Genomic DNA, 141,437 nt, shown 5'->3' with positions numbered 1-141,437 from the left:
TCTCCTGTCCTCTCTCAGGTTTTCTTTGTAAGATGACTTTAAGCACCTCCCTGGTCCTGCACAGGCTGTTAATGAGGGCTTTTTCTCTGCTGTGCACAAACGAGAATCTTGGTTTCCCCAAATCACAGCCCAGCACAGAACTCTTTGAGCTAATAGCGTGGCCAGATGGCTACTGCTAAGAATGCAACCTGAGTCATTAATTTATTGACGGGGCAGGATAATTCCCATTTGTGCCCTAAGCTAGTACAGGAGGATGGGAGTTTCTTGGTATCAAATCCAGCCCATTCCTTGCAAACTAGAAGTAAAGTTCCCAGCTCTGTCACTTCTCTCTGGATCCTGCCTGGATAAGCTCTCTGCCCTGGGGCTTGGGCTGGCTTTAACTCTCAGGTTTTGACCCAGAATCAGTGCCCGGTTCTGGCAGCTCACCGGTCCCTGCCCCTGAGGAGGTCCCTGGAGGTGCTCACTGTGCCAGTGCCCAGCTTTGCTCTGGGGAGCTGAGCTGCTTCCCTCTCTCCAGTGCTTTGGAGCCAGAGGTGACAGAGAATTCCTCGATGTCTGAGTTTGCTGCTCAGCAGCAGAAGTGCCGTGGCTTCCCAAGCGAGGCTGTGGGAGGAACGATCTTACTGACCCCGCAATCCAGAGTGACTCACCTCACAGCTCCAGGGGACCACGCACTGGTCGAGAGCGTCACAGGCACCTTCAGCAGCTGCTGCATTTCCTCTCATCCTCCATGATTAGTTTTTTCTTCCTTTTTCATCATTTTCTCCTCCTGTGACACTTCAGTCTGTTTCCTTCCACTGACGGTCGTGTCCTGTCCTTCTTTGGGAGTTTAGCTGATCTCTTCCTGAACAAGTCCACACTGGTGAGTGTGACCATCATCCCTCTTTGCTTGGCTCCCATCCACATCCCTCCTCCCCCTTCTGCTGGCCTTGTCCAGACCACAGGGGCTGGGAAAGCAAAGCCAGCTCCCCTTTTGTGGCAGAGGACAGGCGTGGCCACACCTGGGACGGGACAAGGGCCGGGTAATGAGAGGGTGGCCGTTGTCCCCATCTCTCCTGGCACACAGGTGCCAGCTGTTGCACAGTTTCTGTTTGCAGAACCTTCCCCTTCATTTATTTGCTTTCTCCTGTGTTCGAGAGACACGAGCAGATGTGAGAAATCAGACTGGCTTTCTGATGGCTGCAGGAGGGGAAGGACGGAGGCATTAGACAATGAGATGGTCCATCTGGACATTACAAGACACACAGCAGCAGATACTTTGCCAGGTTTCTGTCTCCAGAGTAAATAAGTATGCACATCAGATAAATGCACACACTTATCCAAGTCGCTTGCAAACTCGAGCCCAAAAGTCAGCAAGAATGAATTTGTCACCCAGGCAGTTGGGCATCACCCCCAATGATTTCTAATAAACTTATTGTAGCTCACGGTTACAAATTCTCGTACCTCAGTTTTGCTAATTCTTCATCCTCATCCTGTCTTAGGATGTGAAATGCATCAGCACAATCTTTGAAGGAACAGAACGGCTGAAAACTAATCCAGCTATGAAAAAATTCAGTGTTTTTTTCCAAAATTTTGAAAGACTGAAGCAATTTCTCACTCCAAGCCTGGCAAGAGAGGTAGGAATTTATTCATTGTCTGCCAGAGATCCCACAGCAGAGATGTAACAAAATGTGATCTATAATTCATAAACGAGCCCTTCTGTCTACAAAAGGGACTAATTCTTGTACTGGCTTGGTTTTAATGCACGGAAGAATAAATCCTGGCATTATTTCATGTTTATGCCCTTCCCTTGTTCTAGTCTTCCCCTTGCTCCACCTCTGACTTAGGGATTCATATGTGTGTTCAGCAAATTTAAGGAAAATCATTATCATTCATAAAATGATTTTGAGATGAAAAAGCTCTAAGTAGTGATTAAATATTAATCAATTTCATTTTCTTGATTGGTTTTTCAGGGGAAATGTGATACAGAAAGAAGGAATGCAACAATATTTATAAGAAAGCTGATGACATTCATCCAAAAAGCATTAAAACCCACGAGAGCATAGAGTCAGAAGTTTCTAAAATGGCTGTAAATTTACATGAGCAGTAAAATGTTTAATTATTAAAGTAGTACTCCTCCTTTGTGTTAAAATCTGGCAGGGCACACCTTCAGCTTCATCAGTACTGCACTGGTTTGTGTTTGGCATCTCAAGGTGTTGGTGGTGAAATGGAATTTGTGGGTTCGAGATGAAAACTTAAATGCTTCCTAAAACAAATCATGCAGGGGATTTCAGAAGGATCTGACTAGGCATAAAACCTTTGGGTTGCTCATGGAAAGTTTCTTTCTGAGCAGCCCCAGGGGGAATGACTGTGGGTGGCTCTCACCTCACCCGGCCATCGCCTGGCCCCGGGGTCACACACTGCGCCATCGACCGCCCGTACACAGGGTGTGAGGGGGACATGTTCCCTTTGCCTTGCCTTACCAGCAGGCTGTGGGGGGCACGGCATGGATTCCAGTGATATGGGCTGGGGAGCTTCTAACTTGGCAGGTTTAAAGTCAGATTTCTACTGGAAAGTTTTGCTGGTCGTGCATAACCTCCTTATTGTTCATGTCTGGAAGAGCAAGAGCCCACGTATGGACCATTAAACCAGTACACAACTGATGCTGCTGAAACAGGGACTTCAGCTCAGAGACCTGGTGTGGCTGCACTGGGAAAATACACTGGAAAAAACAGTGGTATCCATCCACAGCAAAGAGAATTAATCAATATAATGGTACGAGCAAATCATTTCTGGCACCGAGCTGGCTTTGCCCCTCCCCTGAAGCCAGCTGCAAAATCACACACGATATCCAGCTCCTGAGCTCTGCCTGAGCCTCCCTTTACACTGTGTACACACGTGTCTGTCACCAGCAGGGAGCAGGAGAACATTGCACTGACACAGGTGGGATCTCCCCGATGCAGCCTCCTCAGCACTGTCCAAATCCTTCCACAAGCACTGAGAAACTCGCCCTGAGATTTCACCCTTCCTGCAGCTTTGGCAGATCAGCATAAACTTGACAATTAAAGATTTGTGAGGATATGAACATATGCCACTTAGAGAATTAATGCCTTTTTTAAAAAGTTAATGGATAGGAGTGTTTAGAGCGGTATGACTTTATTTCTGTTGTGTCAACTAAATTATACTACATTTTATAGCTATCTGTATCTTGGAGAAAATATTTGTTCTGTATCTTTACTAGTTCTAGTAAAGTGAATAAATGTTTGTCTGTGACTTTCCCCTTCCCCCAAAATTTCTTCCATACTATTCCCACACTTCAGCAAATCTAGTTATTGTAAAACCTCTGACAGTCGGGGAATTGGATCCTTCAGGTGAGTGTGCAAGTGTATTGCTGGAAGATATTTGTAATGATGCATGAATTAAAAACCCGAGAGCTCATTAAGGTGCCCCCCCCCATGACAGAGCTGAGCTTGCACATTTCTTGCTATAAATATCCCAGCATAAATTAATTCTTAAAAAAAGAAAAGTTTCAAATATAAGAGAAAGAAGTGAGAACCAAATCGAGAAGCGATTTTTGGTCAGAGAGGGAGGCAGGTTCCTCCCGTGCCCTTTTAATCACAGAAAAAGCTTCTTGAAAAACTTACCAGTTTTGACACGGTGAAAAAAGAAGCTGAGCAGCTTAGCAAGGCACTTGTCAGTCACGGTGATGCCAAGGTTTGATTCAATTCCTGGGTCAGACAGGTCCTGATACAACATGCCAGTCCCTGCTCCTTCTTCGGGGGCATCCCCATGGACCCCGGCTGAACACGGGTGAGAATCCTGTGACAGCAGAACAGACACAGAAACAAAACATTTTCCTGCCACATCAATACTGATTTTTCCAGTGTTTTCTGCACTATCCAAATTTTATTAAGGAAAAATACGGATTTTCATCTCAGCTCCGTAAGATGAGGGGAGGAGGCACAGTTGCTGCTGAAACAAGGATTAATCAGCGAAACTGTTGTTTGTAAGTTCTTTGTGCGGGCGTTGATCCATCAGACACTGTCCCGTGCCCGCGGCCCCGCACGGCAGCGGCAGCGGGAGCGGGAGCGGCCCCGCACGGCAGCGGCAGCGGCAGCGGGAGCAGGCGGCGGGCACCAGGTGGCAATAGGAGACCAGAAATGCTGGATGACGGCTCTGCCGGGGGAGCTCCGGGGCAGGGAGAATCGCGGGCAGGGCTCTCCCCGTGGTGTGCGGAGCTGCTCCCACTCGAGAGGCCCCTTTCAGAGGGGCTCCGACCCCCGGGCTGAGCCCGAGCCCCTCCGTGCTCAGCAATCCCTTCCCCGGTGCCAGCCGGGTGGGCACGGCCCGCCCTGGGCCTCGGGATTCAGCGGGATGTGCCAGCGGGACAGTCCGTGCCTGGAGCACAGGACACCTGCGGATCGGGACAGCCCGATCACAGCACTGAAATCCAGGCCAGCGCTCCCGGGAAAGGTCCCGGGTCGGGTTTGCTTGGATTCAGTGCCTGCACTTCAGAGGGGCCGAGGGGAGGAGAAAGGGAAGGGCCCTGGGAAACACGGGAACAGCGAGGACAAACGGGTGTGCAGCGACTGATCGGGAGGGAGGAAACCGCAGAGAGAGGAGACGAACCAGGCGCCGTCTGTGCACGAGTCAGCAACAACAAACGAGCTCAAAAAGGAGCTCAGGGCCGCCGAGAAAAGGAACTTTGAACTCGCCAGGAGCGGGGAGCTCTGGCTGGGTCACTGCGCCCCCAGACCTGCCCACCCACCTGGATCCGGCTTCTGGTGGGAACTGCTCCAGCTGGACTTCAGGATTCACTGCCAGTTTATATGAAAAGTTCAAAAGAACCATCCTTTCTAGCATGCCCAGGGAAAAAAAAAATGTAATATAAATATATGCTGGACTATGTATGATATCATTATATATTATATTTTGCATATAACATATTACATATACAGTATATGCTAATTTTCCGGGGAGTTCTAGACTATATACATTTTTATATATTGTATATCTTTTTTATTTTAAATATATCTATATCATAGAATATAGCATATATTCTATGGGGAAAACAGCATATCCTTAACATAAAACAACCCCCTAACTTTAATTAACCTTTAGTACTTCCCTTTTACAATTTAATTGACCCGGTGGGCGTTATTACTCATCCCAGGCAGCAGTTCTGCTTCGCCCTTGAGTCTCTCCCGGGTGGGCAGCGGGTCGGGCTGGGGTCGGAGCCGCCTCGGGGGTCACGGCAGGAGCAGCCCCGGTGCCGGGGGGGATTTCCCGGTGCCGGGAGGGAATTCCCGGTGCCCAGGGGGATTTCCCGGCGGGGCCCTTGGAATTCCCGGCCATTCCCGGGACGGCTCCCCGGCGCCCTCGCGCGGCCGAGAGAGGCATCGCCGATTCCGGGAAGCGGCCCCGGCGCCGCCGCTCCCGCGGGAAACCGAAACTGGGGAAGGGAGCGGGGGATGGGGAGGGGGGACCGGCCCGCACCGCCCCGCAGAAACAGAGGAACAGCAGCACGCAGACAACGGCCAACCGAAAATTAAGGGGAGGGGGAAAGAAAGGGCTCAAATAAAAAAAGGGGTAAAAAAGGAGGGCAAAAGGGATCAAAAAAAAAAAAAAAAAAGAAGAGGGGCAAAAGAAATGGAGGCGATGAAAATGGAGGAAAAAAAGGGGGGAAGCGGTCACAAAAAAAAGGGGGACACACGTACACAAAAAAAAAATGAGGGGGACACCCCCCCCCCCAAAACAAAATGGGAGGGGAAACACAAAAAAAAAAATGAGAGGGGGACACAAAAAATAAAGATGGGTGGAGGGCAGAAAACCTCTGCTCTGAGATTTCAGCCACAGCTGGCTGAGGGGTCTCCACTGGGACATCAGGGAATGTTAAAAAAAATAATAATAATAAAAAAATCTGTGCTGCTTTTGGAAGCAATCACTCCCACCAAACAGGGGAAGGTGATGAGTTTGAACAAGGCATCATGGGGGACAGCTGGTCCTTGCAAGGTGTCCCCTCCCCAGGGTCCCCCAGGTGGGTGCTGCCCAATGGGTCCCCCGTTCCTTCACACTAAATGCTTTTTGCAGCACACCTTTCTTTTTTTGGGGGAAGGATGTGCAAACAACACTTTCAGTATCCCCTTTGAAAGCATCCAGAAAACAACACTCAGGAGCAACAGCTGTGCCCACTCTGACCCCAGCAGGACAGGAGCAGGAGCACCCATCCCTTCAAGCACCAAATCTGCCTCTTGCTCATGTAAAGGGTGTTATTCTCCAGCATGGCTGCTGTTCTCCTGTGGTCTGCACCGGGACAGAGATGCTGGCACTTTGCATCAAGGTTAAAAGCCAATCAATAACATGTTATTGTGCCCAGCCCGGGGTCTCATCCTGCTGCACACCGGCAGGGTCTGTCCCAGCAGGGGACAAGGCACCTTGTCCTGCCTGCTCTCAACATCTCCAGGATCCTCGTGGCACAAACGTGACCGGCCCAGCAGCTTCTCAGTGTCTGTCAGAGCTTCCTTTTTGGCAGCCCCTTTGCACAAGGACAGGACAGAGCATTTCAAACAAAGCAGGGCTTCTGGACGTCCTTCCCTTGGCAAAGCAGAGGTGAAACACCCTCAGATCACTGCGGCCTCCACACCCAGGTGACTTTCCCTGGAGACCTACAGTGAGTTCCCAGGCTCTCCCTGCCTCGTGCTCACAGACACCTGGGCTGCTGGAGGGCAGGGCTGGGTGAGGGCAGGAGGGTCCCCAGGAGCCCCCAGCCCCCTGCCTGCCCCTGCAAAGGGCTGGAGGCACAGCACCAGGCTGCCACAGGCACTGCCCTGCCCTTCCCACAGCTGGGAAGTCTGGCACGTTTTCTGAGCAGTCCAGGATGGAGCAAACCCTCCAAGGCAGGAGCCAGACAAGAAGCACAGCCAGCCTTGCCCACCACGTGTGCTGCTTGTCCCCCTGGCTCTGCAGATGGCTGGCAGGGAGGTCCATTCCCACCTTCACACAGATACCACAAGGGCAAAAGAAACCCAGCCAGCTGTAAGACACAACTTACCCTTTTTCTGCTAATCTCAGCCCCAGCTCCATCAGTGACACTCCAGCAATGTAAAATAAACAGACTCTCCTTTTGGCCTCAGGGGGGTTCCTGGCCAGGATGTCACAACCCCAGGACACCCCAGGTCAGCAAAGCCCCACTGTGCCCTGAGGAGAGACCCAAGTGCACCAGGAGAGGCCTGAGCCTCTCTGGCCTTTTCAGGGAGGCTCAGGTTACTGTAGGTCTGCACCCTCATTAGCAAAATCATCACAGCTGCCAGGTGCCTGCAGCTCACAGGACTTCCCTCAGCAAATCAGTCATGACAGCTCTGTGTCTTCCTGCAAGGTGGAGAGGAAATTAAGGAGCAGGGAAAGTCCAAAGACACAAGACAAGTTCTTGGAATTTCCTTCATTCCCACCAAAACAAGCCCAGAACCTCATGTGGGTTTAGTTTAAAAATTCACCATGTCATCAGTGGGGAGAACTGGAATGATTTTGGGCCCTGAGATAGGTCTTTCCAATTCCAGGAAACTGTAAATGGCCCATCCCAGGATATATTTATTGTAGCCTGCAGATCAGAGCGCTCACTGGGATTACATCATGCCAGCTGGGCACCGTTTCAACATTTCTGACATTCATTCTCCTGCATGTGCTTCGACCAAACTTCCTTTCTGTAAAAGAGGCATTTATAAGAAATGGAAACAGCTTGCAGGGAGCCCTGCTCCTCGTGGCTGCTGAGCCAGAGCCAGCCGGGTTTGTTGTCAGCCTTTCCCCTCTGAAGGCTGATCCTCCATCTCTGCTCCTGCAAAGCCCACTGTGCATTAACCCCTCGCAGCCCGGAGGGCCCGTGGGGGGCACAGGCACTGCCTGCCCCAGTGGCCCCTGGCACCAACCTGTGGCAATGGTTGGGTTCTCCTCAGGGGAACTGTGACAATCCCCAGGGGACCCAGGTGGCTCCACAGCCACTTTTTATGGCCCAGGTCCTGCTCCAAAAAGAAAGGGTTGTTTCTGAGTTTGGTGGGGAAAGGGGAGGAAGGCAGGTGGGAGGGAGAATGAGAAAGGATTTGCATTAGAGCAGGTTTCTCTTAAAGAAGGTAGAAAGGAGGAACACACCCCTGCAGACTGGGCTATGGAAGGGCTGCTGGGGGCTGGTGGGCATGGGAAGGTCCTGGTGCAGAGATGGAAGGAAGCAGCCAGGGCCACGAGGAAGCAGATAAGGGGCTCTCTCTCCCACCATGCTCCCACTCTTCCCCTCCACAACACCCTGCTCCATCCTGTGGTTATTCACTCCCCCCACCCAAATACTGCCTGGGCACACAGACCTGAGGCTCTGCTGCCTCCTGGGACTCACTGGCAAGTCACCAGAGGCAGCTTTCTGTGCCAGCCCCTGTCCCCATCTGCCCGCTGTCAGACACAGATTCCCCACTGTGGATCTTCTCCCTGGCTGGATTCAGAGTCATGGGAAGTGAAAATCTTCGAAGCAAAGACTGCCATCAGCACTTGGTGTAATGCTCAAGACCTTTCCCCCAGGACTCCTTAGAGGTTTAGCACCTGAGGCTTACCTGGATGAGGACATGGCTCTGAGTCTGCACCTGCTGTTGCAACCACATTTGCACCGGAGTGTGTTGGTTTTCTGCCCTTCAACCCCAGCTCCTCAAAAAGTGTTTCTGGATGTTTGGACCTCATGGGTTTGCCCTGTGGTTCCGTATTAGCCTCCATTTCTTTCATCCAGCACAGGATCAGAGCCACCCTGAGCTGCTTAACCAAGAGTGATGATGCCAGGGAACAAAGATCTGCGTTAGAGCCTCTATTCCCAACCCCTGACCCTCCCTCCTTGGAGGCCATGCCAGGACCTCTATGGCTGATGCCAACCAGGTCATGTTTTTCTGCACTATTTAAATTACAGTCTTCCTAAGAACTCCTTATCTCAAGGCACTATTGGATGAGAGCGAGATTGTTATAGAGTGACAAGCACCACTTGCTCAAGGATTAGCTGGGGATTGCATTTTCTTTCAAATAAAAATATTATTAAATATTTCTTCTGCATTAGGAAAACAATTCTAGACTTGGGATCTCCCTGGATCAGGTAACTGTGATAAAATACGTCAGTGATCTGTTTCTCTGTGGATAAACTGGGTGATAAACTGGGTGGAGCAGAAGGGCTTTATGACCAACCATTTATTGACTCCCCAAGGTGTGCAGATTATTCCTTCTTCATGCTTTTATATGGACAAATGTAAGTGCATATTCTTGGTGCATTAAGTAAGTTGCTGAAAGGGTGGTTAGTGCAGAGGTGTAAATGAGAGGAAGGACTCAGTTTAATAAGGAGAAGGTTTGGGGAGTGTGGGGTCAGGGAACCTGACACACAAGAACATCGGGGACCATACAAGTTGTTATTTCCTCGTTTCAGCTGAGAGAGAGCAAACAGCAAACATAAGGCTTCCCAGGCTGGGCAAGTCCTGCTCCATGGAATCATGCCATGCAGATATGGGACAGGACACAGATATAAGGTCAATTAAGTTTCACTGAGTAGGATCTGTCTGGGTTGAAACCCGAGGAAAGAAGAGGAGGTTCAGGGCTGGGTCTGTTAACCTTCCTTTGTGTGTTTCTATTATAGCTCTATTTATTTGGTGCCTGGAGTCAATTCCTGAGGAAGATACAGACTCAAAACAGCCAATAAGGGTCCCAACAGTGCTGAAGTCGTGTATCAAAAAAGTTGCTGTTCAAAATTCGGTCATTTAAGACATATTTGATACATTTGTGTGCAGACTTTGGCTCATCAGACCAGGAAGCCCAGAATTCATTTTTGCTAAAGCTGGATGAGGGGTGAAAGCAAACCATGTGAGGCTGGAACTCAAAAACAATCAGCATAATCTTTTTTGTCAATATTTAGGTTGTATAAGAGGTGGTGTGACTATTTTTGCAGATGACATTTACATTGAAACCTCAAATATCTTCTGTCTTCTCTTTTCCAGTCTACTTTCTTGTTGCCTCCTGTTACTCTAGTGATATCTAGTATCTCTCCTACTTTTGTTAGTTGTTTAATTTACCTGATACATCTTTACCTGTGGTGAAAGCTCGTTGGTGAATGGTGCCTCCCACAGCACAAAGACCCAACTGGAGGATCCTAACATAAGATAAATGTGTCCAGCAGACAAAAACCCATTAGTTCAAAGAAAGCATTGGACACCAGCTGGGTGTTTCTCTGCACTTAAAACCAAGTTTGAGCTTTTCTTTCATCTTTGTGGTTTTGACTGAAAGCACAAGTCTTGCACGGGTGAAGCCCTGTACCTCGGTACAGACCTTATCACAGAACCACAGAATGGTTGGGTTGGAAAGGACCTTAAAACTCATCCAGTGCCGCCCCATTCCAAGGGCAGGGACACCTTCCACCAGCCCAGGCGGCTCCAAGCCCCCTCCAGCCTGGCCTTGGACACTTCCAGGGATGGGGCAGCCACAGCTTCTCTGGGCAACCTGTGCTAGGGCCTCGTGACCCTCCACAGCCCAGAATGTCTTCCCAATATCTAATTTGCACCCGTCCTGTGCCAGCGCGAAGCCATTCCCTGCGCCCTGTCCCCGGTCTGCTGAGGCCAGGCGGGCAGCCCCGGGTTTGGGTGTCCCGTGGCGGGCAGGCGGGCGTTGCTGAGGGGGCTCAGCGAGGCGGGGCCGGTCCCGCTGTCGCTGTCCTGTCCTGTCCCGTGGCGGGCAGGCAGGTTTGCTGAGGGGGCTCTGTGAGGCGGGGCGGGTCCCGCTGTCGCTGTCGCTGTCGCTGTCCTGTCCCGTCCTGTCCCGCCCCGGGCCGGGCCGCCCCCCGGCTGTCGCTGAAGGGCCGTGATTTCCCCGAAGTGACGCGCCCGCCTCAGCCAATGGGCGGCGCGTGCGCCCCCCGCCCCCCCGCGCGCTGATTGGCCGGGCCCGGGCGCGGGGAATCCCGGCGGGGACGCGTTATACCCGGGGCGGGGACAGGCGGCGGCAGCGCTCGGAGCGGCACCGAGCGGAGCGGAGCGGAGCGGAGCGGCACAGAGAGGCACAGCTCCGAGAGACACTGCCGAGCATCGCTCCGAGCGGCACCGCTCAGAGACACTGCCGAGCATCGCTCCGAGCGGCACCGCACCGAGAGGCACCGCTCCGAGCGGCACCGCACCGAGAGGCACCGCTCCGAGCGGCACCGCACGGGTCAGCACAGAGCGGCTCTGCACAGAGCGGCATCGCACCAAGTGGCACCGCACAGAGAGGCTCTGCACGGGTCGGCACTGCACCGCACCGCACCGCACCGCCCAGCACCGCGCGGCTCGGCTCTGCTCGGCGCACCGCAGGGAGGTGGGTCGCGCTGCGTCCCGTCCCATCGCTCAGCCCCGCTTTGTGCAGCGCCGGGGCTCAGGGAGAAGGCGCCCCGCGGGCTCCGTGCGAGCGGCCCCGGGGCCGCGACTCGGCTCCACTCTGCTTGGCAAGAGGCGGCAGATCCTCTGTCGTGAGGAGTTTTGGAGGCGGAGCGGGCGCTTCGAGCCGGCAGCCGTCGGGTGGGCATCAGCATCCCTCCTGCGGGCAGCGGGCACCGCTCCTCCAGGCACCGGCCATCCCTCCTCCGGGCACCGGCCATCCCTCCTGCGGGCACCGGCCATCCCTCCTGCGGGCACCGGCCATCCCTCCTGCGGGCACCGGCCATCCCTCCTGCGGGCAGCGGCCGCGGTGCAGCGCACGACGCCCAGGAAGGGACCCGCCGACCCGGGCTGTCACCCCGCACACCGGCGCCGGGCACGTCCCTGCACAGCTGCCGCTCCCGGGCTCGGCTGGAGGTTCCGCTCCACCGAGGAGCCCGGGGCACTGCGGGCGGCCCGGGCCGCGCTCCCCCGGGGCTGCCCCGGCAGACCCTCACTCGGGACGGGCACTCTCCGGGACCTTCTCCCGCCCCGCGCCGAGCGGGTTGCTGGTGAAAGTTAGAAATGCGTTGTTTGGGCAATCTTGAGCTGCTTGTCTTGGAAAAGCACCGCAAACAGGAAATCATTTGTGCAGAGGAAGGGCCGGGAGGGCCGGTCCCTGCGGCGGCAGCGCGGGCGCCGCTGCTCGGGACGCGTCGCGGTGGAATTGGGGATCCTCGCCTGCAGAAGGGCCGCTGCCTCCAACCTCGCTGCAACTTAATCAATAATAGACTTTGAAGTAGAGGGCTGTGCAGTGGATGCCTCTCAGTGGCTGCGCTGGGGATCCCGCACCGGTCCCCGCGGGGAGACACCCGCACCCACTCGCGGTGCCGGCCCTGGGCTCCTTCCCAGAGCCGGGGGTCGGGGCTGGGTTCCATCCCAGAGCCGGGGGTCGGGGCTGGGTTAAGACTGCAAAAGTAGTGCTCGTTGGTGGGGCTGGTGGTGATGCTGAGGGTACAGGGGGTGACACTGCGGAGAGGTTAAAACAGAGAGGTTTGGCTGACCTGTACTTTCTTTCACAGCCAGCATGCCGGTGTCAAGAATGCGCATGAGGCCCTGGTTGGAAATGCAGATTAATTCCAATCAAATACCAGGACTGATATGGATTAACAAGGTGAGACTGCTTTGTACTGTTGTCATCGTTATTAGTATTACTTGTTCTTAAATGACAGTAAGCAAGGGTCAAGATCACAAAGAAGAAAAGTTGGAGAAAACTTGCTAGCATTATGTTTAAAAAACAACTAAGAAAAGGTAGCTCTGTTTGGTACACAGTGGAGTAGCTCCATTTTTTTTTTCTGGGAAAATTCCCAGGAGGGGAATGATAAATTACAACAAAAACAGTTTGACCATGGTGGAGTACCAAGAAATCTCCAAGATATCTTTTAACTCCTGCTACCCACTTAACTGTCCCAATTAAGCAGCTGCTGTTACACTCCACCTGTTCCCAGCTCTAGGATATGGGCTGAAATTTTTTGGTGTGGAAGGCACATCCCTGTACCTGTAGCACAGGGTGACATCACTGGGTTTATTGAACCCGGTCTCTGAAGTTTCCATATCCATCCCAAGGGGATATTTAAACTAGGACATGTTTGTAGGATTCCTGCAGGACCTTATGGGCAACATAAAAAAGGGATCCTCTGCCAAAGTGTACTTAGAAAATATGCTGTAATTTATGATATATTTAAAAATTGGTTGCAATGTATTGAAATTATTTGGGATAAAATTGATAATATTGCTTACCTCTACTGTACTATTTCACATGTGTTTTTTTCCCAGTTTCAGAAATCATAAAAAGCCTATAATACCATGAACAAAATAAATGGAACAATGGATATTAAAGTAAAATATAGAGCAGGGGGGTTATAACGTTTCTGAGCTGCTACTGAGAACTCTTCAATTAAATCCATCATTCCAAACTGGCATGTGATGTTCCTTTTTTAAGTCAAATCTCTACTGGTTTAATTTCAGGATAAGAGGATATTTCAGATCCCATGGAAACACGCAGCCAAGCACGGCTGGGACATGGAGAAGGATGCCTACCTTTTCCGGAGCTGGGCCATTCACACAGGTGTGTGCTGCCTTTGCGTTCCCATCGCTCATATGGATATCTCAAACAAGGCATTTTTTGCCTTGACTTACACCTTGTACCAGTAGTTACATTAGCTACTAGTAGATAGGTCGGAAAATAGAAATTTTGGTTTGCTTTAGGGTGGGAAGAAGTGGCACTGCAAAGTCTTAAAGGCATACCCTGTCTCTTATTTACAGGAAGATATAAAGAAGGTGAGAAAGATCCTGATCCAAAAACCTGGAAGGCAAACTTCCGCTGTGCCATGAATTCCCTGCCTGACATCGAAGAGGTGAAGGATAAAAGCATCAACAAAGGCTCCAGTGCCGTCAGGGTTTACAGGATGCTGCCACCCTTGACAAAGCATCAGAAGAAAGGTAAAACCCTTGGCAATCCAGCTGGGGTTATGCTGCTTAAACAGCACTTCAGTGTGCAGGCAGGGGGTGACAGACCTGTTGGTAGCACTGGGACTTCTGGGGTTACTCACTGGTTATTGCATTGGGAACAGCTTGTACCAGTGGGTCAGTTTATCCCAAATCCTTTAAACGTGCCTAGAGGCCTCATCAGGAGGCAGTGGGGCCTGGCTGCTGCTGGCAGTAGCTGAGTTTGCTGAGCAGCTCTCAAGGCTGCAAGAGCTCACACTCACCTAAAATGTGCAGCTCTTTCTCACACTGGTCTTATTTTTATTTCCCAGAAAGGAAGTCAAAGTCTTCAAGAGAAGTAAGAAACAGGAGCAAGAGAAAGGTATGTGTCTGTAGAGGCAGCTGAAGAAGCTAGAGGTTTTGGTGGTTTTCTTGCTTAAATTTTTTCATATGGGAACTTGTGTGTTCTTAGACAAGCCTTTCATGCTGTGCCCTTGTTTTTGTAGTTCTGTGAAGAGGCGAGGCTGGAGGAGTCAGCAGAAAGGTTCACCAACACCCCCCTGCCAGATGACCACAGCAGCTACACCATGCACGACTATGCAGGGCAGGAAGTGGAGGTGGAGAGCACGTCCATCCCCTTAGGTGAGACACTGCTTTAGCTCTGGGAAGTCCATCCCCTTAGATGAGACACTGGTTTAGCTCTGGGCAAGTCCATCCCCTTAGATGAGACACTGGTTTAAGCTCTGGGCAAGTCCATCCCCTGAGGTGAGACACTGGTTTAAGCTCTGGGCAAGTCCATCCCCTTAAGTGAGACACTGCTTTAGCTCTGGGCAGAGTGGAAAGCGCTGTTTGTGTTAAACTCAGAGATGGGTCCTGGGGCGGCTGTGCCATCAGACAGGCAGGGAGGAAGCAGAGGGGTTGTCCCCCTGCCGTGAGTGCCAAGCCCTGGTGTGTCCCACAGACCTACCCTCCTGTGAGGTGAGCGGCTCCCTGAGCGACTGGAGGCCGGCCCTGGACGTGCCCATGGCTGACAGCACCAACGACCTCTACCAGCTGCAGGTGTCCCCGCTGGCCTCGTCCTCCGAAGGTGGGCATTTCCTTCTTCCCACACCAAACTCTCACTGCTCTGCAGGAGGCACAGGGATGAATGAGTAACAGGAGAAATGAGTTGTTTTGCAGAAAACCCAACCTCCCCCTGACAGATTTGGGTATTGAGTTACCAAACTGGCGGGGGTGCAGAGGGGAAGAGCTGGCACCTGCCACCTGCTCATGGCTAAAAGGCTCTGAAATGCCACTGCTCCAGTAGTGACAGTGGAGGTTGCCATGCTTCCCAGTGGGGAAAAAACAATTAACATACCAGAGTGATTCCTCCCTTAGGGGGCAAATCATCTTCCTCCTATCACCTTCCATACCAAGTGGGCTCTGCTCTGTTGAGTCCTGGGGAGGTGTCAGAGCTGGCTGTGCAGTTGTTGAAGAGCATCAGAGATGAAGGGCTGGGGGGAGTCTGGGATGGGAGGAGCTAAAGGCAGTGCTGGTGTGTGACAAAGAAGTGTGAAGCAGGTTCTGTATTGAAGAAGCAGAAATATGAGGGCTAAAAGTTGACATCTATGTCTGTTTTCTTCTCTTTCTTTTTTTTTTTTTTAACATGTTTACAAAACAGTCACAGATGAAGATGAAGAGGAAATAAACCCAGATATTTTTAAGGTAAGACCAGCCCTTTTGGTCTCAGAATAAAATGGTCCAAAGTTGGTATTTGCACCAAGAGAGGAAGGCAAGCAGGTGCCACATGAGCTGAACATACACTTATTTAATGAGGGCTCCTGAACAATTCAATATAAAAAGAAGGCTGCTTTGCAAACCTGAAGAGGACACACCCATGGAAATATTTACCCTTCATGTAAAAGCCAGAGGAAGTTGCTGAGTGCTGTAGGAGAAGTTCATAGAATTATAGAATCACAGAGTCATTAAGGCTGGAAAAGACCTCTAAGATGATCAAGTCCAACTGTCAGCCCAGCAGCACCACCATGTTCGTTAAACCATGTCCCCAAGTGCCATATCCACATTTTTTTGAACACTTCCAGAGATGGTGACTCCACCACTTGCCTGGACAGTCTGTTCCAATGCTTGTAAATTCTTCCCATGAAAAAGCTTTTCCTAACATCCAATTTAAACTTCCCTTGGTGCAACTTGAGGCTGATTCCTTGGCCTCAGGTTGATGTACTAGGGTCTGCAAAGGGCCTCCAGATTTTTCTATTTTGGCCTTCCCTCCACCTCTGATATGTCTGGCCCTTAATCTGCAATTCCAGACATGTCGTGCTCATCCCTGATAATCCATCACTGATAAGATGGATAAGGTGCTCCAGCCCTCCCTTTTGCGTTAACTTTTTTTTTTTTTCTTTTAAACTGGGAGTAAAACAAGTTTTATATAACTTGGCTTGAGAAGATAGAAGCTGATCTTGTTGCTTACCTGTCATCTAGTTGAGGGCAAGGAATCAGACATTGCACCCACGGCAAGAAGGGGTTTTTACCATCTCCTTCTCTTCCAGCTGCTTGCACCAGCCCAAGACTGGCACAGCACCAGCATTGGTGGGAAGGGCTTTCTCACCAACGAGCTGGGCACCCAGAGCATGTGCAGCACCTACAGCTACAAGGAGCAGGATGGGGAGATCGACACGACCTCAGGTACGGGGTCCTCCTTAGCGCTGACGGGGTCCTCGTTAGCGCTGACAGGGAGGCCACGGGATGGCACAGATGGGGGTTTCATGCAAGGCACTAATGGGGAGGCAGCGAAGGAAATGGAGGAATTCACACAACCTCGTGTTCTGGAATTTCCAAGCAGTCTGTAGGAAGGCTGTAAGGAATTGGTGATAAAAAGGAAAAGTCAAAACCACTTCCAGTAAGAGTATCCCACAGACTTCAGGGCTATACGTGCCTAAGTTAGGTCAACTTCAGGAACTCCTTGCAATACAACGGAAGAATTCCCTCCAGCAATAGCTCAAATGGGACAGTTGTTTAATAGTGTTTGGTGTATTTTAGCAAAATAATAGTCTAAGGTATTTGCTCTAAGAAATCTTCCAGGTTTTGATTTTTTTTTTTAATGTATCTATGCACTATTGTGCTCTTGCTGCATTGATTCAGTGCCCATTCTTGGTTTATTTTGTCTAGGAGAGGCAGATTTCAGGTTCCTTGACCAGAAAGGCAGCCTAGACTTCTCCTGGCTGGATACAGTGAGACCTGTCATTCCCTGTGGCTTGTAAAACCCTGGATCCTCCGACCACAAACTGCTCCTGGGTGGAAACTTGGGCAGGCGTGGAGAGAGTGGTAGAAATGTTTTGTTGCTGACTGAATGAAGAAAGTAGCTTTTATATTCCGTTTTAGCTTAGCCTGGAAAGGTTATAATGAACAGCTCCATTATCAATCAGACAGAGGAACCCCACCTCACCAGCAGGACTCTGGCACCCCGGATTCACCTGCTCGCCCGAGGGGGAGGAAGGTGTCAGTGTGCCAGGAGTCCCACCTGGTGGGCACCACAGGCCTGGGGAGCAGGTTACCATCCTCCCCACGGGAGATGTGATGAGCACTTTACCACAGAGTGCTTAGGGGACACACTGCAGAGCAGTCTCTTACCTGTAGTTTGGTTGCTGCTTACCTGTGCAACACTGGTGACACTGAGCTTAACGACTGTCATTACACTTGGTCAGAAAAATTGCACTAATGGGCCCTCTCTTCTTTGATTCACTCCATCATATAGTACATCTTTCAGATCTTTCCAACCCTGTACATAGTTTAGACCAGTAAAATGTGAAAATTCAGTTTAGGTTTTGCTTCCAGCTAGTCTGTTCCCCAGTGCACTCACGGGATGCCCTCTGCTGTAGCCATGCCCCATGCATTTCCATGAGGAGTTGAAGAGCTGCTGCACAAAACAATTTTGCACTGAGAGGGGCAGAGCTCTTTATTTTTATCATGCCTTCCCCAGATCCCTCCTGGCACTCTACAGGGATCCCTCCAGCACTGCACACAAGCCATAACATCCTGCAGACCCCCTGGAGCAGCCTGTGCAGGGAAGTGCTGATGGATGAGGCTCTGGTTTGTGTGTAATACCCAGGAATCAAATCACTAAGCTGTAACAGACTATTTTCTTGTACATTTTATTTTTGTATATAAAGTGTTGTATATTTGTTTTAATAAAATGTTTTATATATGACATGTTTACTTTTTCTCATGGGAGAGCTCTGAGGATGCATTCCAGCTTCCTTGAAAATACCCAAACAGATGTGCAGAGACAGTTGGAGGGGTTTTTTCATGACTCATGAAAGCACAAGGAATTTAGTTTGCTCCCGTTTTCTGCCCCCCCCTCCGTTTTCCAAGGGCAGCTGGTGGGTGGAATCCTGCTTGTCAGGAAAGGGAAACTGAGGTGCTGTGCATGTGGGGGTGGTTGGTTTGTCTTTGCTATCATCTGCAAGTCAGAGCAAGGTAACAGGCTACAGTAAAAATCATCCTATACAGCAAGTCCCTGCCATGGACATGCCCCATCAGCACTGCCATCAGCTCTTGGGATGGGATCAGCAGTGAAGCCCTCATTAAACACCTCGCGTTTGCCTAAAAAAGAAAGCACTCTTTTTCCCTGAATCTGCCCTTCCTTTGCCCTGCTGCAGGCTGGAAAGGTCTGATGTTATTGCATCATGTGGGGTGGGAGGTGAGAGACAAGAGGCTGAGGCAAAGTGTGAGAGCACAGCCCCCCACACTGCCTGGAAAACCCCGGGATGGCCTTTGGGGAATAACTTCATTTTCTGGGCCAGAGCCGAGGAGAATATCAGGCTGTGGGAGAGGAAGACCCAGCCCAAAGGGCTGGAACAAAGCAGACGTTTCCTACAGCCTTTGGCACAGGCTCTGCTGTGAGCTGACCTGCAGGGCAGGGGCTGAGGGGGGCTCACGGAGGGAAGGGGGGAATTCAGGGCCATAGAAAGGTGGTGGTGGGACTCAAATCCAGCACAGCACAGTGGAGGGGTAGCCCGGGGAGGGGGAGGCTGGGCAGGGGCCCAGAGTCCTGTTAGTCATTAACCTGAGACAGCGGGGAAGGCAAGGCAGGAAACACCTCCCAGGTGCCAGCTCCCCCTGGACAGAGAGCAGCTCCCTGTGAGCTCCCCTGGCCAGAGAGCAGCTCCCTGTGAGCTCCCCTGGACAGAGAGCAGCTCCCTGTGAGCTCCCCTGGACAGAGAGCAGCTCCCTGTGAGCTCCCCTGGACAGAGAGCAGCTCCCTGTGAGCTCCCCTGGACAGAGAGCAGCTCCCTGTGAGCTCCCCTGGACAGAGAGCAGCTCCCTGTGAGCTCCCCTGGACAGAGAGCAGCTCCCTGTGAGCTCCCCTGGACAGAGAGCAGCTCCCTGTGACTCCCCCTGGCTCGGCAGGGGTGGCAGCCCCCAGGGTGGTGACTGTGCTGTCCCCCCACAGCTGTCACACTCCCTGGCAGGGTATCTGGCCTGAAGGTCCACATCCTGGGAGGGATCTATCCAGCTGGGAAGCCCCTGAGTACCAGGGGTGCCTTGGATCACATCCACCTAAAATCCTGCAGATCTAGAGTAGGAATATTTTATGCTCAAGCAAAGAAATCACCCAGCAGGTTTTCAGCCTTCCTGTGCTTAAAGGGAGCTTACAAAAAAGACAGAGAGTAACCTTTTACTTGAGCAGGGACAGGACAAGGGGGAATGGCTGCAAACTGACGGAGGACAGGTTCAGATTAGATGTTGGGAAGACATTCTGGGCTGTGGAGGGTCATGAGGCCCTGGCACAGGTTGCCCAGAGAAGCTGTGGCTGCCCCTGGATCCCTGGAAGTGTCCAAGGCCAGGTTGGACGGGGCTTGGAGCACCCTGGGCTGGTGGAAGGTGTCCCTGCCCACGGCAGAGGGTTGGAATGAAATGAACTTTAAGGACCCTTCCAACCCAAATCTTCCTATGGTTCTGTGATGATTCCATGATCAGATTTGTGCCCTGGCCAGGTGCAGCAGCAGCCACTACCAGGGAAAGAACAGAAGGCTGCAGAACCTGGAGCCACCTCTGCTCCCAACACAGGACACCAGCTCAGCATCACTGACACAGAGGAAACTGGGTTTTTTTAAGAGCCCTGCAAGTTTGTCACACATGGGGGGAGGGGACAGGAGAGAGAAGGGAAACTTTCTATGATGCAAACATTGCTAAAAATAAGAGATTAATTCGCCCATTCATGCATTAAAAGGAGCAAGCTTTTCACAGATATGCTCAGATACAAAAACACCAGCACAGCTCGCAGACAAAAGGTTAGACCAAGATCTGAGGACAGAAGAAAGCAGCAGGTAATGCCTCACACATGCTCCAAGACTATTTCACCAGGGTGTTGGAGATGCTTTCCCCTGCCACCTGCCAAGGTACCTGTGCGACCGACTGCACGTTGGGTATTTTGCCAGTGAAAAGGGGTGAAGTCTCATGACAAAATCTGGCAAACTCTTCATAAACCCAGTAAACTTGTGTTGGGGTAAGAGTTGTTTTCGTCTGTAATATGCACACAGCTACATTCAGCTGGGAAATACTCACATCACAGGAGAGCAGGTCCCTGGGGAGAGCTCAGCCCTGCCAAACCCAGACAGAGCAGTGAAAAGAAAGTTTCTATGGGCAGGGCTCGAAGGGCAAGCAGCTCACCCTGGTGCTATGAACCCTACATGACAAAGTTCTGTAGCCAACGCAGATTGTAAATTGCTGTGAAAATAGAGATCACTTCTCTGTGGTGGAGAACAAAAAGGAGTCGTTGTGCAATCAGTGGTCACTTGGGAAATGGCCACAGCTACTGCGGCAGGTTTGGAAGGCTGCTTGAGCAGAGGCTTTCTATCACCTACACCATCCTTACACCATCACTGGCTGCAGCTTACTTGTAAGCCTCGGAACCATTCAAAGCCAAATTCAACATCCCCCTTATTTATTTATAGCCTTAGAATGTCAGCAGGACAAAACCTCCTTAAAACAACCCCACAGGCTCAGAAACAGTGCAGTGTCCTGTGCCCAGGAGGGCCCTGCAGCACCCCAGGCACAGACCCCGCCCTGCAGCAAGGGGACAGGAGGCCCTGGTTTGTGCCTGCAGAGATTTTCGGTGCTGCAGAGACAGGAGATCACACATCTGAGAACTGCAGCTTTTCCCAGGGAAAACTTTTGACCTGTCAACAAGGAGTTGTTGCTTTTCCCCCAGTCTTTGTCCAAAGGGATTCTCAGTGAAGGGCTCCACACGGCAGTGCCTGAAGGAGCCTTTGTCTCTTGGCTGCCCAGAGCAGTGGCACTGGGGTGAGCTCTGCCAGGAGCAGAGCCTGCTGTTATCATTGACCTGGATTTGCCATGGTGATTGAATCCTCATAATCAGACACATTTCCAGGCAGTCACATGATTTAAAACATCACACCTGCCACAGATAGCAGGGCTTTGGACCAAAGGTACAAATTTATAACCACAAAAAATAGTGGGACATTTGTGGTGCAAAGGCCAACTAGTGCTTAGAAAGCAACCAGATGTCTTGGACACCAAACATTATTTCTGGGTTGTCGAGGATCATTCCTCCCCTCTGGTTCTGCAAGGGTCCATCCATTTTCCTTCCCGTGTTTATGCACACAAGGAGGATAGAATTTTTCTCAGGGCAAAAACTCTCCCAGAGGCTTGGGAGGGCCAAGGAAAGAAGTGTTATCTGTAGAAAAGTCAGTTTTCAAGCTAAGGTGGGGAAAAATCTATCCCTAGAAAGGGCGATGGGGATGAAAGTCACATTTTCATGGACAATGAGTATCTGTGTTTTCTCCTTCACCAGCTGCTTCAGTCCACTCCCTGTACCCTCTTCCACTGCAGTGCTGCACCCCAGGGCTCCTTTTCCTCCCATGTTTTTCATGTCCTTCAATATTTCTCTCACTGTTGAACTCATCCCCGTCCCTCCCCAGCCTTTCCACGCACAAAGAAGGCAATCATCAAAGCTCATTAGCACCGTGCAGGCAGCTCCAGGCACTTGCACTGTGTCCTGTCCCACTGCCCTTTGGTCTCATCTGTCCTGATAAGGTCAGGATGTGAATTCAGCCAGTGTGGTTCCCTGCCATGCACTCTGTCCCAGCACAGCTCCCCCGGAGAGGGGAGGAGCTGGGAAGGGATGGGAAAACTCCCCCCAGCCCCTTCCAGAGTTCCAGCATGCACTGCCACCAGCTGAACTCTCAGAGGAACACCAACCCGAGCCAGCAGAAGCCATAAATCACCTAAAGCCCAGAGAACCTGCTCGTCCTGCTGGATTTGGTCACCAGCTGGATGTGACCAGAGGTGTCACGAGCAGTGTGGAGGACTCAGGGCTGCCAGCACGAACAACCACACGCTCAGTGCACCAGGTGCCTTGCTGCCCATGGGGAGGGCACTGTGGCACCACGGGCAGCACAGCAGGAAGATGGGGCAGCCAGGAGGATCTGTAGCCACAGGGCTCAGAGATGATTGGGGCCAGGGAGGGACAAGGGAGCAGATCTCGTGACCCACCCACCTAAAACCCCTGTGCCAGAAGGTCTCAGGAGCACCAAGGCACCGTCCCTTCTGGTGGGTAAGGCTGGAAAATGAAGTCAGGACAAATGCAGGGATAGAATAGGCACCAGGAAACAGTTAGCAGATACCCAGGAATAAGGAATCCAGTCTGCAGAGCAAACAGGACAGCAAATCCAGCCTCTCTCCCTGCTCTGACAGCCAACACAAACAGCCAGGCTCTCCTCAGCCTTTTCAACCTCAGAATGATCCACTCCATTCCTTTTGCTCATGATTCATACAGAAACTTCACTGTGGAGCCTTTAAAGAGCCTGACAGTCAGTACCCAGCCAGCCTGAGACGTCAGGTGGGGTGAGGGGTGAGATGTCACAGCCCACGCAGCACAGACCTGCCTCTTGCAGCCCACCAGTGTCTCCCAGCTGCCAAAACCAGTAGGGAGGAGCAGGCTGAGTTGCTGGCCCATCAGGTTGCCAGTGGTACCCAACTCCTGGGCCAGACCACCCCTTGCTTATCACCACACGAGCATCCTGAGCTGTGCTGAGGCTGCTCAGCTGCCACACATGAGCTCACCACCTATTTTGGGGTAGAATTGTCACACTTCAAACAAGTGCTCCTGCCTATTGTGCTCGTTCCCCATCACATGGTGTGACACACTACGCTGTGGGCACGTGGTCACAGCATCAAAGCTGGGGCAAGCCAAGATATGAGCAGCAGCTTCTGGGGACCTTCCAGGGGAATTCAACCTCACCAGCGTTACACCCTGGCCTGAGCAGAAACAGCCCCTGCCAGCCCTGGGCAGGGAGAAGGGCTTTGTTTGCTCTGTTTGCACAGAGCAGTGGCTGAAAACACAGAAACAAGGGAGAGGTGAAAGACAGGTTCCCACAGGGAGAGGATGGGGAAGGGTGTGAGGAACTCTGGGCAGCCAGAAAGCAGGTGGAGGTTTTGCTGCTATCAAAGCATAGGTGGTTTAGCACTGATAACACACAGAATGGAGGACAGAAAACAGCCTAAGGATGCTGGCCCTGATTCAAGATGAATCCAGCACAAGCATTACACATCTTGGCTATTTGTGAGCAGGGTTATTCAATAACAAGAGCCAGGTGAATCACAGCATATCCCCTGAACATGCCCTGTTCCAATGTCTGCATTGCAAGACTGTGTTTCACTGACTTTGTTCTGTCACCAGCTAAATACTACAAAGATTTCACCAACAGCCTTCAGGCAGCAGAAATTAACTGGGGAGACAAGTCCAGGCAGGTAGAGCTTTGTTTTCCCCAGCTCTATTGCTGAAGAAAGCAGAGGGTGCAGGGAGTGGAGTTGGGACAGTGCTGGCCTGTTCCCAGCCTTGTGGCTAGTTTTTAGGATGTTTTTAACAATTCTGGAGGGACATAGCATAGATTACCAGTGGCAATATCAGCAAGTGTTAAAATCAGCATGTTAGACATATACATATCACATAGAAAGTATAATTCTGTGTTACATCCAAAAGCTGCCATTCCTACCCAGAGCAATCCTTCACCATCAGCTTTGGAGAAGCCTCACTGGGGTTTCTGCTGCTCAGCCTGCTTCTGGAAGCCCATGGACAGGCTTCCCATAGAGAAACATGAGGAGTTTTGTGGGAAGCACAGGCTGAGCCTCTCAGCCCCATCCCTGACGAAAAGCTGAGCAGGGAAAGCCCCCAGCCCACTTTCCTCCAGTATTTCACTGGTGTTCAACAGGTAGGAAATGTTCTACCTGATCAGCATCCCCAGAAAAGCAGCTCCTCGAAGTGTTTGATTACAGCACACACACCTTTATGTAACAGGAGCACCCAGGGGTTACGGGGTGGGAACAGCCCTCTAACTGCTCACAGGTATGAGGAAGCCTTGAAATAACCTCTTTCTGGGTTCCCTGGCAGGGTGACACCTCCTTCCACCACCAAGGACACCAGCCAGGCTGAGGGGTGTCCTGCCAAGGCCCCATCCCCAGGATCAGGAGTGACTCTGCTTTGGCCCCTATTGCAGGGACTGAAAGGGGTGAAGAAGAGACAGCTCAGGGGGAACCTTCTCACTCTCTGTAATTCCCAGGAAGGAGGTTGTAGCCATGTGGGGATCAGCCTCTCCTCCCAGGTAACAGGACAAGAGGAAACGGCCTCAAGTTGTGGCAGGAGAGGTTTAGGTTGGAGGTAAAGGGGAGGAGGAGGACTGGTGTTCCAGTGTTTCTCTTTGCTCTCAGAGCAGGACCTGCTGAGATGTGGGACAGAGGACACAGGTGTTGTCCCTCGCACAGCACTCTCCTGCAAGTGGAGAGGACGTGGGGACACCCACTCTGCCCTCCCACCCCCGGGCTGGGCACAGCACCCACTCAGCACAGACCTGCTTGCAAAGGGCCTGAAAGGGCTCGGTCTCCCTTCCCAGAGTAACAACAGGGGCAGCTGAGCCACCCCAGGGGCACAGTTCCACCGTGAACTCGCTGCGGTTCAGCAAACCTCAGGCATCTCTGTCTGAGGAATAGGAACCTCAGTGACCGAGGGCTGCAGGATGTGAGCCCAGCCCTGCAGGAAAACGAACTTGCTACAGCCTCAAAAACCCAAGAAAACACTCAAGAGCTTGGCACTCGGGACGTGTCCCCTGCTGTGGGCACCCGCAGCTCCCACATGCCAGCTGGGGTACCCCAGTGCCCACCGTGCAGAGCCCAGCACAGCTCTCTGCTCTGGAAAACAAACCGTGCAATTCGAGAAAAACTATGAGAAAGGCTCGTGTTACACTCGATAACAACCTGCTGCCTCCTGCACCTCTGCTGAGCAAACCACCATTTCCTGCAGTGAGGTGTCAGGCGTGAAATATTTCACATGCTGGAGCAACCGTCACCCTGCTCAGCGACAAACACCTTCCTGGTGCCCGGGGCATCAATCAGGGTGCGTCCTGTGTGCCTGCTGGTGAGTCTGTAACTGAGAGCTCCCTGCCTGCCCTGGGGAGGCAGCAGCAAAAATACCTGTGTGGCCAGTGTGGATTTAGCCTGAATCAGTTTGTAGCCAGTGTTTCTGCAGGGTGCAGTCTCAGCTGCTGCTGCAGGAGCACTGCCACAGGTACCTGTGGCCATCACCTAAGGCCCTGCCTGCAGAGCCAACCTGCTTCCTTGTATATCCTCTTTCCCCCACTTATTATTGTAATAAGTAGTAATAGTTAAATTTACTCATCAAATTAGTAATAATAGAAATTTACACATTAAATTGTAGTGCATGTTATATTCTTATATATATGTTATTATAATCACTGTTCTGTTACGGTTAGGAGACTGTAAGTTGTAGAATGGTTCATTAATCTATCAGCATTGTAAGCTGACAAAGCATGTAGCTTGCATTTCTTAAGCTAGAAAGACAAACTGTTGTGCCTTATTAAGTAAATATTTTTGTATCTTACTGTTATAAAAAGCTTATTATCTCATAGCAAGCATAAAGTAACGGAGGGAAGGACAAGAATCAAAGAGTCAGGAGCGAGAATGATACAGAGTATGCAAGATGGACATCTGGAGATGCCTGGGCACTGAGCTGCACCCTGGGCCTCAAGGACTAAAGACTGATTGAGACTGTGGACAGGAAAGCACCTGGCAACCGAAGCGAGAATGCAGAGAAGCCAACCAGGATCAGACCTGCAAAGCTCAGATCCAATAGAAAAACAACAAGTGACAATGGGAGGGAAACCAATAAGGGAATAAAAGTTACTGGTTTTGTTCACTGCGCTGGCGTGCCGTGAGTGGAGCAGGAGACTCCCCGGCCGCCCAGCATGCTGGTTTGCTTATTTGCATTTTCTATAAATCTTCAATAAATTTTTATTACTATATTTCAACTCAGTTTCATTTTACTTATAACATTATGGATTTATCCTTTCCTTCCACTCCACATCTCCCCAACGGGACGAGAAGTGACTCAGCTGTTCCTCACGAGCCCACAGATCAGGCAGCACCTGATCTCTGCAGCACCATTTATTTATTTCAGTTCTTATCCCTCCAGGCACTCACTGATTACCCCACCAAGTCCATACCCAGTAAGTGCCAGCAGCCAGTGTGCCCTGGGGCAGAGCAGTTTGGGGGCTCACAGCACCCTCCTGCAGGGACAGTGGAGCCAGGCTCTTCCCAGGCACATGGGAGGAGTACAAGGGACAAGGGGGAAAAGCTGAAACAACAGATTTAGCCAGGACAGCAGGGGAGGTTTCTTCCTGCAAAGACAGCCAAGCAGTGGGACAGCTCAGCTGGGGAGGTTTCCAGGACTGCAAAGAGCTCAGGGCAACTTGTGGCTGACCACAAGCAGGAGGCTGGAATGCAGCCCTCCAGAGTCCCTTTCCACAGGAATTATCCCACACAGCTCCTTCTGCCACGCTCTTCCTGCAGCACCCGGATCACTGCAGGTGGTGCAGCTCATGAGCAGCTCTTTGCTTTCCCCTCCTGCCTCGTGCACTGATTTACCACCTGCTTTATCATCTTTAATCAGCAGCTGGATTGAAAGGACTATTTTCTTGTGTTTTGGTGGTGTTTCAGTTAAGGTCTGTGGTAAATCTCCTGTTCTTCCACACCTCCCAGCCACAAAATACCACATCCCTCACCTGTTCCATGTTTCTCTCCACAGAAGTTCAGCAGCATAAAGGTCCCAGGGGAACCCACCCATAGCAGCTCCAAGAGCAGAGGTGAATCCCAGCAAACTGCACATGGCATTTCTACCAAAGCCTTTCACACCAGCTCTGGCACTCTGTACACCAAAGTGCTGGCTTAACATTTGCTTTAGCAAACTCCAAAAAACAAGGAATCTAAACTTACTCTCCAAGGAAAGATGAAGCAACAATAACAAGGAACATCTACACCCCTCCCCGCCTGAACCAAGAAATATTAGACCAAAAGCTCCCACTGAATTGTGGAAGAGGGAAATTACCTTCACAGACTGGTGCTGCTGCTGGAAGAGGCAGAGATCCATCTACTCCCACATTCCTGGCTCCAGAGGAACACCAAGGAGAGCACAACCAGCCCCTGTGCCCTGGGCTCTGATGTAGCACAGCTGTGCCCACAAGTGCTTTCAACTGCTCAGGAATGCAATTTCTCAAATGATCTAGATGCAAGAACTAAGGCACAAGAGATCCCTGCCCTCTACACAACGTGGAAAACTTCCCAGAAGGCGTTTTAATGTGCATTATTACCAGAATAAGCCACAGCAGACAATTTCTCATTTCTTACTGAAGGATACAGGAGCAGAGGGCGATTGGCACAGATGAGTTAGAAAGAGGCCGTGGGTGCTTGGGAAGATCTGTCCTTGTTTGCCTGATACTCCCATTCACAGGTGGCAGACACTGCCTGCCCCCAGGCCCCAGTTCAATTGGGAGATTTGAAATGGCCCCACTTCCCCCATTCAAATGGGAGAACAGGAAAAATGAGCACAGAAGTGTCCTGTACAGTGGACACAAAGAGAAGAACATGTGCAGTGAAAGAGAGGGAAAACATGAAATATTGGAGAAAAAAAAATAGAAAAGGAAGGTCTAGTCAGTAGAATTTGGCTTCTGTTATGGATGGGAAAAAAAATAAAAGGAAAAGAAAGAATAAACAGTTTCATTCTGAAAATGCAACTGTCTTAGAGTACCAGAGACACATCTGTGCAGGCAGCTCCACCAGAATGTTTTCCTTGTTTTCCTCTGCTTTCCAGGGCACTCAGGACTGCTCTTACTGCAGGGTCTGGGTTTACCTGCCCTGTACTTCTTCACCCCGTGTCCCACTAAATTAGCTTGGGGTCTCCTCTCCAACCCCAGGTCACTGGCAAAACAGTGCATTCCCACTGTCAGGACTGCACTTCTGGTACCTCTCAAAACCATTTCTACTCTGGGTCACTGAGCAATAAAAGTTTCAAATTCTATCAGAGCACCTGGTAGAGGGAGGAGCTGAGGCACTGCCAGCTCCCAGCCTGGCTCTGCTGCCCTGGGAGCCCTGCTTAAGGATAAATGGATCTGCTGGCTCCTTTCCCTTCTCCCTCTGCTAAATAACACCATTCCAAAGCACTGGCTGATGGCAGCATGCAGCCACTGAGAATTGCCCCTGAGTCTGCTGTCCCATGGAAAACCCCAGTGCTGAGCTCAGCTGAAGAGCTGCAGCTGCTGGTTACAACACTCACATGCAAATGGAAGTACAAAACACCCACAAGGTAAACAGCACCACATTGAAGCATGCAAAAAATGCATTACAGCAGCTCTACTTCCTATTTCCTTTTCCTTACAGCTCTGAAAATAACCAAGTTTCAAAGGTCAGGGGGCTTTTTGGGACAGTTGCTTGTAATCTCACCGCTGTGGGAGTGGCAGGGGACTCAGGAGCCACGTCCCAAAGACACACCATTTCCACAGGATCATCATTTAGGTTGGAAAAGCCCTCTGAGATCTGTGGCCAGAGCCCTGCAGATAGCATGGTGTAAATATCTTACTCTAGCTTGTAGTCATATAAGAGGGAAATGTTTTGTGGGAAGGACAATAAATGTCCATTTGAAGACAAAATGCAATAGGAACATCAAAGATTAATTTAAAATAGCTCAAGCATGTCTTGGTCCACGGCTCAGGAATCCCTGGCCAGCCACTGGTGAGAGGGCTTGGAGCTGGTGAAAGAGGCAATGTTAGGAAACGGGAACTGAAGCAACATCTACTGATGGGAAAAGGGAAGTGGCTGGGATATTTCTCAGCTGGTTTCACATCCAGGCACCTCCTTTCATGCACCATCACTCCTGCTTTGTAAGGAGTGGAAAAGGGAAAGGTCAGGGCCAGACCCCAGACTGCCCAGGATGTCAGAAACCAACTGCACAGGGACTGACTCGTGGGGCACTTCTTACTGAGGAGATCCTTTCCCTCTTGTGGCCTTACTTTAGAATAGCCAAGTACATGGGAGGGTTTGTGTTCCTGCTTTCTTATATTTACATATAAACAACCCACTTCAGTACTTACCAGCACCACCACAGCCAGGAGGTGACAGCCCCAGCTGTACCCAGAGACCCTGGGCTTGGTTTAATTTCTGACAACTCTGCCCAGCAGGGACTCCCCACTTCTTTCTGCTGGAACTTGCAATGAAGTACATTATTTAAAGATGTGTTTGGAGAGGCTGTTTTATTGCAAGCGTTCCCTCAGTACCAATTTGTGACTCATATTTCCCCCAATCAGCTGCTTCATAGAATGGTTTGGGTTGGAAGGGACCTTGAAGACCCTCCAGTTCCAACCCCCCACCATGGGCAGGGACACCTTCCATTAGACCAGGCTGCTGAGAGCCCATCCAGCCTGGCCCTGAACGCTTCCAAGTCTCCCACTGAAGGTCTCCCACCACTGGAGCACGGGGAGCTGGGAGTCCTGTGCACAGTACCTGGGGCTTCCACCCAGAGCACCTTCCATCGGAGGGAAACCTGGATGCAGAACTTCCAGTGCAAAGCAGCACGTGTAGAAGTGCAGGGCCATGCAGGTGAATGCCAGCAGGACACAGGGGGTGCCCCCACCCAGGGGGTGCGGCTGCCTGGGCAGGCAGCACTGCAGGGACGGCCGAGCGGGACCCCAGCACAGGGCTTTGGTGTCAGTCCCACCTCAGGACACACACAGGGATGATGCAATCTACCACAGGCTCATCTGTCACCATCTTTTATCAGAGTGATTTAGAAACAGCAGCAGAGTCTGGCAAGAGGCGGTGTGATGACTGAACTTACCCTCACCTCGAGGCAGCCTGGGAAATACTGACCACAAACTTGCAGTGAACACATCCACAGCCACAGTTTTTTTCTTTTTTTTCTCTCTCTTTTTTTTTTTTCCCCCTTTGATTTTTTGTGGGTTTTGGTGCGGGTTTTTTTTGGATTTTTTTTTTTTTTTTAAGCTCATCAGCTATGGTACTTGGATTCAGGACTAAATCAAACATCTTTATTTCACTTTTCCCTGTGGTGTCCCTTTGTCACCTCAGACACACAAGTGAGGGCTCTCCCACGGCCATTGCCCACCACGGCTGGAGATGCTGGGTGTGCAGACCAGCAGCTGCTGCTCCAGGAGAACCACATCTCTGCTTCCAAGAGAGGAGATTTCCCAGCCTTGCCTTCATCCCAAGCCTCTTCTGACTATAAACCGTGTATCAGGGGCTGTAAAGAAAGGGACAATGTTAATATATTGAATACCACTGGATTTCTAGATCAGCTTATAGAAAGTATCCCTTCTTCACCAAAGTGTATTCATTTCTTCACAAGGTGAGTCATCCTCCCTGCAAGTGTGTATATATATTTTAGCACACTGGCTTCAAGGCAGCTGCCAGCACGTTACCTGTGATATATTTTATGTTCTGCCACTGACATGTCTGCCTACACCCTCCCATCTCACAGCCTAATTCTGACTACTTCAGAATTTTCCTGTTTCATAAGTTATTTACCTTACACAAAGGTAAGTTATTTGTCCATACACAGTGTTTAGAGATGAAAGCCAACACGCCTGTCATGGACAGCACAGCCTTCAAGACCTGGAGCTGCATCCCCTGCAGAAGTGGCTGATGGCAGCAAACGGACTTGCCTCAGCCACAAGGCAAACAAAGTATATACTGTAATGTCTTTAGAATTATTATTTTTTGCTGGTTGAAGCAGTTCCTTTGTCAGTAATAACAAAAAAAAGAAGGTTGGAAATAGCTGATGTAAACTGCAGGACAAGCTCTTGCAGGAGCTTGATCACTTCCCAGGCAGTCACGCTCCGCTGGGACTGACTCCTGTCACCCTGGGAACAGCTGCACTCCTATCCTGGATTTACATCCAGACCACGTTCAGGATGACTTGCCCTGCTCATCAGCAGTGGCTGGTGACAGCCCTACTTGCTTATGTACCTACTGGACAGTCATAAAATGGCATTGCTCTCATGGCTTCTGTCACCTGCACCTCGAACCCCCCAGCGCTGGTGCCTGGCGATGAAGAGCAGATGAACATGCAGGAATCACTCAATTACATCATGAAACAAGATGAAATCAAACGCTTGAGCGTGCAGAGCATAGTTTGTCTCAAATAACTAAAACAAACGTTGAAATAGGAGATGTTTGGAACTTTCTCATCTCAGTGTTTTTGTCTCAGAAAATATGACTTAGATCAAAAGGGAATTTCCCACAAGTACATTTGAATTTTGCTAAAATCACCCCATATAAATATAAAATAATAATAAAATGTTTCAGTTGTGATTGTTAAGAAAAAAATAAAATCAGCAACACAAAGAACCACTGCCTTGCTGAAATGAGAGGATATATTTAATTTTTGCTCAGCCTGACCATGACTTATGTCCTATTTGAGCCACCACCAAGCCACAAACTTTCTATGTAATTTTTGCACTTCCTGATTCCACTTCTGTGGCCAGTCCTTACCCAGACTACACTGCTCATAACACCATTTAAGCTTCAATTAAATCTTGGAGCTGCCCCCTGGACGTTCGTGACCGCTGGTGAGACCGTTCCCAGGGGATGCACCCCTGACTCCTGAGGCCCTGCTGAGGTTTTAGTATTAAGGAGCACCATGGTGTGTGACTGCTCCCCGAGGGGGGCTCAGTGGAGACCCTTCTTATGCTGTATTTGGAACATCTGGGTTTTCAGCTTTGTACCTGACAATTCTTTTCTCTCCATCAGGGCCCAGCAGCACAATCACGAGGCAAGAAAAAGAGACCAACAGTGACATAACACCACTAATATTAACAAGTTGAGTCACAGTCATTATGTCAAAATTTCCTGTGTTTGATTGTTTGATTTGCTTACAGTGTTAGTTTTTTTTTAAGTGGATGCAAACACCTTTAGAGCCCATCTAAAGACAAGCCAGCAAAGGCAAGTCAACCTCCAAACGCAAGCTGACCTTCAAACATGCAGGATATTAAATAGGTGAATTCCTCAAGGCAGACTGAGCCCTCACCACGAGCTGTGGCATCATGTTCCTCCTGCCCCCCAGCTCCTCCCAGTGCAGCAGCAGCCACAGTCCTCTGAAGTTTTTCTCACCACCAGCCCGGTTTTCGAAGCTATTTCTGGCAGCGCGGCTGAGCAGCCGCCAAGTTCTCAACCTCTCTGCGTGATCTTTTAGAACTTCCTCCAACTAGGTTTTGTTTTTTTTTTTTTCTTCCATCCTGGGCTCAACATTTTTGCTCTTCCCAGGTCAAGGAGAAGGCATCTCAGCTTGGCATCGTTCCTATCTGCCTGGCCCAGTCACAGCAGTTCTTACGCTCAGCGCCAGCTCCCGGGCGGCTGGAGCAGAGGGGAGGAGGGGACACGACTTATTTACTAAGAGCTCACCCAAAACTCTTTCTGTAGAGCAAATCCAGCCCCTTCAGGGCGAAAAGGACAAGGATTGTCACTGTGGGGTGTTAGTGCCAGGCACCGTGAGCAGACACACCCTGCCAACAGCCTGCCAACAGCCTGCCAAGCACAGAGCCCTGCTCAGCCACAGCACATCCCCAGTGAGAACCCATGGCACACAGGGCCATGCCAGAGGCTGGGGTGCACATCAAGAGAGGGCAGATATCACACTGTCCATGGTGGTGTCGGAGACGAGGACTGACCTGACTGACCTCTGTCACCCACTCCTGTACACTCCTGAAGCCCCAGGGGAGCAGCAGGAGGTGCCAGTGCTGCTGGGACAACCTGTGCCAGTGCCTCACCACCCTCCCAGGGAAGAATACTCGGTCCCATTATGGAATTTTGGCCCTGAGCTGCTGGGCCAGGCTCAGCTGCAGCCCGGGCAGGGCAGGGCTGCAGGAGGCAGCGGGCACAGCCAGCAGTGAGGAACAGCTCAGTCATCCTCACACAGCAGTGATAAACTGCTGAATCATGCTTTCAGTTTCTTCTGCTTCCAGCAAAAAGGCAACTGTGGAGAAATCACGTGATGCCATGCTCTCCCAGGAAAATCCCACGTGGATTTGCATCATTTGGAGTAAAACTCATCCTTCTCCCTTATTACCTGATTACCTTAAAATGTGCCTCCTCTTCTGTGCTCAGTATCAGCTCCTGCTAGAAATTTCCAGCAACTCCCAGCAGTCTCCAATTAGTTGCCACTTCTGCAGGCAGGACATGATGGGCAACAGCCTGTTCCTTGTCTGTCTGCATGCCCAAAACCTTCCCATTTTTTCCCCACGTGACAAACCATTTCTTTTCAACTCTCTGAGAGTTTCCGTAGGAATAATGCTTCATCTCAGGAACACCTGTTCTGTTATCCCTTCATCGAGCCTTGATTCATTCTGGCAGTTAAATTTAAACAACAAAGCCAAGCCAAGAGCACAGAAAAACCTTGACTGGCTGACTATCTACCTAAGAAACTCTGATAATTTCATTCACCTTAATCATCTGAATCAACAGTATAGAGAAGGTCATCAGGGAAACTGCTCAACATCAACGGGAAGCACAAACATGCTGAAGGGAGATTAAGATCAGGAAACGCGCCACTATTGTCCTTTCCTCTCTGTCCTGTACTTCCACCACCCCTAAATCAGGAATCCTGCCATCCTTCCTAGCCTACAGATGCATACTAAACACTTTGTTATGATTATGGAGAGGTTCAGGTGGAAAGGGCTGAAGATGTGAAGCCACAGAAGGCTGGGGGTGGTTCAGGAGAGCAGGAACCCTGGAAGTGCTGAGGCTCAGTGGGCTGCAGATTCCTCTGCAGGCAATCCTGGGTGCAAAATAAGCACCAAACCAGGTGAGGGAAGTGCTCTGGAAACAAATGAGAAAGGCAAAGAGCTACAGCCAAGTGTCTCAGAAGGTGTCCCAGACAAATATTGCCTTTCTAATTTATTGTGTTGCGTGGGTTGCTTGAGATCCATAAAGGAAGGCTTTATTTCCCCTTCACTGCCTAGAAGTCAGAATTACTTGGATCATTTGTTCCTCGAGCTGGAGTTTGGGACAGGAAAAGTTGCTCCCCATGGCAGTGGGAAGGGTTATTACAGGGTTATAATAGTAAGACTAAATTAAAGCTAAATTATAAGTCTAGGAAATATTGGCTGTAACACAACTGCAAACCCAAAGTGCTAGCTGGATTTCTTAAATAATCATAATTAAATCAACTAAATATCCAATAGCAACTTATTATGCTGTAGAGCAGGATTAATTTAGCAGGATGGTTCAAATTTTTATGAGTGCATTTTATAGTACCTGGATATCAGAGTCCAGCAGCCAAAATTATGATTGCTATTAGGCTGCAATTAATTGGGTAGGAAGCACTCTGCCCACTTCATTGTGTACGCACAAGAACAAGACACAACTTTCCTGCCAACCTGCCTTTTTTTTTAGCTGAAACCTGAGTTTTTGATGAAGCAGTTTCCTTGCAGCCATTATTTGCACTCCAGGGAAGTTCCCTGGGTGATGTTTTTCACGTTCAGTGGGTTAAGTGCTGCTGCAGCTTTCTGTGACAGAAGCAAACCCCTTTAGTTCTGCCAGTTTTCTGGCACTCGGGAACACGCTCGTACCTGGCTTTGGGCTGAGCTGTTCCTTTCCCCTGAACGTGCCAAAACAGCCCTCACCAGCCTGTTTGCCACTCAGCTCTGCACGTCTCTGCTGCTTCACTCCAATTTACAGGAAGCAATATTTTACATCCTGCTGACTCAAGGCCCTCACAGCACACCGTAAGTCCTTATTTATGGTGCGGCAACCCTTTACCTGGCTGCCCTCCCCTGCAGATCTAAACACTCCTCAACAGCTCCTTGGACACTCCTCAGCACAGTTATCGTGATTGCCAGGGTTGGGTTTGTTCCTTCAAACCACAGGATTTATTCCCAGAGTGTCTCATTCCTGTTTAATTCAGCCTCTGTGGCCAGGACCTGCAGTGACAGGGAGGGGCTCTGCTGACCCGCTGGGGTAAAGGCACACACAAGGATCTCCAGCTCCCTGCATGCACTGAGTCATTTCTCAGTCCCCTGTTACCAGGTTTGCCAAGTTGCACTGAAGCCAAGATAACAGCAATAACAACCAGATCACGGGAGCAGGAATCGATGACCCAGCAGTGGTAACCTCATCTGCCTCCTGCCAGCCCTCTGTGCTGTTATCGTCATCAGAGAGTCATAAACACAGACTGATTTGGGTTGGAGGGGACCTCAAAGCTCATCCAATTGCACCCCCTGCCATGGGCAGAGAGACCTTCCTCTAGCCCAGGCTGCTCCAACCTGGCCTTGGACACTTCAGGGATGGGGCAGCCACAGCTTCTCTGGGCAACCTGTGCCAGTGCCCCCCACCCTCCCAGGGAAGAATTTCTTCTCAGTGTCCAATCCAACCCTCTCCTCTCTCAGTTTGAAGCCATTCCCCCTCGTCCTGTCACTACGTGCCCTTGGCAAGAGACCCTTTCAACTTTTACATTTGCTGATCAACTCCAAACCAGCATTAAAGGCAACACAGAATACTGCTACCTTTTTTTTTCCTTTGTGTTCTAACTTCCTTAGCAGGGTGTGTCCTCCAAGATCATAACACCAACAAAGGAAAGTTTCTGCTCGCAGGGGCTGTGTCCTCAGGGCTGTCTGTGCACTGCACTGCAACCCCTTCTTAGAAACGCCACTGCCAGGAGGAAACCAGACACGGTCACAAAGAGGCGTCCAAAGCAAACATGTCAACATTACAAGCCCTAACAAACAAAAAACTCACTTGGAAGCTATGATCCTTCCTGCTCAGCCATAATATAGTCACGTTCTTGGGCTCACTCAGCTTCACCAGGCTCAGAAGAGCCCAGGAGTCCCAGTGCAGCTGCCACAGTGGACATGGACGCCCCAGGCCACCCAGTGCCCTCCAGTGGAGAGCAGGGCACAGGGAGAAGGGGGACAAGCTACCCCTGCCTTGACAGGAAAGGAGACCCAGGACCAGGACTACAGCCCCGAGTGTGCAGCCAGCAGCAGCTACAGATACAACTCCCAGTCCAACAGCTTATTAATACTCCACCTGTACGACTTACATAGAAAAGTAGTCTTAGCCACCAGGGATTTTTTTTCCCCCATCATGTTTCCAAGGCAAGAGAACAGCCATTATCAAGCAGGTTTGCTGACTACAACAGAGGAAAATCCTATCACTGAACCCTCATACCATCTATTTTGTCTCTGGCTCCATGTAAACTCTTAGTTCTAAACAAAGGAGAACAGACAGAATAAATTACAGAAGAAGATGTGCTTCAACAAACAGATCTATTTCTTTTTTCCTGAAACTGTCTTGATTCTGTTTATACTGGCTGGAAAACAGCATCCTCTGTTCTCCTCGAACGACAAACAAACCCCAGGCTAATGATGAGATTCCCATATCAAGGTCACGGGCCTGGTTTTGCTGTAGCATTCACTGAGTGCTGTACTCAGGGCAGACTCCAAACCTCATTTCAAATGGGCTAAGTATCAACAATTAAAATAATTTGCTGAACAGGAGAAAAAGCACTTAGGGAACGTTTTTCTCTCAAAAGGAAAGAGGAGAGCTGGAAAGCTTGTGGGTTGTCTCGCTGTGCGTGCCGGGGAAGCCGCAGTGCGAGCTGTGCTGCAGTGGCAAAGCTCCTCTCCACGGGGTGAGACCAGGACTTTGCTCCATCTCCTGCGGGCTACACCCAAGCAGGAAGGAGGGTAGTTCAAAGGGAGGAGGGGTGGCTCACCGCTCAAACCAGTCTGCAAAACCAGAAGTGATTTCCCAGCTGAGGAGCTGACCGGGGGTGTCAGTGCCCCCAACAGCAGCTGTGGCTCTGCCCTGGGGATGCAGGCAGGGCCTGACAACCCCTTTGTTCCCTGGATCCAACCTAAACCTCCCCTGCTACACCTTGAGGCCATTTCCTTCCATCCTACTGCTTGTTCCCTGGGAGAAGAGACTGTCTCCAGCAGTCCCCAACCTCCTGTCAGGTCACTACAGAAAGCAAGAAGGTTCCCTGTGAGCCTCCTTTTCCCCAGGCTGAGCATCACCAGATCCCTCAGCCTCTTGTCATCAGACTTGAGCTCCAGACCCTTCCTTCTCTGGACATGCTCCAGCACCTTAAAGTTGTTCTTGCCATGCTGGGCCCAAAACTGAACCCAGGGTTTGGGGTGTGACCTCATCAGTGCCCAGCACAGGGTGAGGTCACTGCCCTGCTCTCTGCACAGCAGGAGCTGGGGTTATTTGCACTGGATTTTTGATATAAATTAAAGGTCTGGTGGAGCCAGCTCTTCCAAAGCTCCTTCACATGCTGAGGGTCCTCCCATCTTGATGCTTGTTATCACCAGGCTGTCACACACTACACTCTTATTAACCACAACACTTGTCCAGAGGAAGATGATGCAACGGCTGCATGGGAAGTGTCAGCTATTTTGTACAATGCTGTTTATTGTTTCAGAAAAGAGACTCTTGGAATGGAATGGTCACTGCCATGTTTGCTGACCTCCTCAAGAAGGCTTTTGGCTGTGCCTTTTCTTTCCTGTAAGGGAGGGAAAAATATCAGGATGGGAAAACTGGTGCGTGTTAGTGAAGAATTCAAGCAGGACTGTTCCTGACCCAGGCTCCTCCTCAGCACCCACTCTGGTTTCTCCCGGGGGCTGAACTCCAAGGGTTGAGCAGATAAAACAATCGTTTCTCTATCTAATCTCTTCTCAGCTGCATTATCTCAGCACAAACACACAGTTGGTTTCTCCACTGCTCAGTTAAACTCCCTCAGAGGGAGCAGCAGCCACGGCACTGCCTGGTGCAAACAGGGCTGGGGCAGCTGGTCCATCCTCCGCTGGCATTGCTGGCAGACATGGCACTGCTTTCCCAGGAAAGGAACTTGGACCCATGCAAATAACTCACTCGGAATTAAAGAGCGTGCCTGCTTGCTCTTCTGCAGCTTGGAGTTATCCTTCCCTCATAAGCGACATAGAACCAGCTCAGCTTCACCAGCTCCAGCCATGTCCACCATCACTGACCTCATGCCATGACCACACTACCTCACATCAACAAAGAAAGGACTGCAGTGGGATTTGGGCTACAGAGGACAAACATTCCTGCAGCATCTCCCGGGCTCCGTCCAGACAGGCAAGGATGGTGACAGTCTAATAATTAGGGCACATTGACACCGTGTTAAAACCAATTTCACGCTTTCAGAAAGGCCAGTTCAGTGCTTCCCATCAGGGGTGTCACTGTCTAAATAACGATGTGTGGGTAATTAGCAGGTAATTAGCAGGCTGTAATTACTGGCAGGACCATGCAGCCTGTCCCTCAGCATCAGGGCTCAGCAGGACTGGGGGAAGCCCAGGGCCTGTGCATCTTTAATTCCCAAGGCTCGCAGCCCACACTCCCCAGGAAGGAGCCTGCAGGACCTGGAGGTCCCCACGTTCCAGTAATCCTGCAGGTAAATGCTTTAGGTGGCCACAATAAAACTAAAGCTTTTCAACAGGTGGTGTGGGAAACCCAGACAAAAGAAGGCAGAAGCTCAAAGTTTGTCACCTCCAAATCTCCCCGTTCTGCACCTTCCACCATCAGATGGTGCAAAGGCAAAGAGCTGTTTCATCTGTGGAGCCATGAGCAGACAAAGCTGCTGAGCCACGTCCAGGGGCCAGCAGCCACCTCTGATTCACCCAACGCTGTGCTAGGAGAACATGGTATTTAAGAGGATTCCTTTCCTGTAACACACTGGGAGAACTGGTTTTGCAGCCCTTGGTCACACTAATTTGCTGATGACAAACAAGGTGCTTGTCAGGGAAAGCCAGTAAGTGGGCTTTATTCAGCTTAATCGTTGTGTTAATTGCAGGAGATGAGCGCTATTTACGTTGTATAACTACTATACAATCTCCTTAAGTAGGGTTCACTGAAAACAAGAGCTTCTCACCCATGAAACCACCTTTTCTTCAACAGCAGGTGAGAGTCCCTTCCAACAGCTGGCAGAGGTAAAGAGAGGAGAAGCTGCCCCGAGGCTCTTCACCACAACCACTAAGGCCAATAAAGTCTCTCAAGGAGTTCCCTTTTCTCCAGGGACAAGGTCTCAGCTGGGAGAGGCTTATTTGAGCAGAATAAGTGTGCTAAAGCCAATGCAAAGGCTCTATGAGGCAAAGGGGACTGTCTCAACTGCCCCTCAGGTGAGGACACCCCACATTTCCTTTGCCTGTTTCTTCAATCAAATCCTCCTGCAGTTTCTCAGCAGACCCAGTCCACTTCTGCTCTCCTGCAGGCCCCTCTTCTGCATCTCCCCCCTACAAAGAAGCCCTTCCAGGTTCCTGCTGTTCCCCAGAGCTCAGCCTGCATTTGGTGTCCAGCCATTTCCCCGCAATGCCCCAAGCCCCCCTGGGCTGAAGAGCGTGGAGTGTTTAACCAATGTGACTGATTTGGTATTTTGGAGCTGCTGAGGCTGAGCTGGCTCCAGGACAGGGCTGTTCTGGCACATGTCCACGGCTGCTCTGAACAGATAAGTGTGGCTGCCACAGCAGCTCGAGATGGGACAGGAAGGGTGGGATGGCTGTCAGAGAGAGAACAAGCCACGACAAACACGAGCCAGGAGGCTGAAACTCCTGATGAACCAGAGCCACTGACAAGGGACCACAGACCTTTGGGGGCACAAGGGAAAGAAAGCCCCCCAGAGCTGCCTGTTATGAGTCCCAAAGTGGCAGCAGGGGGGTTGGGCCCCAAGGGTAAGCAAGTCCTTGTGGGCCCAAGCTTGGCAAGGGTTTAGGGAGGATGGCACAGACTCCCTTGTGCCTGTCAGACAGCACAGCTATTGTGTAGAGCAGATATTGGGTTGAAATAGAAACACTCTGTCGAGGAAGAGGGACAACTGCCAGCTGGTGAGAGAAAAGGAGGTGAGCAAAACAAAGTGTAGTCAAGGGCAAGGGGCTGGCAGCAAACCACATTCTCATCCATGCACTCAAAGCAAAGCTCTGGCACAGGATTTTGATCTCAGAATGGCAAAACAAAGCTCAGTGCATTAAATTCTTCCTGACAGGACCAGCAGATCTCTACCCTCAACCTCAGATGCTCCTCCAAGACCTCTTAGAGCTGTTGCTCCTTTCCCAGGGCTCCTCAGGATCTGGAAGCTCTTCAGAGTGCCTAAATCCCCCTCAAGCAGCAAATGTTTGGCACTCTGAGCTGAGTCCCTCCCTCTTACCCCTCCAGATGCAGATGATGTGGAGGCTGCCCTGAGGTGTCAGGTGATGGCAGGGGTCTCCAGGCTCTGACAGTGTGTGACTGTGGGGCCTCCTCGGCTGCACCTTGAGCATCTTCTCTGAACCTCCCTGACATCTCCCCATGCTCCTGCTCCACAGGCTCCATATCCTCACCCCTGCCCCAGGCTCTCAGAGACTCCTTCCCATGGCACTGCTAATCACACTGGGGGATGGAGGGAGGCAGCAGAGGAGCGTGCATGGCCCCTGCTCCACATCCCCTTGAGCAGTGCTGATGTGCCCCTGGCTGGCTCTGGTTCCTGCAGACAGCTGACTGTGCTCACCCTCAGGGCAGTGCAAGGGCAGCATCACAGTGGTGGTCACTCCTGTCTTGTCCTGAGTGGACATTCCCCACTGGCACAGCCAGGAGGGATGGCAGCACAGGGGCTGGGCCAGCAGGGAGCCCCTGCAGCCACCAGCACTTGTAGAGACACTGCAGAGTAAGGCAATCCAGGATGGAGCTCTGCAAGGGATGCAACAATCCCTGCTGCCAGCCAGGACTCCTCCCAGCCTGCCAGGAGCTGCTCTGGGGCAGCTCCTCCTGCCAGCAGCCAGGGCCACCCGCAGGTCCCATGGGTGCCACTGCCCTCTGCAGTCCCCAGAGGAACACACAGCTCACCTCCACACAGGGTGTCCCTTCTGTCCTCTCCTTCCAACCTCTGCTCCAGGGGGCTTCCCTACGAAATTCCAGTCCAGGAGATGAGTCATCCAAGGAAAAGCATTGTCGTCCCACACCAATCCCTCCTCCTGTGTCCTTCTGTGACCTCCCACCTCTCAGCAGCCCCGAGAGGGCAGCCAAAGGTGTCCTGCACACCTGAGAGCTGTGCCCACCTGCTGCCTTCAGGCATGCAGTTTGGGACACACCTGGCTCTGCACAAACATCTCGGGCTAAACAGGCTCCTTGAAGCTGATTTAAAGTCAGTGGAGCACAACACACTGGGCTTGAGCTGAACTGATGTCCAGGCAGTCGAGGTGGGGAGGCAGAGGGCAGCACTGGGAGGGGACAGCTGAGGGCAGCAGCTTCAGCAGCTCACAGAAACATCCTTGAAGCTTTCTAGACTGCTGAGACATGGCTGGGTTAGGATCTGGGCAGGGCAGAGGGCAGGCAGTGACAGCCCAGAGCGAGCCAGCACTTCTGCAGCCACCCATGGAGATGCATCGCTCCAGAGGCAGAGCCTGAGAGCTGTCAGGACACAGCCAGAGCCCCTGCTCCTCCCCAGCCTGCAGGGAGAGCCCAGGAGAGGTCCCCAAGGATTCAGCATGTACCAGAGCTACAACGAGTCCTTGACTTGAGATACAACAGGAAGAAATTAAGTTTATAGTTTATTACAGTTTGTGCAAATCAGCTTATACTTGGACAACAGATCTCACAAAATCCCTTCTCCCTTCCCAGATATAAATTCCTTGCTGAAGCTGAGAGGGCAGTGCTGCTCCAAGGAAAGGTCACCAGAACTATGGCCACCTGAGAGCCAAGGGTCAGTCCTTGCCTCCCTCTTGGCTGGAAGAAAATAAATGAGTACAGAAAGGAAAGCCAGGCTGAGGCTGACATCCAGGACATCCTGACATTTTCAGCTCAAACAACTGAAGTCGGCAGAATTATAAGCAACTGGAAACTCAAAGACAGGAACTTGCAGTGGGATAAGCTGAACAATCAGAGTACTGGGTAGCAGCCAGAGACCTGCAGTTGAGGGAGCACACACACCAAAGAGCCCCCCAGACAGAATCACAGAGCCATTGAATGATTTGGGTTGGAAAGGACCTTAAAGCTCATCCAGTCCCACTCCCTGCCATGGGCAGGGCCACCTTCCACCAGCCCAGGGTGCTCCAAGCCCCGTCCAGCCTGGCCTTGGACATTCCAGGGATGGGGCAGCCACAGCTTCTCTGGGCAACCTGTGCCAGTGCTTTAGTACCTCTAAGCCATGATTCTATGTGAAGATCAGACTTGCAGAGGCTTCAACAGGAGCTCGCAACACCCGGCTGAGGGTGCAGGACCCGGGATGGGGGAGGAGGGAGTTGTACCCCGGCTCACCCCGGACGGGCGGGGACCGCTCCCGACCGCACCTGCCCTCGGAGGGGAAGGAGGAGAAGGAGGGGAGCGCCAAGGGAGCGGGGAGGGACCCGGCGGAGCTGCTGCTCCATCCCCGCTGCCAGACCCGCCGGCCCCGGCCCCCACCCACCGACCCCCTTCCCGGGGCATCCCGGCCCGGCCCGGCCCCTCTGTCCCAGTGTCCCCCTTACCTCCCCCAGCCCGCTCCGGCCGCGGCCCCGCTCCGTGTGACAGCGCCCGGCGCTTTCGCTTTCCCTTTCCCGGGGAAGGAGGGGCGGCCCTGCTCCCGGCCGGCCCCGGGGAAGGGGCTGGGGGAGCCGGGGCGGGGGAGCCCGGGGGGACCGGCCCGGGGCGGGGGGAGCCGGGGCAGAGCCGCCTGCCCAGCCCGCAGCGGGTGCATCCCCGGGCCGGAGGGATGCTGCCCTCACCTGCAGGACAGGTGCAGAGGAGCTTCAGCGGCACCCGCAGCACCGCAGGGCTCTGACAGGCGTGCAGATTTGCTACCGGGGCTCTTGGTTCACTGCTGGGCTTGGCAGTGCCGGGCTAGCGGCTGGACGCGATGATTTCAGAGGGCATGTCCCACCTGAAGGATTCTGTGTAGCACCCCGTAGCTCCCACGCGGTGATTTGTCTCTTCAAGTGGAAGCGCTTGGGATAATGGGAGGGACTTTCCTCGTGGGAAAGCAGTCCGGTAACAGGAGAGCTCTCTCGGAGCCAACCCAACTGTGAGCAGCAGCTCCATGGACGCTGATGGCTTGAATAAAGCTATTGGAGCACCAAGAGTTCTGATGGCCAAGGACATTTAATGAATAAATCAAAAGGAAATTAACTTGGTCCACCCCAGGGGAAAAGAACCCTCCAGATGGTCACAATTAAGATGCTTCAGATATTCTGGCTCTAGCCAGGATCCGACAGAGAGCAAGCTTCCCAACACCGACACAGGCAAGGGGAGAAGAGCTGGGGCTCTCAGGAGCACTTGGCAGGAAGGAGGAACTGCCCCAGCTGGTCTGCCTTGCCCCTCCTGCACAGCTGCTTGCTCCAAGAGGCAGCTGCTGCTATCAGGAATTCTCACTCCCTGACCGAAGGTTTTCAAGGTATTTTCTTTAGAAACTTAATCAGTTACCTGGTGTTCTTGGGCAGCTGCTGATTATCAGTCATATTATTTACCTTGCCTCCAAGTAAAGCTGAGGATCCCTGCAGTTTGTCAGGAAGCAGGCAGAGGCAAGTGATGGAGGGAAGGCCTCCCTGCAGCTAAGGACATCCATCTCCAGAAACTACTGGCTCTACAATGACTCCAGATCTAAAAAAGCCACAGGGCAGAAGCTGCTAAAAGCACTGGAGGTATTACCTGAAACCACAGACTAGTTTGGGGTTGGAAGACACCTTGAAGATCATCTTGTTTCAACCCCTGCAGGGACACCTTCCACCAGCCCAGGTTGCTCCAAGGCTTGTCCAACCTGGCCTTGGACACCTCCAGGGATGGGGCAGCCACAGCTTCTCATTCCTTGTCCCCAGTCCCTCTCCAGCTCTCCTGGAGCCCCTTTAGGCCCTGCAAGGAGCTCTCAGGTCTCTCTGGAGCTTTCTCTTCTCCAGGTGAACCCCCCAGCTCTCCCAGCCTGGCTCCAGAGCAGAGGGGCTCCAGCCCTGGGAGCATCTGTGGCCTCCTCTGAGTTTGCTCCATGTCCTGAGGTTGGACGCCAGAGCTGGAGGCAGCTCTGCAGGTTGGGTCTGACAAGAGCAGAGGAGCAGAATCCCCTCCTTCAACCTGCTGGTCATGCATCTTAAAAAGGGCTTGGTTTTTGTTTTGTTTTTTTGTTTTGTGAGGAATGGGAACAGCAAGAGGAGGGCTCAGGCTGGAATCCCAGCAGCACATCTGGATTGCACAAGGGCTGCTGGGCTCCCTGGGGCTGCAGGACTGTTGCTATTTGGGTGTACACAGTGACTCCTTCCACCAAGATACAGTACACCACCAGCCCAAGAGATCTCAGACTGGCTGGTAAACCTCACACCAACAGCCTTCAAGACGTTCTAGGACATATTGCTAAACATGAAGATGTTAAAAAAAAAAGGCACTTCATTTTAAAGATAATTTCAGATATGATTTTATTCTGAATTTTACAAATAACAAGCATTTCTCTATAAAAAACTAGGGTAAGAATTAATGTAGTTACAGCTAGGAATATTTACATTCTTAGAAGAAATTTATATACCTTTCTATGTACAAGGCTGTGTTCATTACTGGTTTAGAGTTCTCCCAAAAGCATCTCTCAGTAAGGCTTGATGGTGCATGGGCTGATTCTATGCTTCAAGAAAATAATTTACAACTGCCAGGACTAAGGTTCTATTCTACAAATACTGAAATAGGTATTGCAGTCCAACTCCCCGGGCAATGCAGCCCCTCCCTGAACAGCCCCTCCTCCTCCCCACAGCGGTCACTTGGAAAGGGGGGAGGAGTTCACACATCTGCACAGAAATAGTGTCAGAAGTCAGCCAAAGTTGCCCGATTCTGGAAGCTGAAATACTAAACGATGCTCGTGGGAGCATTACATTCACTGTCAGAAGAGTCAGAGATTCTAATGAATACTGCCTGTGGAGCACAAACATCCCGGCACGCTGTGGTACCCTCTGAGTTAACAGCCTTTCCACTTGCAGGCAAAGAAGCCAAAGTCACAGGAGTATCTGAGGTGCCCAAGGGGATGACAGAAGTCATCCTGAGAGCTGGAAAGGAGGGGATCCTCGTTCCCAACTCAGGGCATGCTTCCCCCGGTGAAGGTACTGCAGTGGGCACTGTTCTCTGCCTGAGCAGGTAACTGGGTAACCTGTTCTGCTGCTGGGACAGCTCACAGGCAGCCCAGCCACAGCAGTGCTCAGGCCAGGGTTAGTCTGAACCTCAGAGTCTGCTGCATCTTCCTCCACAACACAAGGAGCTCTCAGGTTTATCACAGCTCCTCTTGCAAAGGTAAATTGTGTGCCCTACTCCTGCAGGTACATCCACAGCCAGGCTGTGCTGCAGATCTGACCTGCTGCCAGCACTGACACCACTCCAAGATGTGCCCACGACTGGATCAGCTCCTTTCATCTACATCTTGTTTGCAGGGATCAGATCACCTACCTATATAAAACAGTCCCTCCATTTCTTTCTGAGATCCCTGCTATCTGGATTCCACCTGCCCACTGGAACAAGATCCTTGTTTTAGACATAAACTTGAAAAGAGAAGGCTGAAACAGTGAACACATAATAACCCAGTCAGCTATTTTAAATATGTTCTACATTTCTGACTCAGACTTCATGTTTTTAAAAACATGAGCAAGGGAAAACCCCTCTTTTTTTGACACAAAGCGATTGCCACTGAGTTTTGTAGGGTTAGTCATGACTAATGGGAAATTCCCCAATTTGTCTGGAGTTAGAAAAACAAACCAAACTAACAATAACAACAAAAAAACCCACACAGAACTTCTTTAGTAAACATCAGAATATTTAAATATTCAAGAAAAAAAGTCTCTCTTTGAAGGCACAAACTTGGATAAAGCAGTGGGTAAGAAATTACAGCTAAATCAGATGTTAAACAGACACTGGAACTTCCAGACTAACTCCTGTATCAGGCAGGCACATATCTTACAGTTTAGGATATCTTCTGAAACTGTTTACAGGAAGAGCCTTATGGGACACGGGTGTTTACACTGGCAAATTCATTACAAGGAAGTTGCAGCTAAATGTGTTTTGCCTCAGATTCCTGTGGTTATCAGATCATTCTACAACACATACAAAAGAAGCTGCTTCTCAGCCTTACAGCTCCTAGACAAGGTCTACAAAGAAAAATACCTGTACCAAGTTTGACAACATACTCTTTTGTGTCTGCAATGAATATTGCAAAAGAAGTGTAAGCCTGCCAGAACAGGTCACGTTTTTGGGAAGGGGGACTGGCTGTTACAGGCACTCTCCTAACATGTATTTGCCCATGTCAAGGCTGTTCTGTGATGGGCAGCGGGGCTTGTAAAATCCAGATTCTCAATTTTGGCACGAGCCTCAGATCACACACAGCATTTTAAACCTCCTGCCCAGGGCCTGTCAACCCACAAACAGGAGTGACACTGAACCTGCCCCAACCTTCAGCTTTCTTTCCTTGGAAAAGTTGACATACAACAAAATTATTTTCCCCCACATCATTCTCTGACCCAGTGACATCGGCCAGCTTCCTGCTGCATCCAGAAACCAAAATCCTAAACAAAGAGGTGAAAAAATGCAGGAAAAGTGGAGCAAATCCTCGAGCTCAAGATACTGGCAGGGAGAGTTTAACCAAACCAAAGCACTACAGTCTGGACAGCGCCTTCTACTTTCTTGTTCCTGTGACAAGCAGTCCAAGGCACGCATCAGTCCCACAGCCTGTTACCAAGACAGGATTTGGGATATTGGTTCACCAAAGACTGGAATCAGCCAATGCCACCTACATATTTAAACACCACAGGAAAATGCACAACTTCCCCAGCCATCTGCTGCAGGAGAGTAAGGCCCCCGACAGCTTTGGCTACAAAGATTTAGGCTGTTTATTAAGTCTCTACAAGACAGAACAAAATACAAGTGCCACAAGACAGAAACCTTTCACCACTCACATCTGTCACACCAGAACCAGCACAGCACAAATGTGTAAGTGTACATTGTGTATTTAGAGAAACACAGGTAATGCCAAGGGCACTTCCACAACCTCTTGGCAGATTTTCAACAAGATTTGTGGGTTTGTTGGGGGTTTTTTTAAACAATTTTAAAGCAATTCACTGATTACACAAGTTAAGTGCAACAACAGACCTCACAGCAATCACACAGGTGATACTTAAGGATTGAGAACCAGTGGTCAGAAATATGTTCTGTTTTGTTCTCAGTACACTCCTCCATGAGGTCAGTGCAGTGGCCTAATTAACACAATAATTTATGACTAAATATATTAATTGTGTGCGTGTACATGCACCAGTGGGAAAAGCAAGAACAAAGACAGGAGAATCATTTCCATCATCCAAATTGCACAGAGAACGTTAAAACAATTTACACATAAAACTTTCACCACAAAAACTAACACCACTCCCTCTACACACAGGTGAAACCTTTTGCATTATTTAGAATAAATCCAGCCTGGAAACAGGCCACATCCAAGCTCAGATGTAAACAAGAAGGTACAGTTGAAATCCAGCATTGGAATCAAGTGAATTTTGTGAGCAAAACTTCAGTGCTAAATAGTTTGTGCAAGACAATCCTTTCAGTCGATGCTGAGTTAAAACCTATCAAGTTAGAATTAACTCTCAGAATCTTTCTTTGCATCTTTCTGAATTTGGTAACAAATTCAGCATGTACAAAGTCACTTGGGTAAGATCAGAGAGAGGCACGTTCTCATAGCCTTCACACAATAAATAAGTTTCCTGTATAGAGACAGAAGTCAAGGAATCAAAAGCAATGAGCAGCTTTTTCTGGCAATTTTTACTTCTTGACGTGCATTAGCTCTGGAGAAGGTTCACTGAGGGACCCAGGCACCCTGCCAGCCCTTGAACTCATTTTCAAGTATCTCTCAGCTGAACTATACACATAAAGTGACACAGGACTGATCAGGTACTGCTCCATGGTACTGCTGATGAGCACAGCTGTGGCTGAAACATCTCACTGAAGGCTACGCAGTGTTTATGTTCATATAAAAAGAGAACTTACAGAACACAGTGCTTAAATTAATAAATAAGGTTAAAATTGCAGGAAACAAAGTGTTGCCACTAGCCCTTTCTAGAATGAGTTTTAGAAGGAAAGTCCATTTAACTTTCAGTCCACCAGGAAGGACACAGGAGTTCCATCAAAATGCTGTGCTTTTAAGGATCTCTGGATTCTCTTCTTCCTCCTTGGAATCCCTTGTGCTACTAGATGGAGGCCTGTATTCTAACCTGGGGGTGGGAAAAAGAAAGAAAAAACAAAATAACTTTAAAAATAGATGAGTGGATTGGAAGAAAAATCAGATTTCTGTTTTGACATTACAGCTTCCTAATTTTAATATCCTGTTGACTTTAGTTGGACAGGTCCCTTTCCTGCACCCCATCTGTGTTGATGTGACATCTTAACCAGAGCCGTGGTGAAAGGCCAAAAACTCAATGCCTTTTTAGGTCAGATGAATTAAATTGGAAGAGTTCAGCTCTTCCCCAGCTTGTAAGACTTTCAGAACCTAAAATGATTGTAACCCACAATGTGTCCCTAAACCTTGATAAAGCAACACATTTTTGAGGTGCATCCCTCAGATGTACTTTTAAAAGCTATCAGAGTAAAATGATAAATTTAGAGCTGAGAGATGCACATACAAACACACACACTTGGAAAGAGGGACCAGGATTCCAGGCAACCTCTTGTATCTTCAACAGAGCACTTACCTGTGCTGCCAAAACCAGCCCCTCTCTCTGCCCACAGCCAGGCAAGTGCCCTCCTCAGAGCAGAGCAGTGCCAAGGTCAGGGTGATACTCACCCTTTCACCAGCAGCATTTGGTCAATGGTGTCAGGAAGGGGCATCCCATAGCTTTCAGGCAGAAATAGTGTCAGAATTCCTGACAGCACAGTCAGGCTCCCCATCAGGATGTAAGGCAGGAATCGATCGTAGGCACCTGGCAGAACACAACAAAGGGAAAGCAGAAAGGCATCAGCTCTGAGTCTGATAACTGCCCACAGAAGTTGTGGCTGCCTCACCCCTGGGAGTGTCCAAGGCCAGGCTGGACAGGGCTTGGAGCCACCTGGGCTGGTGGAAGGTGTCCCTGCCTGTGGCAGGGGGTGGAACAAGATGATCTTTAATGTCCTTCCACTCTGTGGTTCTGTGATAAGGTCTGTACCGAGGTACAGGGCTTCACCCGTGCAAGACTTGTGCTCTCAGCAAAAACCAACCCAAGCAAGCCCCACCACAGCCTGACATGCAGAGGGGATGTTGTTGTACATGGAATTTGAGGAACTGGAGGGAGTGGGGAGCAGTAGCTGTAGGAGCTGTCCCTGCTGTGGGTCTCTGGAGCATCTCCGGAGCAGAGCAGTTCACTCACCGAGGTAAACGAAGTAAGGGGAGAGGATGCTGCCCAGCCTGGAGGCCATGGAACTCGCTCCAACCCCCATGTTCCTCACCACTGTTGGGTAGAGCTCAGCCGTGTAAACATAGACCATTGAAAAGGCTGATGTGATTCCAAACTTGCCCACCATCACCAGCAGAATAGACAGAGCACGGAGATCTGAAATCAGAGCACAAGTAAGGACTTAATAAAGCTCTGGCAGTTCATGGTATCCCTTCATTCCTTCGTGTTTGTGTAACTCCTGCCTAATTAACTCCAGCATCTGGTGTTTTTTTTTCCCACAAACATAAGCAATGTTCTTTTTTAATTTTTTCTTCTATGAATTCCTAGGAATCAACATTTTCATTTTCTTTTGAGCACAGGGCTTCCTGCCAAGTGAAAAATAAGGAGAACAGAGCAAGAACTGTTGAGGCCCTTTCAGATTTCAGGGGCCAGATCTCTGCTACTGCAAACAATGCAATTTATCCCTTTTTAATAAAATGAAACACTTGAAACAAGTTATTTTTGGTTTCCTGCTCTGGTTTCTCATTAGCATTCTTAGCTACAAGCCAATACTTTATTATAGGAAGTTGGGTTGACTTTAGCTGGGACATTTAGATTTGAAAATCAAACCAGATTGTATCAGTGTTGTCCAATTGACTCATAGGACAGGAAGAAAAAGAGAATGCAGCACACATATTACCTGTATAAAATAAGCAAGGCAGTTGTTGCACATTCTCTTTAGTATACTCTTTGATTTGTAAACAAGTCCTAGGCAACAACACCCTCCTTATATTGATTCCATAACCCCATTGATCTGACTGGCCTAAAGATACATATGCTTTGAGATCTAGTAAATGTTACCTGGCCCTCCTTTCCAGGTGCCACACATTATTTAAGCTATCAACACTAATTCAGTCAAGCATCTCTGCTTATCCAAAATGCTTCCACAATGACTCCACTGAATGTAACTCTTTAAACAAGCCCTGAAGTCATCAACAGCAGTTTGGGAAGTGAGTTCTGCAGCCTCTTGGCAATGTCTCTGACTAAACTCTGATCAGTCTAGCCTTGGTTTCACACCTGGACCTTACCAGGACACCCTGCCAGGGATGTACTTCAGAGGCAAAACTGGCCTACCACGCTAATCCCAACAGATCACACAGCCAGTGACCCACCTTCCAAACTGTATCTGAATGACACGCTGTGCGGAGCTGCTCGTGCAGCAGCACTGAGAACCACGGCAGAGGGGCACAGATGGGACACAATATCTGTGTTTAGTCCCCTCAGGACACCGCTCCTCCACACACACCCAGCGCCCAGCGCCGCACGTCCCCTGCCATACATATGTGAGATGAACTAAGGGTTCCATACGTGAGGGCACGAGCTGGATGAAGAGCAGCACGCAGCCTCCCAAGAACAACGCGGCAGCCATCGAGTACCGTCGGGGCAGGTTGCGCAGCAGCACCCAGGAGATGACGTAGGCGGGCACCTCGATCACGGCCGACAGGAAGCAGTTCACGTACACGTCCCCGTGCAGGTTGGGCGTGTCGAGGGACAGGCCGAAATAGCCAACGGAGATTATCATCCTGCGAGGAACAGCAACGGCATCAGGCAAACCTCACCTGTCCCAGGGGCTGCCAGGAACCTCCTCCACATCCCCGCCAAGCACAGGGATGGCTGTGCAAGGCAAATTCACCTGACGCTCATTCACCTCTGGAGCAGCTGGAAGTGCTGACTTCAGACACAGCACGTTAACAATTAAACTGTGCTGATGCTTTTGATCTCTCAAGTTGCTCTTGAAGTCAAAGAATAAAATGCACTACGCTGGGAGGTAAGTGATGATCATTCACACTGCAGTGGTGCAGCAGCTGTCACTACTAGTAGCTATAGCTTTAGACTGAAAGTTTGGGCTACTGAATTTTGCTGTTGCTGAGGCCTACAGCAGCTTTCCATGATGTTTACCAGGGAGCTCTGGGTGCAGAGCATTGTTTCTGGGTCATCACCCTCCATGCTTTGTGTATAAAGTCAGAGAGGAGGAGTGTGGCAGACCCAGCATCCTGGGATTTTCCCTGCCATGCCCCAAGCTGGCTGGGCAGCATCCCAATCATGTTGGCCTGGGCTGGTCAGTGCAGCAGGACAGACTTTGGTGGCTGGAGCACTGACATCTGAACTGTGCCACTGCCAGATGAGAGCTGGCTTCTATGTGATCTGGGGAAACACAACTGGCCTTGAAGACAAACCCTGTTGTGTCTTGGGAGATGTTGGGAAGAGCAGATTAAGCTTCACCGACAAGTATAACGTGGTAAACAAGGAACAGGCACTGCATCAGGACATGTGCAGGTGCAATGGTGAGGCACAGAGCACTCAGCACTTCATCTCCTTCAGCACCTTCAGAACCCAGAGCAAAACCACTGCACAGCACCAGTGGGTCACGGACAGAAGATCAGCTCTTCACCTCCTCACTGCAAATGGGAAGAGCCTTCATGGTCCAGCTGCTTAAAATAAAGTCTCTTAGTGTACCTGGGAGGGTATGAGGTCACAGAGTGACCCCACTGCTGTGGTGCCCTGCCCCAAAGCCATTCTTCTCAGAAGTAGTTCTGCAGTGTTTTTCTCACCACAGCCCAACACACCCACCCTGCTCTCCTTGGAGTTATTTTTATACACAATAAACTGTGATGCTGGAATTCCCTGTTGGTAGCAGTTTGCCTTAGCTTATCACACTGGCAAACCTTGACACAGTTATATACTCTGCAGGAAAACTTTAGTGGTATTTACACATCCCAGAGTGCCAAGGAGCTGAACTTCCTCCTGCAAAGGGAATAGTTTAAAGGCCTGTTACTCACTCAAAATTAACAAAACCCTCAGCACTATGTAAAGGTGCCACAGTGCTGGCTGTGACCACCCCCTTGTGCAGACCTTTTCTGTAAGCACTGTCAGTTCATAATGCACAATATACTGTCAGTATACCACGAGCTGGAAAACAGTGCTGTGAGCCAGCACAAAATGCCTCATATTTTGGGAAAGAATTAAAAGTAGGTTAGGTAACTCACACACAAGCTAGAATAGTGAAACAATTCCCCAAGCCAAGTGAATACTTGTCTGTGAGAGGAGGTAAGATTGTGCAAGTCAGCTGCACGTGTCTGACTCTTCCTGCCTATCTTAAAACTTCATTTATGATGTGGCAAAAAGCCCTTCAGCCTGGGTTACTGAATGCAGTAGAATGGATTACACACACACTGCCATGTCACTGTTGCTCTCAGCAGCTTCATCCTACCAGAAACGCTGTTCCAACAGGTTTTGCATTTGATTTCTACAACCACACAGGCAAAACTGGCTGTGCCCAGGGATTACTGCTCTGCTCCAAGCAGATTAGGAGTAGGGCAGTCTCACTTTCAATTAAAGGTGAGAGTCAGTGACTGCACTTGGAGGCAGGGCATTATATAGACATTGTATTGACATTTCTGCAGAGAACCAACATTATTTTTCTCCTTGAGCTGTTTTTTTGCACAAGTTCTTTCCTTGCTGTGTTTGTAACATTGTGCTTGGTGATGGGCCAGAGAATCTGGCTTAAATATTAGCCAAGTCAGTCCTTTGACCCAAAATGCCACATCGACTTGTATGTGCTGGCAGGTCAGTGGACTGGACTCCAAGGCTCTGCCTCATTAAGGCCCAGGAATGTTCCTCAAAAAGGCAGCAAACAGACTCAGCTGGCTCCAAAGCACTTGAGGTACCTTCTTGGTTATGTCACTGGGTACATGCAGTAATTACACCTCACTGGTACAGCCTCTGGCCCGCTACAGGTTATCCTCTCTGTTTTCAAGGTATCTAGTGAAGGAAAATAACCAGCATTTAATGCCACATGAAGTATGGCTTCAGCTAGTAAAAACCACGCTGAAGATGGCAGGTGGACAGAGCAGACAGCAGGAAAGTGCAGGGAAATCTCAAATCAGAACTTCAAAGGCAGCTTTATCCCTCTAAGAAGCAATACAAAAGGGATGGAAAGCATCATGTTCAGACCCCTGGACAGAAGTTCTCTGGGGTGGTAGGACATGACTCATTCCTCTAAAAGACTCTGTTACAGTGAGAAGAGCATTCCCCAAGACCCAGGATCAGGCAGGATTCCCACACCTCATTGCCAGCTGATCCAGCTCCTGCTCAGTTCAGGATATGCCTGACTACTTCAGAAAGAAACAACAGTCCAGAGGTGTTTCTACACTGCCACTGGAGAACCTACGTAACCACAACTTTGTTGTTTCAGCCAGCAAGTCATTGATTTTTGAGCTGGTTTTGTTCCTATTTCTTCACAATACCTTAGTGTTTAAAGGTTCATACTCCTGAATCACACTTGCTTACCACAGAAGCACTGACATAATAGTGATGGTTAAAATATTTCGGGTTCTCATTAGATCCAAAATGGTGTATGTCTGCTGCTTCTGGGAATTCACATCTTGCAGCTGTAAAAAAGCAAACAACAAACAAAACATTGGAACTTTAACTTCCTGCAAAAATAATTATTATGAAAAGAAGTCCCTCCCCAACTTATACCTCAGTATTTTGACATGCTGAATAGGTGCCTCACTTTTAATAAAACACATCAAACTGTAAGAGCCTGTGAAAGTAGAAGGTTCTCCTTCATTGAAAGTCACTTAGAATTTAAGACTGAAACTCTTCACTCTCATGACCAGTGACAGGGCTGGAGCTGTGCCAGGGCAGGCTCAGGTTGGATCTCAGGGAAAGGTTCTTCCCCCAGAGGGTGGTTGGCACTGAACAGGCTCCCCAGGGCACTGGGCACAGCCCCAAGGCTGCCAGAGCTCCAGGAGGGTTGGGATGATCCTCTGGGGCACAGGGGGACTCTTGGGATGTGCCTGTGCAGGGCTGAGGGTTGGACTGGATGATTCCTGTGGGTCCCTCCCAGCTCAGCATATCCTGGGATTCTGTGATTTTATAGCAATCATCTTCTCTGCCTGAGGCTTCACAAAGCAACAGCTTTTTGTTGCTTGAATTACAAAGCATTAAGTCATGATTCATATGGCACTGCTGACACAGTTCTAATGTCCAGTTTTGAGCACTGCCCCTTGAGAATCAGGCAGATCAACTGCACTCAGACAAGAAGAGAGCAACGGGGATGGTGAGACATTGGAAAAAAGGAGCACAGAATGGTCTTTAAAGACCAGCAAATAAAGAGATAAACTGTCCTCTATGTCTACTGCAGATGTTGCAACAAATAACAAGATTAAACCACAGCAGGACAGAGATAGTAAATGACTGCTCATATTGGACCTAACAGCAGTGTATTAAAACTGAGACAAACTGGCTAATGAGCTGAAGAGTGCCCATCATTATCTAGCCTGTTTTTGAGATCATCTTCTAAGAACATAAACAAAAAGACAACAAACTTCTCCTTTCCCCATGAAACTTTCCAGCTCTTCAACATAAAACCACTTCTATGTAAACAATGCAAGGATATTCATCCATGAAGCATGAGAACAATTTTTGTCCTTGGTAAGATTGTAAAATAGGGAAGAATTAATTTTTTTTAATTAGGACTTTTATTTAGACCCTTAAGAAGGGGGACCAAGGAAGAGATTTTTCAGAATATGGAAAACAGGATTTAAGAGGACAAATTCCATCAACTCTGATAAAGCAACATGGACTTTGTGTAGCCCCTGCAGTCAGGCAAAAATTCTCTCTAAGTGATAGTCGAATCTGAAGATCTGGATGATGAAGTAGCAGTCTGGTACAAGTCAAATTTCAGCCTATTTGCTTTCATAAATCCCATTTTTTTACAAAAAGCAAACAGTTCTTTACCTTTGATAGCTTTCACTCTGCCTGAAGCCAAACTTGCAGTCACTCACAGCCCTTTCTCATAAATCACATGATCTTCCCTAAGCACTCCCCCATTTCACCACTATCTGCTGCCAAGAAACAAGAACACCAGAAAAAAAAAAAAAAAAAAAAAGAGAGAAACCCCAAGCAAACCACAAAACAAAACCAGGAACAGTAAAATTTGGAGTCAGTTGACAAGGAAAAGGGACCCTGCCTTTTAAGAGCTGGATAAACAGACAACACAATCCTTATCAGGACAGGCTAGGACAAGAAGCGATGAGAAAGGTAGGGAAGGCAAAATGGTGGTTTGAAATTAAACCTATCATCCAAACACTTGAATCCCCTCCTGGGGGATAATTCAACCAACCAGGCCCTATTTGTGCTCTGCAGCTGGTTTGTGACCAGTCACCTGCTGGACCCCAAGCAGCTTGAGACCTCTGGAGTCCAAACTGTGCTCTGCAGCTGGGTGGGTCTGAGGGACACCCCAAACACGAGCTTGGGCTGCTCCATCCCAAACTCACATTCCAAATGCACAGGGGCAAAGGGCCAGCCAGAATTCTGAGAGTCTCTCTGCAGCAGAAACCCTCCCAAACCCTCTAGGGCTGTGAGCCTTCTGCTGTCCAGCCCTTCAGAAAGCAGACACCAGAACAGCATAGACAGACCCCTGAGGAAGAGAAGTTTTGCACAGAACTTTTGGCCACAGCACCACTTTTACCTAAAAAAGTAAAGAGATGGGCAGTTCTGCATTTAAGCAGCACCTGTTCATTGAGCTCGTTTTCCTTTGCTTGTCAGAATGTTAATATGTGTTTTTGAAAGCTGATGTGCAATGATTTACCTGTAAATAAGCATCACATACTCCAGCCCACACTGCTGCAAAGTCAGCATTTCCCCTTGTCCAGTGTTTCCTAAGACAACATCCCTACTCTTGCCCCTGCTTTCTGCTGCTTCCCAATCCAGCCCCGTTCAGAGACAGCAAACAGAGCAGTGCTTCTTTCTAAGAATGAGACAGAGAGGATTCCAGGAACAGTGACCTTAGGCACATGTTGGAGCCAGAGCTTATTTTCTGTTCTCCTGATGCAGTGCTGGCAATGCAAGAGTTTTCAAGGCTTTCGTGAGTAGGAAGAAGAAAAGAAAGGAAAAAGATGTGTTCTAATGAAAATCCAGGAAAAAAGCTACCATAAGAAGGTCAGGATTAGTCCTGTGTTAAACTTCTATAGAATGATATTACTGACTGAATAAGCAAAGAGTCTGTTTGGCACAAGTATTTAGATCACTAGACTACAGGTACCTCAAATTTATTACCTTCCCCCCCCAAAAATAGAGTTTAAAAGGAAAAAGGTGGCTGTAAACTGGATCAAAAGATGTTTGCATTAGAATGCATGGTGGCATCCCTATGTGAATGGGACAGCAAAGGCTTTGCAAATCTCAATGAAGAAGGGAAAGGGCATTCTGCTTTTCAGCAGAAAAGGATGATCTTTCACCCATTTGAGAAGCACATAATACAGTGCAGGAACAACTCCCTTCATCTGCCTGGAAATGAATCCCTTTACACAGAGTCCAGCAAACAACTGGACTGCTAAATGGATCTTACCTCACTAGGGTCAAGTATGACATCTGGGGCTGTAATGCCATTAGTTTTTGCAGCTTTTCGGAGGATGTCTTCTGCCTCCTGAAACCTTCCCTGGGAGATCAACCACCGGGGAGACTCTGGAATGACCCTGCAGAGAAGGTTCAGAATAACAAGGCTGCAGTTCCACAGAAAGCACTGCTGCAGGCACCAACACACATTGTTCCAGGCAAGATCTCAAAACATGCCACATCTTGCAGGAATTAGTGCAGTGACAACAGAAATCAGATGTACAGGAGCAGGCTAGCCTACTGAACAAGAACATGCCTTTATGGATTTCAGAAGCACTGCAGGAATTAGCAATGATTCAGAAAAAAGAGCAATACAAACATTCAAAGTATGGGAAAACAGTTCAATTAAAGATAATTCAGAAATGTGAACATACAAGCAGCACGCTGTACATTAAGAAGCATATCCTTAGAAAATAACACACATAAACTTAGTAACTATAAATCCTGTCACAGAAAGGCAAGTCAGAGCAGGATTCACCAGTCATTCAACTGTGTAAGAACCTGGATGGAATCACAAACACAACCACAAGTGTAAGTGAAGGAACACCACCACCACGTGGACTGTTTCAGCTTTACATGCCATCCAAAAGCAGTATTTTATCAACTAGGGAAGAAAACATGGAAGTCTCACAGATGTGCAAGTACTGTTTTGTAGTTTGTCACATCTATGTCACCCTACAGTGCCCAGCTTCCCAGAACAACCGGTTTATCCTTCTGCCCTCAGTTCAGACCACAGCCCATGGATTTCAGCTGGTGCACAGGATGAGTTTTACTGACTTTTTTTTTCTTTGCATGTGCAACACTTAATTTTATAGAAGCCTACAGAAAGTGAAGAGCAGGCTTTTTGGGGCATCGGTCAGATCACACACAAAGCCATGGACTGACAGCAAAATGACTGGGAGGGGAAAGGACACAACATCCATTCTTCACCTACCCGTTCCTGAATTTCACTGGCTTGGAGTCTGGCTCCTAAAAATCTGCAGGCAGGGCCTTACAGAGAGTGAAGTGCTGTAAGCCCACGATACTCACCACCAGAGCGGGATGCAGAGCAGCCCGGGCAGGGTGAGCGCCAGCAGCAGCATCCGCCAGGCTCTGATGAAGTAGGCGAAGAGGGGCAGCAACATGTAGCCAAAGGCATAGAATATGCACACCCCCAGGGTGCAGAACACCACACGGATTGATTTGCCAAGGATTTCTGTGCCTGTTCAAAACAGCAGAGTGAAGAATAGGATTTTAACTTGATAGCAACCAAATAAGCTAACAGAGGTACCCCTAGCAAGGGGCTTTGTGAAAGGCACCACTCTGGGGAGCTGCAGGGCAGAGCACTCTGCCATCCAGCTCCAGAGGCACCACAGAGCTGCCTCGTGCAGTGAGCCTGCATCAACTGAGGTCATTCTGTGTATAAAACAAAGAGAACCGGGCCACATTGTATTTCTGCAGCTCATATTTCTATAATTTTATCTTTTTAGAATCTCACATTTTACTTGAGGAACTGAAACCACCTAAAACACACTCTCAACAGTAAACCATAGCTTGATCACCACAGCATCCTCTACAGCTTTTGGACAGTGACCAGCTTCTTTAAAGAATAATTTGAAGGTTCCCAACCTGAATCACCTCCTAAAAGACTATTTAGCCAAAAAACCTCAGTCTTTTTGGGTACACATATGGAATTCTTATTGATCACTAACAAAGGCCAGGCTACTGGCAGGGGAATTAAATGCACAAACAGGAGCTGACAACCCCCCTGAAATGTTTAGGGACCTTCAAATCAGGAGACATAGAAAGAAAGCTGATCTTCCCTGTTTCCATGGAAATCAAAGAAGATTCCAGCAGTTGCAGGAGGCTGTGTGCAGTGAGGTCAGCCAAGCACTGCTTTCACCCCTGAACTTGCCTTTCTTGGCCCAAAAGGAATTTCTTGTCACCATCTGGTACTTTGGACAGTGAGGTCACTGTAAATAACAGTAATTCTTTTTAAATCTCATATTCATAAGGTAATTCCCATTACCAAATATGGTCTCAGTCAACTTGAGAGTATATGAAGCAAATATCATGATGACATTTATATTTTTACTATAGGCTGTTTAAAGGAGACTTTATAAAAATGACTGGTTTTGTTCTTTTGCAAGTTTTTTAGTCAAATATGTATTTAGGCCCCAAAACTGACAAAAGAAATCCCTGAAAAATCATAGAATCACATAGAATGGTGTGGGTTGAAAGAGACCTTGAAGATCATCTAGTTCCAACCCCTAAAAAAATCACATCTCACAGGTTTTATGCCTCCACCTTGGAGATGGACTTTGTTTCAAATAATCAGTTTCTGGGGTTTTGACTCTTTCAGGATGGCAAACCACAGAATTAATTCAAATTGCACCTCTATCTACTGGAAACTTCCAAGGAGATGACAAATTATCCATGCATGGTGAGGCCACACTCTTAACAGTGTTGCTTGGCAAAACAAATCAACCCTAAGCCAGTACCGAAAAGGAGCAGGAAAAGCACAAGATGAAAGAACACATACTGTGCCCAGCAGGACTTTCATACCAAGAACAAATGCTGCCACGTAGTTAGAGATCTGTCCCATGCCAACCAGCACAAACAACACTGAAAACATCTCCCAGCTGGTAGAGAAGACCTGTATGAAGCTGAAGCCAGTCTGCATTGCCAGAGTTGCAAACAGCACATTCTTCCTGCCAAACCTTCCACGGACAGATTAAAAAAAAGAAAGAAAAGAGAAAAAAAAAAAAAAAAGACATGATTATACAACATCATGAATGAAATCTTCAGAAGCAGAAAAGTAAGTTTACTTGTAAGCATATTTAGGGAGATAGAAAACTTCTGCAAAAAGCAGAGGTTCAGGAAATGTGACACAGGCACAACTGTTCTAAATACATTAAAAAAAAAAAATCACTGGCCAAGAGAAAGTGATATTCCAAGGGCTAGTTGTCTTTAACTATGTGCTGGAACACTATTCCTTTCTTACTGATAGGATGGGCAGGGCAACAAATCACCAGGAGCAAATTATTTAAAATGCAAGAGTATCCAAAGCTCCAAGGAGCACACAGTCCATGACATAGATCAGCATATTGAAAAAAAAAAACCAAAACAGAAAAGGATGGAAAGTCCCTGGAAGAGAGGTAAAACTCAGGTTTGCAAGATGCTACTAGCTGTCAGTGATCCCATGCTGCAATCTCCATTCCACGAGGTTTAAAAATGATCCAAACTGAGGGACTCTGGAAGGTCTATCAATGAAATATTATGAAAAAAAAAAAAGAAAAAACAAAGATAAAAGAAATTCAGCTAAAGTTAACTCATCAAGAGTCATTGCTAATGTCCTGGCCCAGGCAGCCCCACAGCACTGGGGCAGGACATGTGCTGAGTGCCAGTTCACACAACCCCACTTGGCCTGGAGCTCTCCAGCTGGTGCCTCGAGCCTCAGGAGGGTCCCAACGCCCTGAGAACAGATTCCCCAAAGAATTTTGTCCCTCTCCACACCTCAGGCTCGCTGCAGGCCTGGGGGCAGCAGAACACTGGACACAGCCTCCCTGGAGCTTCTCCAGGGGAGGAGGAGCCCCTGGCCGTGATGCTCCTGCCCCACAGGCTGCACCCATGGCCTCCTCTCCTGCACCCAGGGAGGATGTGTCCCCTCCTGCACCCAGGGAGGATGTGTCCCCTCCTGCACCCAGGGAGGATGTGTCCCCTCCTGCACCCAGGGAGGATGTGTCCCCTCCTGCACCCAGGCAGGATGTGTCCCCTCCTGCACCCAGGGAGGATGTGTCCCCACGGGAAGGAGCTGCAGAGGACACTCCTGGCAGCGTGAAGGTGGAAGCTCCTGGAGAGCAGCTCCTGAGTCACCTGCCAGGTGGTCACCATGGGAGACACTCAGCAGACAGGGAGCTCTTGGGAATGAAGCTCCTGAGCCTGGAAGCAGTGCCAGGATGAAGTGGTGGGAAACTTCCCCACAGGGAAGAGGGAAAACAAAAACTCTCCAAGTATCAGCAAATTAAAGGACCCCATATCGTTCTCTGGGAATCAGGAAGACACACGGTGCACTGCACAGCAAATCCCAGGGAGAGAATAAGAAAAACTGAGCTTTAAAAAAAAAACCCAAAAACCAAGCAACTGTCAACATCACAAAAATTAATGGTGTCTTCCCTTTTTTTAATGTTTGTACTAATGCACAAGAAAGCCTTGCTTCTCTGGAGTGCAGCTGAACAATGTTCATGCTTTGCAGCTTCCACAAATGCAGATCATTGGACTTAGATATGTATCTGATGAGGAGAAAGAGTTTTAAATTTGACTTAAAAAACCAAAGGAAAACAAGCCTCAGGTATCCCTCTGAACAGAGTCCAAAGTAAATAGGAGAGAATGTCACTGATCTGATTTTTCCAGTCAAAACTTATCTCCTACACCTGTTTTCTGGCATGAAACCAGTTTGCTCCAGAGCGATTTCACTGCAAATATAAAGAGATAAAGGTAACACCCAGCGATAATCTTTGTAACATTTTGTTCTAGTTCAGGACATTTCTCTACACACTCTGTGTAGACTCAGGTTAGACGGTCATGGAACAAAGATGTCAGGAGTTGCAGAAAGACACTTATAGGAGACTTGCCATACAAGAAGAGCCTACAAACCAGACTCAAACAGAGAGCCAGCAGCTCTGGTGTATATACTTTACTTGTCTGAGAGCTGTCCTGATATGAAAGATCCCAGCAGGACACCCACGAAAAACAGGGAGGTGCTCAGGGGTCCCTTCCAGTCGTTGTCACAGACGAGATTCCACTGCAGGGAGAGAGAACATGAAAGTCTTTTAATAAACAGGATTTCCCCTCCCTCCTAAATGTCTCGGCTGAGCTGGTTTTGGAAGGAGTGAGAACAGAATCACAGGATGGTGTGGGTGGGAAGGACCATAAAGCTCATCCAGTGCCACCCCTGCCATGGGCAGGGACAACTTCCACCAGCACAGGGTGCTCCAACCTGGCCTTGGACACTCCCAGGGATCCAGCGGCAGCCACAGCTTCTCTGGGCACCCTGTGCCAGGGCCTGCCCACCCTCCCAGGGAAAAATTCCTTCTCAATATCCCATCTAATTGTAATTCCCTGCATATAGCAATGTTCCATTAGAAACTCACATTCTTAATTTAGGAGAAACTGAACTACAGAAACAAGAATATACAAAGAAAAAGCCTCTGTTACATTTTAATATGATTTTGAGAGACAGGAGACTGTTCACTCTTCACTGGGAATCTAGCCAAACTCAATAAGAATTTTGAATAAAAATTGAAATATACACCAAACAAACCAAGATTTAAAACAACAACAACAACAAAACAACAAACAAACAAACAAGGAGAACAAAAGAAAATATTTATTGAATGAAGACTGCAATAGTTTCCAATCTCATACCCATTTCAGTCTGATGTTTTTGAAACAGCACTCATATTATTTTTCTATCTACACAAGGAGTTATTATTAAAAGAGTCTTAGTTTTATTTTGGTTATCTGGGGAAAAAATGTGTAAATATTAGAAGAAAGGACAAAACCCAGCAGGGATGACTCCACTCCTCCTCCACAGCTATGCTGTGACTGGAGGAGCTCCCAGAGCTCTCCCAGTCCTGCCCCACCCCAGCACCTGCTGCCAGAGGGCAGGTGCTGCAGCCCTGCAGGAGAGGAACTGGGAGGCAACCAATGCTTCTGATGGGAGGCCAAACCCTCAGGAGCTCAGTTATTCAAACAGCTCTCTCATCTGATATTTCAGGGATGGAAACTTTTAGGTTTTAATCTGCAGTAAAAAGGCTGAAATGAAAATATTTCCCCTGATCCCAAAAATTAATCCTTCTTGTCTCCCAATTACAAATAATTAAGCGCATTTTTTTGCAGTTTGTACTGGAACACCCCTCATGCTTTGATTTGCTCCACAAGCAATGCACTGCTGCGTGTCCCAGCTCCCCCCCAGCCCAGCCGTGGGGCTGCAGGTGGCAGTGCCGGTGTTTCACTGCCAGCCCCGTGCCCTCAGCACGGAACCTCTGAGCCCAGAGTCTCCCAGCCTGTCAGCAGTCACACTACAGCTCCATCCTACCTGTGGTTCAGGCTGGAGGATCACCAAAAGCTATGCACACAATGACCAACACCAGCACACAATGACCAGCACTGGCCTTCCACTCCAGATCCCCATATCAACACACAGCTGAGCCATCACTTATTCATGGACATCCAGTGTTCAGCGAGAACTGGGAACTGTTCCAGAGATGATCTATGGCCACTCACACAGCCTGCACTCTCATGGGCATTGGCAGAACTTTAGCTGCCAGCTCTTACACTAATTCATCTCCTCATCGTTATTTTTAAGGTCAAAATGTACCTTTTCCAATTTATAACTGCATTCAAGTAATATTCTAACCTCTCCATTGACAAATCTATTTGTGGTTCCATGTCTTAAAAATCTCTCCTTCTATCAGGCTTCATAACCCTCGATATTATTCCTGCACTTGCTCCCCAACCCTTTCCAGCCTCACAGTACCTGAAGCTCAGGCCCCAGCACTCAACACAGTGCTCCAGCACATCCCACAGTGCCACCAGTCAGGCATCATTATACAGGAGCCTTCCAGAACTGGGGCTTTCTCATGTGAGAACAAATGTATCCCACTCATGTTAAGGAACTCAATATCATGTGGATTAAGAACTGTAATCAATATTTATAACTAAATCTGTATTATTCAACAAAAGCCATGCTTCATCATAGATTAAAGTCTGAGCCATTCTGTGATAAACACAGAGGCTAAAGCCAGCCAAGAAGCTTCAGCAAAATATATCTGGCAACTTGAAAACATGCAGCAAATGACTGTTATCAGATTTATACAGGCCAAAGGTTTCAGTGATTATCATACGCCTTCATATGATAACACCATGGAAAAAAATCACAAATACAAATCCTGCATTTATAAAGCCTCTCCTACTCACAAAAAAACATCTTTGCATCAACTCCCGGAGTCAGACATCCTCAATAACAGAACTAAAATCTAACTATCTCGGTTATTGGTCTATCACTACTAAGTCAGTCATTACTTTCCAGCTGATCAGCCTGTGCCTGGGAGTTCACCCTCTCATCTGTCCTACCCCCTGCACTTTGGCACAAGGCTTGCACAACACTTGGCTTTCCAGACACTGGTGTGTTTGTGCCCTGTAACGAACACTTCCTTCAGACCACTGAGGTGGAGACCTTTCTTGGAAAAGTTCACAGTATTAAAATGTTTAGCACAGTTCTGCCAAAAGCTTCTTGTACTGGCAGGTGCAAACATACTGGGTATTCAAATGTGGCAATGATTAGCAGCTTGTTTTTCTGCCCTCTCTGTGCCGGTGTGAGGAGCTGTTATGCTGAAGACCACTCAAACCAGCCACCAGAATTAACCTCAACATCAAATTTCCAAAGGAGAACTACTTAGTTGTGCAATCCCACTTATTTACACTCCACAACAATTAGGGCAAAACCATTTTAAGGTCAGTTACCCTTTGCCCCAGTAAATAAATGTTGAAGTCTTCAACTTTTAATGACTCACCAATAAGGTCTACTACACTGCTTGCCAGTGAGGTCAGCATCAGCCTTCCAGAACTATTTTGCAACCATATCCTTCCCTCAGGTGCTCACTGTCCAAGAGGAAGTCACCAAAGCATCGCTGGCAGAGACCAGCGTGGCAAAGAGTGAGCAGTTACCGGTTAATCCCTGCTGCTGGCAGTGCTGTTTGGACACAGCATACTGTGACCCAGTGCTCTAAAATCATGTGTTATTTTCACTTCTCAGTATCCTCTGAACTAGCCTGCCTGCTGTAACAGCCTTTGCCCCAGGGAAGAAGCTAAGGTTAACCTCAGCAAGGTATCTGGGCTCCAAACAGGAGAAAAACATTCCATTTACAAGGAGCAGCTGCTGTGAAGCATTGAGCTGCTCAACACGGGCACCCACCAGCACAGATCACCCCCACTCTGGTTTGTGCCAGCTTTGGGACACCCTCTGTTGCAGTTTAAACTTCTCTTCTTCCTCAGATTGGAGCTATTTTGGGCTTGATGTTTCGTGATTTTTGTACTTCTAAAGGAGAGCTGGCACTTCACGAATCACTAATCCTAAATCCTGCTGTGCCTCTCATCGAGACCTCAATGCAGGTGCCATGTCCTGCTCCACTTTCACTGCAAATACACCATCTCCTAGCAGGTGGCTACACAGGAAGTAATAAAATCCTAACTGCTGATAACAAGATGCCTATCCTATGTAAGCCTAAATTTTACCCAATATTTTTCATGCATCACAATATGCAAATTGCAAGTCTAATTATAGGGTAGCTCTTCAAAACATCAAAGGTTGTTGCATTACAGCACACACCAAACACACACCACTATCAAATATGCTTGGAAAGATAAAGAAGGACCTTACTTGAAAACAGCCTGTTTCTCAGTGTAGAGAACTGCTCCACCACAGGAACACTCAACTTTCCTAATGCCACTACAAGAACCCTAAATAAAGCTGGGCTATGACAAGTACAAAAGCTTCAAGAGCCTCTCTTGATTACACTCCTGTCCTAGAAGGAAAAGCCTTATAGGAAAAGGAATTTTTAAGCTACAAGATGTCATGCCTTCCCACTCCTTTGTTTTATTTTCTTTAACTGTTTTCCTGTCCTGCTAAGAGTAACACACATGGCTGAAGAACTGAGAAGTCCCATGGATTAATATTTTCTTTTTTAAAATCAATATGTTAGCAAGAATTTTTGAAGCTAAGCCAATATCCTGTACTCTCTCCTTCCCCTTGCTTCTCTCAGAAAGAAGAGGCAAGTTCTTCAAATAAATCTCAGTCTCACAGCCAAGTACTCAAGAACCTTTGATTCAGAATCTGGTCTTGTTTGTATCCATATAAATATTCTCTGCTTACTTAAGAGCTATGAGTGTTATTAAACACCCTTTCCTCTCAAAAAACATTTGTCTATTCCAAATACTTAGAAGCTCTAGATGTTACATTAAAGCTTATTATCTAAAGTAAACAGAAGTCTATATCTACAAAATTCACATTCTGCTTAATTTTCCCCCCTGTAGTTGTTTGAAATTTTTACAAAGATAAAACTTACATAGAAAGGGAAGGAAATTGCCAAATATTTTATAATTCCAGTGCAGAAACTGAACTGTTCCTCATACAACACATTTTATAGATGGTTGGAGAAAAAGGAAACAGGGCAGTGACATCAGCAACTGAGAAACCTGAGCTGAGTTCAAATCTACAAGTCAAGATGACACAAAGGGAACATTACCCTGCCACTAATTGTCCATGGTACCACTAAAAGAGCACTGTTTCCATTTAACAACATCAACCACAGGCCTATCATTCTTTAACAATACTAATCTTATTTTATGTTGCAAGGTCAGAAACGTCTGTACTTTGTACAATTCTGAACATTCCTGCACGATGTGCTTCTTAAATCATACCTTGAAAACCACAGCATTTTAGAAATACCTTCATGGATCTGTCAGACCTTCACATTTACTTATTAAATGAAAACTAGACTTTTTTTCCTTCTTCTGACAAGACTGGTAACACTAAGATTTTGTACCTGCAAATCGCCGCAGCTTTATCAACTCCAGGGGATGAGAAGTTATCAATATGAACTTCAGCCAGAAAAACAGTGAGATCTTAACCTATAACTGTAAAGAGAAAGTGCCTCTCACAAGGTGAGAAACAATGGAGATGACTGGTGTTAATGAAGAGCTGGGTGAGAGCTGGACCTGGATGACATGGGCATGATTTGCACTTCAGCTGCTGGCTCCGCTCCTGCAACAGCCTGGTCTTGTGGAACGTGTCCCTGTCCAGGGCATGGGGTTGGAACTGGGTCATCTTTAAGGTCCCTCCCAACCCAAACCATTCTGTGACTCTCTGACTATAAATTACAATGTCTAGCATAAGCCTGTGTTTTTATTTTGGTAAAGCAAAACAATACATCCCTCTGCCTTCCAGCAGAGAGTGACCATCGACACCTCCAGTTCACCAGCGGTGCCACAGAGCCCATTGGAGTCCTGCCCGATGACACTGCTGTGGCCTCCCCCTGCTTCCTGAAGGTCTGGCACAACCCACTGATCTCCAGGGATGGGGCCCAGCAGCACAGCGGGGCACTGGAATCCCTGGGCTGTGGGGGCTGGCACCCTCAGGGCCCTCCTGTCTGCCCAGAACTCTCCCTGCACATCTGTGCAGATGCAGTGCCAGCCCTGCGCTCGGCCTCTGGACACCCGGCAATTCCCACCACAGGCACCTTCCTCTGCAAAAGCCACAGTCCCTAAAGCTTGTTAACAGCAACACAGGCACAGAGCATGCAGCTCTGGCTGGATGCCACCTGCACTGAACTGATTTCAACTGATGAACAAAGCAACACATCTTTAAAGTTGGGGATGAATCCGTGTATGCAAACCTCGGTGTCTGTTCAGGGTTCACTGTGTAAGAACTCCTCCCCTGTGAAGTGTTCTGACTGCTGTATCATCTAACGCCTCCCTCCTCATTATATCATATTTCTAGTGCACTCATGCTCTCAACTCCACTGCTCAATTCTATCCCCAGTTATTCTGTGTAGCCCCATAACAGCCATGACTGGCAGAAGTTGCCCTTTTACCTTAGTTGCTCCTGGCCTTAGTCCTTTTACTACGTGTATGAACTTTTACTACTCCTACATTCTTTTTTTATGGGACTTATGGATGAATCAGAATGACACAGATGGCTTCTTGAGCCAAAGTAAAGCTTCTCTTATCCCCTGAGCTACAGCATTTCAAAAATCAAAAGACAGAAAGGGATTTTGTTACACTGGAGCTGGTTAAATACTGAAGACTGGCTAGTAAGGGGATTTTGTTACACTGGGAGCTGGTTAAATACTGAAGACTGGCTAATAACAACCTTCTGTTGTTAGCCTGTGTGAGAAAAGAAAGCCTCTCTTCAAGTGGGAGAGAACCGAATGTTTTAAGTCTCCCCCGAAAAGCAAAACCATAAACAAGGTTTCTCTAAAGTCATGAGAGATTCAGCAAAAAGCTTTCTTATAAAAAAAAGATCCCCCTTCCCCCTCCCAGCGTTGGCTACGGAAATCTGGGACAAAGGTCCTCATGATTATTCAACGAGTTAGAGATATGCAACTAAACACAAGATTAGTTAATCATAAAAGAAGTAGCACCAAGCCAAGAAACTAAACACGTTTTACACCGAAAACCTGTAAGTATGTGAAAGGGCACAGCTCTTGCGAAACTCCCACAGAAACATTAATATTAAAGGGAAAAAAAAATACTGCCTCGGTGCACGATGCCTGGGCAGACAAACATTACCTCCCACGGCCACGGGACATCTGCCAAGCCACACAGACAGCGGGCCAGGGCTGCCGGGGAGGCTCAGCACTGTCAGCAGCTCCCTGCTCCCATCCGCCGTACACTCCTGCACGCTGCTCCAAGAGCTCAGCACAGTTTAATTCACACCAAGCCAAGGCTGAGTGAAGAGGTTTCAGGGACAAAGCCCCACGTCTAAGGCGGGTCTGCCACTCCAGGATGGCACAGGGAACACGAACAGGGCTGCCCAGGAAGATGCCAACTGCCCCACACTGCCCCAAGAGCACCCAGCCTTTCTCAACAGTGCATTTCAAAAGGAGCAGGGCCTCGACATTCCGAGCAGCTTTCCTCTCCAGGAAGGCAGCAGTTCTTTAGCAAGAGGTGAGACAGTGCCTTGCGCCACTTGCCAGAATCACTCAGGCCCTCGTTTGAATTTCCAGCAGCCCCGGTGTCCCCATTCCACACCTCCCTGTGCTGCCATGGCTCCTCTGCCCTGCTTCCCACCCCAGCCTAGTCCTCCTGAGGACTTCTGTGCCCAGATCAGCTTAGGGTCATTAAGTATTCACACCCATCACTACCCAAACACCCATCACAACCCATTTTGCAAAGCAAGAAGTAATGGAAAATACAGCTCCAGCTCTGTCAAACTTGTCAACAGGCAAAGGAACCCTATAAAGTTTCCAAGCCTTCTGAAAAAGGCCTATACAAGTACTGAAATTCAAGTATCCTCAGAACCCATTTCCTGAAGTCAGCCTGTGCCTGTGGGTCTGTAACAGCTCTCACCTGAAACAGGAGTGACAATCAGGACAGCTTCAGCTTTGGTTGGCTGCCCTGACCACAGAGCTGACTCAAGGGCTGTACCTGCACAGACAAGAAGCTGACCTGTCCCAGCAGGTGAGCAGGGAGACCAAAGCAGTGGGCACGGCCAAAGCAGAGGCACTGTGGGCACCCAGAGAACTTCAGGGTCCTTTTGGACACAGCACCAGACCAGTGCTCCCCAACCTCTGCATCTTGCACACCTCAGGATGACCCCAGCTGTGAGGGTGGGGAGGCCCTGGCAGAGGCTGCCAGAGAAGCTGTGGCTGCCCCATCCCTGGGAGTGTCCAAGGCCAGGCTGGATGGGGCTTGGAGCAACCTGGGCTGGTGGAAGGTGTCCCTGCCCATGACAGGGGGTGGGAATGAGATGGTCCTTAAGGCCTCTTCCAATCCAAACCATTCTGTGATTCTATGACTTCAACCACCTTTATTTTTTAAAGAAAGAAAACAAACCCTGTTGGTGTCTCGAGTTCAAAGCGACGTCTGTGACACCAAACAAGCTGATGGCAGGTGCTGACCCTGCTCCAGCCCCTCGCAGAGATGCTAATGAAGCAAGCAGCAATTACTGCAGTGACCAGTCCTGCTGGGTTAAGGAAATGTGCTGCTTTTGGAGGCTCCTTATCACAGAATCATAGACAGTTAAGGGATTGGAATGGACCTTAAAGATCGTCTAGTCCCAACCCCACCTGCCACGGGCACACCTCCAACCAGGCCAGGCTGCTCAAGGCTTTATCCAGCCTGGCATCGACAACCCCTCTGGGCAACCTGCTCCAGTGTCTCACCACGCTCACAGTAAAGAACTCCTTCCTCTTTCTCACGGCGGTGCAAGCGAACAGAAGCCCTCCGAACACAGCCCGGTTTGGCGGCAGGGCGCTGTGCGGGCAGGGACCCCCGAAAAGGCGGCGCTGCCCCGGTGCCGCGACACCCCCGCGCTGCCCAGCCCCGCGCACCTCGGTGACGATGGTGGAGCTGTACACGTCCCGGCTGTACTCCCAGCCGTCCAGGCACGGCTCCTGCTCCAGCGCCTCCAGCTCCACGTCGGAGCCGGGCCGCAGCCCCAGCGCCGAGAAGTTGGCGAGCGCGGCCAGGCGGTAGCGGCGGCAGCGGCTCGGGGCCTCCCGCCCGCCCCGCAGCTCCAGCGGGATGCTGGCGTTGCGCCACTCGCTGCTCAGGTTGGCCCCGCGGGGCACGGCGCACCGGTGCTCGGGAGTGCCGGCCAGGAACACGATGGAGAGCCCGTTGAAGCCGTTGGGGATGATGCTGGCGCTGAGCAGGAAGAAGACGAGGCGCTGGAAGCGGCCCCACTCGCCCAGGAAGGCGGTGGCCGCATCGTAGTCGCGCATATCGCGGCCGAGCTGCGGCCGCCGGTGCCCGGGGCCGCTGTGGCTCGGGCAGGAAGCTCCGCGCCATGGGCCGGGCCGGGGGTGGGGTTTGCAGGCGGGGGCCCCGCAGGTGGGGCCGGGCCCGGCGCGCTCCGCCCGGGGGCGCGGCGGGGGCTCGGCCGGGGCCGCCGCGGCTGCGGGAGGAGCGGCCCCGGCAGCGCCGGCACGGGCCTGGCCGAGGGTCACACACGGGAGGAGCGGCCCCGGGCACGGGCCTGGCCGAGGGTCACACACCGGAGGAGCGGCCCCGGGCACGGGCCTGGCCGCGGGTCACACACGGGAGGAGCGGCCCCGGGCACGGGCCTGGCCGAGGGTCACACACCGGAGGAGCGGCCCCGGGCACAGGCCTGGCCGCGGGTCAGACACGGGAGGAGCGGCCCCGGGCACGGGCCTGGCCGGGGGTCACACACGGGAGGAGCCGGCACGGGCCTGGCCGCGGGTCAGACACGGGAGGAGCGGCCCCGGACACGGTTTTGTTGACCATGACGCTGTTTTCTGAGGGAACACGCACTAGGTGTTTGACAAATAATACATTTAATAAATAATATTCTGATCTTAGGCCCCAAGCCCCAGCTCAGTACCCAGGGGCACTGGCAGGAAGTTCAGATGCCCCACAGAGCTCGGTTCCAAAGCTGTGGGGTGTCACTGCACACACTTTGGCCGTGTTCTCCCAAAGGCTAGTTCACATTTCTGACTGGCTTTTTGTGGCTGATCTTTTCTCCACCTCTAATTGATTAAATAATAATAAAAAAAAAGGTATACTTTTTACAGCATTTTTGAACAGTAGTATTTAAAAAGATCTTTCATTCCCTGTTGGAATCACACAGCTGTGAAAATTATCAAAGGAGGAAAATGAATGACAAAAGAGGAGTTAAACCACAAAATCACCCTTGAGCATGGCTAGGGGCAGCTTCCAAGGATTCACAGGGTCAGGACTGAGCCACCTGAAAGCCAGAAAAACTGCACTACCCCATTATACTCTTCCTGTGCGGAAGAACTGTGGAAGAGTTGTTTTTAGGGTTTTATTTTTATCCACGCTAAATACATTTTAAATTACGTCTTTAACCTTCTTGGCACCAAGCATTTACGCTGGGAGACTTGCTCTGCAATAACAACCCAGACGGAGAGCAGGTGAGACAATGTCAGTGCACGTTTTTATTACAATGAGCACAGGAGTTAATGAGTGACGATTACACAGCGTCACACGGGCTGAGCAGCCCCGGTGAGGCAGCGGAGGAGCGAAGGTTGCACACACACACCCGAGTGAAGGTGACAGCGGTGGCACAGCAGGCACAGCGCGATGGCCCCTGCGCTCAGGGAGTGATCCAGCTGGGCCTTCCCTCATTTCCACCGCACTTCAGACACCGTAAGGCCTTCCAACAGCACTCCTCAGCAGGACATTCTGCTCTTGCGAAAGGTCGTCAAATCTGCTGCTAGAAATGCTAAAATGTGACGCCAGCTCGAGTGCAGTGGTGTAAGTGAGAAAAATGAGACTGATTAAAACAAGGTTTTTTAAAAAACACAATCCTCTTTCTTACTTAAAAAAGGAAAAACAGGTTTTAAGATACTACAAGGTTCAAGAGTATAAAAATATTTACCTTTTAGAAACACCCAAGCGTACAATCTCATACAATAAGTCTCAACTTAATATAAAAATCTTCATAAAAATATGGCCACCTATATTTAACTCAAGTCCTCAAACCTGTTCTGTGATGATATATAAGGGCTTTCTTGAGAAATTTAGGTACATCTAAACAACTGTTCTATAGATTAATTCTGCAATAAGTAAAAACAAGATTAAATACTGCTGTCATTAGAGAAATTACAGCTTGAGAAGGGATGAGAACATCAGGGGTCACAGGACACTGGTTACCTCATGCCATGTTACATTTATGGCAAAAGCATAACTCCAGCAAATTATTAGAAAATAGTATTTCCACTCCCCAAAGCAGCTTGAATTAATTGCACAAGTTCCTTGCATTTAAATGTTATAAAGCTTTATATTTGTGCTTGAACGTCAGGGAGAGGCTCATTCCTGTGCCAAGTGCCAGCACAAGACAGCTCACCCTGAACTCTCGCAGTAGAGATGAGACACTGTGCTTCTGTTGGCCCTTACAGGAGGTGACTCTGGGCTAATTGTTATTTATAGAGGATAAAAATCAGTCTACCAGGTCTGATAGACTTTATGTGTCCAAGAAGTGCACGCACAGCCAATATATACAAAAATAAAAGGTATTACATTTTTTCCAAAAGATGTGGTGTTTATAAAACAGTAGTAGCACAACTTGAAAGTCTATGTTTGTCATCATCCAATCTACCTATGCTAAACTTTTGTATTTAAAAAAAAAAACGTACATAATCTGTAAGTTTTGAAAAACAAAACACTGGTGTTTAGTTTCGTTTTGAAAAAAAATGTGGTCCCAAATTAGTCATTTTGCATTTTTAATAGCTGCAGGTAAATATCTCCAGTACAGATTTTTAAAAGCAAAGCCCCTTTAAATTTGTAAATGGTACAAGGGCTTTGCAGAGGCTTTTGAAACTGCAGTGAGCTTTCTCTGAAGGTGCAGAACAAAGTGGTATACATTCAAAGGAGAAATTAAATACTTTGGAGAAAATAAAAACAACACCCTGAAAGACCTAAAAAAAAATGCTCATGCCCAGATACGATGAAAATCCTAAAAGCTAAAATTTCATGGCACATACAGACAGGATCACTGACTGCTGAAGCTTATGTTTCTGTTGAAAGTGGGCATGGCCCATCAGAAAGTCAGCAAACTATAGTCCTTACTCAGTGCTCGACATTTCCCCCCCTCCCCAAAGACACTGAACATTCACAAAGCCCAGGGTGGGCTCAGGCTTTATGAAAAAGCATCATCTTTTACAGGAACAAGTGGATCCCAGGTCCTGGGAAATGCAAGAGCCATGGAAAGCTCCTCTGATGTTCTGTTTAAATCCATGTCCTTACAGCAAAGTCTGCGTCTGCTCTGCTACAGCTCAGTCCTGATCCCACTCAGTCCATGGGCTTTGATCACAGATTTCAAAGGAGGCCAGGACCTTTCCTTCAGGTTTTGAAAGACAGGCACCCAGCTCCCCTTCTTCCAGTCAACACAGTGAGAAGAACCACCAGCATTACATTTGCTATATATTTTCGTCCTTTGAGCAGCTTTCAGCAAGTACCTGACTTACTGGACTCACTGCTGTATTATTCCTAAGGCTCCCTTCTAGCTTACTCCTTGAGTTCTGTTTACACAGCAGGCCCTCATTCCTCAACAGGGACTGTACCTGCTGCCAAACCCCAGGAATCAGGACACTGATTTACAGACTAAGAGCCCTACAGGAGCAGACAGCAGCTGGTCAGTAAACTATGTAATCTGGGGACAGTAGCACAGGGGATAACTATGGTGCAATAGCACTGACTGTTGGGTTTTGTTCATTCTCCTCTAGTAGAAAAATGCATCTTGAGATGATCCTGTTCTTCTTTCAGCCCCTCTGACAGCGTGTGTCCTTCTTCACAAGGGTGTTACCAGGCTTTTAGGACTCTCCTTGGAACTCCTAATGCCAGTGGTTTGTTGCCTGTTTCTGAAACTGAAAGCAAGTAAAAGGCTGAGAACCAGAGAACCCTTTCCAGGGTGTCAGCCACGCCCCTCCCAGTGAGCCCCGCTGCAATAACCCCGTTACCTGCTGACAGGACCCCACAGTGCAGTGCTCTGTGCAGTGCAGTGCTCTGTGCAGTGTGCCTGGCTGCGTGGCAGCAGCAGTGCTTTGCCAGTGCACATCAGCTCTCAGGTTCAGACATTCTGGAGAAATTGCATGATGTCACTGCTGAATTACCAACCCAAAAGAAAATAATCTACGGGGCACTTAGAAAGCTTTGATGCTTTGCAGTGGAACTGTAGAAACACATTTACTGATTGTGAGAAGGGACTGTGCAGGAGCAGGCTGTGAACTCTTGTGAAGCACAGGATGAATGGAAGCTGCCTTACCACTTCACCTTCAGCATCTGCTCAAAGCTCTCGGGCAGGGGTTTGCCGTAGCTCTCCGGGAGAAACAGGGTGAGGATCCCGATCAGCACAGTCAGGCTCCCCATCAGGATATAGGGCAGGAATCTGTCATAGGCACCTGGCAGAACAGAGGACATGCCAACAGTACTTAATGTCCACAACCAACAAGCCCACGTGGAAACTTTCAGACATTGCTGTAATGCAGAATTCATTTGGAATAATTAGCTGAAAGCTTCATAAATATCAAAGGTGAATCCAAAACTGAGTTACATCTTTTACCTGCCAGCAAACAAAGGGATTTTCCAGTTTTAAAAATTTTAAAGCTTCAGCGTGTGCTCTTGGATGGCAACACCTACCATCAGTTTGTGCCAACCCCCATGTTTGTGTAGTGGATAATAGTTTTGGGGGTTGGGGATTTTTTACATTTTCAGCTGGGCTAGCCAACATCTTTGCAAGGCAACAGCTCTGCTGGGATCACTGCTGGAGTCTTCAGCACTGCACTGTCATCAGGAACCAAATCCTCTGTTAAATAATTCAGTACGAGGGAATAAAATTGCTCATAAGCAACCAAGCAACTCATCAGCTGCCTGGGATTGTGCATCCCGCTGGGCTGGTGCAGAAGAAGGGAAGAGACTAATGCAGCTGGACAGGCCAGCTACAGACTAACAAGTCATCAACAGGGGAATCCTTCAAAGCCTTCCTTCCTGCAAAGGGAGACAGCATCAGGCTTCCTGAGACACACACGAGGCTCTGACCTTGGTCTACTCAGAATACTATTTTGGACTGGAAGGCAGCAGCCCCTGCCAGCAGCCTGAAGCTGGCACAGGAGTGTTTGGGCAGGATGCAAGATCCTCAAGGCACAACAGCACAGCAATGGAAAGATCTTTCAGGAAAGGGATTACCAAGGAGTTTTTAAAGTATTTAAGATACAGAAAATACCAAACTGGACTTGACAGCTTTATTTTATAGCTGGGATAGAGCAATGTGCTCTATAATGTATGGAATAAACCAGGATTGAAGTGAGGACCCTTGGGTATGTCACACAGAGCCAAAGTTTGTGATTTGATCTCCTCTGTGTTGATGAGCTGGATGAAATACAAGGTCCTAATTTAGCTGTAGCAAATGGCAGCAGCTGACAAGTTTCTCCTAGAATCTCTTAGAGTTTAGGAAATTATTTTGATGAGTTTGGAGAGTGCAGATTCTGAGAATGTTCATATTCCCACCTGGTTCATCTCCTCCTGACATACCCATCTTGGGATGTGCACAGAGTACCATGCAACGGATTTCCCAGTGCTGCATTTCCTTACTTGCAAGATCACTTCTTGTCCCATTCTCCTGGGAAACTAACTGGCATCCCAAGATGTGATTATCATCCCAGCCACTCCATTTGCATGGTTTACAAGCACCATCACTGTCCTGGACCAGCCTGGACTCACTTCAGTGATATGTGAGCAGTCCCTAAAGGAAAGAAGTGCCTGATCCTTCTGTGAAGCCCCAGGAGCTCCCCTTCATTTCTGCCGTGTATGGCAGTGGATTCAGACCCAAGGTGAGAGAAGGGACTCGAGAGTGAAGTGAAGGGACCTAAAGCTGAGCCTGCACTGCAGAAGCTCAGATGGCTTCTCTGGGCAGCTGTGGGGCACGAGGCAAGAAAGGCAGGATGTCTCACCCAGGTAAACAAAGTAAGGGGCAATGATGCTGCCCAGCCTGGAGGCCGTGGACGTGGCTCCCACTGCCATGTTCCGCACCAGGGTTGGGTACAGCTCCACGTTGTACACATAGAGCATCGAAAACGCAGCTGTGATGCCAAACTTCCCAAGCATCACCAGACAAACAGAGAGGACGTTGAGATCTGGAGGAGCAAAAATAAAATCAAGGTCAATAAACAACACCCTGTGCTTATTACTTCTATTTCTTCTACATCCAAAAGATTGTATTGCTGGTCTTTTTCCTAAAGGCTGTGGGTTTGGTATTGTTTGTTTTTTTTTAATTATACCAAGTATTAACCCATCCCTGGATGACTTGGCTCCAAACTTCCCACTGAGCATAATGTAGCTGTTCAGGTTATTTTGCACTTCCCAGATTTTGCTTGTCTCCAAGTAAACCAGCATTTTTGAAATGGAACAAAACTCTGGATTACACAGCAATAAAGCACAAGCTTAAATCCCCCCCCCACCCTTTTTTAAAAATGCTGTGGAGATTTACTCGCACTGAAATCTGGATGCAGGTTTTTTCAGTCTGGATGCACAGCCAGATAAATCCCAGTACACTCTGGGCTCTCATTTTAGAAGCTGGTTCCCCGGACTGTATAAAGCTCAGTAACCTGGCACAATAAATGAGAGTTGAGTGTGACTCAGCATATAGATACGCAATAAAAAAACCGAAGGCTGCAAGGGATCAGCATAAACTCGGCCTCAAATTCTTAATTTGATGCTGGTTTCCAGTAGTTTTGCAGAACTAGTACATAGTACCATAAGCTATTCTGAATATTTTATATACTAAAGTCACATCTTGAATTTTGTACCTGCAGGAACCAGCTGAATGAAGAGGACAACACTTCCCCCTAAAAAAAGGATGCCAGATAAGGAGTAGCGGCGCGGGAGGGAGCGGAGGAGGAGCCAGGCGATCACATATGCTGGGACCTCAATCACAGCCGAGAGGAAACAGTTGAGGTAGGCATTTCCATGCCAGTCTGGAGTGCTGAGGGACAGGCCAAAGTAACCAACTGACGTGAAAAACCTGGGAAAAGCAATAAACCCAAGTTATTCCAGAAACAGCAGGCTCTGAACGCCTCCAGTGTTGCCTCAGATGTTGTTACAAATATAGGATGTCGCAAAGCATTGCCACAGGTATCGTGGCTTAAAAACATCTCAGTGGCAACCCCAGCTTTCTAATTCTGTCATCCCTTCCAGTGGCCACATCCACAGCAGCTTGAAGAGACCTTGGATTTCTCTGTCCTTCCTGCACACACTACACCAAGTGAAAGGCTTTGTGGAAGTTGTTCACAAAGGCTTTTCATTGCAATAGACACAACAATACAGTGGAATGACTCTTGCAAGCTTCCCATGCCAACTACATTCCTACTTGTAGCCAACTCCAGTGACAGGATCTCCCCCCCTCAGCAGTTCCGTTACAACTTATTTAATCTTCACAAGAGAGCTGGATGTTCAGGTTTCAAATCTCAAAAGTGCCTCACTATGGCATGCCAAGTGTGCTAGCCAGTTCCTTTCTGCTGGGGGAAATATGGCCAGAAAAGGGTGCTGGTTTGTCTACATGGGTCCTCATTCCTCGTGGCTGCCCAGGCAGGGACCAGGATCTCACTGAGATGGGCACTGTACAGAAACAGAACAAAAATGCTGGCCATGGTTCTGCTTTTTGTTATGCTACCGAGTTGCTGCCTTTGCTTCAGGAAGAACCTCTCTCTTCAAATAGAGATTACAGAGATGGGAGCATTTAAAAAAAAGAAAAGCAACATAATTTAAAATACACAAGTTGTTACATATGGTTTCTTAACTATTTTACAGCTAAGTCGAGGCTACTGTCTGCAGATCCTTGTGTAATAATGCAGTGTGGGCGTGAGGACACTGAGGGCCATGTGCCAGCCAAGGACCATGTGGAGATGGGCTCCGAGGCTCAGACTCATTATCTAAACCTGTGGCATGTGCCCTCAAATCAGAAACTGTTTTATTGCCTGGGTACTGTAGGAATACACATTTCCTTACCACAAAAGTAATGACATAATAGTAATAGTTGCAATGTTTCGGGTTCGAAATAGGTCCAGAAGGATAGCCTTCTGCTGCTGCTGAGGCTTCGAATCCTGCATCTGAAGGAAAAAGGAAAACAAAACCGAAAAAATTCCCACACACCTAAGAGCAAAACAACCTGTGCTACCCACAATCCGGGCAGTTACGAAGTTACAACTATCAGGGGATAATTGGCAGCCCAAGGGCCACTTTGCCCCAGGGAGGGCAGTCCTTAGGCAGAGTTTGTCTCTGCACCCCACTGCACTCGTGGGAGATTGCACTCTTTTGTTAAAAAAAATGGTAATGCTGAGACAGAACTTGCTGCTAATTAGAAAGGAGTATCAGCTGACCAGACAGACAAATTAATGTTTCCTTAGAGATCTCACACTGTACTTCCAGGAGTAACCTCAATACCAGAGGCATTTTTCTGTGCACTGTCCACTCAGCTCTCCTCCGTTCAACCTTCACAAACGATGTGAAATCAGTGCAGGAAATCACCCGGTTTTGCTGCCTGCCAGCACCTGACGGGGAGGGCAACAGATGCCAGAGGCTGGTGAGGTGGCCAGGGCACAGCATGGGAACATCCATCACCTCAGATCGCACACAGGGTCCTGTTTGAGGCTTGAAGCAGGAATCTTCTGGGTGGCATTGGGTGCCCTTCTGTCTGCACGCTTCCACCTTGCCAGGGCAAAGCCAGCACTTGTGTCCAGGCTGCCCCCCAGGCCCAAAGAGAAAACTATCGTGGTTCTCCCAACAGGGCTACCCAGGAGATTTCCTTTCCTAGGAAGAGAGGATGGTTTCTGAGGAATGTCTTCCTGGTAATGTTTGAAAAATACTTCCAACAGAGGACTTAGAGTGCAGGCATCATCCTCAGGCTTTTGAGGACAGACACTGTGGCACACAAAATCTCCATGAGGTAAAAGACAGCTGAGCTGCTGCTTGGTCTCGAAAATCCATGGGAGTGATGAAATGCTGCAACCTGAAAAAGTCATCTTGGGTTTGAAATGAGTGAAGATGAAAGACAGTGTGAAACACATCCGAGCACCGGCTGTGAAGGAAGGAAAGGGGTTTTCCGTGGTTTCTGTAGGACGAGCTTCCCATCTCTGCAATATGCACTTCAATTTACACTAGAGCTTACACTTGGAAAAGGGATCTTCAGCCAAAATGGAAGTGTGACATTCAGGTGCGGGATCCTGGCCAGGGGAGGTGGAACACAGCATCTCTGTCCTGCAGAGGAGCACACGGTGCTTTGCTTTCTGCTCTACCAGGAGACACGAGGAGGCATAAAATGCAGGTGCCACTATGAGGCAGCAGAGGAAGATCTGACCTACAGGTCATTGCTGACACAAGGCCAAAGAGTCGAGCTGCTGGTTTCTTGGCACAAGAAAAATATCTGTGCCTCTTCAGGAGAAGCTCCAGCGCGGGCAGAGCCACTAGAGGGGGAGATGAGCACACGAACCAACCATCCTGCGGGGGCTCTGCTGCTCCCCAGCTGTCTGGGTGTCAGCTTTGCACCAGGCTGTCTTCTTTTAACCAACAGATATGAAGTACAAGAAAAAAAAAACAGTTTTGAAGAAGAGCTTGATGTTCTTCAGAGCCTTCACTACCATCCTGGTTTTCAAGTGCCCTGGGTAGCACTCGGGTGCTTTGACTGGTTTGTGCAACCCAGAGAGTCCCGCAGGTTCCACGCAGCCCCAGACACGAGGGTGCTGATTTAGGGTCCCCTGCACAGCCCCCCTGCAAAGGGCTGCTGTTAAACTACAAATTGCTAACACCACACCCAGCTGAAATGGGCACAAACACATCTTCCTTGGGTCTTCTCAGTGCCCAAAGGATAAAGCAATCTGGGGCACCCTTGCTTTGAAAACCACAACAAACCACTGCTGAGGAATACCATTTTACCATAAAAACCAAGTAATAAAACCTCCCTTTGGGTTCTCACTTTGATCTCTCTTACCCAGCTCTTACCACACGCCAGAAGTCCCTGCAGCCTCTGAGAGCTGCTGGTGCAGACCAGTTCCCTGCTGGCATTTCCCAACCAGTCAATTGGCCAAAGAGGAAAAGTGCCAGCGAGGTGAAGCAGCAGGATGTGTGGAACATACCTCTGCAGTGTCAAAAGCACAGCTGGGGCTGCAATGCCATTGATTTTTGCAGCCTTTCGGATAATAACTTCTGCCTCCTTGTATCTTCCCTGGGAGATCAGCCACCGAGGGGACTCAGGAATCACCCTGCAATAAGTTTCAGAATAAATGATTCAACATTTTCACAGGAGTAAGACGTTACAAGGAACATATTTGTTGTGTCTATGAATTATGCTCTCATCTCACAGGTTGCTTGCAGCAGGAGACAGCCAGCACAGAGGGGCGTGGGCAATGTAATTCAAATGCATGGGACGTGGTTATTCTCATGCTAAAGTAGATGCATGCTTAGGCCTTTGTCCTCACTGCTTGTTTTTCAAGGAATAATTGATGTCCACCAGATGTCACCAGATAGACAGCAAGGATGGGGGTAGCTTAGCCAGCACTGAGCAAAAATATTCTCAGGAAACTGCACACAGTGTGGAAATGCTTTAAGTATGCACAGGGTATATTTAAAGGCTCTGTGTCACAGGAGTCTTATTTACAAACCTCACCGTGTTACCACAGCTCTGAGCAGGCTCTCCCAGGCAGAGAACTGGGGCAGTGTCCCCTTGCAGAGTTGATGACATTTTCTAATCAATTCCAGGCACGTGTTGGGTGAATTAACACCAAACACAGGACAGAAAATTCCACTTTTCCTTAACTAAATCCTTTGATCTCAATAAGTGCTGCCTTGCTCCCTTTAGCCAGCAGCACTTTTTCCTCTCCTTGGAAAAAAGTAGGTCAGACTCCTTTTCTGATGAACTCTAAAGGACTGACTCAAAGACAGGTCAATAATTTCAAACATCAGATGATTTATATCTGATCCTTAACCACGCATGAGACTCTGTGTGAGATGAGCTGCCTCCACTGCTCTTCTTTCTGGGCAAGCTGAGGATCCCGAGACTGCAGAGACAATGCTGGGAACCTTCTGGAGAACTTGGAAGTGAAATGAGTAAAAGAGCAACTATGGCACAGAGCAGTGGGATGTGCAAGTCACATGGCCCGTGCAAGCAGTAGGTCCACATGCCCAAATGCCAGCTGATGCCAGCCTGCCTTGGCAGAGCTTTGCCAGTGCACCTTGGTCCCCATCTCCCCCCACATAAGCCCCTGACTGGAAGTTCCACCCATGGAAACTTTCTGCATGCTTTGCAGTGTACACCCTTAAAAAGTAGGACTGTGAGGCCATGCCTTGGGGACAGATCTTGTGTTCCTCACAGTGCCTGTTCCACAGCAGACACCTGAGAGGCCTCCACCCAAAGCTCCCAAACCAGGGAACGGCTGCTTGGTGCCCAGGGCAGTGCCACTGTGCTGAAGGAGTCTGAAACATTTCAAGGTAAATAACCAAACTGACCCTTAGACTGAATCAATCTTTAAAAGCTGATGACAGCAGAGGTGGAGATGGAAACCATTTTAAAGGATTGGTTTGAAGACTAAGGTTAAAAAAAACCCAAACAACTGACAAACCAAAACCAGCAGCAGAGACTTCTGACAAGACTTGGACCTGCAGGAGGTCTTTTGGACCATGGAAGAGTAGCTCTGCATCACTTAACTGTTATACAGACATTAGTTGCTCACTTATAACTTTTTCAGGGAGAAAGGGGTCCTCTGGATGATACGAAAGGAGGGAACTCTTCTTGTTATAAAGGGCAGATTGAAAAAAATAACTGGCCCCCCCCAACACCCTGGTGTTCCCCAGCCCCCAGCAGGGAGAGCAGGAGGAGGCAGGGGAGGTGGGGAGCGTGGGCACTCACCACCAGAGCGGGATGCAGAACAGCCCCGGGACAGTGAGCGCCAGCAGCAGCATCCGCCAGTCTCTGATGAAGTAAGCAAACAGTGGCAGCAACATGTAGCCAAATGCAAAAAATATGCAAACTCCTAATGTAGAGAATAGAATACGAACTGATTTGCCAAGAATTTCTGTGCCTGTTTAAAACAAGGGAGGTTGGATTAGTATTTTAACTCTTTCTTTTCAAGCATGACTAAATACTTTATTGCATTTACAAAAAAAAAATAAGCTAAACAATCTTAGAAAAGAGCAGCACAGCACGGACCCACCCCGTACAGAAAAGCTGCTGGGAGTGTTGGGGACCTTCAGATAAAGAAGCTACTTCTGTTTGCTTTGATTAATGCATTGGCAGAGACAGATAAGGACAGGCATGGGGGATGGCCAGCAGACTTCCAGAGGCCTTCCTGACATGCTCCCCCAGGACACAGCCTGCTCCCTCCCCAGGACACAGCCTGCTCCCTCCCCAGGACACAGCCTGCTCCCTCCCCAGGACACAGCCTGCTCCCTCCCCAGGACACAGCCTGCTCCCTCCCAGGACACAGCCTGCTCCCCCACTTAACCCATGGGGATTTAAGATGCAATTCACTGCTGGGCACATCTGGAGGACAGCAGACTGACACGGCATGGAAGGATGTGAATTTACGGTGAGGGGAAGTGGAAACAAATTTCACATCTATTTCTTGGAACTGAAGGAAGTTGGAACGTTGGATCAGCACATCGTGGGCTGAAGGACACAACCAGGGAAGATGCCATCTTCTAGTAATGCTGCTCTTCCAGTAGCCAGGCAGCAGTCACTGAAAGCATCCTACAGCCACTGCACCACGCAGCAACCTCAGATCGAGTCACCAAAACTGAGGCTGTTCTAAGGCTTCAAAAGCACCTAAATTCTTTAACAATAATAACCCCTTCTTTTGCAATAAAACACCTAGCCACTGCTTAGTAAAATCCATGGATGCCCTCAGGTCCACCTCAACTCTCCTTGAGCTCCAGCCCCAGGTCTACAGAGCTCTCCTCCACATGAGGAGCACTGCAAGGGCTGCAACTCCCACAGTTTGATCTGGACTCAATTAAAAAGCAAATAACACTGAGCAAACAGGAGGGGCTCAGAAAGCCTGGAGAATGTGCTTTGATTGTGTATCATGGTAAGAACTCCAACATTTAATACGGCAGAGAAGATGGGAAAAAAATACCCAAGACTGAAAAACCCTCCTGATAGCTACCTGAATTCTCATTTTAGAAACCTGGGTTAACTGAATAAAGTCACACAAAGAAAACTGAAAATAACAACTTGTTGGGCTAAAACAAGCGTGTGGGGATAAATTATACCATCTTCCTCTACTGACTGCTCTTGTTTAGATGGGCCCTCTTGGGAGAGGTCTGATATTTGAAACATCAGTTTATAACTTTAAACATTACACTGTCATTTGTGTCAATTCAAAGCCAATATGAGATGACATCTGTCAACTCCAATTCCCTCATCTCCTATCTCTCCTCCCTCATTCTGCTGGCCAAGGAATAACAGTTCTAGGACAATACCAACATGCCTTCACAAATCTCCACAATTTTTTATAGTCCCAGAGCACAACAGTTCTGAACACAGAAAACTGGGGCCTAAAAGTAAAAGAGAAATTTTACAGGATATGGTTGAAAAAAACCAACATTCTTTACAGAAGGTCACCAACAGCTCAGGGTGGAACTGTTCCCACGAGGGTGGGCAGCAACAGAGCAAAGGGCAGGACGAGCCTGGGTGACCAAGGCTGCTGGAACAGGGTCTGTGCCACACATGGGGAGACAACACAGGTTTGGGTGCTGAAAGCTGGAATGACAAGAGAAACCTGTGCTGAGGTGACCACTTGTAAAAAACCCAGTGCCCCTGGGGTGGAGGGTGCCAGGGCTGCAGCACAGCCAGAGCCAACGGGGCCTTCAGAGGGGCTGGGGTGCTGCTCCCTGCTCAGCCCTGACTGCATCTCCAGCTCATCCCAGAACCAGGATGGCCTTTCTTAAGGACTCACTTCTCCTCCTAAGGGCATATCCTCCTATCCAGCACCTCTAACACGTGCAGCCTGCTGGAAGCTCCAGGGTTTGCCTTGCCATGAGCAGAGGTCACAGCACATCAGCTGTGCAGTGGAGGGGGAAGGACCATCCCCCCTTAGGGCCCTCCTCCTCACCCATGGCAGGCAGCTGATGACTCACTTAAATGAGGAAGCTAATGTCTAAGCTAGTTTAGATTAATCCTGCCCTTTGAACCAGCCTTGAGGCTGCCAGGGAAGGCCAGCACTGACAACAAGTGCCCCAGGGAGCCATCGCTGCTCCTACAGCTCTACAGAAAAGAAGATGGCATGGGACAACACAGGGGGGCCAGGGCCAGCAAACTGCAGCTGAGCAACGAAACAAGCCTGATGTCACTTGGGGAGACCCAGTCCCCTCTCTCAGCAGCAGGAGTACTGGGCTCTGGGCTCCTCCTCGCAGCTTTGCCCCTGCTGAGCACTGAGGCAGCATCCCAACCCACATCCAGCTGGGTACCACATCCCTGCCTGACCAGAACCTGCACTCCTGTGCTGCACAAACCCACGTGCTCCCAGCAGGATTTTCAGCCAGGCCAGCTCCTGACCCAGTGCTGCACCTCCCAGCCTTCGCTCCAGCTCCATGGGCTCTGCACAGCAGTCAGCTCCCAGGACAGGGGGAGCAGTGCCAGCAGTGACAGCAGTGCCAGTGCTGATGGCAACAAGGGATCTCCCTGCTGACAGCCTGACCTAAATCCTCCCTGCACACTGGCAGTGGTGACTCACGGCTGCCTGGGGACACAGTGCTGTATCCCCTCCACAGCACTCACTTCATGTTATGCCCTTCTGCTCTATTTTTACCCCCATTAAAACCTCATGTGGTAGGAAAGACCAGCATTAACTATTACTATACAATTTTAATCTAGCTCACATTATGATCTACAAATTGTAATGCTGGCACCCAGTGGTTTAAAAGCAGTCATAAATATAGATGTGCACATTTTAAAGACGGCTCTTGCAAATCCCAGTTCCCCCTGGACCTGCATCACTGAGCCCCACAATTTGCCCATGCAGTTGCCTTTCCTGAAAACCCTGTGCCTGGTGGGGAGACCTTGGGGTCCCCCCTTCCCTGCAGGGTCCCCAGGCAGTGACTGTAGCCATGTAGCCCCCCATAGCTGCTGGGTCTTTCTTCCTGCACTCCCTGTAGAAAAAAACCAAACTCAAACCCTAGCTTCTAAAATTAGGGACTTTACCACTAATCTCAACACTGAGACCAGTGACTTCATGGCTCCTGGGGCTCTGACACCCACCCAGCTCCCCTGACATTCCCTGTCCTGGAAGCACTGGCTTGCTCCAAGGTTTTGCACCCAGGTATGCACTGACCCCTCTGCAAAGGGGTGCAGAGGCAGGGAAGAACCCAAATGCTTCCTCTGTTTCAGACCTGCTGCTGCTAAACCCTGGACCCTGCCTTGAATGTCTTCTCCAAAGAGGAAGGAAATAGATGTTTATTTAGACTCTTCCTGATCTCTTCTTTTTCTCTAAACCTACAGAAACTATAGGCTTGAAAGATCCAAGAGCAAAAAAAATCATCCTGGTTTAAAGCAGGAATTGTACCAGTGAAGATTTACCACTGTCTAATTAAATGATGCAGGTTCAGAGGGGGAGAAGAGTAACAACACCTTAAGCAAACATTTAATCTAATGCAGACATATTCATACCCAGTATGAAGGCCACCACGTAGTTTGAGATCTGTCCCATCCCCACTATGAGAAAGAGCACTGTGAACATCTCCCAGCTGGTGGAGAAGATCTGCAGGAAGCTGAAGCCGGTCTGCACAGCCATCGTCAGAAAAAGGATACTCTTCCTGCCAAACCTTCGGTAAAAGATAAAGATTACTACTGAAACATCATGTATTTATGGAGGGGGCTATGTCAGAGGGCACGGGGGAGCACAAATATCCAACTTCAAGTGATGAAGCTTAGCACAACCTGAATTTTTGTTCATCTTGAAGAATTTTATTCTTTTCATATGCACTAAAAAAGTATTAAAATTCCCAAGACTCAGGAAACAAACCAAGAAGAAAAATTAAGAGCAGGAACTCGAGGGAGCCACCAGACAGAGACTAAGGAGATGAGGCAACAGTACAATAGGGAGACACATGAAGATTGGCACACAAAAGTTAGGAGATGTCCCATTACTGACAGAGATCCCCCAAGAATCCAAGGATAGCTCGTGCAGGAGGGTGTCTGGGCTCTGGGCGAGGCTGCCTGGCCGTGCTGCCACCAGGGCACACACGCTCCCTCGGATGCTCCAGTGGGCACATGGCACCAGTGGGATTTAGTGATTATCTCGTCTCCCTTTCAAGCAGTAACACCAACTGACTTCTGCACTGGGGCAGGAGTCAGGAGATTAAATTCGGATCACATGGAATTTAATGCTAAAGGCTTTAGGATTAAGACTCCCAGTGAGTTTTGAAACCCCTCTTCTAAGAGCCCAGAGGAACTGCTGCCTTATGATATCCTCATTCCCAGGCAGAAGCAAAGCAGGAGCAGAGATCCCACTGTAATGGTGTGGACAGGTAGGGTTGTGGGCTGTATGGAGAGGGGAGCAGAGATGTGCAGAGGGAGTGTATTGTCTGCATTCAACTCTTGTCAGGCCAAAATGTCAACACTGCTGAGATAATGATTAAATGCCTGTAATGATTTTTTTGATACTTTAAATCTACTTAGTGAGATGATGTGGCACAACTGCTATCCATTTACAGGTTATCTGCTTTTTTCTTCCTCTTGGATGTGCTTACTCTTTTTCCAGCAAACCAGCTCTCCTGTGCAGAGCTTCCATTCAAAGGGCAAGTTTCTGTCCTGCAGCTCTAACAGGGCATTGTCAGTTAATGTGTGACAAGGAGCAACATCCTTAAACTACTGAAAATGCCAGATAAAGAAACAATTGCAGATCAAGGGATTTTTGAAGGAGCCAGGTCAGTTACTTCATTTTGATCAAAACCTTCAGAGAATTGCACATTTAAGTCCTTTATGCCTCCCAAAACCAAAGCCCCAGCCCTGCCCTGCCCACGGCGTTACCTGTCCGAGAGCTGCCCCGAGATGAAGGAGCCGATGAGGACCCCCACGAAGAACAGGGAGGTGGTCAGGGGGGCTTTCCAGTCGTCCTCACACACCAGGTTCCACTGCAAGAGAAGGGCCTGACTCAGCCACAGCCACAGCTGAGCCTTGCCCGGCACAGGGGCCCTGCCTGGAGACCCCTCCCCTGCCCTGGCCCTGTTCCAGCACAGTCCCCCACCAGACCCCTGGAGCCGGCTCCCCATGGCCCGAGATGTTCCCACCAGTGAAGCAGAGCAATGGGGACGGGTGAAGAAGTGTCCTAGCTAGGGACAGCTTCCAGTTCCCTGACCTCTGCCAGCACAAAACCTGCTGCATTTCAGTAATTTCTGGGGTTGACAAAACATATGCAAGAAGAGGCACAGAATGAAATCTCTTTTCCTGCACTGACGTGTTCCATCCCATAACCTGCACCACTGACTTGCTGCCCATCACTCAGCCTCATGACTGGAGCTGGCTGGGGCTGGAGATTTAGGACAGAAGCCAACATGGAAACTTCCACCTAAAACTACTCATAACCCCAGACAAGGTTTAAAAAAACAAAAGTGGCATCGTGAGTCTCTGTCCACCGAAGTTACAGCTGAGCCTGTCTCTGCCACAGCTTGTTCCCATCCCCGTGACCAATCTCCTGGTTAAGGCATGCCTGCCAGGAACACTTAGGGATAGGCTGCAAACATCTCAGTCTGAGATCAGATAATACTACCATAATGGTAATCTAATTAGATCACAGATCAAAGCATGGCATCATTTGAACAATTAGGCACGCTATCAGAGAGCGGGGCACAGCCACACACCCTGTGCCCAGAGAACCCCTGGCCGAGCCCGGGCAAAGGCAGGGGTGGAGCAGAAAGCTGCCCTCAGGCTGCTCTGGCTCCTCACTCAGCCGCAGGCTACAACGAGGAGCAACTCTCGTGTCCCACAGACACCCCGGTGCCATCCCACGGAGTCCTGCCAGCACCAACCCCACGGCTGGGTGGCTGAGCTTCTCTGCTCTGCAGCACAGGCAGGGCAGCCCCAGAGCAGGGGTGCTGTGGTTTGATGCAGTTTGCTCTGCACTATAACTCAGGAAGGAGATGCTATCAATGCCCGTTTTCAGGCTGAACACAGATACACTGCCAGTGTATCCTGGCACCTCTGGCCTTTGCCCAGCCTGCAGATAACACCAGCTACAGACAAAAAAGTGAACTGAGTTTAAAAACACAGCCCGTGCCTCCTCCTGAGGAGCACACACATCCTCAACGCTGGAACGTGGAGACTGGTGGACTGAAATGTGCCTCCAGGACTTAAATTAATAACAAAAAGAGCCCTATGGCAGCAGCTGCTGTAAGGTGTCCTCTCATCCCTGCTGGCAAGGGAGAGGTGATGAGGTGTGGGCCCACCCAGGCACACACTGGTGGTTATCTTCGCTGTGTTTGGTAAGGTGGATGTGAGCATGTGGGTCAGTGGGGCTCTGGTATGTCCAAGGATGCTAAAAACATGTGAAAAACATGCGGGGATCTGCTTCACCTGTCAGAGAAAATGGAGATTTCTGTAAAGAGGCTTGATGGAAATCAAATCCTCTATTTAAAACAAACCAAAATTCAGCTACAGGAAACACAGCATTAAAAGTACATTGCAGAGATGTTTCACCACATCCTGCTGCACCTCCCCGTCCCTGGGGAAAGCCAGTGACATGGCAGAATTTGCATCTGATACAGACTATCATTAATTACCTGGATGTTGAGCACCCCAGTCCGGGTTCACCAGCACAGTACCTGTTCCTAGACCTTCAGACTTGAGTTGCTCAAGGTTAAGGATCAGTGTTTCTAAAATGCCTCCATGTGCCAAAGGCACTTTGGCTGCAAAGTAAACCCAGCTGAACAATAACCTGTTCATAAAACTGCGCTTGGTGCCTCCTAGCCAGGTGTTCCCTGTCCCTTCTCCCGTGACACACTGCACAGCCAGCAAAAGTTCACTGTACAGGGTCAAGTCTTGGAGGCCTGGGGGCTGTGACAAAGAGCACACAGCAGCTGTCTGGAGAGGGGAGGTGTCTCCAGGACCTCCCTGCACCTGACCAGAAAGCACACAAACACATCACATCCAGCCCACTCCAAGCACGCCTTGGAGTGAAGCTGCTGAGTGAACAAGCCCCACCACCTGTTTTAGCTGCAGTACCACAGGACCTTGGCAGTGCAGCCCTCCTCCACAGGTACTCCTCATCTCCCCAGGGCCACCTCCCACCCCACAGACTCTGAGGCTCGTGCCCTGGCACTGCATGGGATCAAGCACATGTCCACACGGTGAGGTTTCACTCCTGCCTCAATGCATAGGGAAAAGTGAAATGTAACTTTTTTGACCTCTTCCTCAGAGGGTGCATCCATCCCAGCCAGCACCACACATGGGCACGGGAGCTGCAGCCACAGCTGAACTATCTACAGCTACAACTTCCAACCTGTCTCTACTGGACTAATTATTCATTAACCAGAAAATAAGTAATTCTGAAATGTCCCTAGCTAAGCATACTGGAGAGCAAAGTTCATGTAAAGTTCCAAACAAGAGCTCTGAATGCAGGGATAGGAGCTGCTCAAGAACACTGTTATTCCATCATTTATTTCCATCAAATCCCTCCAACCCTTTCCCACAGCAGTGGGTGGACAAGCTTTCTGAAAAACTGAAACCACTGGAGAAGGTGTCCTGACTGCCCAAAGCAACCCAGCCACCTGCATTCTCAATCAGAAATCACTCATTAACCATCCTGACAACCAGACCACTCATATCAGAGGAGAAAACACCAGTGGAGCCTTGTGTAAATGGCCAGGGCTGTAAAACAGGGAAAATCTGAGCTTGTTTACAAGAATAAATCTGAAGATGAATAACTCAAGAAGTATTAATTATTCACAGATGGCCCCATCCTGTTCCCTGAGCACCAGGTCCAGCAATGAGAGCAGCTCTGCTCGGTGCACAAGTGAGGAGCACAGGCCCCTCCTGCCCAAGCACAGGGTGTGTTCCCGAAGGGCTGGGCAGGGCTGCTCTCCACTGATGGAAAAATCCAAAAGGGAACAAAAAGACCTTCAGATGCCTTCACACCACAGCAGTTCCTCCCCAGCCTCTCGCCTCTGCCAGTTCCCAGAGCTCCTGCTTTCTGCCTTTGCTGACAGTCGGTGCCAGGGCTGGGACAGGGACTGAGCAGGGGACACAGGTGACAGGGGAGTAGCCCCAGTAAAGTCCCTGCCCCTCACAGGGTCTCTCAGTGTGTCTGGGGCACACAGCATGCCCAGGTGTGCTGAGCAGCTCAGTGTGTCTCCAGGGAGCAGTGCTGGGTGACAACCTGGCTCAAGGGCACTAACTGGATGCTGATGCCCCGCTCCAAAGAGCAGAACTGGTGCTGGCCCTTGAACCTCTAATTAATGTCAGCTCTCAGCATCGTTATCTGAAGTAAAACACAGGAAGTGTCAAGTTCCAGAAAAGAACATAATGAACAGGGCCTGTGAGCCTGCCAAGGGGAAAAGGAGCCTCTTCACCTCAGCTGTGGGCTCACACTTCACCCCACAGTGACCCACGTTTCCACCTGCTCACCATTACACTCACCTCTCTCATATCCCCCTGTCCTGATGGTCACCTTTCTCACCTGTGCTGGGGGCACATTCACTTCTCCCCATCATCTCCATTATAAGACAAGCAGATGGCTGAGCCTGTGAGGACATGCTAAACCCTGGGAACAGAGAACCCCAGACCAAGTAACACGGCTGCTGAGCTGGCATCTCGCAGTTCCCTTCAAGCAGCAGTAATAACAGGATTTAATGCAACTGCGTGAATCAAATTACATCTCCAGCACTTAATCCTGTGCCATCAAGTTCTGCTCCTCAGCTGAGTTATTGAACTGAAGCTGTTTCTTCCCTGAGCTCTCCCAATGGCATGTCCTGGCTTGTCTTTCCTAATAAAGAGAAAAATGTTGGGTACAAAAATAAACATCTCAAATTTAACTGAACTGCCTCTTTTCAGCATTTCATCAGTGCCTGTTTTCCTTGTTTTATAACCAAATTCTGTATTTTTTCCAAATGTCCATGACAATTTTAAAACAAAACAAGCATCCTTCTTTTCCATCTGGCTTACAGATGGGAACCTGGCACTTAGTTTCCATCTCTGGATGTGCTATTGCCTCTCTGGCACACCCCAGGCCTCGTGGCAAACCCCACTGGTGTGTTCCATCCGATTCCACACGGAATGCTCTTGTTTGGCATCTGCCAACACTAGTTATTTAATGTTCATTAAGAAGGAATCACATTTCTCCCCTTTTGCTTCATTTACCGCCTCTCTCAGAGCAAGCACTAACTCCAAACCAGAGACTGTGAATTTACAGACACCCCGGGATAACCTGGCCTCCCTCTGGCAGTGAGCGTGGCACTGTCTGTGCCAGTGGTGGCCACCAGGCACCCACCAGGCAGCCGTGCCAGCCCAGGGGTTCAGCTGGGCACATCTGTGTGCAGCGTGTGGGCAGCACCCAGGCTGCTGCTACAATGCACCCCCAGCTCCCCACACCCCCCTCGATCTGGTGCCAGCACAAGGGCAGGAGGTGGCACAGGTGCCAGTGACTTGGCTTTGGGCAGGTGAAGAGGTTGGAATCCCACGTCCTGCCCTCCTGGCAGGTGGCTGAGCCCACCTCTGCACACCCCAGCCCCTCCTCCCGTTCCCCAGGGCACAGACCCCTCGCCTCTCCTTCAGGACCTTTCCTGGCTGTGCCACCGTGCAATGCTTTCTGGTGGCAGATGTTGCTGAGTCACAGGACTCGTGGGGAGGGTTACACACCCACCCCCTGTCATGCACTGCGAGGGTGAGCCATCAGTGCGTGACCAGGGCAGCCCTCGGCCACCTGGGACACGCGGAAGGAGCGCAGCCTGCCAGGTCCGAGCATTGCCTGGCAGGAGGGTGAGCCCGTTATCCCCGCGAACCCCTTACACAGTGTGGCAGAGCAGCAGCAATCCTGCAGCTGGAGCGGAATCATTCTCCTCTAGGAGAGCTCCGCGCTGCTGCCCGCACGGGCAGACAGAACAGCACGACCCTGCCACCACACCGCCAAACGAGCGCTTACGTGACCTGTCACCGCCGGGGTTCCCGCAAGACACCCCGTACGGATGATGCCCCTGCAGAGCCCTACAGACGCTGCCTGGCTGCCCCGGGTCAGGCTCCGGCAGGAGCGACAGAGCACCTGCCTCGCACCACCCCCCATCCCAGCACTGACGGCCACCGAGACCACCGGCAGGGCACAGGCTGCGGGACCAGCGAGCGCCCACCCTGCTGCAGCCCCAGCCAGGCTGGCTGTGTGTTTATGGGAACGTGTCCGCGTCCCCTTCACCGCTGCACCGAGAACCAACAATTCCATCACGCGCAGTTAACCGGGATGGTCAGCGTGTGGCAGAAGGAAACTACCGGGCTTCTATTTTCAGCCCCTGCCTCCCCCTCCACACAAACCTCTCTCCGAGCAAAACCAAGCTGGAAAACACAGCTGAGATGGCGAGGGCGAGCAGGTCCTCCAGTAACCTTCACCCCCGGCATCCCTCCCGCTCCCTGCAGCATCGTGCCCAGCCGGACCTTTCCCATAGGCGCTTCACCCGCTGGCTCCTGCTCCCTGGGCACCCTCCCCAGGGCAGAAGAAGCCACCCCAGGGCCGGGCAGATGCCGGGGTGGGATGTCGCAGCCCCGCGCACCTCGGTGACGATGGTGGAGCTGTACACGTCCCGGCTGTACTCCCAGCCGTCCAGGCACGGCTCCTGCTCCAGCGCCTCCAGCTCCACGTCGGAGCCGGGCCGCAGCCCCAGCGCCGAGAAGTTGGCGAGCGCGGCCAGGCGGTAGCGGCGGCAGCGGCTCGGGGCCTCCCGCCCGCCCCGCAGCTCCAGCGGGATGCTGGCGTTGCGCCACTCGCTGCTCAGGTTGGCCCCGCGGGGCACGGCGCACCGGTGCTCGGGGGTGCCGGCCAGGAACACGGCCGACATCCCATTGAAGCCGTTGGGGATGATGCTGGCGCTGAGCAGGAAAAAGACGAGGCGCTGGAAGCGGCCCCACTCGCCCAGGAAGGCGGTGGCCGCATCGTAGTCGCGCATGTTGAGCGCGGGCTCCGCGGGTGTCCCGCGGCTCCGGGCGCTCCGAGGAGGCGGCCCCGGCCCGGCCCGGCCCCCCCGGGGCGGTGCGTCCTGTCCCGGCCCCCCGGCCCGGCCGGGGGTTTCGTGCCGGCCCCGCCTCCTGAGGCATCCCCGGAGCCTCCCCCGCACCGCGCGGGCAGCGTTGCCGGAGCGTTCCTGGGAGGCGTTTCCCGTTTTTTTCCATTTCACCCGTTTATTTCCCCGGGCACCCACCGGGCGGGGCGGTGCCGGCACCTGCGGGGCGGCTGTCCCGGTGCGGGATCAGCGCACTGGGGGAGCGCAGCGATGGCCCCGCCGTCCCCCGCCCTCCCCGAGCCCCGAATCCACTCCCTTCGGGGACCCACTCCAGCCGTCCCCTGTATTGCCGCTGCAAGATGGAGGCACGATCGCAGCATCCCTGCGGCAGCTGGGCACAGCCGGGAATCACGGCAGCGGCTGATGGACAGGGACCTGCAACAGTGATCCATCAGATGGGGACTGCGGGGGCTGCCGGGGCCGGCGGGGTCTCTCTCGCTGGAGCACCCCACGAAACGTAAGAACCACCAGTGATGTGATCCCTCCTACAGACCGGCATAGAGGAAAACAAGGATCACGCAGCTATAGGAATGAAACGTGCTCACAGCCCCTGAAATCCCGTCCCTAACTGCAGCCCTGTGCTTTTCCCCAGCACTGTTTACTCTCGGCAGCTGACAAGGTCAGCTGTGCCTGCCCAAGGAGCCTGTAGCAGCGCTGGCCTCGGGAGAGGTGCTTTTTATATTCCTGTCTCCTGTCCATTGACTATTCTTGCTCTACACATGACTCTGGCTTTGCATGCAGTCGAATACATGGATAGCTGGCAAAGCTGTTTCAGAAATCTGAGCAACGCTGTCACCTTCTGAAATAACTCAGGGGACACTCAGAACCCCGGTGGTGTCTAAATCGAGCACAGCACTCGCCCTGCTCGCACAATGGGGTGCCCGGAGGTGTGAGCAGGGTGTCTGGCAGGGTGACACGAGCAGGGTGCCCAGCAGGGTGACACGAGCAGGGGTCAGGCAGGGTGACACGAGCAGGGGTCAGGCAGGGTGACACAAGCAGGGTGTCTGGCAGGGTGACACGAGCAGGGGGTCAGGCAGGGTGACACGAGCAGGGGGTCAGGCCGTGCCCAGCCGAGGGTGCCCATGCTGCGGGTGAGGGCAGGCTGGGAAGCGTCTCTCCAGCAGGGATGATGAGAGGCTGATGTGGGTGTGTGGGAAGCAGGCACAGAGAGGAAGCAATGGCTCAGCAGTGCCTGGGGAGGAGAAGGAGATGGCAACATTTATATGACCAGGCAGCGATCCACTGCTGCTTGGGGTATGGGATGAAGAGCCCACGTCACGGGAAGATTCAGACACCTCGTGTTTGGAGAGAGGTTGGGGGTGGCAAATCCACGCCAGGCCTGAGCCACCGCAGGGGCAAAGCTGTCCCCAGTGATAAGAGCAGGGTGGGGGCCAGTTGGGGCAGATCAGGGGCTCCCAGGCAGCAGCAGCAGCAGAGCTGCACCTGCCCTGCCCTGGGGCTGTGCAAGAACCATGGTAAAGACAGGACATGCATGCCTGCTCCCATGGGGAAATAAGGGATGGGAGTGCATTGTTGTGAGCATTAATGTTAATGCAATCTTAGTAATTAGTCAGTCAGTAGTCATTTTTTACAGAGGACTAATTTGCAGTGCTCAGAAATAACTGTGGTTAGGCTGCAAATTTAGCATATCAAAAGTAAGTGGTAGACACATATGACGTGCTCAGGTTTATCTGGTTTGCAGATGAATCCATAATGTATTCTACATTTCATGTGTTCAACATGAAAACACCACAGGTTTTTCTCTTTTACTGTGAATCTACATAAATCAGTGGTTACAGGAATCCCTTATGTTCTGACTGGCTCTGCCACAGCACCATGAGCTCCTGCTGCAATTGTCAGAGCTTTTGCTGGGTGATTCCCAGACTGCAAACCCCACTTGTGATCCAACATCAGGGGTGCTTTAACCCAAGTATGGAGACTATGAAAACCACACAGGATGGTGGCCACTGAATGGCTTGGACAGTTGTGTAGCAAACTCACTGTAGAGAAGGATCAGTCCTCGCTCAGTGAGGTGGGTATCAGTCTCTTCTCCCAAGGAACAAGAGATAGGACAAGAAGAAACCACCTCAAGTTGCACCAGGGGAGGTTTAGGTTTGATATTAGGGAAATTCTTCATGGAAAGGATTATCAAGCACTGGCACGGGCAGTGGTGGAGTCACGATCATCCCTGAAGGGATTGAACAGACATATAGATATGGCACTTGGGGACATGGCTTAGTGGTGGGCTGGGTAGTGCTGGGAACTTTTTTCATCTAAACTATTCTATGATTACACCACAGCCTTATAAAACACGCTTTCAGCTATTAGATGAAGAGCAGCGTGTGGGAAATGAGGTCAAGGAGATTCCTGTAAAGTGAAACCAGATGCCAAGGAGCTGGCAGAGGGAAGGAGGAATATCTCAGCACAGGGGAGAGGGAGCAAATCTTGTAGAAGCAGGAATCCACACCGAGGGGCTGCTGGATGCCACAGGCTGCCCCCCAGCAGCAGAACAGCCCAGGTGCTGCTCACATGCAGGACATCACCCTGCCCCTGTGTGACACTGTGCCACCACCAGCACCAGAGCTCCTGCTCTGCTCTGGCCTGGGGTGGTGCTGCTCTCCCTGCCCGGGCAAAGTCCCTCCAAGGGGCTCTGTGCCAGGTGCTGGAGCACCTCTGTCACCCTGCTGGAGTGTGGTACAGCCCTGCCCAAAGCCCTGGCCTTGCCCTCCTGGCTGCCTGTCCTGGAGCCGGTGATCACGTCCACCAGGGCCACATTGCACTGGACCAAGAGCATCCGGGAAAAAAGGATCTTTGGCAGCCTTTGCAAAGGCTCTTGACTCACCTCAGCCTTGCTCCTCTCTCAGCAGTGCAGAGTAAGTAACCCCAGAGCAGCCCTGAGGGCTGCCTGTGCAGGGCTCACTTGAATCCAATTTACGGGACGCAGAGCTCTGAGGGCACTGTGGCCATCACTGCCCAGTTCCCGGCACTGGTGCAGGAACGTTTCCCCTCCTAAGCAGAGCCAGGCAGACAAGCACTCAGGGTGATTATTTTTAACCTTATTTCTGGTAGGAATCCTGTGAGAGAGATGGAGCATCCATGTGAGGATCTGGGATAAACCCCCCAAAGCAGAGCTACTCAGGTGGAGTCAGCTTTTCCACAGCTATCCACCACTCACCAAGGACTTAAATAATTTTCCCTGGTCACTCCAGCCAGGGCAGAGACGTTGCTTTGGCCCTGGCAGCGGGCAGGGACCAGCACACGCTTCCAGTGTGTGGCAGGAGCTGAGGCACCCATGTCCTGGGGCAGCACCCGTGTCCTGCTGCCCTGGCCCCCCACCCTTCGGCTCAGGGCTGCATCAGAGCCACAGGGAGGGCCAGGGGTCTCGCCAGAGGAGAGGCGGGATCGAGCCCATCCTTGCGGTGTAAAACCACCTCTCCCGGAGCGATCCTTGCCAGAGGTTTCCCGAAGTGCTGCCCTCCGGGGGGATGTAGCTGCTACCACCCGGGAACCACCCCACTACACCGGGATTCCTCCCGGGGCCGCTCTCCTCCCATCCTGCCCGAACCAGCTGGACATTCCGGTTTCCATCACTAGATGGTGCAGGAGACATCTAGTGTGTCCTAAATATCTCCTGCAGCGCCCGGCTGGAGCTCCGCCTGCACCACGGCCCTGCACAGGCACCCCTCTGCCCTCATCTACCACCCCTCTGCCCTCATCTACCACCCTCTGCCCTCATCTACCAACCCCTGCACCCCTCTGCCCTCATCTACCATCCCCTGCACCCCTCTGCCCTCATCTACCACCCCTCTGCCCTCATCTACCATCCCCTGCACCCCTCTGCCCTCATCTACCACCCTCTGCCCTCATCTACCATCCCCTGCACCCCTCTGCCCTCATCTACCACCCCCCATCCCGTTTAGTCCCCACATCCTATACAGCCCCCTGCACCCCAGGCACACCCACTCATCACTCTCTGCCCTACACATCCCACACGTTCCTCTGCACATCACCCCCCGATGTGCTCCTTTGTCCCCCCTGTGCTCCCCCGATGCCGGGAACGCCCCGGGATCTGCTGCCTGGGCAGCCGGGAGTCTCCAGCCCCAGGACAGATTCCCCACGCCGGGAGGGACAGGGGTGGCCGGTGCTGCCTGGGGACAGGAGCAGGGTGTGGGTGTCCCCCCGAGGAGCCCCAGCCCAGACCCTCCCCACTGCCCTCCCCGCACAAGGAACTGCATTGGGGCTACCTCAGAATTCACAACATTGAAATGTCCTGGCAGAGAAGCTGCTCCCGGGCTGGAAGAGCTCTGTGGGTGTTTCCTAGGGAGAAACAGAGAGGCAGAACAACTTGCAGAGAAGTTTCTTTAAGTTAAGAGCAGTTTTCTGGGTTTTACTATACATGTGGGGAAGATTTTTTTTTTTTTGCTTAAAGTAATTAAAATAGCCTCTTTCGCATACATGAGAAGGGGAGGAGAGGGAACTTTTCCAAAAAGGCTCTTTCCCTCTACCCCCCTCCTATGGCACAAAGACTTTTATCCTCACAGAAATGGACCAGCTGAGATTTTTTAGAGTCCCTGGGGCAGCCAGCCAGTAACAAAAGCAAAGTTAAACAACTCCAAACAAAAGCAGCAGCAGAACGGGGGTGTGGTGGTGGAAATAATGCCTGGCTAAGTAGGAAACTTTAATGATGATACATGGAAAAAGTTAAACAATTAGAACTTGAATCAGACTGGCCCAGAGCCCACTTCATTTAGTTAATAAATGCTGTGCCTCATCACAGAGCTTACACCTCTTTTTTTCTAAAGCAGGGAGGAGGCTCCCAGTGTGGGTTGGTCACAGTGTCTGTGTGGGCAGTAGGAGCTCTGGGGGCCCCAGGGCTGCCCAGGCCCCCGTGTGCCCTCAGTCTGGCACCCGGGGATCAGCCCATGGGGTGAAGCCCCCCAGCAGCACTGCCCGGGGCAGAGGGGCCGGGATGGGGGTGGCTGAACCACAGAAACACACCCAGTGTACGTCTGCATTCGAGGGGGAAGGCAAAAACCACTAATTGGAGAGTCACAAGCATGGTAATTATTTGAATATGTGCACTAATTAGACATGGAGTTACACAGACCCACACTATGGAAATCTTTCCTGCCACATGCAGATCCTCAGAAGCTTTGTCTTTTAAATATTTCAGACACACACAAGCAGCAATTTCCATATATGAACACTTGCCAAATAAAACCTTTTAGCTTAGTATCTATGGGAGGCACTTACCTCACATCCCTTCTGACTTTCCCACACGCCAGTGAATCAAACCCCAATCAGCTCTAAACCCAGAGCCACGTGGATTGAGCTGACACGGCTGCTGACCCCAGCCTGCCCTCGCCTCCCGATCCCCCACGCTCCCACCTCCCACGGGGCTTCTGTGCTCCCGGGGTCAGAAACAACCTCTCCTTGGGAAGAGGGCCTGGATCACTCCAGCAGCAGCAGGGCAGTGACATTCCCAGCCCCACAGAGCTGTGGATCCCAGTCTGGTGACAGCCTGGGCCATCAGGCAGGAGAAGGTTCCCTTGGAGCATCACTGTGGCTGGGTAAACATTGCCAAAACCCTCAGTTCACTGGCTTGTGCAGGGGCAGATGTGGTGAAGCTCTGGACCATCACAGGAGGAGCTGGGTCACGCTGGGGGAGAGGAGCCAGGCACCAGTGGGTGACCACGGCAGAGACAATGGCCCTTCCCATCTCCATGCCCTGTAGGATGCAGGGTCCCAGGAAGGTCTCACGAGTTAAAAACACAACCCACTCCCCACCAAAACACAGGCCAAACTTCAGACAAGCTCTCAGTGCACTGTGAAAAGCTCAGCTGTCTCCAAGATGCTTTCTGAAGTTCATCCCATGTCCTCCTCACCTGGATGCTGAGAGACCCCATGTGTAGGAGTCCTGCCCCAGGAGAGACCCACCAGGGACCAGGCAAGGGCCAAGCTCAGTGATAAACCCAACAATACAGTTTTATTTTGTATTTCATACAAAATGCACCCTCCCCATGTTTTACAGAGTTAAACAGCATGACCTGGTGACACAAAAGGTGACACTTGCTTGTGGCAACTCCTGCAAACCCCACAACAGGATGAGGTGGCCTGAAGCCAGGAATCAATGTGCCCTGGGATGGGGCTGTATGAGGCAGCTCCAAGCTCCACAGGGGGATCAAGTGAATTGATTACTCCTAAGAAGGGGTATCACAAGATGCCATGTGGAAATGCTGATTTGTGAGAACTTGGGGTCAAATTAAAAGGAAAGCCCCATTTCCAGCAGTCCCAGTGCTGTACTGGTATGGCAGCCAAGCAAGACCACCAAGGGTGCCCTGCCAGCAGCCTGCCCAGCTGGGTGTTTAAAATGAGGGCAATGAACCAATTTATGAACTCCTTGGTGTTCCCTGTGTCAGGGCTGCAGACCCCTGGCATCCCACAGGACACGGCCACCACGCAGGTGGAGTCACACGGGGACAAGAGCCACAGGGAGTGACAACAGCACCGCTGGCAGCTGTCACCATCTGCCTGGAAAACGGGGACAGGCCCCTGTGCCATTTGTGTCCTGAGTTTCCCATCACTCAGTCGAGCTGCATTCACTCCTGGCTTTGGGGGAAGCCTGAACTCCCAAGCACAAGAGCTTGACCCGTGTGGGGATTGCAGCTGGGCAGGAGCTGCTGCAGTCCCTGTGAGGCCCTGCATGCAGAGGTCTAAATGTAGCTCAGTAACACCCTAAAATCCCTTCTGAGGTGCAGAACCTGTAGGAAGAAATTGCCTGCTCAGCTCCAACTGGGATCATGCTCCCAACCCTCCTCCAGTCCCAATTTTCCCAGAAGGGGAAGGGGTGCTTTGCCCATCACCCCATTTCTTATTTTCCTTTTCCTTGGAAGGAAAGTGGGCACAGACATTTATTTTTCTTCCCCACATCCTCCCTCTCTCAGAGTGAACAGAAAGAGCAGGGAGGCTGTTGCAAAGCAGAAGGAACCTCGTGGTACTGAACACAGGTTCCCATCACCACGCACAGCACCCAGCTGGGGACTAAACTCTCCCTCCTCCAAGCACTAACATGAAAAAACCCACATTTCTCTAACAAAGCAACATCTCAAAAACCACATTGATCTAAAAAAAGCAACATCTCAAGATCCACAAAAACTTTTCCCCATCAAATAAAGTGGATGAGGGACTTGACTGAAAGCACAGCCTTGGGATCTGGGTATAAATCCAATCCTGCTGCTTTGGGACTCACCCCAGCTCCAGTTACTCCCTAAGTGCCTGGAGGGATTTCATCACTCTCTCCCTGCTGGGAGGCAGACCCAGATGGCAGCACTCTGAGGATCCAGAAATAAAGGACTACAAAAATACAGCAAAAAATGGGAAGAGGCAGAATGGCCAAAGCAAGGGCAGTCCGTGGGCAGGAGTGTGGGAGGTGGGGGTAACAAAGGGTGCTCCAGGCTATTTCAGTGTCCTTTCAAGGTGTGCTTGGGTGATTAGCTGACAGAGACCAACTGAATTAGGAGTGGAAGAAAGAAGAGAAAAGCCCTGTCACAGTCTCAAGTGTGGAGATCTCTTGGGGAGCTCTGATCAGTCTGTCTCAGCCTCAAACTGCAGTGCCCTGATCCAGGGGATTTCACTGCAATTAGTGCTTTAAGAGACCACCCTTCATTAGCACAGCTGCTGGGATGGGGCTGAGCTGGGGACCCACTGATAGCACATCCTGACTCCCAGGGGGTCAGCTTTTAATCCCTGGGGCAGTGACAGGGCAGGAGATTAGGGTCAGGATATAGGAATCAGCTTCTTTTGTTAAAGTGCCTTCTTCTCTTCAAGCTTTTAAAACATCTTCCTTGCTTTTTAAGCACAGGGAGGGCACAAAAAAAAAAAAAAGGAATACTGGTTTTACATGAAACAGAGTAGAGAATTAATCAATATTTACACAGATCTCGGATAAGGTTATGGCACAGACTAAATAACCCAACACAGCAACCCAAAAAGCAGAGTGTCAAAAAGAAGGGAAAAACCTGTTCTTATGCTTTCAACACCATTCCCCGGAGATCCCCAGTGTAAATGGTGTTATCTGGGAAAGGCAGTTTAGCTCAGGCTTTGGGAGCCAGGCTGATCCCACAGCCCCGCAGCCGTGGGTGGGCGCGGGCCCGACCTCTGCACAGCCCGGCCGGGCTTAGACGAGTTCAACTTTAGCGTTGGGATAAACAGCCACCACGTCATAGCCCTCGGGGGGCTTCACCCTCTCCTTGGCGTGGGTCTCGCAGTACAGCTGCTCCTCGAGGAAGAAATACCCCCTCTGCTTCAGGTTGAGGCCGCAGTCGTCGCACATGAAGCACTCGGGGTGGTAGAGCTTGTCCCGAGCCTTGACGATGGTGCCCCTGGGAGAGAGGGCAGAGCTGCGTGAGACGACACAGGACGAGAGCCAGCAGCCTGTCCTGCTGCCCCTGGCACACGGGGACACGCAGGGTGCCGTGGGTTCCCATCCCAGCACCTCACCCTCCCAAAGCTGCCACGCTGCCCCAGCTGTGCTTTCCCAGTGTTCCTGCAGGAAGGGACACCCCACGTGCTGCAGCACTGCTCCAGGGCTGGCTGCAGAGCACAGCCCTGAACACCTGCTCAGCCTGGCTCTGCACACACGGGCAGCACAGACCCTCAGCTCACAGCACCAACACAGTTACAGGCACTGCAGCTCGGGCAGCACAGACCCCCAGCTCACAGCACCAACACGGTTACAGGCACTGCAGCTCGGGCAGCACAGACCCTCAGCTCACGGCACCAACACAGTTACAGGCACTGCAGCTCGGGCAGCACAGACCCCCAGCTCACGGCACCAACACGGTTACAGGCGCTGGCACAGCCCACACTCAGCCAGCGAGGCTGGCATGAGCAGGATGTAAATTACACCAGAACATAAATCACAATAATCATAAATTACGGCAGAACAAAGCAGCAAAATGACTGTATTCTCTGAAATCAGACCCAACATCCATCTGTCAGAGAATAACTCTTCAACAAACAAACAGAACTAACCCACAACCCTCTTCTACTTGACCCTCAAGGCATTTCTCCCTCTGTAAGGCAGCGAAGTGCCAGCTCCATGGTGCTATTCATAGTCCCTGGGCAGCTACTATGATAAGCAGGGCAGAAACCACCCCATCAATCACCCCTGTTTTGCTGTGAGATTCCCTTAAAAGGGACAATCCAAACTGTATTCCTCAATTCCAGGTTTATATAAGGTTAGAAAAAAAACCAGAAAGGGGTTGAAGATATTCTGCTATAAATTCTAAGCCGTGTCCCCCTGCCCTGGGGGTCTGTCAGGAGGTGGCACTTACACGATGCCGTTCCCGCAGCGGGTGCACTCCGGGAGCATCTGCAGCCCGGACATGGCACCGCCCAGCTTCGCCACCGCGGGCTTCACGTTCCGGGGGCTGCTCAGTCTGTCGAGCTTTTCACCTGCCAAGAATTATAAACACACACAGGTTGAAAACTCGACCTCCTGGGGCTTTGGTTTTGCTATTTTTCATCTCTCTCTCTCTTTTTTTTTTTTTTTTAAGGAGTCAGATGAGTCACAAGAGAACCTGCAACTTCCTTGGAAGTTCTGGGACAGCACCAATTGAGTACCTGGACCTTGTCAAAAGGCAGAGCAGCTGTGATCTAGAGATAGGAGGTGAATTTGGGTGTAATACTGTTTAGTGAGTAAGAAAGATAAATAGCAAAGAGCTCAGAAAAGCTCCAGGAAGGAGAGGTTCCTTCACACCAACATTTTGGGTGCACTTGGTAGATCCACTATCAATCAAGGAGACAGAGAGGAAAACCTTTTGGAGAATGAGGCAAATTAAAGCAAACAATAATAGAATCACATGCATTTTTCTTCCTAGAGCGCTCATTTAAGCTCAAATTATCTAAACCAAAATATTGTGATAGAAGATAAGGTCTTCTGGGGCACTAAGCCTCCTTTCATAGCAAGTTCCAACACAGGAAAGGGAACACTGAAGGTTTTGTGCATATGAACAGCATCACAGCAGAGCTTTCAGCGCTGCAGCCCCTCCCTGCACACCCAACTCAGCCCTGGGGTGCACAGGCACCCTCCCAGCACAGCCCCCTCTCCAGCCAGATCTCCTCTGACCCAGGGGCCAACGCTGCCAGCGCTGCCAGCCAAGGGAGCACCGCCAGAAAGGACCAACTGCCCACCAAAGCCCACCTCCCCAAGGCAGAACAGTGTTTGGTGATGCCAAGAGCCTTGATCCGTGTGCGTGCCTGCCCGGGAGCAGAGAGGGGCTGCTCCACCCCAGGGTTCCCCCAGTGCTCGGCTGGGTCTGGCCAGGCCCCCTGTCAAATCCTTCCACTGCCTTGCTGGGAATAAACTGGAACAACTGCTCGAGCTGTTGGCTTCCCCCAGCGGGAGGCACGGCGTGCTTGGACTAGACACGCTCATCTGCCAACATTTAACACTTAAGCTGTCACTGTCTCTCATAGTCTGTGCTTGGATAAGCTGCTTAAAAAAGGAGAGAAGGGGAGAAAAGGAAAAAGAAAAGATTTTACAGCAAAATGAACCCTGCAGAGAGGGCTGCTTCCCATCTTCCCAAACGATGGATTGTTTCCTTCTAGTTACCAGCCCACAGTCTCACTGTGATTTATGGTCCTCAGCAGAGCAGGGAGGTGCTTTAATTCCACAGCCTCAAGCACTGCTGTCCCCGTTCTGGCTGCAGGGTTTGTCCTTCCTGGGCCACGGGCACTTACAGAGGCAAGTGCTGTCATCCCTGCAGCCTCCACCTCAGCACAAAGCACTGCTCCCTCAGGGTGTGGGATGGGGCTGCAATGCTTCCAGTAGAAACACACTCCATATAAAACAGGTTGCTGTCTGAGACACTCGGCTCCTCAGGAGAGGAGAGCTTGACTTTAAAAGGAGCAGAGCAGGCTCGGGTCAAAATGTATAATTTTAGGCTTAAGGAAAAAGGAGCAGGGGTGGCAGCTGTAAAACAACCCAGCCAGGAACACTCCTGGGGATTGAAAGCGTGCTGGAACATCAGAGCACTTGATGCCAGCAGAGATGCTTTTCACTTAATTTCTCATGCCTTAGGAATAAACAGCGTCAGAAGGGCCAAGGCACGAGTGAGGCTGTGCCTGCAGGCACTCACACCTCCCCTGCACACAGCTGAGGGCCAGGGTGGCAGAGCCTGGGAGGTGACAGTGACTGCTCCAGCCTGTCCCATGCTGGCTGGTACCCAACAGCAGCTGCTCAGGCTCCAGTGGAACATGCAGTGCTGCACTGGGGATGGGCTGGGATGAGCTGACATCCAGGACTGGCTGGGGCAGCCCCAGGGTGTGGGGACTGTCCTGGCACCTCTTTGTCCTCCTTTCCCCCAGCCCACAGCCTTTTCTTTCTCCCCTCCCCTCAGCACTGGGTTGCTGCCAGCCCAGGGCTGCAGGATGCAGGGGGAGGCAGGAGCAAACCAGTAAAGCTTCACCTTTGTTCCCTTTCCCTGGCACAGAGAAGGGAGGAAGGCAGCAGCGTTACTAATTGGGATTAACACAGTCACTTCCCATTTGCTTCTTCCTAATGAGGAGACCTGGGGGAGCAGCAGACTTGTCCTTGCTCTTGGGGAAGGGCTTGAAGGTCCAACTGGAGCGTGTATTTAACATCAGTTTTCCTGCCAGTCCAGGGGCTGGAATATTAATATTGAATATTCTGTACTATAAAGATACACCCAGTGCTTCCGAGGCTGATCCCTCTCATGCTCTGCAGTTATGCCTCAGTACCACTGAGAAAACCAGCACTGGTGGAAACCCACAGTGTTCAGAAGTTATCTGCAATTGTGCTTCTTGTGAAGCAAGAACCAACACCCCCCCCAGTCAAAGAACAGACCTCTCCATCACTTTATGCACACAGAAACCAAAGTGCAAAAGCCCAGCTTGCTACCTCTCCCAGCTTCATAATGAGATTTGCAGCAGTTGGTATTTTCCCATAAAATCTAAGTTCCTGGATTCACATGATCGGGGTCTGAGGCTCTTGGAAGGAAGCAGAAAGAAGAGCCTTGCCCTAATGATCGTAAAGCAAAGCCTGGGAGTTTGAACATAAAAGCCCCAATGGACTTAAGGTTGAAAGGCAAATAAAAAGAAACTGAAATGTAGAGTTTGGGGATCTTATTATTTAATGTGTTAACGACATGGGCAGGAAGCTGTGACAGACCTGAAAAGTGAGCCAAGAGCTCCTGATCTCTATCCCTGCCTTGCTGAGGACCATCCCACGTCCTTATGCAAATGCCATTTACTCAAGCAGACCAGGTTCTCCGAGGGTGATCTTTCTTACACAACCGCCTAAGGCATCGTGTCTCACAAACCATCGCAGAAAAACAGCTGCCACACTGCTTGCAATCAGCTTTCACACGCTGCTCAAGCCAGCCACACAATTTGGTAAGCCTGAGTAGGTGAAACCCTGGTTTGAAACCTGCCACCCCAGTGGTTCCCCCCGCACAGGGCACCTGGGTGCCAACCTGCTCACCGTTCTCGCCAGCCTCCAGCATGCCCTGCAGGTACCGGAAGGATCCAGACTGCTTGGGCTCTGAAACCGGCTTTTCATAGTCCTGGAGCATCTTGTAGACATCTGACTCCACATCAATCCCGTTCCTGTTCCGTGGGAGAGACTTCACGGGGTCAGTGCTGTTTTAAAGCAAAGAAAGGAAGGCTCCAGTCAAATAGAAACAGCTACTGTCAGCTCCTCAGGGCGGTACTGAAACCTCCACATTCCCACAGATTCAGTGAAGCACCTCTGTTCCCATGTGTTTCCCTGCCTGGAGGTACGTCTGGCCCAGGAGCAGCCGCTGAACCAGGGAGGTTAAACTTGTTCCCTGTTGTGCTCCAATTGAGCAACACAGCAAGAGCTGGCCCAGTTACCACATGCCTTCAGGAAAGAGGGCAGCTGCTTGCAAACACTGTAAATTGCTCTGCCACCCATGGCATTTACTGAAAAAATGGATAAAACATGCATTTCATTAACCATGTAGGGCCAGCAGATGCACCCAGCCCTTGATAGGGCACCCAGAGAGCACGTGCCAGGCCTGGCAGCAAAACCCCCTCAGCACCCACAGGTGCCTCTTGGGAAGTTGGTGTTTCTGGAGATGCACCACAAGATCCATTTGCCAGACAGGGCCCACAGCTCAGTGGAGAAAACCAGCCCACCAGTGGGGATGGGACACAGGAGGAGCCCCATAACCCCCTCTGCCCTTCAGCACCTCGACCCAAAGCTGCTCCTGGTCTGTACAAGGCATAGTTGGGATACACAGACAACAAACAGCAATTTAAACCATTATTCCACTTCATTCAATACATCAAAGCATGAAAAGCATAGTTGGAATAAAAAATATTGAAAAGTCCTGCTGAGAAGAGCTGAGTCCAAGTGCTGTTGTGCTCCAGAGGCCCCAAAGCACAGCCCAGCTCCAGGGGAAGGGGCTCCCTTTCCTTTTTACAGAGGAGGTCATCAAGGTCATTATAAACCCAATAAAAATAGCAAGAGCCCTGAACTCTGTCAGCTTCACATATTTTAGCTATCATCTGGCTCATTTTCTCCACCAGTAGTATATTCATGTCAGCTTAAACAAATAAACAAAAGAAATAGCATTCACTTTCAAACAAACAAAGAGGGAAAAAAAGCCTGACAAAAGTCGCTTTCAAAGAAAGGCCAGAGCTCCATTTTCTGGTAGTGACTCCCCAGCAGTCCCGGTCCCTGTGGGAGGTGAGGGCCAGCCTGGCTGAGCCATGGACCCATCCCTGTGAGACCCGACCAGCCCAAACCTTCAGGAGAGCCCCAAGGGCCTGCCTGCCCTGCCAGAGCCCTCTCCTCCATCAATTCACACCTTTTCAGTGAAAAAGGGCAGGGTTTGGCCAGCTCAGCCTCATCAAGCACCAATTCAAAGGGAACACCCTCGTGCCCCAGCTCTGCTCAGAGACCCAAGTGAATCTCCTGGCTCTTGGCTCCCACACAGGTAACACCAGACTTTGCTCTCTGTAGTTTTTGTGCGGTTCTCTCTCTCTTTCCAACTTCATTAACTTTCCCAGAGCAGCACAGGGAATCAGCTGGCTTGCAGCATCACTGAAATACGAATTCGTGCAGACACAGAGTTCCCAAGCTGCAAAGAAACTCTCTTTGCTCTTTGTATGTGACACAGACATTGCTTTCTTGCAGGATGTTTTGCCAGTCTGGAGGAACATAAATCAGCATCCATGTAAGCCACACAAAAGCATCCCAGCCCACAGTCTGGCCTGTCTCAAAGTCTGAGTTATCCAACCAAGCCGTTCTTGGCTATGCAAAAGCCTTTTCTTTCCTAGGAGCATTATTTATTCCCCAACCTCCTGGACAGCTGCACTGAGTAGATCTTACATTTATAAACATCCCAGTTACTGGGGTTCGCTTTTTTGGTGGATACCTCCAGCTCCCAGGGCAGGGGTTTGCTCCTGGGTGTGCAGCAGAGTGATCCCCACTCCAGGAGGGCAGCACCCTCCATCCTGTCCTGGATACACCTTCAAAAAACCAGAATGGTAATGTCTGTGACACTCGCAGACCCACAGAATCGTTTAGGTTGGAGAAGCCCAAGGTCATTGAGTCCAGCTGTTACCCCAGCACTACCAAGTGCCACATCATCTGCTAAACCCCACCAGGGGTGGTGACTGCACCACTGCCCTCAGCAGCCTGAGCCAGGGCTGGACAACCCACCTGGCCCTGACCAAGGGAGCAGGAGCCCAGCCCAGCATCTCGGCCTTGGCAGGGTTAGGTCAACGGTTGGACCCGATCTTAGAGGTCCTTCCAACCCAAATGGTTCTGGGATTCCATGACCTCTGGAGCTCCAGGAACACCACAGCCTCCGTGCACCCCCCCGAAGCCCAGCTGGCACCAAGAGCAGTCCAGGCAGGGTGGGAGCCCTGCTCTGGCCCTACCTGTGGGCAGGAGAGATGTGCAGCCCGCTCAGCTGGCTGGGAAGCGCTGACTCGGGGCCGCTGTTCGCATAGAGCCGGGGGGGCTGGTGATGCTGCACCTGCTGCTTGTCCAGGGCGCTGCCCCCACCCCCGTGGGGCATCGACCTCCTGCTCTGGGCAGGGCCATTGTCCTGGAAGAGAAGAAAAGCAGAAAATCCTGGGGTTTACAGTGAGGTACACGCAGGGGCTGCGCTGGGACACGCGGTTCGCAGCAATAACATTTTACACGTGCTGTGGAAAACACAGACGTGCAGCAGGAGAAGGAAAACTCAGGCCTGACCTGCAGTTAAATCGTGCTGTATCTGCACAGCTCCCCTCGGTCCCCAACCAAATGAATTTTGCTGTTTCTCCACGGTGAGCCACTGCCCAATATTCTGCATTTATTCTCCTGTACAAGTATATTTGTTATTTCCTCAAAAGAAAGGCTGTGAGTCTGCTTCTCATTTCACGTTCCATCACTCTGAGGACACTTGCTGTGCTCCCGACTTCAGGGCCATCACTCCCATTTCCATCAGCAAAACACGATAAGCCCAAGCTCAGCAGCTCCACATGCAGGTTGGGCAGCACCTGAGCCAAGGGGCCAGTCCTGGGATTTTCACTTGCAGCTGCCCCTGACCACAAAGATCCGTGTCCATTGTGGGAAATTTTTTCCCCAATAAGATCAGTCATTTACATTGGGGGAAACACATCAGTCAAGGGTTTAGCTGGGTATTCATATTTCCATTTGCTTTTAAAGTTCCAAGGCAAACTGTGGAAATCTTTTTGTCATATGACCTTGAGTTGGGAAGTCAGATGCCATTAAAACCAAAATTTTCCGTATGATTTTACCCATGTAAAGCATTACCTACGTGTTACTGCACATATATGGAATTCCACCTCCATGGGCGTGCCCAAGGCTGTTAGTCAGCCCTGTGCACACCCAGAAACCCAGCAGTACCTGCTGCTAATGTCACCAGCAGCCACCTGAGCCAGGCTCTACCTGCAAACACTCAGTCTGGGGAGAGAAGCTCATTCCAGCAGCTGGGAAAAGCGGCAGGAAGCTGGACACAGCCTATGGACACAGGCTGGCTGCTCCTTCCAGCCATGTGAGCCAGAAACATGCACCAATGGAAGGCACAGACGCTGTGTAAGAGCCTGGAATCTGTTTAATCTGGTTTAATCTGCTCTGGGGCAGGTCCCCAGCTGAGCTGCCTCACACCAGCTTCTCAGTAGACTGAAGCTGATGAAAAACCAAGCAGGAAAAGAAAACACCATCCTGTGAACAAATAACAAAGTGCATATTGTGGGGCTCTGATACAAAGCTTACTTTTGACTAAAATAATCCAATAAATACTAATTGGAAACAAATGTCTATCACTGGTGCATAGGAGAACACACTGGTGCTCCAAAACCTTGTAAAAATGAACAGCTAAGAGAAATAAAAACCAGATCCTGCTAGAAAAAGATCCTGAAAGTCCAATTCCTCAGTTCTTCCTAAGGCAAAACGCCCATTGATAAAACCAGGCTTAATTAAGAACTGCAAGATGGAGCCTTCAAGGGTTTTTTCTACCATCAGCTGGAAAGCTGCAGCCTCCAGCTCCCAGCACTTCCACTGCCTCAGAAGCTGCCTGGAGCCCTCTTGGCACAGTTCCCTCCACACCATGCATGCACACACACGTGGGGAAAACTGCTTCCAACATAATAACTTCAAATTGTCTATTAAAAAAGGAATTTTGCTGCCAGGAATAATATAATTTTAACTATTCCCCAATTTATGTTCTTTAAAAAAATATATACAACCAGGCTATGGGTTTCCAATTCCCAGATTTACATTATTATTTCAAGGGAAATAAAGAAAACACTCTCAGCCCTGAAGCAGAGAGGAAAAGAAGGATCATAAACATTTGGGGGGGAAAAGGTAACAGCCCATGTGGCTCACAGCACTGAGAGCTGAGGAGTGATGCTTTTCGAAAACCACTATCTTTAATCATCTGTGGCTTGGGGCTCGGATTCACACTCAGTCCACAGATGCTGGAGGAGAGGGCAGGGTCCTCTTCTCTCCTCTGACCTCAGGGGCTCCCCCACACTGGGGCCATCCAGACCCTTGGCTGGGGACCATGTGACTGGCAGCTGTTCTGGAATGGAAAGCTCCTCCACCAAAGGGCCTACAGGCCATCATCTCCGTGGATTGCTTTAATCCCAGGCAGTTTGTAAAGCGTCGCCCCTTCGTCCCCGTTAAGCTCAGCAATTTGTTCATCGAGACCAAATGTTGCTATAAAGCTAAAACTTATTGCTTGGGCACTCTCCAAAAGGCATGGGAGCCCAGGGATGGAAGCAGAGCCCTTCCTGCACTGCTGAGCTGCTCCGTGTCCCCAGCTGTCCCCAGCTCCCTGTGCCTGTGGGAAGAGGATGCTCGTGGTGGTGGCAGCTCCTCTTTACTCTGCTCAGCCTGTCACAAAGCCACAGGTGACCCAGCAGCATCCACAGGGATCAACAGGCTCCTTAATGCCTACCAGACCAAGACCATGGACATGAAGCTCCTCAGATGAAGTCCTTGCCCACCACTCTGCAGGCTCTGGAGAGCTGAGCTTCGTGCTGGGGCAGCACCCGGTGCTGTGGGAAGCACTGACCCTCCGAGAGCACCCCGGGCTGTGCCTCCCTCTGCTCTCTCCTTCTCTCTGCTGCACAACTTCCCTGCTGTGTGAAAAGCTGCTCCCAGGCCAGAGCTGTCTCCTCCTCCTCAGAGGCTCCGAGACCTCTGCAAGGCACTCGCACGTTCACCCTCAGAAACCCAGAACCAGATGGGTTTCCTTCCAGTTCTCCAACTCAAGATCAGTTAAAGTTTCCCCCCTTCGGGACCTAATTTGCTTTTCTCTGCTGGCTTTTCTTCCTGCTTTTTATGGCCTTTCTTAAACTAAGGAAGTTTGCAAACCCTTCCTAAGAGCTGGCCTGTGGAGTTTCACCATGGAGAACTTTTAGCCTACAAACCAGAAACTCCCAATTTGTTTTCTCACGATTGCCTGGGGTTTTTTTTTGGACATTTTGCAACATGTCCTATTTGTCCTTCCATTCTTTTTCAACTGCAAGTCTTTAGCTCTAGAGATGACAGGTTTTAAACAGAGCTTTAGAGAACATCAGACTTCATGTTCTGATTCAAAGCATTTAAAAGTTCATTCCCTTCAGTGTGTCACAAATTAGACTCTTAGAAGACCAGAAGTACAAACAAAATAATGTCCTTTTTCCAGACAGAGATTGAAACTGAGGATTGCTAATTTGAGAGGCCAGCATCGTCTCCTACAGCCTCCACACGAGCCCCAACACCCATGGCATGATTTGGAAGGGCTTTGATAGTTCTGGTGTATCTAAGAAGCCTTCCTTGGGAGCAGACCCAACAGCTGCTGTGCCAAAAACACCTCTGAAATTGCACCTGTGAGCCCCAGATCCACCCTCCACCTGCCCATTGGTGCAGTGCTTGGGGGAGATCTGCCCAGACAGGAGCAGCAGCCGCTCTGTCCCCGCTGAGGGGGTGCAGGGATCTCCTGCACCGTGTTTAACTTCCCAATCCCAGGGTGCCAGTGCTGTTCCCTGCTATAAACACACGCCACATCAGGCTCAAACAGAACTGAAGGCCATTAACACTTGGCTCAGCCCAAAGCAGCTTTCTGTTTGATGTTGCTCAGATCCACCCTCCTCCCCAAAGCAGAGCACAATCAGTCGGTGTCAGCTCCGAGCTGGCTGCCGAAGTGTGAATTAGAGACACAAGTGTTTCTGTTCGTGCACCAGGAGGTCAGAGCATCCTTCAGCCATGCAGTCACCTGCAAGGGGTGTCTTTTGTGACCCTGCTTGGTGACCTGTGTCCATCACCCAGCAACAGCTCAAGTGCTCCAGCTCCTCCCTGGCTTCTTTCTCCCTTGCTCCAAGCCTGGGTAATTGAGCCCAGACTGATTCTGACCTCTCCTGCCAGAGGGCTTTTTGTAGAAGAAATTTTACTGCCTTCATTATTCCAAGTCCTCTTTCATACAAATGTGGCAAGCAATTAAGCCTGAAGACATATCCCAGCACATCCAACAACCTCAGGCTGGACTCAGACTGTGCACAGAAGACAACTGCAATGCAGCAGCCCCTCCTCTCCTTCCCCCCAGATTTTCAACAGCAAGGACACTGCTTTGCCTCTGATAAACTGGTTCAAAAGTCACAGAAATGGAAATCTTATTCTTACCCCACAGAGGAGGTGCAGAGGACAGGCAGCACGGATTTAATTTCAATGCAAATAACAGATTTACACTATGGCCAATGGCCACGGGAGCAGGATCCATCCTCCAACAAAAGCCTCAAAAGAAGTCCCACAGGGAGCCCTTACATTCAAGGCTGCCTCAAAGCTGGAGGAAAAGAATACATTTTAAAAACTACATTCATTTTAACACATTTTTCCCCATCAGCACAGTTCAGATGCCCTGTGCATATGCTGCTTTTACAGACTAAGCAGGCTTCAATCTAACTTTTAAGAGCTCGAGTAAGTACAATCCCATTATTTAGCTCAGCTCAGAAGATTAAAAGATAAGACAAAAAGGTTAGGTGTAGTTTGCTGAGGCGGGATAAACAGAGTGTGTGGGTTATTTTATGAGACAGATTTGGAATATTCTGCCAAGTTCCCCTTTCAGTGCATACCACAGTCTGAAAGGAAGGGCTGAAGGAAAACTTCATCCCTCACGTCCTTCTCACTACACTCCTTTCACAGTCATCAGCTAAACACCAAATTAACTTTTCAGATTTAAGTGAGAGAACAAACCTTAAAATCAGATGGTGTTTTGTGGGAAGGCCACAGACAATGCTCATGGACATGACTCAGGCTGCAGCCTGGTGGAGCCCCAGCCTGCCCACAGCCCCAGGACAGGCTGCACTGCTTGGGGCACGTGGTGACAGGGCAAGGGGAATGGGCTCAGGAGGGCAGGCATAGATGGGATATTGGGAAGAAATCCTTCCCTGGGAGGGTGGGCAGGCCCTGGCACAGGCTGCCCAGAGCAGCTGTGGCTGCCCCATCCCTGGAAGTGTCCAAGGCCAGGTTGGACGGGGCTTGGAGCAACCTGGGCTGGTGGAAGGTGTCCCTGCCCATGGCAGGGGTGGCACTGGATGGGCTTTGAGGGCCCCCAATCCAGACCATTCTGTGCCACTGCACAGCACAAGGCCAGCACACATCTCACCCAGGCACAGCCTCTCACAGTCAAAGAGCAGTAACATTTCTCCACCTTGGAGCAGCCACACTGGTGGCCACCAGCAAGGCTCCAAAGGCTGCTGCCTCCCAGGGCTCCAGGGAACAGCTTCACCCCCCGGGAGAAGCCACAGCCCTCGTGCAAATTAAAGAGCTCAGGAGGGACTTGAGCTGCAATGCACAACTTTATCCCTTAAGCCACCTGGCTCCCCAGTGGTCCCTTGAAAATCCTCAGCAACGGGAAGTTCCCCAGGACGGTGGAGATGAAAATGTGTTCTCATTTATCCCGCCTGCTGCAGTGCAGAGGGCACCTTTCTAACATCAGGGGGTGAGGGCTGTTCAACCAGCAGACAGGAGAGCTTTGTATGAATGTCTCCGTAGAAGAGCCTCAAAATGTCCTCCTTTCTCCAGCAGTAGCAGGTCCTGCCAGGTGATTACCTCTGTAGGGCTAAGCTCAGCAACAGTCTAAACCCTGCAGAGGGCTTTCCCTCTATTCCCAGTGGTCAGGGTCACCTTCCAAGCCTGGGGACAGGAGGGCATTGCTCAGTGCAGGTGTGGGGCTGATGCTCCTGCCAGGGCTCAGCTGCCCTACCATGCACAGGCTGCTGCTGGATCAGCCTCCCCACCGACAGAAAATATTCCCTACAGCTGGAAAAAACCCCAAACCATCACAACAAGTAACCACCCACCCTCCTGCCTGCTCCCCTCCTCCCGGAGATGCTGCTGTTCCCATTTCAGTCCACGCTTCCACAGAATCACTTTTCTCACCATCTGGTGTTTGGCTTAAAGGACAAACCTGGGGAGCTTAACACTGACCATGCCCTGATTTCATCCTTTCCAGCTTACTGTCTCTCTGCTCTCTCCAGCTGGGGAATTGTTGCATTTTCAGGTATTCTCATATCACACTTTCTGATGTTCTTTCCATGACCACTACTAGGAGCTAATTGAAGCTAAAAGCATCACTGACAACAAGCTAAGCTTCAGGCTACAGAGATTTTTACAGTTTACATTTTTACAACCAAAAGGTGCCCACTTCATCAGCGTGGCTTATCTGAACACTTCCTTCTGTAAAAGCCAGGGAAAGGTACATAAGAAAACACAGCAAAAGCAATAGGATAATATATTTTTTTCATTTTTGTAATGCCCCAACCTTTTGCTTTTACTCATTAACAAGAATGGTAAATTCTGTTAGATTCAAGAACGTGCCTCAGCCCTCTGTGGGAGCAGCTGCTCCAGGGGGTGGAGGCTGCTGCTGCAGCCTGACCATCCTGAGGGACCATGATGGACATCCCTGCAGCATCCAGCATCCCCCCTGCAGCAGCCAGCATCCCCCCTGCAGCAGCCAGCATCCCCCCTGCAGCAGCCAGCATCCCCCCTGCAGCAGCCAGCATCCCCCCTGCAGCAGCCAGCATCCCCCTGCAGCAGCCAGCATCCCCCTGCAGCAGCCAGCATCCCCCTGCACCATCCAGCATCCCCCTGCACCATCCAGCATCCCCTGCACCAGCCAGCATCCCCCTGCACCATCCAGCATCCCCCTGCAGCAGCCAGCATCCCCCTGCACCATCCAGCATCCCCCCTGCAGCAGCCAGCATCCCCCCTGCACCATCCAGCATCCCCCTGCACCACTGGGCATGGCTCTCTCCACATGCTCTCACCCCAGCAGGTCACACAAGTGACCTCCAAGAGACATTAATGCCTCTTAAGTGAGAAACAAGGCAAAATGAGGTGGGGTAAGGTGTTTTTCCTGATGGATGAGAAGAGAAACGCTGAGCTGCACCTGTGCTTTCAAACACTCAGCACTTCTGAGTACACGAGCAGCAGTTTCCTTACCTGTGTTAACAGAGTCATCACTGAAACTGATGTTATCAAGTAAAATAACACAGCATGTCTGTGTTAGTGCTTTATCCTAAACCAGCTCCCACTGCCACCATTTCAGTATTGCCCCATACACCTTCAACAAGAAAAACCTATTCAAGTTACCTGAAGAAAACACCATTTTGAGGTTTCCATTCCCATTTCCCCCCCCCCCTTTATCCCAAGATTGTTTTTGTCTCTTTTATACACCAGGATTAGCAGAGCTCACTCAAAGATGCTGATTTTATGTAAGAGATACACAGAGAATTTCACAGAACAGGTTACAGCTACGACAGCTCAAGATGTGACAGTGGCACTGAGAAAACCCCTTTGCTTTCAAAGGATTCAATATTTCACCACAGGAAAAAACAAACACAAGTGCACAGCAAGGTGTGTGCAACCTCTTCAGCCAGCAAAGCAGGTCAGTGTGTTCTGGTGGTGTGTAAATAACTGATGTTTGGGTGTGAAGCGCTGCCTGAGCACCCACAGCGCCTGTCAGGACCCAGCATGTTCGTGCTATTAAAGCAGCATTAAATCAGTCCTCAAACAACGAGCTGGGAGTTCCCATGGACGGGAAGCCGGGCTCGTGCCAGGGCATTATCTCATCCTTTGTTTTCCCCAAACATTTTCCCTCCTCCCGCCGGGACAGCCCGGTCGGTGCCTGGTCGGGACTGGGGGTCCCAGCGAGAGCCTTCCCGGGAGCAGCCAGGCCCATCCCACCCTGGGAGCAGGGGAGGAAGGAAGGTCAGGAGCCTTGAGACAGGAAATTCCACCTCTCCAGCGAGGAGGCTTTAACCCCCAGTTCATAAAAATCAGCACGGCCCATGCCAGGCTTTCCCAAGGAAGAACATGGAAATTCCCTGCACGGCAGCAACCCATGGAGAACTTAGAGCAAATACTCCATTTAATTCATTCAACTTCAAACTAACTCCATTACTCAGTTAATTAAATGAAGAGACATTCACCCTCAGTAAAACAAAGTTGAGACCACTGAGACTATTGAGACCAAAAAACAAATATGAGCATATTTAAAACATTTTTAAAGCTGTTAAAAACAGTGCCAAGGGACAAGTTAGCACCAAACTGCCCTCCCTGCTCCCCTGTGGGACACCACTGCTGTCCCCAGGTGCCCAGAGCTGAGACACCAGAGGCTCAGACTGCCCTGAAGCCCACGTGTGATTTTATTTATTTAATTAGAAGCAAGTGAGATCAGCAGTGTAGGGGACTGATATGACCTGTGAGGCCAGGGCTGGTGTGAGGTCACAGGAATGATGCAGAGCCCATGCTGGGTGCAGGCCACGTGCAATGGGAGGCAGCAGGTCCTCGGTCCTGCAGCCACACACACCTGAGCCCACCCAGCAGCAAGCACAGCAAACCCAGGAGCGTTCACATTTCCACTGGCCTGGCTCACACAGCCTTGGGGTCCCTGCCCTGCCTGGATCAGGCTGCTCAAACAGCTGCAGCAGATCCAGGTTAGTCCCAGTTCCCCCTCTCCACCCCATCCTGGCTGGCATTTCCACTCAGCAAGCTGTGCCCTCAGCCAGGGCAAACTAACACAGAGCTCTGTGCACTGAGGCTTCGGTGTCCAGCACAGAATGACACATTATTATAACAAAACCAGCCTTCTCATCCTTCCTGTGCACCTCCCCTGACACTCTGGAGACACCAGCTCCTCTCCTGTGCCCAGAGCTCACCCCCTTTGGATGGTCAGGCTGCAGAAGCTGCTGCTCAGGGCACAGCACGAGGGAGGACAAGGCAAGGGGGACCAGGAACACAGACCCACCGTCCTCCTCCCTCCCCTGAGAGCGACACAGGGGCTGCTCTGCCAGCAGGGTAGCACTGGGATGCCACTGGGATGCCATTCCCAACTGAGTGCCTGCAGGAAGTGCCTCTCCCTGTCTGTACTGCCAGAGGAAACCCAGCCTTTCACCCCACACAGCTTTATTGCACCCAAGTGTCCAGGTCTGGGAGGGCTCACATCCTATTCCAGCTCCGGCTACGTGCTGCCAATTTAATTTCTGCTGCCATGATTCTCCCATCCAGACACTCGATCTACTGTCAATTAGCACTGACACAGTCCCCACAGCCCAAAGCCCACATTTCCAGCCCCCCTGGGCCAGAAAGCTGCCAATTCTGGCAGTTTGGGAAACGGTCAAGAAAACAAACATCCTCTCCTTTTATTAGCACCACATGGCAGTATTTTGACTAGAGAGCTCACGCTACAGGAAGCCAAAACCAGTGGGATCTCCAGAAACTCATGGATGGGCGCTCCCACTCCCTCTGCCTGCCAGGGAGGAGTGGCTGGGCCAGTGCCCACAACAACACCAACACCGTGCAAAGCGAGCCTGGGGATCCCAGCACGTCAGCAGTGATGTCATGTCTGCACCACGGGAGTGCTGACTGCTGGCTGGAGAGCTCTCAGCTGCCCCAGCATCCTCGAGGTCCCACCTCCACCCATCTCCAGGTCCAACAGGCACGCAGCCCCTGGTTCTTTAGGATGCAAGTCTGAATATCACTGCATTTCTGGCCTCCTCTGTAGATCCTTGCTGTTAAGGGCAGACTTGTCCAGTGAAACCAACTGATAATCAAAGTCTGGTCTTAAAAAAAAAAATGTTATTTCCCAAAGGTGACTCACTCATCCTGCTCATTGTCGTTCCTGCTAATTGTGAACAAGCAGCTCTCCATTTCCAGCTTCTTCAGTTGTGGGGGCAGCTATTCCCTGCAGTCATGGGATTAATCAAAGTTTTAATAAGGAGAATTGGTTACATTCTTGGTCTCTGAGTAGGGATTTTCCACAAAGCTCAACTGAGAAACCGCAACAGATTTAGAAAGAGGGGAGAGGAGAGCTCAGAGCCGCTCCAGACCTTCCGAGTTCCCTTGCACAGAAGACAATTGCCATTCTCTCTGCCTTCAAGACAAAGATTACACCTAAACAAACTAAATTCTAGTAGCAGAAATACAGCCTCTCTCCAAATCGCTCAGACTGAGGCATTCTGCTTATGTCACATGTTTTGGGGCCTCCAGCAAGAATTACTGCAGTCACAAGTCAAAAGACTCCTAAGACATCTTTGCCCAGAATGATGAAAAAGTTGATAGAGTAAAACCTGGAGGGAGGAAGGACATGTGCTCCACATTACTGCAATGGCCACTTTGGGTAAAACTCTCAGAACCCTTTTCAAGGACAACCCCAAACCTCTTTTTGTGATTTGAGAGCAGAATTCCAGCAGACTTTTTTCCCTGCCTTTCAAAGCAGATTGCTTTTTTCCAGATGCGAGGAAGTGCACCTAAAGGTTGCACGTTTTGAGCCAAGTTATTACTTTACAATGAGATTTTTCTTTCTCACAATCCAGTAAGAGCCTTTGGTAGAGGGGCTGAATGAAGACAGCAGGGGACAGCCCTGGGTCACCTGGCACTGCTCCACCACCATGGGGCAACGAGCCCCAGGACAGGGAGCTCCACACCGATGGGCAAGGGATGCCTGTGGCAAGGGTTGGTTCTCTCGGCTGCTGATGGTCACCCTCAGCATCATGCAGGTCAGAGGACACCAGAGCACAGCTCTGGCATGGGGCTGAGCCATCAGCATGAACCACGCTGGTTTGGGGAGGGAGAAGAGCCAACCAGCACATCTTGGGTGCAGCCACAGCAATGTGTGCATGGAACCTCCTCCACCTCCTCTCTGGGAAACCCAAAAGGCAATTAAAAGCAAGAGTATGTGGGGATACAGGCACTGAAAAAGCAGGCAAGAGCTGCTGCCTGTGAGCCCTTATTCACACACCTCTCTCAGTGCCTACCACAAACACATCTGCTTTACCCACCTACCCCCAGATTTACATATTTTCAGTGTAGGTCTGGATTCATGATAATCCATCCCTACCCCCTCATTATATTCCATATAACTGTCTAATTTTTAAGCAGATACATATGTAACATATATTAATAGTCAGATTCAAATCCAATCTGCATTAAACCTCAGAAATGTTGTATCTGGCAGTGGAACTGCTGCACATTTGTTCCTCATTTAATATTATTCATAGGGTTTGGGCACATTAAAGTCTATTAAGAAAAAATATCTGTCAGAAACGATGGCTGTAATTGATGAATGAAGCAAACATGGCCAGGACCCAAAGCCCAGGCTCACAGATCACCCTGTGCTGTCACTCAGGGCAGGGAAGGCAAACAGACCCAACGGGGGTGAGTGTTGCAGTGGTGCTGTGCTCTGCCCACTGTCCCTGGGCAGGAATGCAGAATGTCTGCAGATTCCACATGGCTGGAATGGCCAACTGACTCAATGGCCTCAGACTCGGGTCCACTTCTCATGGGGTTTGGAGGATCTCACCCCTGCCCACACCACTTGGAGGGGTCTGTGCTGCCAGCGCTCTCTCCCCGCTCCTCACTGCAGGAGACACCACTCCCTGCAGCACCATCCCCCTCTTCCACCCTTGCAGCTCTCATACTCCTTCTGCACTGAGCCAAGGGAGGGCAGCAGGGACACCTTGGGACCCTTACTGGGATATTCAAAAACCCCTCTAGAAAGGAGCAGTTGAGCTAAACCAGCAGAACCTGCACATGGGCTTTTCATGGGGGCTGGAGAAAAAACACACAAGAGCACATGACAGAACCCCCCTCTGTGGAGAAGGAGACATGAGTGATGTTTGGACACTCAGGGTCAGCCCAAGAGCACTTCTGTGTCACTGGGGCAAGCAGAGGGGGGTTTGCCAGCCTGAACTGATGTAATTCCCCGTTCTGAAGACTGCAGGCAGCTCCAGGGCCTCTGCTGCTGCCCTGGAAGGGGCTGGCCAACCTACAGCAGCGAGATGGCTCCAGCCCTGCCATCCACGACCTTGGGTGCCCTGGGAAAGCTGGCAGTGTGTCCATCAGCTCAGCACACACCCAAGGGGGAGCAGGACAGCAGGAGCTGACCTGTGCCCACATCCCCACCCTGATCTCCTCCTCACTCCCCAGGATGGACCAGCACGCCCAACAGCTGACAGCCTGGTACCTCAGAGGCAGAGAGGAGGAGAGACACCCTCTGGCTTTTCCCACCCAGGAGCCAGAGGAGAGTGAGAGTCATCTTTGGCCTTGCTAACAAACCATTAGTCAGGACAGAGGGAGCCAGGATGGAGCCCTGCTCAGCTCCATCCCCTGCCCGGCAGCTGCGGAGGCGGCGCTGCCCTCGCCCGGCCCTGGAGCCGCGGGTGGGAAGGCAGGGCAGGATGCAGGCAGAAGGCTCCAGGGAACAGAGCTGAAGACAGAGGGAAGAGAAGCTGAAAAATAAGGAGAAGGAGGAGAAAGGATTAAGACAGGAAAAACAGGGAAAAAAAGAGGGGAACATTTAAAAAAAAAAATCCACCACCATGGGAGGTGAATCAGCATCGCGGGACTGGGAGGGTGCAGAGGATTTTGGAAGCAGCTGAGGTGGAGGGATGTCAGCTGAGGCAGATGCAGAGACCCTGGGTGTGCTGTGCCCCAGGAAGGGCAGGCACTGGGCAATGCTGTCAGAGGGCTCCCAACAGCTCCAGCCAAAATAATGCTGACCATGAGCTTGGTCACTGACCCCAAGGGCGTTAGTGCTGCTGGCAAGCTGATCCTGCAGAGCCTGGCTCAGCCACAGGGCAGTGACAGAGATGGGATTATGCCAGATCAGCTCAGGATCTGGCTCACCACGGGAGCCTGCGCTGTACCAACCCAAGGAAAGCACAGCAACACCTGCACATGGAGCTTTGAAACCACTCATGGAAACTCCCTCAGCTCTGGAGGGACTGCAGGCAGAGCAGAGGGCTTTCCAGACCCCAGACATGGATCTCCTCTCCCCAGAAGCAAGGTGGGAGAGCAGTGGGTGTGCAGGGCTGTGCTGCCCTACCTGTGGCTCTGGCTCGATGTTGATCCGGTAGGCTTGAGCCTTGCCATCTTCCAGAACAGGGGGGGACCAGCTCTTCCCTTCGGCTCTGCAGGAGGAAATTAGGGAAACTCTGCTTAACTTTTAAATAAACCCAACCAAAGCAAAAAACAAAAAAACAAACAAACAAAAAAATCAAACAGACAAAACCCACAAACCCCCCTCAAAAGCCAGATGTATGTACAGTATACAGACCTGCCAGGGAATTGTTATATATATTTGTCTAAAGTTATCCTCAGAAATAGCACTGTGGGAAATAGAGAAGATGTCAGTTCCAAGCTATTAAAACCATGAAGCTCTAACCCCATCCTTGAAGTACAGGCTCTGACTCAGTGGGGGGCTTAAGACACAAACTTATTTTGGTTCAAGAATTCAGTAGACAGGTTCGTGGTGGCTCTTGCTTTGTGGATTCCTGGCTTTGTCCCTTTATTCTGGCCCTGAATCCAGAAGGGATTCTGTACATGTATGTATATAGATATCTATCCATTCCCTGGCAGGCCTATATACTAGACCAGGACTGCAGGAATTCTATAAACACCTTTCAGGGAGAACACTTACACAACTCTGCATGAATCATCCTGCATCTCGACCCTTTCAACAGGTGCCAGATACAAAAAGCCCTAAAAATACAGTTTCCATTCCCAAATGCATCTTCAGTCCTGCCAAGGCAGAGCAGGATGATGCCACTGTCCAAAGATTTTTCCTGTGCCTGCTCAGTTTTTCCCCCCAGAGGCATCTTGGGGCACAGCTGGGATGTGATCTCCAGCATGGATCTCCAATGCTCAGGGTATGAGGGAGCTGCTGGAGCTGGGCACGGTCCAGCAGGCTGGTACACAGGCTTTTTGGGATGCAAAGAGGTTGAATTGGGAGATGGAAGCTTCATGAAGTTCAAGATAAAGCTTTCACATGCAAACTATTCTGTTTATCATCACAATCTGCATATGCACCACTTAATGAAAGTAGGTCTTGTTCCATGGGCACAGATCACTGACTGCATCCAAGCATCCTTTGTGGACTCTGGCCCCTGCCACATTCCACATTCAGCTTCAGTTTAATTATCTGCAGAGTCCAAGTTTGTAAAAGAAGGAGCACAGTTTTAACCCAGGAGTTCTTGAGGAGGTTTTTTTACCTTTGGTATTTTGCAGCTACACCAGTCAGCACACAGAGCTGCCTTTCCAGATCCAGGGTCTGACTCAAAACCTACCACAAGCAGGGACTCACACTGACTTTTAACACACTTTGGATCCAGCCCCAAGGATTTAAGCTCTTTTTGTTCCAAACCACTACTCAGTGCTGCCATCACAGCTTTTTCAACAGGGAATGACAGAGTCTCTCTCACAGCTAGATGCCTGGTTCTGATCATTTATCTTTACCATAATTATTTGATTTTAGGCTGGGACAATTCACCATAAATTGGTCTTCCCAAGTGGGACAAAGGAAATGGTCCTTCCCAGGAACATCAGCATTCCCAGCACCCCCAACCTGCTTTTTGCCACGATGCAGTGCTGTGTGTGTTGCTTCCACGTTGAGAATCCAATCTGGAGGCCCAGAACAATGGAAGTGCCCAATTCCATTGGCAGGGATCACCACCATTATTTCCATGCTCTCCCTCATGCTGGGCCAGCCCGAGGAGCTCTCACAGTGCCCCCAGAAGGGGCTGGGATGACATTCCCCCCACCCAGCTCTGGAGCCCACGGGCCAAACACAGCTTAAAGCACCCCCAAAGACTTCAACTTGCCAGTAAATAAGAACCAAGGCTCAGAAGGCAATTCTTGTTGCAGAAGATGAGAGCAATAGCAGTAAATCCACCCTGTGTGAAGCTGTGGCATTTGGTCACCACCACTGCCAGCACTCGCCCATTGGAGCCTCCCAGTCCTCCACACCCCTGACAAAGATCACACTGCCTGTACCAGAAAACAGCTAAACTTTTCTGAAAGTAATTATGGATATATTTACACCTGATGAAAGACACAGCCAGACTGGCTTGCACAGAGAAACCCCTTTGTAGGTAATGCTTTCATGATTAAACTCAAGGCTTCACCATCAGCTCTGTAGAGTGACCAGAAATTCTTGGTGTGACTGAGACCACCTCCAGCAGGTCCCAGAGACAGCCTGAACACAGCAGGCTCACCCCAGCCCCAGCTTTCACTTGAACCATGCCAAAACAAGCTGACAGGGCACAGATTAGGGTCCCTTTGGCACTTTTAAAGGCAAAGCAAAGGGGAATGGGAGAACCACCAGCCTCACCAAAAAGAAATGCGAGTCCTGAGTTTGATGAGCATTTGTGCTTGCACAGGGAGGCTCCCTCTTTTCCCTGGGAACAGTGAAATACCACGTAATCCAAAATAATCCAAAATAATTGAGAGGTGAGTGTCTGAGAGAGCGATGCCAGGGGCAGCTCCTGCAGGAGGGGCTGATGCTTGGAGCTCACTCCCAGCCCTGGCTGCAGGAACACCCCATGCCCAGCAGGACCAGCAGGAGGGGCCCCCCGGCCCTCCCAGGACACGGGGGCTGAGCAAAGCCCAGAGCAGGGGGACCTGGGGGGCAGCACAGTCCCCCTGAGACACCCTGGCAGCAGGTTCATGCTACCAGCAGTGAGAGCTTTGTGTTCAGGCAGCAGCAAACACCCACTGCACTTTGCTAACGTCATGGGCCTCGCTCAAACGTTCCAAGCCCTTTCATTTCGGGAAAAGTGTTTTCAGATGTGTTGTAGGGGATTAAAGGCAGCTATGTGGAAATCATTACCCTGCACTAACACCACTCTGCTCTCTTAGGGCTTCTAGGACAATCCCAAGAAAAATAACCTGCCCTAGGTTAGAGCTAGGCCTTCCACATGGGGCTTCGTGGGAAATGGACCCATTTAACAGGACACCACAAAAAAACAAAATTGCAGACACCTTTTATCCCACTGCTTGTTTTCTAAAAGTCTCAAAGTCATTCTCAAAAGATTACTTGCATATGCTCACATATTTTACCAAAATGTTTTTTCACCTGGCAATGATCTGTAAATCTCACTCTCAACATGTGTAGAGCTGCTTTTAAGCTGCAGGAATTCCTGGGTCTCACCGAATTTCTAATTTCTCCATCCCCTTATAAACTAACATTTATCCCTTGGGGAAGTGCCAGCCTGCATCCAGGACACTGCCATCTCTGCCTGTGCAGCCACAAACCACCAGAACAATCACGTTGCTCTATTTCACCCCAATGCACACAGTCCTTGAGGAGGGTGACTCCAGGGTCCTGTCCATCTCCTGAACACTCTTCACCTCCCACCAGGGCACATCACTATGCTCAGAACTGATTGTTATCACTGATGTGGCCATGAGCTGAACTCTGTCTACAAACAGCCACAGTCGATGCTTCACCTTCCCAGGACTGTGAACCTCACCACGACAACTGCGAGGTGCTGGATCCATCCCTGAAGAGCTGAGCTCTGCTGAGCACCCCGAAGGACCTGCCTCCCCCAGCCCACAAGAAGGACAAGCTGCAGGATCTCTCCTCCTTCATTCCTCTCTCCTGAAGCCATTGTGTGCTGCTCTGGAAAGCTGCCGGGTTTCCTCTCTATTAGTCCTCGAGGAGCTCCAGAGGGGAAGCTGTGATTCACTTTTTCAGTTGTACTTTTACTGGAAACTTGAGAACACACACTGTCATCCTTCCCACCTTCCAGCAGCTTGTCTGCACTGCTCACAGCTCATGGACCCCGACACAGCCTCCAGGAGCTGGGGGAGGGGGAAGAACATCAACTGCGTGAGGTTCCAGGGACTTTTGGGGCTACATGTCCAGCAGATTCATTACTGGGCTTTCTCCCACAGAAACTTCCAGAGAAACTCCATCTCTGTACAGAGAGCAGGAATAAACAGAGCATCTTCATAGTCCAGTTCTCCAAGCAGACTCAGCAGTGGCACACACACCAAACTGAGAGGAAAGAAACTGCTTCCAGGATTTAAGGCAAAGTAGACCCCGTGCTACCTTGGGATTCAACAGCTGGGAAGATGATGCTGGAACAGCTGCCTGATTTATCATCAGGGCAGCCTGAATCATTCCACCAAACCCTCATCAGCACCATCACCCCCCCTTTCCCACAACCCAGGTGCTGTCCAGCCCCACTAAGCCCACTTGAACTCCTGGCCTCACATTTCAGAGCCATTAATCACAACCTGGATGCCCAGCCCTGATTCCAGGAATGCCCAGGTAATTCCTCACACCTTACATCAGTGCCCACATAAGTGTCAGTTATATAAACCAACTCCTCTCATAAGCTGATGAGGATTTTCAACCACTCCATTTCAGACCAGGAAGGTGACTGTGCTGCTTCACCTGTCACAGCCCCACTGCCCAGAGACAGCCCTGCAAAGCAGGCAAAGCAGGACCCAAAAAAAGCCAAGGACAAAACACCCACTAACTTCAGAGGGGTCAGGGGTCTGTCCAGGAAAGCTGACCCAGCATGACACTCCCAATGGCAGACAGTGCTGAAGTTCACATCACAACAGAAATCCCACTTACTTCAGTGGTTCCCTCTCATGCACAGGGCAGGGCTATTGCCTGCACTCCAGGAAAAAGTACCACACTCCAGTTGTTTATTCTGCCCAGGGTCAGTCCTCTGGCTGTTTATGTGTTTCCCACCAATGTATCCAAATGTCTTATTAAAGCAAATTTGATAAATGGGATAATCAGCATCTCATCCCATCAAATCCAATGGCTCTCTGCATCCTCAACACCTCCAGAACCCAAAGGGGCCATGTCGGTCTTGGGGCACCCCCCAGTAACTCCCCATTCTTGTTTGCCCCCCATTCTGACTTTCCTGCTGAACTTTCCAATCAAAGGGCATTTACTGACCAGAGGCTGAAAACAAAACCCATCTTGTTCTCTATCTCAGTAACACAAAATGTCAAGGGTTGATGGAGAAAGGGCATGGGATGGCTGGAAGGCACCAGGGGATGGAAGCCCTGCCCAGCTCCCCGCCCTCCCCCTGCACACAAGCCTGGCTGGAGGGACCCTGCTTTGGCAAACATAGTTAACACCAAATTTCCTGTGCCTTTGCTAAGACATACAGCAAACAAGCTTGTTACTTCAAATCTGTGTCAGACAAACACATATTTACAAACAAATCTCCTTGTGTTGGTTTGCAAACTGGATTTTGTTGAAGGCAGCTCACGGAGATGATTCTGCCTGGAGAGCACCCTCTGCCCAAGGGACCAGGGCTGCCAATCCACAGCTGTGACAAACAGACACAGACCCCTCGTCAGGATTGGGTCACCCCCCACCCCAGGAGGCAGGTCCTGGAGCAGGGATCCACTCCCAGGGAGGAGGGAGCACCAGATGTGCTGCCAGCAGTGAGTGATGCCTGGGCAGAGTCACTGGATCCAACAGGTCCCTCGGCAAACAGGAGAGGGATCCAAGAGCCATGGCACTGTGCACCCACCTTGGGCCAAACTAAAAATAGACCTAAGAACACATCACTGGAGCTGCTGTCCTCACTGCAGGAAAACAAACCACTCAGTTTTTCCTGTCAAGAGGAACTCCACTCTCATGGGCATCTCTGGGCACAGCCAAGGTGTGTTCTGCCCTCAGAGGAGCCACCAACCCAACCCAACCCAACAGTGTGATCTCCTCCAGGAGGAGCCCCCCCACTCTGAGCAGCTCCTCACCATCACCAGCTCCTGTCTGTTCCTGCCTCGTACAACTCTGAGCATTTGTTTTTGCCTCTGAGATGCAAAAGCCTTTCAAATCTGCATCTTCATTACAAAGGCTTCAAGACCTGACAGCTGTTCCAAATGGAAAGCAGAACCACTGCCCTTGCTTGGCTGTGGGGAATTCCACCTGTGTGAAGGGTTTGCTTGCTCCTTTTGTTTTCTTTCTGTGCCAGTGCTGAAGCCACATCACCCAAACACGGTGGGCTGAGCTCAGAGGGCTGTGCTTCAGCCTGGACACCCCTGCCTGAGGAGGCACGAGGAGCCACACAGGCTTTGCTCCATTTATGGCAGCGCTGCTTCCAGGCACCCAGTCAGAACCACAGGGTTTTCCAAGAAATCCATCAACAGCGAATGATAGCTCTTTACAGCAGGAAATGCCTCTTTAATCTGAAGTGGAGAACTATATCCACTTATTTAAACTATTACAGATAACATTAGCCATTTATGAACCTTATAAGGAGCCCTCGTTTTGCTTGGATAATTTGTGATTAACAACATTGAGCTGCAGAATTAATTCCAGTGGAAAGCAAAAACACCTAAAAAAAACAGAACTCAAAAAAGAAACAAACAAAAAACCCCATCCGAACTCAAGTGTCCATTTTGCCTCGAAGTACTCTAAAAAGTGAATTTGGCCAGACCATCAAATGTGCATTCATTGAACAGATGTTTAGGAAAATGACAGGTGGATGTTAATGACATGGGAGAGTTTGTCCAAGGGAGATTTCAATCCCAGTGCTGCTCTTGCTTGAGTTGATACAACCTCCCTTGGGCTGAAAGCCTCAACCCAGGTCACAGCCTGGACAAGTCTTGCAAGGCACAAATGACAATCCACACATATAAATCAACAGACACCCTTTTTTTGTATCAGTGGGCCATTAAAAATAATTTTGTTTTACCGTTTTTAAGACACAGGACAATTGCCCAGACCATGCTCCAAGAACTGAGCCTGAGGGCACATCTGCTCCAGGGCAGCCACAGGAGCACATCCCAGCAAACCAACCTGTTCACAGACAGCAGCAGCTGGTCCACACACGCTTTGATCTTGTTTTGTGCTTCTAGGTGTGTCATGTTCTCCGTGTTCTCTCCGTTAATTGCCAGAATAACATCTCCTGGGCACAGATCTGCCATGGCTGCTTTACTGCCAGGGTTAATCTGGGCAGGGAAAAATAAAAGGGTTACTTAAAAGAATTCCAGGTTTAAAAATACAAAACAAAACACAAAAATATAAACAAAAAACCAAAAAACAAACAAACAAAACCCCCAGCAAAACCAAACCAAAAACCAACCAAACAAACAAAATAACACAACAAATAAACCAATGCCCAAGAAAGTCCATTTTCTTGGAATAAGCTGCAGGTAAAAGGAAGAGTTATTTCTAGAGAATGTGTGTTTTGCCTACACCAAGGCTGGATGTCAGAGCTCTCAGGTCAGCCTCAGCTCTCCAAGGGTCATCCTCTACAGCAACACTCCATGGAATAAGAGACTTCAGTCAACCCCAGCCAGTGTGTGACCAGATCCTCTCCTCACATTTGTCTCTGGTTTGAAATAATGGAAACAATCTCTTTCTAGGGAGATGCTCCCCACTCCTCTGGCTTGCAGAGCTTAAATGATGCTGCAAGAATCAACCCCCAGAGAGCAGAGGGAAGCTCCTCTCTGGGTAACCAGGCACAGAGAGGACGAGTGCTGGCACTGTCACTGCCCCCTGGGACAGCTCAGGTTTCACATCAGTGTTTCCTGCCTGCCATCCAAGTGACTCGTCTGTCCTGGCCCTGCACGCTCCCCATCCCTGGGGGAATTTAACACGAGTGGCTCCGGGGGTAGCCTTGGCAGTGCCGGGTTAACGGTTGGACTTGAGGATCTTTAAGATCCTCTCCAACTAAACAATTCCATGATTCCATTCTATAAATATCACACGGCTTGTTAAGTCTCCACAATTCTTTCCTTCGGGGTTTGTGGGAGTGCCAGAGCTTTATAAAACTCATAACTTCTTTCCTGAGGAACTAATGACGGGTCCAGGTACTGTTTGTGGTCAGCCATACACCAATCCTGTAGCCCATAAAAGCGGTGCTTGAGAAGTTACCGTTTCATTTACATCATCCTAAATGTGGGTTTAATTTTTATAATGATATAAAACGACGCAAGGCGTGGTCAGGACAGGCAAACGTGTCGGTTTAAACTCTTCACAGCTGGGTGTTTGCCCTCTAATTTCCTCTTCAGCCACTCTGAGCATCTGCTAACCCACCAACCCCATGGTTTATCAAATGAGAAAGCACAGCGAGCCTGGCTTTCGGTTATTCATGTCTGACTGCACTAAAGCAAGACAGTGCTCTGCTTCTGCTTCCTCTTCATTTACACAGGCAGTGGGTCTCTGCCCCAACACACCTGCTTGAGAGGTGCAGACAACAGGAGCACTGCTCCACCCACCATCTGCCCCTGGGCACGGCTCACAGTGGGGCAGGGTGGCCACCAGACCCCGACAGACCGGGCACTGTTCTGCTGGAGACCAAGTGGGGTCACCTTTGCCCAGTGCCCAGGGCCCCCACCCACCACAGGCCATCACCAAACAGCTATTTTACAAAGGAGGCAGGCACAGGTCCTGGCTTGCACCTTGATTCCACAGAACACTAGAATGGTTTGGTTTGGAAGGGATCTAAAAGTTCACTCAGTTCCAGCCCCCAACCCCCCTGCCATGGGTGAGGACACCTTCCACCAGACAGAGTCGCTCCAAGCCCCGTCCAACCTGGCCCTGAACGCTTCCAGGGGTGCCCTGTTCTGTTTCCACAGGGAATTCAGAGTCAGCCTCCTCGTGGATCCTGCCCATGGCACTGAGGCTGGGGAGAAGCCACAGCCCCTGGCACGGCACAACCTGCTCTGCCCCCTGTGTGACCACAGCCACCCACACCACCAGCACCGGCCTGAAGGTGTGTGAGAAGCACTTCTGACATGTAAATAGAACTGGCAGCCCGAATTACAGCTTTTGTTGCATTGTCAGAGTAAATCAGCGTTGCCATTTGCTCTTCAATAGTTCTGGCTGGGTTGTTTGGCTCCAGCAAAGCTGCCAGGCCAGCTCCTCACAGGCTGCCCGGTGACTCAGCTCAGAGCAAACAGGAGGTGTTTTTCAGCTCCACACACATTAGCTGGAGAGTTTTGACACAGGACATTTCAGCCCAGGACAGGATCATTTTTCTCCTGGTATGTTAGGGTTTTTTGACCTGTGTAAGACCACATCAATTCACAGGGCATTAGGGTCCTTCTGCAGTCACAGAAGCTGCCAGAAAGTCGACCAGAAGCTCAACCAGCACCTCCAAGGAAGCATCTCCATGTTCTTGCCTGCTGTTGTCTGCTTCTCTCAGTGTCCACCCCACAGCCCTGGCTTCCAGAAGGCTTTTGGACTAACAGACCTTCAGCGTGACCCAGGACAGCTGTATTTTGTTCTTGTCTATTCAGTGGTGTCTAAATGTCTGATGGATTTTCTCCCCTGCACTGATCTTAACCAGATTGTGGCTTCCTTGGAGAATAAGCTGTTCACAAATGGGACTCCTAGCTTTTCCCTATTTTTAGATTCTGGTTTATTTCAAATTATTTTGGCAGTATATTCATATTAGCATTTTATGCTTGCTGTGGAGATGACCGAGGGCTTGAAATGGAGCTGCACTCCAAGAATTCATTAGTTTGAGATACAGCATCAGTGCCTCAACAGCTTGGGAGTCATTACTGTAATGTCTGTCAGGTCTGAAGTTTGCATTTCAGTGACTAATGTTTACAATACTTTAGACCAAGCTCACCTAACCCACAGCTGTGCACAGCCATTGCCACCAAACATGCCACAGAAAGCCTGGCAAGTCTGGTCTGGGGTCAGTGCTGTGCCCAAATCCTCGTGCAGGGCCCTACCTGCTCTGGACTTGGGTTAGTGCTGGCCCTGGCAGTGCTGCCCCAACAGTTGGACTCGATGGTTTTAGAAATCTTTTCCCACCCAGACATTCTGTGATTCTGTGGCATTAGAGCCTGGCAGTGCACAGAGGTTTTGGGATGGAGTTTGTACCAGAGCCACTCACCTGAGCCTCTCCAGAGGGGCCTCAGGTCTGCCCTGAGCTGTAACCACAGCGTGTGTGACATCAACGAAACAGATGAATTTGAGAGTATCTGGATGTGTGATGAGGTTAAAAACACTGCCCAGAAAACCTGCACTGAGTCACCGAGCCCCGTGCTCCTGAAAGGGGCCTCCAGGGGAGCTGAGGCTCGAGAACAGGAGAGGATAAAGAAAAACCACGATAACATTTTATTTGAAGTTCCCCACCTGTGCCAAGAACAAACCATTTCAGAAATGAAGGTTGAATGAAGACAGACCAAGACCAGAGCAGTGGATACGTAAATCAGGGTGGTGTGAGCCATCTCCCCACCTCGGGCAACACCAAGTGCCCTGAAGCCAAGTCCCAGCTCACGCACCAGACCCTCCCACGGGCTCTGTCCCACAGTGCCTGCCGTGCCCTGGGGATGCCATGCCCCATCCTGCCCGGGCTGGGTGCCTGCCAGCACCTGGGCTGCTTCTCTGCTTCTCTCCAGTGAAGAGCTCAGGCAGGGCAATTACACAGCAGCAAGGAGCCAGCCCAGTGCCTCACACCCTGCCAGCCCCCAGGGCAGCAGCCCCACACAGGTGCTGGTGTGGAATTCCACGGGGACGGGGTGCTCTGAGCCCCTGTGCTGCCAGCAGCTCACAGGGTCCTGCCAGCAGCTCACAGGGTCCTGCCAGCAGCTCACAGGGTCCTGCTCCCTCTGAGCCCACACAGCTCTCCAGGAGCTCTGCTCGTGCCGTGGGGACAGCAACCTCAGCACCCCTCCAGAGCAGTCAAGTGTACAGCACTGAGAGCCAAAACCACAGCAAACACCACGGCCTTAAAGAAACGTAAATATTTTTATTATAATTCCCCTAAAGGTTTTTCATGTTCGACCAGACAAGAATCCTGCCTCCTCTGGGAGCTCTGAGCTCCTAAGGACAACTTCACGCAGCAACAAAACAGCACTGAGCTGGTTATTGCTGCCCTGCACTCAAAGGTGTTTTCCCAACATCATAAATCCAAAGCCAACGGATGGAGACTTTGGGTTTCCCAAGACAGCCACACCAATCCCAAGTAAAGGGGAGAGGACCTTCTCTCTGCACCTTCCCACTCCAGGAGTGCCAGCCAGCCTCTTCCCTTGTGCCAGCCCTGGTGCTCAGCAGGTTTTCCACCCTCCTCTGGGGAGGCCAGCCTTCAGCAGCCCCCTCCCCAGGCAAGGGGATATTCTCGTGCTATGGAACAGGCTGGAAAGAGCCCAAGTGCCAGCAGCAGCTCTCTTATCTGGCCACTGGAGCCTTGTTAGGATTTACTAAGTGACATCTGACAGCAGGCCAGTAAAATAAAGCACATTAAGGCAACTGCCTTGTGCTTAACCTAAGTCTGCTGGTGATAGAGCAGTGCAGTCTAATTTAGTAAGCGAGATTATTCACACCAAGAGCAGTTCACTCTTGAAACACAGTTAGTGTTCTGCTTTCTGCCCTGGAGCTTGACCACAGAAGGGTGCCAGGGCTGGGAGAGCACTCAGAGCAGGGCAAAGTCCCCGTGCCTGCTGCCTGCATCCCCTGGCCATGCAGGGATGGACCCTTGGTCTTCACTGTCCCAGCAGTTCTCACTCAAATCAACAGAAGGTGTCTATTCTGGCCCCTCACACCACTCCCACTCAGATAATGAAGGCAGCTTTCTCTCAGCCACACCTTCTCCACTTTCAGTAAGAAGTGCTCCTCTAATGCACCCCCTCAGTGCAGGAGCCCCCTGCCCGGGATTTAACGGGTTAAAAGGTGCAATCCCAAACAAGCCCGCACAGACCACACCACCCTTCCCTTAAATCATCGGTAGTTTGTTGTAGACAAGGCTAGGGGAATTTTCTGTTCTGCAAGTGTGATCAAAAGGGCCTGATTAAAGTGTTCAAGAGGCTTTCAAGATAGTGTGACAAATTTTCAGCTTTTAAACAAAGCCAGCCTGTTCATGCTACAGGGCAGGAGATGATCTTACACAGCTACATCTTTTAAAACAGGAAGAACCAAGAGTCAAATGACTTACTAATGAAGATAAATTCCCCAAATCCTTAAACATTCTTTCCAGGGATTCTCTTCAGCTTTTCAAAGCCTCCTGCTTTGAACTCCCATATATTCTGTGCCAATCCATTTGCATTTTTCTAGTTGCTTATATAAAGTCTGATGAACCAAGGCATTATTTAGGTATGCTCAGATCCCAGTGAATGAAGAACACTGTTTATACAGTGTGGATTCATTTAACTACTGAGGAAAACAAGAAGCTGAAAAGTACAAAAGGGAAAGAACTGGAGTACAAGTGTTATAAAAGGCAAGACACTCGAAAATCCTTTTGCATCCAAGTACTGATGGGTCAAAATCCAAATTTAGAAACAGATCCATAGTGTGGATCCTAACCCAGCTCAAAGGCTGAGATCTCTGTACAAAGAAAGGCTGGGAATCAATGAAATTGGATATGGGGTTTACAGCAAACAGCCACTAACACAAGTGCAAACCTCAAAACGTGGATTGAGAAAGACAAGGAAGGGACCCACAAGGATCATCTGGTGTGTTTTGTCAGCAACTCACTTTCTCAGCTCCAGCAGCACTCAGAGCACAGGCAGCAGCAGCTCACACTGCTTCCCACAGTCACTGGGAGCCCCCTTACCCCTTTACTGCCCAGAACAGCCCCTCTTCACCCACACAGCTCCTTCTGCACTCAGACCTGCTTTGGATTCACTCTGCTGTGTTAGGGAGCAAGGCCAGGGTGGGACAGCCTGCCCTGGGGACACTGGTGAGCTGTGGGTGTTCCTGGAGCATCAGCACATCTGCAGGCACCCTCAGCAGACCTGGTCCAGCAGTATCAGAGTGTTTATGGCCACAACTGCTCCATCTCCTGCAGAGCTTTAGGGCTCAGCTGACCCCTCCAACACCCCCCAGCAAGCACCAGGGCTTCCCAGTCCCTCCTCAGGAGCAAGCCCTGGGTGCTGCACAGAGGACATGGAGGGGCTGCTTGGAGCTTCCCTTCCACACCAGCAGCCTCTCAGCCACGAGGGCAGGCTGGTGCTTTCTGTCCCAGCAGGAGGGAAGTGGCCACAGGGCCATCTCCAAACAGAAGAAAATTGTTCAACATAAAAAGATCAATTCAGTCGGTGAGCAAACCTGAAGCTTCATCCTCTGTGCACAGACAGGTGTTAATCACAGACCACGGGGTCCCTGGAGTGTTCTGTGGCTTATGGTAAACAAAGCACTGAGAGCCAGCATCCTGCCAACCTCCCAGTGACCATCTCCTCTGTGCACCCTTTATCGACCGCTCCTGCAGTCAACTGTTCAAGACAGCTTCTCTTTCAGCACTGCCTGTATCTGGTAATTAAGAATAATGACTTGAAATAATCTTTAATCTGGTGTATTTTGCTTTCTGAAGCTCACACTGTAAAATGTCACTGGCCCATAATCTGCTATCAGTCCACACAAGATGTAAAACCACTTAAGGCTTGATGGGTGTGAATGTGAGTTGCTCTGGTTGACAAGAAGGATTGAGTGTGGCACAGGCTGTGAGGCATCTTTATGGTGCTTGGAAAATTCATTGGCTGAAATGCTCTTGCACAACACTCCTTTATTTCTAATAGAGCTCTGTGTCCTCTACGGGGAGAAAGTGGGGTTTATTTTGGGTCTCTGCTGGATGGTGAAGTTCCCCAAATGCCACACTGGGGCTCAACATCTTCGCAATTGCTCAAATAACGTGGTGAAACCTGGGTTTGCTTGAAGTTTTGTGTAAATTGTGAAGTAGAAGCCAAACAAAACCTTATCTCCCAGGGCTGGGGGCGAGCGGGGTGTAGGGGCTGTGTACAAAGCACTGCACGAACAAGCTCTGGTGAGATACGGGGTTTGCTCTGCACACATCTGGCACCAACAACAAATCAAGCAGAGTATTTTTTCTGTGAACATGTTTGTTTTAACCTTTTCTTATCAACACTGCCAGAGCCTGAGAGATCTACTGTTTTCCTTCACACTCTAGCACCTGTGGTCACAGATGACTTAAAAAATAAAAACGTTCCCAGTAAGTGTTTGGGTATCTAAGAACCATGAGTCAATGTGTTTTGAGAGCTTGGAAATCAGACAAATTCAGTTAGAAATATTATATTTAAGAGGACTTGTGCCTTCTAGGATTTCCACTTGTGACTCTTGTGAGACCTGTGATATGTATTTTGCCCCCAAGCTACCAAAAATGAAATTAAATTGCATTGGTCTGCACTAATTCCACACAATCCACAATGCCATAGTTGTGTTAAAATTAAAGGACTGATCTAACCCCAGTAGGGCCAGTTTAGGAGAAAAGAATAACTGCACATATTTCCTCCTGTATGCTTCCTACACAGAGCCTTTCTGTCTAACTTTATTCTCCTTCACCCACTTTATCAAGTGGAATTAAGTGCACACTTCTACAAAGTAACTCTGAATACCTGCCCCAACAGGCAATCTCTCAATCTTCAAGGAAAATTGACATCACCATCATTTAAAAGGAAATCAAAAGAAAGGGGAGGAAAAAGAAAAAAGGCCAAACCCACAACCCCCCAAATCCCAACCCAAAATACCCAGTGACACTGAGCCCATTCTGCTTTGTCCAGCCTGGCAGAGGCCCGGCGTGTTTTGAGGGTGTGCTGGGTTTATTTTGCTAACTTGCCCCAAGGTCACACCTTGCCTGAATGGATCTACATGAATCATTCTTTCCGCCTGCTTTCCCACTCAGGATTATCTCTCTGCTTGATTACAGCAATTAGCATTTAGGGTTTCATTCCAGCATGTTCCCCCACTGCTGTCTCCTCAACCAGCACCAGCATTTCTCCTTCTCCTTCAGTTATTAAAAAACCCTCAGTGACAGCAGCACTTGAGCAGCAAATACGTTTGTGGCTTATTTGTTAGTTGTTATCTGTAGCTCAGATGAACTGCTCTGTACCAGCACAGCTCCACACGTGACCACCCAGACCTCTCGCCCCAGAGCTCACAAGAACGAGGGGAACGACAAAAAACTGATGGGCAAAATATTTCCCTCCACTTAAAAACATCACCCCACTTGAAATGCTGTAACAAACACTACTGTGCAGCCAGCTGAGCGACAGCTTTCATCACTCAGCTCCACAGGGGCAGCAAACACACCAAAGGTCAGCACAGTCAGCTGGGGTCCCGGTTTTGGGATTCATCAGCACAGAGCGGCTGCTTCAGACCTTCCGGGAGCTCTGAACAGAGTGCACAACTTCCATGTTACAAACTATCAGATACATAAAAATTACACGGGAAATCCAAGGGAAAAGCCCTGCTCCCTTTGCTGGTGTCTCTGGTCCTCGGCCTCTCCACCAGCACGTGGAGCTCCTGGAGAAACCAAACCTGCACACCCAGCCCTGGCTCTGGGCAGCCCTTTGTGCTCTGCCATCCCCTCTCACACAAGAACAAACCTCACAGGCCACCCCAGAAATTATCACCAGGAGTGGCTCTCTCTGCATTCACAAGGGATCACAGCAACGGACTCGGGCATGTGCTGGCTGCCCTGACAGAGTCAACAAAATCTTTTACTGGAATTCCTTCCTCAGCAGAATTCCTTCTTGAGTATCCTAACCTTTAACAGGACACGTCTCTGCTCAAATGCAAAAGCTGCTCAAGTTTAAAAGTCAACCTTAACTCAAACAATACCTGGATAATGGATTGCAGACCAATTATTTCTCACCCTTCTTGTGTTACAGTTCCAAGAAACTCTGAAAATTGCATTTTTGCCGCTCCACTGGAGACCAGTGGGTAAACCGATGTTGAGGCCAGCAGATAAAGGAAAAACTGTATTAAAATCTCATTTTAAAAATACTGGAATTGGCCCATTTGTCAATTATCTGTTTAGCCAAGTAATTTAGCTATGATTCCAAAAGCAGCAAGTGCATGGATTAGCACTGGCAGAGGTGGGCAGATGACGACACCGACTGCTCCAGGAGCCGGACAAGCGAGTTCCAGTGATTAAACACACTCAGCTCCTCCAGTTACGCTAATGACTGATTATCTTTTAATCCCAGGCAAGGGGTAGATCAGCTGTGATCCCACACAGAACCACAGCACTCACTGATGTGGTTACAAGCACAAGACTGAGAACGGCCGAGGCTGTTCCTGAGCCGTGGCTGCTGCTCAGAGGGGATGCTGTCACTGTGGAGTAGGAGCTGCAGTGAACCCCTCTCCCAGCACAGCACCCAGCTGTGGACCTGCTCAGCCAAGGGAAAGCAGCTGTCAGCTACCAGAAATTTAATTAACTCTTAAAACCACTTTCTATCAAGTCATTAAGGCCAACTCTAAGCAGATCTCCTGGATCATTCCCCACTTCTGTAAGTATCCTTTGGAGGAGTAACCATTAGTGATGTGATGTACCCACCTGTAACAGTGGGTATAAAACAAGCTGAGTTTCCCTCCCAGAGCATAGCCTGGGGCTACTGTTCCCTTCCCAGCACTGTGCTGACAACACACCAGCATCACCCTGAAGGGCTGTGTACCCCCAAAACCAGCCCAGCACACTCCATCCCTGCTTATCTGGGTCCTCCTGAAAACACAGGAAGAAGCAGGGGATGAAAGGGGAGCTGGAGCACACCTAACTTTTCATGTGACCACATGAGAGAGGTGCCCTAAGCACACCCTGCTGGATTTGCATTTATCTTTAACAAGGAAGAACTCAACAATCCAACCAGAGCCCTGGCTTCTCCAGGGCAGAGCTCTGCACCAGCTGCTCCCAGTCACTGGAGCAATCAGATCTTTACCCCTGGTCACTTAAGATTGATCAAATCACAGAGGGAAAGGACCTGTTTTCAAAGAAGGGATCATTGCTTGTTATCATGAGCACATTTGAAACAGCTGCAAGGGATGGACTGCAGCCCATCAGCTGCACAGACACAGCCACCTCACAGGGGGTAAGGGCCAAAGCAAACCCTTGGGAAAGAGGCAAGTCCCACCCAAAGCAGGATTCGGTGATTGTCATGTCGTGTGCTGCCAGATCCGTATTTTTTCAACTTTCTCTCTTGTCACAAGCCACTTTTGTGGACCACTCTCATCCTTCCCTCCTGCCGTGCCAGGTGCCTCTCCCTGCCCGGCACTGCTGTGCCTCTCGCTCAGCTCGGTCTGGCAGCTCCTCTCACACCAACTGCGTCACCATTTCCCCCTCTAGAAGTGACACTTTGGCTTCAGGTCCCACAAATGCCCCGTTAAGGAACTCTGCCTTCACTTTAACTGGAGCCATGACACTGGGGCAGGCTTTGGAGGGGAAGCTGCCCCCTTCCATGTCCCCCATCCCCGCTGCAGCTCCGGGGCCAGCGACACATCCCCACACTGTTACAGTGGGGAGAGCTCTGCAGCCAAATGGTTTCCTGCAGAAGCTCAGCAAACAGTAGAGAAAACCAACATAACAATGACCAAAACATTTTTTCCCCCCAGCCTCTACACAGATAAACTTGTGTTTTTCAAGCAGGCAGCCAGCCTCCAGCACCCGGAGCTGAACGTGGGGGGCTTTGGATGCCTCGAATCCCAAACTGCAACCCGATTTCCCACCACAGCCAGTCCAGGGAGGATGCTTGCCAAGCTGCACAGTCCAAACACCTCATGGCACATCGATCCTCAGCCTCCCTTGGGCCCGGGAGTGGGGTGCAAACCCCCATCCCTCGGGCAGCCCAGCACACCCAGAGCTTGTCAGCAACTTGGGCTCCCAGCTGGCTGTGGCACTCCCAGAGTGTGGTCCTGCCTCCTGGCAGAATTTCTGCTTTCCAAAGATGTTTGTAATTTAATGGCATTTTAGAACAAAACAAATAAAATAGAAAGTAAAGAAGAAAAGGCACTTTGAAGGCAGCAGAAACCAGCCAAAAGCCTCCACAATTAGCAAGAGGCTCCCTCCCTCCCACAGTAAGCCAGCCTGAGCAGGGGGCTGGAGGCTCTCTGTCTATGGGGATGGGAAACTCCCAGCTCCTTTGCCTGGCTTTCAAGACAGAAAGAACAGATTTCCTGGGCAATTACAGAGTAAAAGGGAATATGGCACCACAGCAGCCGTGGTCAGTCCTCTGCACAGTAGCAGGGTTGCAGACACCCACCATCAAGCAAAGCCCTGTTTCTCTGGGGAGCCCTCCAGCAGCCCTTCCTGCATCCCCAAGGCCAGAAGCTGCAGCAGAAGCAAGTTTTTTCCCCAGTTCTAACATTTTTAGATACTATTTGAAAAGCAAGTGAGGTCTTTTCTTGTGTTAAGAGACTAGAGCCTAAGCAGAACACTCTACACATACATTTACATCCCAGCAAATTGTTCCTCACCCTCCAGGAGCAGCTGCTGGAGTACAGCAACATCAGAGCATCACCTCGCTCTTCAGCGGGAGCAGAATTCAAAAAGGATCCAATTTAAAAGGCTGACACACGGAGTAACACCCTACAACAACTTCTTGTGTTACAGCTCCCTGTGAACCATGGCAAGATTGGCCTGATGAGAATCAGCCTCCTCACACCTCCCAGGTTTGCTGAATCAAACAAGAAATTTGGCAAGCCACCTGCCTAGGCAGAAGCAGACTTCGTTTTTTCTTGTTTAATATTAAACTAATTTTTTTTTTCAAAGTAACAGGAAAACAGGCTCACTCCACTAAGCTGAGATGTTCATTTTCCCGACAGGAACATTTTCACAGTTGCCGAGAGGCGGTTTGTGAAACATCCCCTGTTACCGGCGGAGAAACAGAACTCGCCGTGCCCAGGAGGCAGAGATTGAGCCCCAAACTGTGCCGAGTGCCCCGTCCCGCACACCCCCAGCCGAGAGCGGGCTCCTGCCCACCCCAGCAGCACAGCCAGCCCCGCCAGCTGCTGCTCCCTGCCCTGCCCTTCCCTCTCCATCCATCTTCCTCCTGTTCCTCCTCCAAAACGGCCCTCGCTGGAGCGCTTGGAAAGGGACAGTCCAAAGCAAAACCAGAGAGCGAGCTGTGCAACAGGCGCGTTTTAACTCCAATACAGACAAAGCTCTCTTTAAAACACGCTCTCTTCCATAATCATCTCTTTGAAACTCAGGATACATGTTTTCTCTTTTCTGTCACAGCTCTGGCAGATGACTGAGAAGACGGCAAACAGCTTGTGTGCGTTACACCAACGTTTTTAAGTTATAGCTCCTTTCAAAGCCTTTCCATACGCTCAGCGTTTGCTCCAGCACTTCAGCAGCAGCTGCCAGGGGAGCTCGGCAATCCTGCACGGCCCGACACGCCGGGAAGGCAGAGCAGCCTGGGGCACCCAGCCCTGCCCCGGGGCAGCCCGACGGCGATGGAAAGCCCAGTGCCCGCAGGAACGCGGCCAGCTCAGACACAGCACCTCATCCATCAACAGCCCCGCACACCTCCTCGCCGGGCTCCCTCCTGCACGGGGCATGGTTTGTTTTCACATACAGCTACACACAAAGCCTATTTCAAGCTCTCTGAGGCGTCTTAGCAAAGAAGTTTCCAGAATACATCTTTGTGAGGTTAAACACAAGTGTGAGTACACTTACACAGTAATTACTACCAGCCCACAGGGACCCCAGAACGCTGCAGCCTGCGCGGAGAAACTTCTTGCTGGCTTAACTCATGCCTTCCTTAAAAACCCCAACAGCCTGTGAACTCAGTCCAGGGCATGAATCCAAACCCTCTGAACACTAAAAACTTTGAAAGCGGATCTTCACGAATCAACAACCAAAAAAATAAAGCATGGAGAATGCTGCAACACGGGGAAAAGCGGCTGAAACGGCGCTGAGTTTTGAGGAGAGTGCCTTTGGGTGCATACAGACTAATCTGAAGTCAAACAGAGCCCGAGCGCTGACACCCGCTGGCCCCGGCGGCCCGACCCCGGGTACCACCCGCATCCCCGCCGCCCATCACCTGCGGCCGGCGCCCTCCCCGCTCCGCTGCCCGCCCGAGCTCACCCTGGAGATGGTCAGCGGGGCGCTGAAATCTTTACCGCCCACCAGACGGAACCCCCACGGCGAGGGGCCGCGCAGGACCACCGAGTGGGACATCGCGGCGGCTCCTCCCGGGCGGCTCCGGCTCCACTCGCGCTCCGCGCCCCGAGCGCCGGGACGGGCCGGGCCGGACCCGCCTCCCCAGCTCGGCCCGCCCGCAGGGCGTGCCAGACCGGCGGGACCCGCCCTCCCGGCCCTCGGCTCGGGGAGCTTCAGCGCTCGGGGAGCTTCCCCCTGAACCCTTAACAAGCGGGGTTCGGAGCCACTACTCACAGGAGTAAAGTTATAGCGCTTTGGTAGTAGCAAAGTGTGCGTTTGGTGCGGTCAAAGCCCCCGCTCGCTG

The 141,437-nt window shown here is 50.3% G+C and overlaps 4 protein-coding genes and 1 long non-coding RNA gene across 6 annotated transcripts; 1 reads left to right on the top strand and 4 right to left on the bottom strand.

Annotated features, from left to right (window-relative positions):
* The first annotated feature begins 11,111 nt into the window (after positions 1-11,111).
* IRF1 (interferon regulatory factor 1) lies at positions 11,112-18,057 on the top strand. 2 transcript variants are annotated; one of them, XM_050312236.1, is made up of 11 exons: positions 11,112-11,128; positions 11,159-11,328; positions 12,449-12,540; positions 13,395-13,494; positions 13,692-13,868; positions 14,186-14,235; positions 14,360-14,495; positions 14,815-14,940; positions 15,514-15,557; positions 16,400-16,535; positions 17,019-18,057. In XM_050312236.1, the coding sequence occupies exons 3-11, from the start codon at positions 12,454-12,456 to the stop codon at positions 17,108-17,110; spliced, it is 948 nt and encodes a 315-aa protein (XP_050168193.1). In that variant the 5' UTR covers positions 11,112-11,128; positions 11,159-11,328; positions 12,449-12,453; the 3' UTR covers positions 17,111-18,057. The 2 variants fall into 2 exon arrangements, with proteins under 2 accessions (XP_050168193.1, XP_050168192.1); XM_050312235.1 differs by having other exon boundaries at positions 11,116-11,328.
* A 12,188-nt stretch (positions 18,058-30,245) lies between these two features.
* Positions 30,246-42,718, bottom strand: LOC126638301 (uncharacterized). Its single transcript, XR_007628580.1, has 2 exons — positions 42,677-42,718; positions 30,246-30,471 (listed from the first exon to the last, which is right to left on the bottom strand). It is a non-coding gene; the product is annotated as an uncharacterized LOC126638301 (long non-coding RNA).
* Positions 42,719-44,570: 1,852 nt separating this feature from the next.
* On the bottom strand, positions 44,571-70,539 carry LOC126638199 (solute carrier family 22 member 5-like). Its single transcript, XM_050311884.1, has 10 exons — positions 70,090-70,539; positions 61,675-61,778; positions 59,540-59,694; positions 58,025-58,196; positions 56,949-57,075; positions 53,885-53,985; positions 50,903-51,117; positions 49,529-49,711; positions 48,970-49,105; positions 44,571-48,400 (listed from the first exon to the last, which is right to left on the bottom strand). The coding sequence occupies exons 1-10, from the start codon at positions 70,480-70,482 to the stop codon at positions 48,313-48,315; spliced, it is 1,674 nt and encodes a 557-aa protein (XP_050167841.1). The 5' UTR covers positions 70,483-70,539; the 3' UTR covers positions 44,571-48,312.
* An 876-nt stretch (positions 70,540-71,415) lies between these two features.
* On the bottom strand, positions 71,416-93,377 carry SLC22A4 (solute carrier family 22 member 4). The gene is made up of 10 exons (XM_050311885.1): positions 92,972-93,377; positions 87,252-87,355; positions 85,890-86,044; positions 82,134-82,305; positions 80,361-80,490; positions 78,242-78,342; positions 77,044-77,258; positions 76,189-76,371; positions 74,505-74,640; positions 71,416-74,106 (listed from the first exon to the last, which is right to left on the bottom strand). Exons 1-10 carry the CDS (start codon positions 93,362-93,364, stop codon positions 74,031-74,033), a joined length of 1,665 nt encoding a protein of 554 aa, XP_050167842.1. The 5' UTR covers positions 93,365-93,377; the 3' UTR covers positions 71,416-74,030.
* A 6,068-nt stretch (positions 93,378-99,445) lies between these two features.
* On the bottom strand, positions 99,446-141,207 carry PDLIM4 (PDZ and LIM domain 4). Its single transcript, XM_050312091.1, has 7 exons — positions 141,059-141,207; positions 128,083-128,234; positions 121,354-121,438; positions 108,413-108,582; positions 105,984-106,141; positions 102,814-102,934; positions 99,446-101,859 (listed from the first exon to the last, which is right to left on the bottom strand). The coding sequence occupies exons 1-7, from the start codon at positions 141,149-141,151 to the stop codon at positions 101,655-101,657; spliced, it is 984 nt and encodes a 327-aa protein (XP_050168048.1). The 5' UTR covers positions 141,152-141,207; the 3' UTR covers positions 99,446-101,654.
* Positions 141,208-141,437: the final 230 nt, after the last annotated feature.

Source organism: Myiozetetes cayanensis, unplaced genomic scaffold (assembly GCF_022539395.1).
Source record: "Myiozetetes cayanensis isolate MyiCay16 unplaced genomic scaffold, myiCay2020 scf17, whole genome shotgun sequence".
Lineage (NCBI taxonomy): Eukaryota > Metazoa > Chordata > Aves > Passeriformes > Tyrannidae > Myiozetetes > Myiozetetes cayanensis.
The sequence above is the reverse complement of the archived record's forward strand: the minus strand, read 5'-3'. Positions and strand labels throughout refer to the sequence as shown.

Bases quoted from the DNA above. Each gene is read 5' to 3' on its own strand.
- IRF1 (XM_050312236.1), top strand. From the start codon at position 12,454: ATGCCGGTGTCAAGAATGCGCATGAGGCCCTGGTTGGAAATGCAGATT. The intron at 13,495-13,691 runs GTGTGTGCTGCC...TCTTATTTACAG, and splicing joins GAGCTGGGCCATTCACACAG to GAAGATATAAAGAAGGTGAG. The intron at 14,941-15,513 runs GTGGGCATTTCC...TTTACAAAACAG, and splicing joins GCTGGCCTCGTCCTCCGAAG to TCACAGATGAAGATGAAGAG.
- LOC126638199 (XM_050311884.1), bottom strand. From the start codon at position 70,482: ATGCGCGACTACGATGCGGCCACCGCCTTCCTGGGCGAGTGGGGCCGC. The intron at 58,197-59,539 runs GTATGAAAGTCC...TGTTTTGAACAG, and splicing joins CGTGGCAGCATTTGTTCTTG to GCACAGAAATCCTTGGCAAA. The intron at 49,712-50,902 runs GTATGGAACCCT...CTCTGATTTCAG, and splicing joins CATCCAGCTCGTGCCCTCAC to ATCTCCGTGCTCTGTCTATT.
- SLC22A4 (XM_050311885.1), bottom strand. From the start codon at position 93,364: ATGCGCGACTACGATGCGGCCACCGCCTTCCTGGGCGAGTGGGGCCGC. The intron at 86,045-87,251 runs GTAACGCCGTGG...CTTTTACCGAAG, and splicing joins TCGGGGCAGCTCTCGGACAG to GTTTGGCAGGAAGAGTATCC. The intron at 78,343-80,360 runs GTTCCACACATC...TTTTTCCTTCAG, and splicing joins TTTTGACACTGCAGAGGTAT to ATGCAGGATTCGAAGCCTCA.
- PDLIM4 (XM_050312091.1), bottom strand. From the start codon at position 141,151: ATGTCCCACTCGGTGGTCCTGCGCGGCCCCTCGCCGTGGGGGTTCCGT. The intron at 121,439-128,082 runs GTTGGTTTGCTG...TTCCTCCTGCAG, and splicing joins CTGCTGCTGTCTGTGAACAG to AGCCGAAGGGAAGAGCTGGT. The intron at 106,142-108,412 runs GTAGGGCCAGAG...GCTTTAAAACAG, and splicing joins CACATCTCTCCTGCCCACAG to CACTGACCCCGTGAAGTCTC.